Source organism: Hippocampus bargibanti, linkage group LG01, assembly GCF_051943395.1.
Source record: "Hippocampus bargibanti isolate YZ-2025 linkage group LG01, ASM5194339v1, whole genome shotgun sequence".
Lineage (NCBI taxonomy): Eukaryota > Metazoa > Chordata > Actinopteri > Syngnathiformes > Syngnathidae > Hippocampus > Hippocampus bargibanti.
The window spans coordinates 19,848,924-19,993,102 of NC_142734.1; the positions used below are offsets into that span (position 1 = coordinate 19,848,924).

The 144,179-nt window shown below is 44.0% G+C and overlaps 1 protein-coding gene across 7 annotated transcripts; it reads right to left on the bottom strand.

The window, feature by feature from the left end:
* Window positions 1-10,368: 10,368 nt before the first annotated feature.
* Window positions 10,369-117,240, bottom strand: myt1b (myelin transcription factor 1b). 7 transcript variants are annotated; one of them, XM_089002483.1, is made up of 24 exons: window positions 114,690-115,031; window positions 94,589-94,743; window positions 49,167-49,274; window positions 39,620-39,674; window positions 37,479-37,509; window positions 36,694-36,756; window positions 34,970-35,310; window positions 33,733-34,791; window positions 29,696-29,830; window positions 27,874-27,964; window positions 27,556-27,669; window positions 25,728-25,942; window positions 25,452-25,639; window positions 24,026-24,280; window positions 22,520-22,674; window positions 22,323-22,385; window positions 20,667-20,735; window positions 20,310-20,372; window positions 19,883-19,963; window positions 19,182-19,406; window positions 18,260-18,351; window positions 17,961-18,064; window positions 13,973-14,116; window positions 10,369-13,801 (listed from the first exon to the last, which is right to left on the bottom strand). In XM_089002483.1, the coding sequence occupies exons 3-24, from the start codon at window positions 49,269-49,271 to the stop codon at window positions 13,658-13,660; spliced, it is 3,792 nt and encodes a 1,263-aa protein (XP_088858609.1). In that variant the 5' UTR covers window positions 49,272-49,274; window positions 94,589-94,743; window positions 114,690-115,031; the 3' UTR covers window positions 10,369-13,657. The 7 variants fall into 7 exon arrangements, with proteins under 7 accessions (XP_088858609.1, XP_088858601.1, XP_088858583.1 ...); XM_089002475.1 differs by lacking the exons at window positions 94,589-94,743; window positions 114,690-115,031 and adding exons at window positions 54,599-54,820; window positions 54,889-54,927; XM_089002457.1 differs by lacking the exons at window positions 94,589-94,743; window positions 114,690-115,031 and adding an exon at window positions 117,135-117,240.
* Window positions 117,241-144,179: the final 26,939 nt, after the last annotated feature.

Sequence of the window (144,179 nt, forward strand, 5' to 3'; positions counted from 1 at the left end):
GGAGAGATAGGGGGTTGAATGATTTTGGTGTACAGGGAAAACAGAGTGCGTGGATTCCCAGTGTTAGCGTCAATCAGTCCAGAATAGTATTGTGATTTTGCGCGTGTGATAGAGTCCTTGTAGTGGGTGAGGTGAGCTGTGTACATGTCCTGGTGGGTGGTGAGGCCGGTCTTTCTGTAAAGTCTTTCCAGCTGGCGAGTTTTCGCCTTGGTGGAGCGGAGTTGGGCGGTGAACCAAGGGGCGGATCGAGTGAATTGGACTGACCGGGATTTTACAGGGTGTTGAGCATGTTTACAAGGTCCGTGTTGTATCGGGAAACAAGTTGATCAGGGGGGAGTTGTAGTCCGGATTGAAGTTGGCAGCCATTGCAGTGAGGGTGACAGTGTCAATGTGTTTGATGTTCCGATAAGTGATAATGTGCGGTGGCTTGGGGAGAGAGAGAGTGATGGGAACGTTAAATGAGACAAGGAAATGGTCCGTTGTAGGTAGTTCGTTTGCTGTGCAGTTGGCGGGGGTAAAACCACACGCAGCCAGGGTATGTCTCTTGTCTCTTGACAGGGTATGCCCTCTTATATGCGTGGGGAAATCAGAGAATTGATGCAAGCCAAAACTCTCCAGTGAGGAAATAAAGTCTTTGGTGAGGGGATGGGTGGAATTGTCAATGTGTATGTTGAAGTCCCCAAGGATAATAATATTTGGTGACAGAGTGGAAAGGTGTGTGAGGACAGCTGAGAAGTCTTTTAAAAAGTCACAATGTGGTTTAGGGGGACGGTATACAGTGGCTATAACTATGGGAGATGGACCAGAAATTTGACACGCAAGGCATTCAAATGAGAGAGTTTCCGGGACTGGCACTTGAGTGACTTTCCAGATATCGCGGTAAAATATCGCGAGACCGCCTCCACGGCCCGAGAGGCGGGGTCTTGAGAGATAAACAAACCCAGGTGGCGTCGTGTCGTTCAACTCGGAAAAGTCCCCCGCCGTTTGCCAGGTCTCATTCAAGAGGAAGAAGTCCAACTTACAGTCACTAAGGATGTCTTGGATAAGACAACCCTTCCCCGTAAGCGAGCGGATGTTCAGGAGGCCGAAGGTGACGCTGGTGGTGTCATTTTGAGGGGCATTGGCCGACCTAGCCAGGCCGGCTAACACACGGTGTTGCACGGAGCGGCTGTAACCTCTGCGTGGCTGGCGGAAAGATGACCACAGGGAGGTGATATCTTTGGAGTCGTCTAGGTGAAAGTTTCGACGTGATCCGTGGTGGATATACCTCCGGGAAGGGCGGCGAGCGATTTCCGGGAATCGGAAAATCGCCTGCGGCACGCTCGTCCACCGGGAGCGGAGTTCAAGCAGCTCTGACGCCGAATACTGCAGCCGTCCAACGGGTCGTTGGAGGAGGGACATGATAGCAACTAGCAACGTCCAGAGACAGGCAGCGTCCAGGTTAGCCCTCAACAGCGGGTACAGGTGGGTGGAGATGGTACGTGTTCTCGTCCGTGTTCTTGTCCGTGGTCCGGATAAACGACCGGAATCACGAGACGATCCGACAGCCAAAGCGGATTGGAATTCGACCATAAGTTCCTCTGGTGACTGTTGAGTATTTCCTGTGGTTACAGGAATTGTAAAAACTAAAAAGAAGCCAAAATGTTTGCGGGCGAAGAGCGGCAGCCAAAAGCGCGCCAGCGTACACTCGACCCGGAAGTCGTATGGTGGTTTCTCTGCCACCTGTTCCCCATTCTCGCTACCAGAAGGCAGAGAAGTGCGAGTTCCATGTCCGCTCTCTGTCCTTTCTAGGGTTCGTCGTGGAGCAGGGGCAGCTCAGGGCCGACCCCGCCAAAACTAAAGCAGTGGTAGAATGGCCGATCCCGAAGACGTGTAAACAGCTCCATAGGTTTTTGGGGTTTGCCAACTTCTACCGCCGCTTCATTCGCGGGTATAGTCAGAAGGCACTCCCCCTTACTAACCTCACGTCCACCAAAATTCCCTTCAGGTGGACGCCCGACGCTGAGGGGGCATTCAACCACCTCCGTCGAGCCTTCACCAATCCCCCTGTTCTGCGTCATCCCGACCCGTACCTCCCGTTCACAGTCGAGGTTGACGCATCCGAGTCCGGAGTAGGGGCCGTCCTGTCCCAGCGCTCTCCCACTGACCAGAAGCTACGCCCATGCGCCTTCTTCTCCCGCCAGCTCAGCCCCGCCGAGGCCAACTATGACGTCGGCAACCGGGAACTGCTGGCGGTCGTCCTGGCCCTGCAGGAATGGAGACACTTGCTTGAGGGAGTGAAACACCCCTTCACCGGCCATCCGGTCTGCCAAGAGACTAAACTCACGACAGGCCCGATGGTCACTCTTCCTCACCCGTTTTAACTTTTGTCTCACCTACTGCCCAGGGTCACAGAACACCAAGCCCGATGCCCTATCCCGCATCCATAAGCCGGCAGAAAGGGAGGAGACCACCACCAACATCCTGCCGGCCCAGCGCATCCTAGGTGCCCTGAGGTGGGAGGTTGAGTGGAAAGTTCATCAAGCCCAGGGGACGACCCCCATTCTCAGGGGTTGTCCAAAGGATCGCCTGTTCGCCCCCCCCTCTTCGCACGGAGGTGCTCATCTGGGGGCACACCTCCAAGATAGCCTGTCACCCGGGGGTCAACAGGACGATCCAACTCATCGCCCAACGGTTCTGGTGGCCGGGGTTCAGGAGGGACATCACACTCCTCGTGAAGGCCTGCCCGACCTGCGCCCGTGGGAAAGCCTCCCACCAGCCCCCGGCAGGAATCCTCCAGCCTCTACTGGTGCCGTCCAGACCCTGGTCCCACATCTCCGTCGACTTCGTGACAGGCCTCCCCCCCTCCCATGGCAAGACGGCCGTCCTCACCGTAGTGGACCGATTCTCCAAGTCGGCCCACTTTGTACCGTTAACCAGGTTGCCGTCCGCCATTGAGACGGCTCAACTCCTGGTTAACCACGTCGTCCGTCTCCACGGGATTCCGACGAACATTGTGTCGGACCGGGGACCGCAGTTCGTGTCCAAGGTATGGAAATGTTTCTGTCGGTCCCTAGGCAGGTCGGGCAGGAAGTGTGGCTGTCCACGAGGGACCTTCGGCTGGCAGGGTCTTAAGCCAAGCTGGGCCCACGCTTCACGGGTCCCTTCCCCATCGAGGCCATCCTCAGCCCGGTCTCGGTGAGGCTCCGGCTGCCACCCACCATGAGGATCCACCCCGTATTCCACGTTTCCCTCCTCAAGCCAGTGGAAACCAGCTCCTTAGCCCCCACGCCCACCCCCCCATCTCCCCCCTGGATGTTGGCCGACGGACCGGTCTACACTGTGAGGGAGATACTGGACTCCAGGCGCATGGGCAGAGGAGTGCAGTACGCAGGTGGAAGAGAGGCGTCGGGTTTATTGGAGAGGTAGAGCTGGGTGTCATCCGCAAAGCAGTGAAAATGAATTCCAAATTTGCGGAAGATATCACCAAGGGGAAGAAGGTATATAATAAAGAGAAGGGGCCCCAGAACAGACCCTTGGGGCACACCAGAAGACACAGGGGAGGACCGTGAAGTGAATGAGGTAATTTGGATAAACTGTGAGCGGCCAGTGAGGTAGGAGTGAAACCAACTAAGTGGGGTGTGTGTCACGCCTAGAGTGGAGAGTCGGTTGAGCAGGATGGGGTGAGAAATGGTGTCAAAGGCCGCAGATAGATCAAGAAGGATGAGAATAGAGAGGCAGCCGGTATCTGCTGTTATGAGAAGGTCATTCGTGATTTTTATGAGCGCTGATTCAGTGCTGTGGCCGGGACGGAAACCAGACTGGAATTGTTCGTAGAGGTTATTGTGAGTGAGGTGAGAGTGGAGTTGACAGGCGACGTTTTTTTCGAGAATTTTAGCGATAAATGGAAGATGCGAAATTGGACGTAGGTTATTGAAATCATTGGGATCTGAACCAAGTTTTTTCAGAATTTGCGTTACAGCTGCGGTTTTGAGAGGGACAGGAACAATTCCAGTGGACAATGAGGAGTGAATAATAGCTGAAATAAAAGGGAGGAGAGCGGGTAGACAAGATTTGATGAGGACAGTAGGGAGGGGGTCAAGTTGACAGGTGGAATTCTTGGACTTGGTGATGAGGTCAGAAAGTAAGGAGGGATGAGTTGGGATGAGCAGTTGATAGGGAGTAGGAAGGTTGGGGGAGGGGGGGGATACAGAGGAGTCGAGGTGCTGGTGGATCTTGTTGATCTTTTCAGTGAAAAACAGAAGTAGTGCGTTGCAGGTGTCTGAGGAGTGAAAGTGTGGGGGGGGGAGAGATAGGGGGTTGAATGATTTTGGTGTACAGGGAAAACAGAGTGCGTGGATTCCCAGTGTTAGCGTCAATCAGTCCAGAATAGTATTGTGATTTTGCGCGTGTGATAGAGTCCTTGTAGTGGGTGAGGTGAGCTGTGTACATGTCCTGGTGGGTGGTGAGGCCGGTCTTTCTGTAAAGTCTTTCCAGCTGGCGAGTTTTCGCCTTGGTGGAGCGGAGTTGGGCGGTGAACCAAGGGGCGGATCGAGTGAATTGGACTGACCGGGATTTTACAGGGTGTTGAGCATGTTTACAAGGTCCGTGTTGTATCGGGAAACAAGTTCATCAGGGGGGAGTTGTAGTCCGGATTGAAGTTGGCAGCCATTGCAGTGAGGGTGACAGTGTCAATGTGTTTGATGTTCCGATAAGTGATAATGTGCGGTGGCTTGGGGAGAGAGAGAGTGATGGGAACGTTAAATGAGACAAGGAAATGGTCCGTTGTAGGTAGTTCGTTTGCTGTGCAGTTGGCGGGGGTAAAACCACACGCAGCCAGGGTATGTCTCTTGTCTCTTGACAGGGTATGCCCTCTTATATGCGTGGGGAAATCAGAGAATTGATGCAAGCCAAAACTCTCCAGTGAGGAAATAAAGTCTTTGGTGAGGGGATGGGTGGAATTGTCAATGTGTATGTTGAAGTCCCCAAGGATAATAATATTTGGTGACAGAGTGGAAAGGTGTGTGAGGACAGCTGAGAAGTCTTTTAAAAAGTCACAATGTGGTTTAGGGGGACGGTATACAGTGGCTATAACTATGGGAGATGGACCAGAAATTTGACACGCAAGGCATTCAAATGAGAGAGTTTCCGGGACTGGCACTTGAGTGACTTTCCAGATATCGCGGTAAAATATCGACACCAAGCCCGATGCCCTATCCCGCATCCATGAGCCGGCAGAAAGGGAGGAGACCACCACCAACATCCTGCCGGCCCAGCGCATCCTGGGTGCCCTGAGGTGGGAGGTTGAGAGGAAAGTTCAGCAAGCCCAGGGGACGACCCCCATCCCCAGGGGCTGTCCCAAGGATCGCCTCTTCGTCCCCCCCCCCTCTTCGCACGGAGGTGCTCATCTGGGGGCACACCTCCAAGATAGCCTGTCACCCGGGGGTCAACAGGACGATCCAACTCATCGCCCAACGGTTCTGGTGGCCGGGGTTCAGGAGGGACATCACCCTCTTCGTGAAGGCCTGCCCAACCTGCGCCCGTGGGAAAGCCTCCCACCAGCCCCCGGCAGGACTCCTCCATACTCTACCGGTGCCGTCCAGACCCTGGTCCCACATCTCCGTCGACTTCGTGACAGGCCTCCCCCCCTCCCATGGCAAGACGGCCGTCCTCACCGTAGTGGACCGATTCTCCAAGTCGGCCCACTTTGTACCGTTAACCAGGTTGCCGTCCGCCATTGAGACGGCTCAACTCCTGGTTAACCACGTTGTCCGTCTCCACGGGATTCCGACGAACATTGTGTCGGACCGGGGACCGCAGTTCGTGTCCAAGGTATGGAAACGTTTCTGTCGGTCCCTAGGCAGGTCGGGCAGGAAGTGTGGCTGTCCACGAGGGACCTTCGGCTGGCAGGGTCTTCAGCCAAGCTGGGCCCACGCTTCACGGGTCCCTTCCCCATCGAGGCCATCCTCAGCCCGGTCTCGGTGAGGCTCCGGCTGCCACCCACCATGAGGATCCACCCCGTATTCCACGTTTCCCTCCTCAAGCCAGTGGAAACCAGCTCCTTAGCCCCCACGCCCACCCCCCCATCTCCCCCCTGGATGTTGGCCGACGGACCGGTCTACACTGTGAGGGAGATACTGGACTCCAGGCGCATGGGCAGAGGAGTGCAGTACCTGGTTGACTGGGAGGGCTATGGACCGGAGGAACGACAGTGGGTCCCACGTGCCTGGATCCTCGACCCGTCTCTCATCCGGGCGTTCCATGCGGCTCACCCATCCAAACCTGGTGGGCCGCCAAGAGGCGTCCGTTGAGGGGGGGGGGGGGCACTGTCACATCTCGTCGCCGTCCTGGGCGCGCCCCGCCCCTCCTGTCACCTCCTCCGCTGCTCCCTGGAGACGGCCCCTCCCATCATCACGCACCTGGGTTCCCACAGCTGTTTGTCTTTCCCTTGATTGTGCCTTCTGACTATATTTGCCGATCGAACTATACCGTCTTCGTCGGAGTATTCAGAAAGCTACCCTCGCGACTTCCCTTCCGTCAGGTCTGCATTATTCTTTTGTCCTCACTCATCTCCATTGGTATTGTTTGTGCACATGTGTCTCAATAAAGGCTTTTCTTGGCTCACGAGTTTCTGTCTCGCCGTGTACTTTGGATCCGAACTCCCCGCTTTCCCTCGTCACTTGAGTCCTGCCTCCAAGCCTCAAGAGACTTAACGTGCTCTGGATGTAGCGTGTCTCTGATTTTAAGGTAAGTAGCATCAATCACAACTTGAGTTGTACTTATTCTGCTCATTGGATCCATTAGGTCAGAATCGTCATTGCATTCAATGGCCTTTTTTAGTCCATTAATATTGTGTTTCCACCTTTCATATGTCATTTTAAAATTTGCTTTCAGATCTTTCAACTTGTCATCTACAAGTGCCTGTCCCTTTCCAGTTTGTGGGCGTTGACTTCTCCTAGGCTGTGTGGAATCTGCATGAGGCTAATGTGGTGTTACATTTACCGTTGCTTTAACTTGCTCTTCAAAGTCATAATGTTGCTCTCCTTCACCTTCACGTGGCATGTTGATTGTGTAGCAAAAATGTAGTTGAAATGTAAATAAATTCTCCCTTTGTGTAAATATACCTTTAGGCTTATCCTTTTAACTTTAGATGTGCAGTGTCACAAAATACAGGTGTATATATATAATATTTTCAATTTACCTTGTAACCCAAACTTCAATACTTAAAGGACAACTGACGTTCCTTTTTTGTTTACCTAACTGACATCAGAAAAACGTTTTATAGCATCTAAAATACCCGAAACGCGCAGTATGATATTTTTATTCCAAATAAAAACACCAATAAAAATGACTTAGTGTCCAAAATCTGCAAAAAATTGAGCTGCGAATTGGGCATTTTCATAAAGTTCCTTCAGTGATGTCACGTACGGACTCGTCACCAACTCAAAAACAAGACTCGCACGATTCAGCATGAGTCTTAAAACGTAAAATATAGCTATAGGCGGTGGAATCTTTGTAAAATACGCTCAGTAGAAGTCATTTGAAGCCATTTTACAAATTATGGACACAACTTGTCCGGAGTCGTCGGTTGTCCTTTAAGACAACAATTGCAATCAACAAGGTTAATATAGCAAATCACAATGACTTATATCACACACTTGCAATGCAAATATAGACCTGCAAAACTCAGTATTTGCGAATTGTGATGATTAAATCAACTTGCTGAATGTTGTTTGCCAGTGCCAATGTAGGGAAACGTCTGGTTCTCTTAAGAAGCCAAGAGTTCAGTGGCATTCCTTGGGCCCTTCAGACGTTGCATATTCAACGTGCTCCTTGTTTAGGCTCGCGAAACTGCACCTCTAACTTCCAAGCTCAAACGTTTACCACGCACATCTTCTACTGCAGGTGAATCCTCTCCCCGACGTCTTCAAGCAAAAGAATGATTCAGCTCTCACGTGGAGTCTTCACTCTTCATAGTAGTGCTCTACTGTGCTCTTCGAAAGTGTTCTAGTGTGCTTCCATTCCAAACAGAGGACTCCGGTTCATTGTACTGATGGTTAATTCTTTAATGTGATTTCACACCACCTTCACCACCACCACCACCACCACCGTAGAACATTTTGCCCGCTTTGGATTGGATTTGTTTTTATTAGTCTGCAGTGGATTAATTTACATTTCACAGCAGCAAAGTGATGAAAGTCCGAAATAGAAGTTTTTGGTCTTTGTCCTTTTGTCTTTTCCTTGCTAAACAGTACAGCGATAAAGCATGTCGATTCTCGCAGTCTTCTCAGTAAAAATGAAACTTAAATAACTAAGCGCGGAAAGCAAAACCTGCAATGGAAGCGACAACAAACCAACGCAATGTCAAGAAAATAAAGCACAGCCATCTGCTGGTCAACTATGGGATAGCAGTCATAAACAAATGTATCAGCTTCAATTACATCTCTAGTTCCGGTTCAATACTGGCTGGCCATAACTGAGCCGGAGTTGTAAATTGATTTCTGGCCCACATACTGCATGCCATGACCGGCCCACATCCAGTTTGCCGCAGCCAAGCCGTGCCTCCTTAGCCGAGTCTGGGCCGCATTCGGCCCACATGCATTATGCCAGTGCCGACACCAGTGCGGGATTCAGGCCGGATGCGGCCTAGATGCCTTTGCTGACTGGCCCTGTTGTTGGCCAAATTGAAAAATCGTGTAGATCTATTTTAAAGTGATGTGTCGGCAAATTCACACTTGTTGAAACTACAGGTTGAAACCCCTATTGTTACATTTTCATGAAATAGAACACAAATGAAACACACAACACAAAATTGACAGAGCTGTCCTTGTCTATGATTCTTTATTTGTGTTTCATAGAGAACATTTAAAATGAATCTTACGCCCACAATAACTGACATCACTTCTCTGGGTTAGAACACCGACACAGGAACATGTACACAAACACACAATCACAAATTTGCCCAAACTACAGTGTTTTACTTAAAAAGGAAATAAATAAATAAATAAATAAATAAATAAACATTTTAAAACCATAAAGAAAAACAGACCCCGAGAACACACGCACATACACACGCGCGCGCACACACACGCATACACACACAGCCAAGACCTGTCCCACTTTATAAAACGGTGCAGTAGCAAAGTAACATCCACATCTACAAAAGTAACAAAAAATACCATACAATCTATCATTGTGGAAGTGATTGTATGTTTGGAAGTGTTGCACTTATTTAAAAGGATATATCAGTATCAATGTCTAGAAAATCACCAGTAAAAATAGCTCATCTCTGTAAAAATGTGCTAGCAGGACAAGCCTTGGCTGCGGTTGCATTTTATTTTGTCAGAAACAATTTTTAACCAATTGTCATCATTACAACAACTATAACACTGTTTTTTCTTAATAGAAATATGTACAGACATCCACGTCTTTCAAAATAATGCCCTGCACACTGTTGCAGTATCTACGGGTGGTGTTTTTTTTTTTGTTTGTTTTGTTGTTGTTATTCCTTCACAGCGACTGTCCATGCAGTTTGGTACCTGAATTAAATGATGAGATCACAGTTTCTTTTGCCTGAACAAAATGTTTGTCTGTATGTTACCGTTTATCACACCCCATGAAGTAAAGATTTCTAGTCTAAACTGTGTATCAGTGTAAACATACCGTTATTTTTTTGAATGGATGGCATGAGAAAGGCACATGATAAGAGCGCACATCTTGAAACTACAGTGGGAGGGAGTTGGGCTCTTTTGGTTTTAGTCAGCTTCATGAAATGTGCCACACAAACTTTGTTGTTCTGCTCTTACAGGTTCACTCTGTGTGTAGATGAGAACCTGAACTAAAACCAGAATGCAAATATAAACTTCTTATTTCACTTTTGAATTGGCTTCCTTTCGTCCAGGCTAGTTCCCTGAAAGTGACACAGCATCCCCGAGAAAACAAGAGGGGTGCGAGGGGGGTGGGGGGGTTGCATGAAATAGTGGGCCCTGGACGCTTTTTTTTTTAAAGACATTCCGACATGTATCTCAGTAATAATTCAACCACTGACTTAATCACAGGGAAATGTCATTTAAATAAGCAAACATACAATGTGTGGGCACCAAATCAGTACCCTTAGGCGACGGCGGCTGACATTTATTTTTTGGGTGAATACGGCCACTGTGATAATCATTTACATACCTCGCTAAATAATTTCATCAAGCAGTTTAAAAGGGGTTATGCCATATCAAATACATTGGGGAAAATATTCACACTCATAAATACTCTCATGCGTTTTGAGAGTGGGGGGAGGGGGGTAGGCTGTACTTTGTTAACTAATGGACCCAAATCATATTTCCCAAGGAAAGGTTACAGAATATGTGAAAGGGTGGTGGTGGTGGGGGTGGTCTGTGTGGTTCTTTGAAGGTAGGTCAGAACAAGCACTGACATTCTTTTAAGTGATGGACTCATATTTATGCAACAAACACTCCCAAAAGAGGAAGATTGTTCAGCCTGGCAAATCAATTTCCTACTCTCACACACACACTCTGCCTTCTTGCTTCGTGCTCCAGGCCTCAGCTGACTGTTGACCTGTGGTGTCACTCAGTTGAGATACAAACTCAGCTAGAAGCTCTTGATTTGTATTTTATTTATGTTATTTTTTGGGGAGTAGTGGGTGGTAGGGTGGACGTGAAAGGGTTTTGCCTCCGACTATATTTCTGACAGCACAGGCCACAGAATCAATGGGGAACTTGTTTTTGGATCAAACAAGAATCAAATGCTGGCATTTTTTCTAAAGTTCTTCAGAAAGTGCACATCTGAGTTTCATTCTACATTGGCTATAAGCACACAGACAACATGCCTTTGACATCATTTACGCACTGGGATCATAATATACACCACAGTAAGCTGCGACAGATCATTTTAGGAGGCAGGGTTAACACTAAAAGTCACCTCGTTGCTTGTTTCAACATTATAGAGGACCAGCTGGTGTTGACCAGTAACAACACAATAATTGCACAACATAGCCAAACATTATGTGCAGAACATTATTCGGAGCCATCATCATCATCATCATGCCCCCCCCCCCCCCCGCCCCCCCTAATACCCCTTCCTCATTGTCCTTTTTTTCTTCATTTCTACAGAAACTCAATGACACTGAGAAATAAAGAGCCTAACATCTAGTATGAATTGTAGATTCAGTATGACATACAGGGAGTAGATGTCTTGGTTAAAATCTGTGGATTAAGAGCAATTAAATTAAAGTGGTCAGACTGGGAAACCTTTTTTTTACTACCCTAACGTATCACATTTCCTAAGTGCCTTGAACTTGAGCGAGTGTTGTATTTAAAGCCACAGTTGAGCAGGTCTGTGTATAACTGTCTTCGATATTGATACAGAGCCCTCACATCTCTTCTCATCAGCCAGTGATGCTTTGATAAGGAAGAGAAGCTCAAGCCCACAATTACACTGGAAAAATATATGTATGTTTATATTCTTATATATAGCATTTTTCAAATCTATCTATACAGAATGAATATATAGTGTACTCGTGGCCATCTTGGCAGAGAAATAAAGGCATCTGAAACAATCACCACTTTCTTGATGCCGTGATCTTCCCATGACCAGACATAGCAACATTGCAAAAATGCCAAGAATCCGGAAACAATAATTTTATTTTCCCCTCTTCTTTTACTGGCACTTTGTGCATCAAAAATAAAAATAAATAAAGATCTACAGTAAGGCTACAAGGGTGTGTATTTTTGTTAAACGGAGGCCATCCTACAGTTTGGTTTGTGTATGTGTTTGTATGTTTGAAAGCCAACTCAAAGTAACGCAGCTCCACAGATGCGTGTTTGAGCTGGATTAAAAGAAGTAAGATATTTTGTGTTGTTTTGTTTGATGTCTTCTTCTTTTTTTTTTTTTTTTTTTTAGAAAAAGAACATTTCTAAATCAATGATGTGTTAACAGATATAGTCCATTATCGAGGTTATGGGTGAGTTATGTTGGCTGCTACAAAATGCCTGGGTAGGTCACTTTTTGTTTGGTTTCATTGTTTTCTTTTTGTCCCAAAAGCAAACATGAGTTGACAGAAACGATACAGAGAACAGATATCAACACAACAGTGATCGCGTTCAGTTTTTTTGAATCAGCTGCTGGCATAAGCTACGCCATAAAACAATACCTGTGCTGATTTTTTATTTATATTTTTTATTTCTTTATTTCCGCATTGTCAGTGGATCTTTAAGACTACTCGGACTCATCATAGTCACATCACACACATAAATAACCAAATAAATATACAGCAGCAGCCAATTTCTTTCACGTTAAATAAATAATAAATACATATTTTCTCTTTTTTCCCAGTAGTGTGTTTTGTAACATATCAGTACTAGAAAAAACACATTAAAAAACAAACAACAAAAATTGAAAAAAGGTGGCTTTTTGTTATAAAACATTTGTTTTAAAAAGGACTCAACAAAAATATGCCATGTGGTTCATCTATAAAGATTCTTAAAATATTGATGTAAGATATCTGCAAATTGCTTCCGTATACATCCGGAAAAATGCATTCTGTTTGTGTTAAAAAGTCAATAAATAAATTGTTTCAAATAAATAAAACTCAATAACATAAACGTCAATAAGTTACAAGCTCACAAATTTAAATAATTCATAAACAACAGTAATCATTGGACCACCAAACTATTAATTGAAATTAAGTGCAATTCCTATGTTGATATAAATACGATTGATATGACTAACTGAAGTCGAAATGCGTGCGCACACTGCGACGGCACGTACGTGAGTTTTTGGAAAACAATGAAAGAAAAGTTGTTCATCTGCTGCTATTTCAACCCCGGAATCAGTCATCACATGGAAGAAAAAACACAACCTTCGCTGGTCTCGGATCAAGGTTGCCGCTTGACTGCGTTCACAAAATGGAATCAACATTGTGTTGACTCCTTTTGGTGCGGTAGTAACCAAAGCAATCACACAATGAGTTTAGTGCATGCTCCATATTGCTGGGTTTTGTGTGTGTGTATTTGTGTGTGTGTATTTGTGTGTGTGTGTGTGTGTGTGTGTGTGTGTGTGTGTGTGTGTGTGTGTGTGTGTGTGTGTGTGTGTGTGTGTGTGTGTGTGTGTGTGTGTGTGTGTGTGTGTGTGTGCGCGCGCACGCTGGGGTTGTTCTGAGCTGGTGAAGACATACATTTGCCACAGTGAATGCAATGCAACTAATGTTCGACTTCTCATCCTTTTCAAGTTGACCATTGATTCAAGCAATCAAAGCATAAAAAAACAAACCAAACAAAAACAAGTGACCAAACAAACAGTATCATTTGGGCAACAGTGAAACTTGTCCTCACACACATCTCAGGACACACAAGAGATATGAGAAACCATACCGCAAACGGAACGTCTCAGATGCAGTAGCTCATAGTAGCCTTTGGCTACTTTGCTCTCCATTCTGCCTGAAGGATTCATTTCCTCTTCACATCCTCACTGATCCCAGAAGCAGCATGGTGAGGATTTTGGTCCGTGTCCTTTTCTGCTCATACATGACTCCCTGGGTTGTGTTTATTTAAATAACCTGAATTCCCTTTTTGTTGTTTTTGATTTCTGTTATTTGACGTTTTTCAATATTCCTGTGACTCTCTGTCACGCTTATGACAATAGCTTGGCTCCTCCGTACGTGCGTGTCTCAGACTTTGATACCCTTCACAGCTTTGTTGATGCTCTCCAGTAGAGCCTTGTTCTCAGGGCTCTGGAAGCAGTCTTTGTTGGTGTACATGTCAGTCAGGGTGCTCACGTAGCTGTCAAAGTTCTGCTCCGTGATGGGCTCCTGCTGTGGTAAAAACGATAACCAATCGCAACTGAGTCCAAAAGGAAAAACTAATCGGGGAAATTGGTATGGTAATCTTCACTACCTTTGCTACCCAATGAGCTCAAACCCATACAGGCGCCTATGTTGGTGAGAGTGTGTGTAATGGTCCCAGATGTGTGGTCAAGAACTCACCATGTGCGGCACGCGAATGTTAGCCAGGCTGCGGATCAGAGCCCGGCTCAGCCCGGACAGCTCCATGAAGAGAGCCTCGTTCTGCTCCTCAATCATCTTGTTCTCATGCTCAATGTTCTTCAAATTTTTTTCCATTGAAGTGATCTATGACACAAATAGCCGCCGACGTTATGCTCATTCAGCACCACCATATCAGTCACAGTTCATTGTCAGCTCATACATGAACTGCTGCGGCATTTATCCTTGTTACAATAAAGAAATGTTTACTTCCATTTCTAAAATGCACAACATGGGTAACTATACAAGTAATTTAGTTGACCTCGAAACATACATGTATACATGGACATTGTTCAATACATCAGGTGTTGTACAACATGCCAATAACTCTTAAGAAGCAAAACTGATGGCTTTTTTACCCCCCACGGATGTAAATTTTGATATTGTGACCCTCCCACTGCCTGCGTATCTTTGCAGCAAACTGCTGATGACAGTCTGTGACACTCTAAGCTCAGGAATGCCTCATGTTGCCTTTTGAGAAAATCCAAATGGAAACGTTGCGATGGCAAAGAACTGTTAACTGTTAAAATAGCAACAAAAATACACCACGAGACAAATCAGATTCGCTTAACTCATGGATGGGCAAGCCCGTTCAGCTTTTTAATCTGGCCCACCGAAGTTTTCCAAATTATAGTAAAAACAGTGTCTGAAAGTGTGAAAAAGTTAGCGGACAACAAGGCAGACAACTTTTGAAAAGTTGCCTGCCCGGCCATAAAGAAAGACAAGAAATCGCAAAAAAAAAAAAAACATTGTCGCAAAGTATATAGTTTTTTTTTTATTAAAGGACAACCGACGTCTCCGGACAAGTTGTGTCCATAATTTGTAAAATGGCTTCAAATGACTTCTACCGGGTGTACTTTAATAAGATTCCACCGCATATAGCTATATTTTACGTTTTAAAACTCGCTCTGAACATTCAGGAAGTCTTGTTTTTGAGTTGGTGACGAGTACTCACGTGACGTCAGAAAAGGACCGCCTCCTGACCGTAAAAAAGACGCATTGTAGAGTCTTTCCATCACGTCAATATATTTTGCTGTACTGTTTTTTTTTGAAAACCGTGTGTTACATCCTAAAGCTGCCAGCAGAGGGAGTCCAAACTCCATTGAAAGAATATAGCCTGTGGAAACGGGCTGATTCATACCTCACAGCTCGGTGGCCATTTTATTGCCTCTTTTTGGGTGAGACATTCCCCCCGCCCGTTTGCCTCAAAATGACACGGAATAAATTATTTAATCGATTGCAAACATGTATGCTTTCCTCTTCAGAATTATTTGAATCATATTCATAACTGGATGTGTAACAAGAAAGCATATTATCCGAATCTGAAGCCATTGGTTTGATTCTCCAGCAATGCAAGACGTCTTGGCGTGACGTCACAAACTGGGGGCGGGACTTTCTGAAAATGCCCAATTCGCAGCTCAATTTTTTGCAGATTTTGGACACTTTAAGTCATTTTTATTGGTATTTTGCATTTGAATAAAAATATCATACTGCATGTTTTGGGTATTTTAGATGATAAACGTTTTTCTGGTGTCAGTTAAAAAACAAAAAAGTGACGTCGGTTGCCCTTTAAGGCTGTATCTACCACAAATGCTCCCTTGCTTAATTTACGGTAAATATCCGTGGCCGAAGATTTGCTCCAGTTGTCGTTTGTAGCGACACAAATTTTCTTAGCTTCTTTTGAATCTTTCTTCTGAGGCTGAGGTTCTGTGCATCTCCTTTGGAAAATGATATGCAAATGCACGACCTTGCTTTGGACTTTCCCAAGCGTTCTTGGAAAAGTCCGAAGCGCGAAGCAGGCTTCTGATTGGCTGCTGTGCCGAGTATGCACATTTCAACTGTAGGTAGCCTATGTCTGTGTGCTTGGCAACGATACACGTGTACTGTTTGCGCATGAAGGCGAGCGAGGGCGTCCGTGGCGAGTTTGTAGAGTGCGCGGTCAGGACAATCCATCCATGATTTTGCGGAATTTAACACAAGTAGATATTATTGCGCTTGAGTATTTCGTTGTGTAATATGTATTGAATGTTGAAAGTGATTCCATTTTTCAATAAATGTTGATTTCTTAAACTTTCCACTTTCGATTGAAACTTATTAAAAACAGACGCTATCTTGATAAATCACAGTGCGTATGTTATTTTAATTTATTTACATTTCCTCCTCCCAGTATCTACAAAATAGTATGTAAATGCCATATCTTGCATATTCCTTGAGACAAATTTATGAACTGATAAGGGCTATTTTTCATATTTGGTATTTGAGACTGTTAATAAATCAATCAAAAAACATCCCTTTCATCCCTTTGCTGCTTTGAAATGTAAATTTCTCCACTGCGAGACTAATAAAGGCAAATCCAATTCAATCCAAATTGGGTTGTAGTGTTCTTACTGTGCTATGAGGTTTGCACAGACTACATTCAAAGGACAACCGACATCACTTTTTTGATTCCTAACTGACATCAGAAAAATGTTTTATAGCATCTAAAATACCCAAAACATGCAGTATAATATTTTTAGTCAAATAAAAAACACCAATAAAAATGACTTAAAGTGTGCTGAAACTGCAAAAAATCGAAACCGGAAGTGGCCAGTTTCAGAAGGTCCCGTCCCCTTGTTCGTGGCATCACGCCAAGACGTCTTGCCTTGCTCGAGAATCAAAACAATGGCTTCAGATTCGGAGAAGATGCTTTCTTGTTACGCATCCAGTTATGATTATGACTCAAATAGTTCTGAAGAGGAAAGCATACATGTTTGCAATCGATTAAATAATTTATTCCGTGTCATTTTGAGGCATCGGGGGGGGGGGGGGATGTCGCACCCAAAAAAAAAGCAGAAGATGGCGACAAAGCTCCGTGTGGGAATGGCTCAACATTTTTGTCACAACACACAAGGATTCACCATCGGGTTATTTATGTGTTTTCCTTATAATTTCGCCATCAACACGAAGTTTTCAGACCAAACAAAGTACCAAAATACATTGACGTGATCAAAGGACTGCTACAGTGTGTCCTTTCTTGGTCAGGGGCGTTCCTTCAGTGACGTGACGTGAGGACTCGACACCAACTCAAAAACAAGACTTCCGGAATATTCAGCTTGAGTCTTAAAACGTAAAATATAGCTATATGCGGTGGAATATTTGTAAAATACACTCAGTAGAAGTCATTTGAAGTGATTTGACAAACGATGTGCGATGGACACAACTTGTCCGGAGACGTCGGTTGTCCTTTAATGCTTTAGTATATCCGGACCAAACACTCCCTCCAAATGCTCCTGGCCCGGCCCCACTGTCAAATTTTAGAACCCATTGTGGCCCGCGAGTCAAAAAGTTTGCCCACCCCTTGCTTAACTCATGGAAGCCATATCCTAAAAAACATTGAGGACCCGCTATATTACATCAATTAACTCATTCACTGCTATTCACGAATTTATTCGGGAATTGAAAATATGACATAGAGCGGCATTCCAAAATTAGTTTGGGTTTTGTTTTTTCTTGCTTGTTTGCCGATAAAGCGCTGGCCAGACCTCTGGCAATATTTTTCCATTCCATAAGTCGGCATCATTTCCCTTTTTTCCATGTTGGGGCTTTCTTCCAACTACAGCTGTTGTTAAAGCGCTATACAAACCAATATGTATGTATTGCGTTGTATTTTGGACAACCGCCCTCATTTCAAGCTCGTATATCTCCAAACCCATAATTAATGAATGAACTCTTTTTTTCTGATGAAAGAACAGTGTAAGGTTTCTTACACTGTATTGAATGTTTATGGAGTCCTAAAACTCAATGTTCTGTGGGTCCTGGAATTCAAGTGACAATGACAAAAACCCTGGCACTGGAGTGGACACGTTTTTGCACATGTCTAGCAGTGAATGAGTTAAGTATGAAGATTAATATGGAAATCATTGAGCTGAAGATGGTGGCTAGAGACACACACCTGAGTTTGCAGGTTGACAACATCTGCCTCCATTTCATTGTTAGATTCGTTGAGGTCATTAATCTCTTTGTTGAGCTGCTTGATGTCCTTGTCATTGTCCAGAACTAAATAAACAGGAAAAACGAGATTGTTTCAACTACCTTGTTCATCAGTGTGCATTTGTTGAAATACAGTAAAGTCTCATTATATCGATATCGGATATATCGATAGTCCCGGTTATATCGATATTTTTTCGGACTCCCTTGAATATCGATATAACGAGACTTTACTGTATAATTATTGGCACATAAAGATTTTACCATCGCTGGCTCTGAACTTGTTGCTCAGATAGTCCTCCGTGGGAAACTTTGCCTTTTTCTTGGCATACAACGCCCTGGGGCACCCTGAGAGGCTGCACAAAACACATTTACAGAGAAGTAAAATGTAAATGTGCACCATTATTTGTGGTTAACCACACATTCACACTGCTAAGTAAATGAGTTATTTTGTGATAATGGTAAGTTTGAAGTCTGCTTGAATGACCATGACATGTGGGGTGCCTAACATTTTGAATGAATCTCTCCTTTCTCATGGGCACCTTGAAGCAGTAATTGAAGCTTTTGTCAATCAGTCAATCCTCCATGAAATGGCTCCAGCTGGTCCAGAATGCTGCTGCTTCCCTCTTGAAAGGTACTCATAAGAGGGAGCACATAACTCCTACTCTAGCTTCCCTTCACTGGCTCTCGATACATTTTAGAGTTCTTTTTAAGGTCTTAGTAATTGTTTTCAATCTCGATCCTCCTTACCTCTCGTTTATCCACCCTTATACACCTTTACGGCGCTTCCGGTCTGCTGACCAGCCATTGTTAGTGTCAAAAACAAAACGGAGGCTCAGAGAGGATCGAGTCTTTTTCGTTGCTGGTCCTAGTGTCTGGAGTGACCTGCCACTGGACATTCTGCAAGCCCCCCTGCTGCCCATCTTTAAAACCCGTCTCAAAACTCACTTGTACTATTTGGCATTTGACTCAGCATGATTAAGACTTTATCTTTGTTTTACTCCATGGTGCTTTCTACTATCTTTGTGACTACTTTATTTCCTGTATATGATAGTTGTCCATGTTAAGCGTTTTGTTACAACTTCAGCTTTTGTTAACGTGCTATATAAATCAATATGTATTGTATTGTACTGTATGGAACAATGTAATGTCCCGTGAGGAAATTCATCTTTTGTCTGCAGCTTACCTGCGGTGTGTGAGGAAGCTACCGTTTGCATGTCCGGAGCCGTCACAGCCCGGTGTTGGACATGTTGGTCCTTCTGTCTTGAAGGCCTTCCAATTGAAGGGTGTGCCATTCAGGAGTCCCTCCTTCTGCCTGCGCGCTGCCAGCGGACACCCGTAGGCGCTACGATGTGTGGCGTACTTCCCGCTAATGTGTCCCAGGCTGTCGCATCCCGGCACCGGGCATCTACTGGAAGCAAATTGGAGGAAAAAGAAGAAAAAAACGGAGGGGGAGAGAAAGAGACAGATGGGGAGAGTGTTGAAGAGAAAAGAGTGAGGGGGTGGGGGAGGTCACAAAGGTTAGATCAGAATAAAGAAATAACAGAAACTGAAGGTAAAATCGAAGTTAGATACCCTCAGTGGGCAATCATTTACATGTTGTCATGCAAATAACACTACTCATCATCACATTGACATTTTGTGCGCAAATGCAACAGGAAGCGCATGTATTTCATATGTATTGATAATCTACTCTGCATTACTTGACTTTCACAGTCACTATGTGAAGCTCAATGTCTTTCCCCATGAGTCAGGGGCCTGACTGGTGCAGTCCCGTGGACAGGTCGCTACCTCGGCATATGACTCACAGTGACTCTCCTCGCTCTGCCTTCATTGCATTTTACGTAAGTCTTGCTAAAAGCAGACATTAAGGCTTTCTTTACGAACTTTAAAAGCTCCGAGTCCTCCTGGTTGTCCTTGGTAGGAGTTTTAATTCCACTTTTCTTGGCACGCGGGCACCCAGAGAGACTGAAAACAGAAAGTATGGAGTTGATAAAATAAGGTTGAGAAAGGGCTGGTCAAGTGATTTGTTGAGAAAGAGAAAGAACAAAGGCAAGGAAGAATATTTTCACAGAAGTACGTCAACCAAATCTTAAAACCAATTCAAAGTGCCAGATATGAACCAAATCATAGAATTATAGCAATATGTGTGTGTATGTAGTCCCTGTCTAATTCTATCATGGACTGTCACTGAGCCTCTCTGACTAACTGTGTGTGTTTGTGTTTGTGTGTGTGTATGTATGTCTGTGTGTGTGGGTGTATGATTATTGTCTGTGCAAGTGGCTGCGTGAGCCATAGTTTGTTTGTGTGTTACCTTCTATGGGAGGCGTAGTTTCCCGTGATATGACCTGAGCCATCACACCCCGGGGTGGGACATCTAGCAGAAAAATACAACTATGATTGACATTGCCCACAAATGTTGGTAATGAAAGCAAGGCTGTAATTGTAAATATTTTTCTGTGTAATTATGCATGCAAATATCTTTTCAGTCCATTCTCTCCATTGCCCATTTACATCGGCGCTAATTGAAATCCAAGTGAGAACAGCCCAAGACCAGATTGAGCAGAGATAGCGGCAAACAACAAAAGATAAGCAGAATCAAAGCCTTGTGGCGTTTGGGTGTCAGTGGCAGTGCGATTGAGAAGACAGTGAAGGTGTTGCGCAGACATACTTGAGTTCAGGGGTGTGTGCTGCCATGAGGGACCGCAGGCTCTTATCAGCGAGAGGACACCCAGATAGACTGAAGGGACGGTTGGGGGAGGAGAGCGAGTGAAGGACAAGCAGAAGAAGAGGATGAAGACAGAGGAGAAGGTACGAGGGGAAAGAGACGTGAGTGAAGGGGAATCAAGATTGCAAGGCATACTAAGGTCATTTAGGAAAAAGAGGATAGGCGGCAAGGAATAAATCACTGATGCATATCAAAGTGGCACTGGCCGCCTCCGCCTCTTGGAGCTACACAACATATTTGCCTTTGGATCGACAGCTTCAAATAACGTTTGAATTAGTGCAGCATCATTTAAGTCGTTTTATCGCCATCCTTGTTACCAAACAGTGAGTCAATGACAAAATGCAGGTAAACAAACAGCCATAAATTTCTAGCATTATTTTTGACATCAATCATTTTGAGGAGGTCTACAATTACCGGCACAAAATAAGTTGTGCTCCAGTTCATCGATTTTGCTCAGAAATCAGTTTGTAAATGTCATATTAATACGAGCAGAAAATTAGTTTGTGTCGTGTATAGTCTAGCTCAGTGGTTCTCAAACTTTTATACAAGTACCTGTATTGTATTACTATCTACTTGGCTCAATTGCTATTACACAACACAAACAATTTGAAAGTGCTCGTCAGAAACAACATAAAGCATTCATTACCGTAAGCCATTGCAACCAGTATAGTTTTCACATTAAATATGGAAAAATAAAACAGCTGACTCAAATATAATGCGGGTAAAATATAGTGCCTAATAGTGGTGAACAAATAGAATGCAACAACCTAGGCTCAATGCATGAGGTTTTAGAAGAACCGGTGCCGCATGGAGACCACACGTTGCAAATCTACTACCACTTTTTTCAGTAGAGGTGCAGGTAATACGTCATCCCAAACAACTTCCATTCTTCCCACAATTGACGCCGGAAGTGCATGGAAAATTTTTACACATGCTGTGGTCACGACGTTGAGTGACTACGTTTACTAAGTTTGTCAACTTTGGGTAGCCTTAGCAGAAAGATGGCGGTAAGATAAGATGGGTGCCTCCTATGTAAAGTAATTAATTACTTGACCTACAGCTACAATTAGAAAAGTTAGTTTGATGTGACCTTTTTTCATATTATGGAAATCAATAGCGCTTTTTAAACAATCAACAGTGGAAAAAGTCAAACACATTTTTACAAACTGTGCCTTTAAATAATGTTTCAATTGTAAATGGATTACACATAAAACAATTGGTCTTTTTTTGTGAAACAGTTATGCAATCCAATGTACTTTCATACGGCGCTTTCGCAACAGCTTGAGCTGTGTCATGTATTGTGTTGATAAGTTAAATGCAACTGAACTGTGTCAAAAATGTACTTGACTACTAATTATTGATATGTATACGCGCGGTATGTAAAGTAGCTACATGTAAATTTCACTGGACAGTATTTCATTATTTTAAATTAGAATTTAAATCGGTGAATATCTCAGTTAACCACTAGAGAGAGCTCAATCACAACCATTCGTATTTGTACCACACTTTGGGAATCACCGTTTGGAGTGCTGTGAAGTATAACTCAAAACGCCACGAAATGAGACAGAAGCAAACAGTCTTCACTGCACTGAGGCATACCTGCGATGAGATGCATAGTTCCCAGTGATATGGCCACTGCCATCACACCCAGGTGTCGGACATCTGAAAAAAAAAGTTCAACAAAAAAGTCTTTGCCAGCTTTTAAAAACAGAACAGACCAAAGTACTGTAGTACTGAAGGCAAAGATAGCCTCACGTGGGTGCTTAATGGGGCATTTCTGTCGTCTCAATACTTACGAGAGCAGCTCCTTCTTCGTGTCCTTGGGTTGGAACTTGACCTTGAAATTTGGGGTTGTGACTTCTCCAGGGTACTTCCTGTCCTCCATTAAGTCCTGCATCATGTCACCGTCCTCTGGGTCGGAGGACACATATGACTGCCCGGCATGATCCATCTGGAAAATGTGGCAGTCAAATTTAAAAACACAGTCAATACCTCGGTCATCGTTGTTAATGTGGGATGGCCAGAGGGGCATGATTTATTTTTCTTAAAGGAATTATCTACAGTATTTACACATTTGCAATATTTAATACAGTACATCCAGGAAATCCAAATGTTGGGAAAAGGCATCATATTATACACGGAAAGGAAGGAGACTAAGGCTTGTTTTTGTCAAATCGTTCCATCGGGTGATTTAAAAAATCAAATTATTCTGCCAGTTGCACACCAACTGTAAAATCTCATCTCATCTCATTTTCCGTACCGCTTATTCCTCAGTAGGGTCGCGGGGGTTGCTGCAGCCTATCTCAGCTGTCTTCGGGCACGAGGCGGGGGACACCCTGAATTGGTTGCCAGCCAATCGAAGGGCACACAAAGACATACAACAGTCACTCTCACACTCACACCTAGGGACAATTTGGAGTGGTCAATCTGCCTTCCATGCATGTTTTTGGAGTGTGGGAGGAAACCGGAGGACCCGGAGAAAACCCACGCGGGTCCGGGGAGAACATGCAAACCCCACACAGGGAGACCGGACCGGGACGCGAACCGGCGACCTCTGCACTGGGAAGCCGGTGTGCTAACCACTCGACTAGCGGGCCGCCCCACTCGACGACCGGGCCGCCCCTGTAACTGTAAAATGTCATTGTGAAATGATCACTTCAAAATTAGATGGATACTTGATGATAAACGCTGATCATTTGTGGAAAGTTAATGTCACTAGGTTTAGATTTTTTTTAAATGATGTGAAGGTCACATTCACACACAGATCTTCAGAGTCTGACATGTTTAGGGCACATATTGCAGACACTTCTCAATTTCACCACAATTTAGTCCGGGGTTCAAAAATGTGTAAATCGTTTATGTTTATATTAAATTCTCCATATTCTATACAACTGTTACCTTGCATACATTTTCTAGTTCGAATGTGCTCACTGTTTCAAGTTGACTAACTTTAATTCCATGGAAAAGGGGGATTTTTCGCAATGAACAGTATTGTCATTAAAAACCAAGGCCTTTATTTTTCTTTTGAAAAAGTTCAAAGCAGTCAGGATTGGCATACGGAAAGGATGGTGCAATGCACCTGACACACCACCTCTGTTACTCAGTGCAATGTTTTAACTGAGCAGTAACTTGTTCTGCGACATATGAACAATAGAAAGAGGAAGAGGCTACAGGAAAGATACTCCTTTTTTGTTCATGTGTCTCATGGGATTTCTTTATGTTGCAACAGCTCCTCTGTGATCAGTAGGACAGGAAACACTGAGTATTTTTTATTCTTTTTGTAACATTAACAAAACACTGACCTCGTCCATTTCCTCCTCCCTTTGGCGGTTGGGTTTTGTAAAATCCAGAGGCCCCTCCCACTCCTCCTGTTTGTAGCTCTGTAGGTTTGGTGATGTCATCCCACTGCTTCCCCCGTGATGCAGAGACGAAGACGAGGAAGAAGGATCTGGGGAACGGACCCCCGGGCTGGCGCCAGAGAGACTGCCTTCATGTTTGATGGGCTTTTTCATACTCAGGTCCAGAGTACCATTCTCATCCACCTCGATATCCATTTCCTGTTGAAACACACAGGACTTGTATTCTTACGCAACACAAAGATACGAAACACTCACATAATTGATTCGTTAAAGTCTTATCATAAGCACATTCGAAGCACCTTTTACTTTGTAAGTCTGCTCCAATTATTCAAATAAGACAGTGACATCGAGAGTGGGACTTTCTCTGTTCTGTGACCAGTTCTGTAAGTGAACAGATACAGAGACACACTGTGTGGTTTTCTTTGATTTCTTCTAAAAATGGCAATAGACTAACAGGCTGATTTCAGGCCAAAAATAATACACAACAAAAGGGATGGAGAAGAGGAAATGGGAACTGTTCCCAGAAATGTCCCATGGAGACGTGCTTACTGCTCCATTATTGATTTTTTTTTAAACTGGCCCAATGTCAGAATCCACGTCGGTCCTCGTTGATGTCAGCCTTTGTACTAAATCCACAGCTAGGACACATGACAAAGCCTAATACGGTTGGGACGGCTATGTCGTCAAACGTTCGCCACCATAAATTAATATGGCAAAGACATCCTCCCGAAAACCAAGACAGGAAACTATGGAGCAATCACATTTTACAGCCGTGAAGGAAAACTCCTGAAAGTTACAATACCGGCCAATTTCACCACCTGAGTGCTCAGAGTGGCCAAACAGTATAACGGGGTACTGGCCGAGTGGAGATGAAATCAGACGAGAGGACCAGTGAGAACGGATGAAAAGAAAGAACAGGGGAAAAAAATGAAAAACCGGGCCGGCAAGTCAAAAATGGGAGATGTGTGCTTCAGATTATTCAACAAAAAAGGCTACCTGGTAGTGTAAAAGTAATTCGTGGAACTGGCTGTGGGCCAAATTCAACAGCAACATGAGAAGCGTGTGTGGGATGTAAGGATGAAAGAGAAGGGGATAGGTGATGCAAGTGCATCTCAACCGCCGCTGTTGCTGTGAGTCAGCGCCTGGTTTGATGATACACAACTGGTGGGACGGCAGAAACGAGAAGCGGAGAAAGGAGAGCCGTGCGCTCTCCTGTGTCTCGTGCTACAATTCGGGAGTAATTGTTGAGATTTAAGCAGAGATGAAAGGGTTGATCTTTCTAATGATGACATACCTTGTAAATAATGTGCTTTTGATCCTCGCCTAAAAAGTAGGTCATTTTAACAACATTTAGACAGTCTTGGCATACCTTATTTTGTAGTTTGGTGCTAAGGTTCTCAGGTTTCTCCCAGCACCGTGTAGACAGGTTGAGGATGGCGGTGGCAGCCATGTGGGCAGCTTCAGCATCATGAGAGTAGTCGTAGGCCAAGGATGAGGGTTTGCCGTAACCGTGCACGCTAAGGCTGGGCGATGACGATTTCGGAAATGAGGACTTAGCTGAAAGGAAAGAAAAATCAAAGATCTCAACATGTCGTCAACTAGGTGCGGGTGCCACAGTTTTTGTAGCGGGCCAGGTGTCTCTCACTTTTGAAGGCTTTGGGTGAGGTTTCGCTGGTGGGCATCTTTGGTGCAAGCATACGCTTCCCAAACACTTGAGCATCAAAGCTTGCATAATCGAAGGACACCTTGGAGTACTTCTCTAGCTCCTTGGCCAGGTTGGCGCGGGGGGTGCTTGGCGCCATGTTGGGCCTGTAGCTACCATATTGGGGCATCTCCAGTTGCTTTACAAAGCACATGGGCCTACGAGGATGGCAAGGAGCACGTGTCAGAGGGTAAAACACAAACAAGAGAGGCAGAATTGGAGTAAAGGATCACAAATCGCTGAGCACAAAACACAAACAAAAAAATACAAATGAGCGAATAAGAGAGGGAGGTGCAGCGTGACAGTGAAAGTGGGAAGACATGGGCAACAGTGTACTTAGTGGGAGCGCTGCTGGATTAAAAGCTTTCTTATCAGCAGAGGGCACATTTGCATGCTGTACAGCATGGAATTTATGAGCTTTAAGCCTTCTCGTTTTCCTAAAGAGCCAGCGCTTTTGTCAGACCTGTTGGCGTAAATTCACCGATAGAGCCAAACGAGGCAGAAGGGTGAGGGGAGATGGCAAAAGAAAAGAGGAGGATACTGAGGGGGGGGGGGGTGGTAAAACAAGAGAGGGAGGCAATGTAGGGGTGGGGTCACCTTCCTCATCTTTTGCTTTCTTTTGCTCCATCCCCCTCCTGAGCTCCCCCACCCCCCTTTGGTCCAGCCCAAGTGTCCCTCCTCCTCCCCATCCAATATCACCAAGTGTCCACGGTCAACCGTCACATGCTAATTCATAATCAGCTACAAGCCTGAAGTCACCATGCTGTCAAAAAGATCCTCATACAGAATGCAAATAAAGAGGGGGACTAACAAGACCATTTTTACAAGAACCTTTATCACAGGGAGATTTGATCTTTTTTTAATACATTAACTGGAGATCCATAAGAACGTGGCTTGAATGTTGAACACTTCAGTATCATGCAACGCACATGTCTCAGCTGTCTTCTCACCAAGGGAAGACTCGACTACAATGTGACCCCCACCACTAAACATTGCCCCTATAGCTTGAATAATTAGCATGTTCACCACATTATTAATTAAAATACCACTGAGGAAGAGTGCGGACTTAGCATAATACAGATGTCGTATTTACGCTAATCATCATTCTTTTGGCCATAATGAGGGTGCCCGGCCAGCTGGGAAGATTAACGGTGAGAAAGAGACATCCGTGTTAACACGGTGGCACTAATGATGAGACCACATGAGTGGATGCATGACGAGTTCCTTGGATTCAGCTATCCACAAGCCAGGTTCTCCGTGCATAAGGATCCTGGCAACTGATGTCACGATTGTCGCAAAATGACCTTTTTTGTTTCGTTTTGTTTTTACAAAGACAGCAACGCGCGGTTTTGATTAACACTGTCAGTGATGTCTTTTTCACAAAGTGTTTGTCATTCTGTTTGTAGTCTAACAGAGAAGAAAGAGGCAACACATTCGAAAGAATTGGTATGATGCAGTGTTCTAAAGTGATAATTAAAAGCATAGAATTAAAGGTTGTCACCATTTTAATAAATCTCTGTAATTAAATGTCATTACGTACTGATTGGGGATCCTGATAGCCACTGATTTACATATAAACCCGTGATTGCATACAATTAATGTCACCTTCAGCAAAAATATGTCTATAAAATGCCTTTGTACTTTGTATTTAAATAACAAATGAAAATATGCAGCAGTCAATATAGCAGCACATTCATTGTCAGTTTGACACACAATGAATCAATTTATGTGTTCATCTGGACAATGTGACGTGACATGTTTGCCCTCACACCTGAGCACTCTGTCATTGGGACTTCCTTTGAGGAGGTCGCTGCCAGGCTGAGAAAGCTGCTTGTCTTGGCTCTTGGACATCTTCTCCGCTGCGGCAATGGGACATCCCGAAAGACTTGAGAGTTTGGAGGAGGAGAAAAGATTCAGATTTAGCAAGAGAATGCTGACCATGTAGCTCCACACTGATGTGGACTGACACTACTGCTGTCCTGCACACACAGATATGTCAGCTTGCAAATAACAAAAAAGCGGAAAACCCTGCCTACGTCTAAAAAACAACAGATGCAAGCACATATCCAAAGCTGTCATGTATGCATACCTGCGGTGTGTGTTACGGTTGCTGTTCACATGCCCCTGACCGGTGCAGCCAGGAGTTGGACACTTGAGCACATTCTCATGCATGGCCAAAACTGAAAGAGACATGAGTATGTATCCAGAAGGACACAAATTAAAATTAGAACATCTATTGCATGGCATCCAATCATTATTTCTTGTTTACGTGCTTACACAGATGCAAGGAAAATGGCGGCTGAAAAACACGGTCTCTTTTTCCTGAAGTAGTTCACCAAGCACCTTGTAATGACCATTAAAAGCAAACTACAGGATGGGAGTGGCCATTTTTCTCACTTCTAACCACAAAACAAGTGTCCACTACAATAACATTTCGAGGCTTTTACGAGGATGAAGTAATCTGCCACTATGTTAAAAAATATTGCTATGTCATGACAGCTCAACAGAGGAGAAAGCAAACCAACAAACCATTCAGTCTACTTTAAAACACGGTTAAAGAACTGGCTACATATAGTCAGCATACCTCAGGAGTAACAGAATATATGTACTGGTCTGATGTAAAAAGTAATAGTAACAGTAATCCATTAGTTAAAAGGTAAAAAAAACATGCATTCAGATGAAGTGGTGACATGGTCACAATATATTATGTACTTTAAATGTTTTCATTGGCCATTCTGTCAAATGCCACATTTGTTGTGGTCAAGTGATCAGTTTAAAAGTGACTCGCAGGCAACGGCTGGCCACTGTTTGGATTGTAAGCAATCTTTCTTGTACTTTTGTTACAAGCTATTTTCATGTGTGTTTTTCCCTTGCCTTGTACAAGCATTTTTCAATTTTGTTGGTTGTTGTTTTTTCGGGTATTTTTGCTGGCTAGTTGTTGAGTGTCATTATTTGTATCTTGTCGTCCTTGCATTTTGTCAAAAGATATTCTTTTTGGGTAAACTTGTTTGAGCCTACATTTATCCAGAATCATCTGGATACAGTGAAAAGTCACGGATTTTCCAGTGTACAGTATAAGTGGCACCGGAGTTTATCAGGCGCACCCCCAATGAATGGTGTCTTTTCAAACTTTTTCTCTGAATAAAGCGCATCGGAGTATGAGGCGCAACTTGAATGAATGAAAAAAAAATCCAAATATAATATATAATAGCATCAAAGCCACCTTATAAGGCGCTACAGTAGAGGCTGGGGTTACACACGGCTTCTCCTACAGGGGGAAATGGAGTCGGTGGCTGCTGACAGTAGTTGCCTGACCTCTTGTGGCTCAATATTACTTCAATTATATGGCGCACCTGCGTATAAGGTGCAGGGTCATCTTTTGAAGAAAATCAAGGCTTTTGGGTGTGCCTAATACAAAGGAAATTGTAATTTCACAGTTCTTATGTCATGGATTTGGATAACTTGGTGAAAATTTCTAAGCGAAAAAAGAAACCATTCAGTTAAACATATATATAAATACATATTGAATTAACAGTTATTATTTGTCTTTTTTAGCATATTTTGTATTGGAAACATCAAAAATAAAGTTAAAGTAATCAGATGACTTTTAATATATTGGTACTTTCATTATTTGCTACATTTTTTTAACAGCTAACTTGTAACTATAGGAAATACACCGATAAAATAATTGTATTACTATTATTAATACAATTTTAACGAAAGGTTGTTAGAGTGACTATGGATCAATTTCAACAGCCTGTCCAGTTGAGTGTGCAGACAGTATGTCACCATTGTCACAAATGCGATACTTGAGAGACGAATGGTGGAAATACAATTGGGTGCCACCACTAACAGACCCGGGTAACAATCACACTCTTTGTATGTTTAATTTCATCTCAAAGGAAACTCACTCTCAGGGGGGATCCTGTCCTTGTGAGGGCAGCCGGACAGGCTGCGATGGTGAGGGTAAAGTCCGGTCACATGACCTGTGCCATCACACCCCGGGGTGGGGCACTTGATCTCCCTCTTCTCTGGTCGAATACTCTCTAGATTGACAAAGGATGCAGAAGTTGGATGGACAAGAGAGGGAGGCGTAGCAAAAATGAGGATGAAAGGAAAAAGGAGGACAAAAGCAAGCAGTAATGCCATCAGACAGTCTGCTTGGCTGAGCATGAAATCTAGACATCCACTTCTGCATTTTGTGTTTGGAATGTGCAAAGCGCCTGCCATCTGTATCTGTTCTTTTTCTTGTTGTGCGCATCTGTTTACAGGCAATATAACATTTTATTGTCTTTAATACGAGGGTCATTCAATAAATACGGTGACATTTTTTGGAATAAAGACTTCTAATACAGAGAGAGGCTGACCTTTTTTTTAACATAGTCTCTCATCACTGTCACTTACTTTTCCTATTTGTGCACAACATTCCACAAATACCCCATTGTAAAGATCTTGGGATTGATGTCTCAGCCAATCGCTCGTAACACTTTTGACTCCATCATTATTTTCAAACTTTGTGCCTCCCGTGACCGCTATTAAGTGATCCAAGTGGTAAGAGCCTGAAGGGGGCAAGGTCTGAGCTGTAAGGGAGATGAGGGAACAGTTCCCTACCCAGCTCATTGATGGTCAGCACCGTTTGGGCTGCTGTGTGAGGCCTTGCGTTGTCATGCTGTAAAATTAATCCTTCTGGTCTATTACCCCTGCGTTTGGCCTTTGTGTCTTTCTTTACATGCCTCAGCCGTTCACTGTAGTTGGCATGACGTTTAAAAGTAAATGACCCTCGTACCTTTAAGACAATATCCATGTCAAATTCTTAAAACATGACGTAAAATATGTTGATCAAAGTTGAGCGCCCGTTTTGAACATATCCACACAACGCAGGCTTGATCTCAGAAAATTCCAGTGCAGAGATATCCTAATAACTGTCAGTGTAACATCAGTATTAGCGTCAGCACAGTGTGCAGTGGTGCAGGATTGCACAGCATGATACCACATAACAATTGTCACACTCTCACAAATACGACTGTTGGGGTAATTTGCTATACGATAGAGCGAATTACCCCAACAACGACAAACACACAATTGCATAAAAATTCTGACTCTGAAAATACTGCACATCTCAAGGAACGAGCTTCATTACATTTTATGATTCACTTCTCTTTTTGATCCCATCATGCTTTTCAGGTCTACTTAACAGGGTCTGCTGAGAGTATGTCAGGCTCTCGACAACATGCCATACACACTTAAAAACTCATTTTACTTTCATGCCACTGGAAGTAAGCAACGCGGCGTCATTGACATTGGAGGAACGAATGTGCAGAAAAGTGTGGTGCGAAGCTCTGTTGGCCTTCAAATTGAATGTTAATGAGACATGCATCCCCTAATTAAGGTACAAGAACGTCACCGCAGGAGGGTGGGAAGGCCAAGGAGAGGGCAACACTCGCAGGCATGTAATAACAGCGCCACTAATAGTGCAAGGAGCATGACGAGAGGGCAGTGTGCCAACTGAGAACCACAAGCCTTGATCACCAATCAAGAAAGCAACCTGCGCTTGGGCCTTTCCTTGAGGTTTCTTTATTGCTCAAGTGCCACCGTCTCTCTTAATCCCTCACTTGTCTTCTTCTCTCATCATCGTAGAGCGAGGTTATCGAGCTGAAGCAAGCTTTGGGGTTCATTACCGCGACTCAAGTTTAGCCTGCACATAAAACGGTGCCACTGCTGTTCTTCAGCATTTTGTTGAATACAAAGATGGAGGCGTCACAGTCGAACGTGCTGGTCTGCTTGCACAAAGATTGTGATCATACGTACTTGGTAAAGTTGTACACTAAAGTACACCACTTTTCAGCATTAAAAATCAATGTGAAATTTCAGTCTGTACAAGCTGTCCCTTGATTTAAAAGTTTGAATAATTATGTGACGTTCCCCATTGAAATTACTTAAAGGACAACCGACGTCGCCAGACAAGTTGTGTCCATAATTTGTAAAATTGCTTCAAATGACTTCTACTGAGAGTATTTTACAAAGATTCCACCGCATATAGCTATATTTTACGTTTTAAGACTTGCGCTGAACATTCCGGAAGTCTTGTTTTTGAGTTGGTGACGAGTCCTCACCCTATGTCACTGAAGGAACACCCTGCACCGAGAAAGGACATACCTTGCATCACCTCAATGCATTTTGGGGTACTTTGTTTGGTCTGAAAACTTCGTGTTGATCCGTGTTGATGGCGAAATTAGAAGGAAAACACATAAATAACGCAATGGTTAATTGTTGTATGTTACACCGTGTCATGATCTCGTTGGCGACCAACGGGGGGCGCTGTCGGCCCTGCCTGCACCTGCACAGGAGCTGGTCGTCCCGATCAGATTGGCGACCAACGGGTAGCGACGTCAGCCCTGCCTGCAGCCTCGCAGGTGCTGGTCGTTTTAATCACTGACACTTAAAAGGACACCCGGCACGAGCATCCGGTGTCGGTTCATTGTTTGCTGCATGTTTGTTGCATGCTTTGTCTGCAATCACATGCATTGTATGCTGTGCATGTGTTTGTTTAACCTTGGCGGACTCTTACACTTGGTTTTCTTTTGATACTTTGTATTTTTTCCTGTTCAGATGATTTTGATGTTTTACATTTTGTTCCTGCTATTTTAATACAATTTGTCAAACAACCTCCTGCTCCCTCCTGCCTGCTTTTTGGGATCCGCACCCACCATCACCACCCTGCAAAACGTGACACACCGAGACAACTCTTTGATATTCGTTGATAAAAATTCCAAGATGAAGAATAAAACTATTTCCAACTGAGCTCTGCCGCCATCTTCAGCATTTTCTGTGACACTACACCTCAGTCTTGATCACTCAAAATGACCCTGAAGACCTTCTTTAAGCGATTGCAAACATTTATAACAATTTTGAATCATATTCATAACTGGATGTTTAACAAGAAAGCCTATTCTCCGAATCTGAAGCCATTGTTTTGATTCTCGAGCAAGGCAAGACGTCTTGGGGTGACTTCACTTTTTTTGCAGATTTTGGACACTTTAAGTCATTTTTATTGGTGTTTTGCATTTGACTAAAAATATCAGCCTGCGTGTTTTGGGTATTTTAGATGCTATAAAACGTTTTTCTGATGTCAGTTAGGAAACAAAAAAGTGATGTCGGTTGTCCTTTAAATCGTAAAGTGGAATTCTCCGGACTGGAGATCAAAAGTGGCTCAAAAGATAGGATGAGACATTGTACTTCACACAGTGGCATGTCATCCAACGTTTCAGCGGCCAAGCACAAACCATTTAACTCATTCACTGCCAGACGATGTGCAAAAATGAGTCCACGCCAGTGCCAGGATTTTTGTCATTTTCTCTCAAATTGCAGGACCCACAGACTATTAAGTTTTATGACTACATAAACATTCAATGCAGTGTAAGAAACCTTAGACTCTCTTCCTTCATCAGAAAAAATACTTCCTGAGATATATGGGTCTCAAGTTATCTGAGCTTGAAATGGGGGCGGCTGTACAAAAGGCAAACGCTGCCCCCTCGTGGGAGGGAAAAAGATTACCAGAGGTCTGACCAACCCTTTATTGGCACCCCCTCACAAGAACAACAAACCGAACACATTCAGGAATGGCGCTTCACGTCGTAATTCCCGACTACATTCGGGAGTGGCAGTGAATAAGTTAAAGACAACGGGGTGGGCGTGGGGGTCTGTGAATGCCCACTTCACGAGACAGATATGCTTGCGACATTCCTAGACCAGGGTTGGGTAATTCCAGTTGTGGGGGCGTCTTGCAACTGTGTAATACTGTACTTTGTCTTAGGAGATACGCCAAGAGATATACTTTAGGTTGTCAATTGACACTTATTTATTTGTACAGGTATTGACATTTTTATTAGATGGAGTAGGACTGACTAACAAGTCCAAAGAAGTCCGTGTTTGTTTTGTGCAGCCCTACCTTTGAAGTAGCTCTTTCTGATGACCTCCAAGTGCTTGGGCCGGTCTTCCATGGTGAAGTATCTGTGATGCTGTATATCAGGCATGCCCAGCAGCTCCCTGGGCCCAGACGGCTTCACCTGCTCTGCTTTGAGAGCAATGGCTTGCTCGAGGAGGCCCAGGTTCCCCCGGGTCATGTCAAACATCTCAGACTCATCTGTGACAGTGGAACGCTGGGAGAGGCTGTCGTCGTCATCGTGTTCATCGTCACCATCCACATCATCAAAGTCTTTCTCATCTGACTTGTCAGAATGCACCTCGATAATGTCGGACGAAGCAAAGGGCGAGACTTTGTGGATTGTAAAGTTGTCGCCTCTGAGATGAGGTGAATAGTTCTCAAGTGGACTGGCCATGTGAGACAGGTAGCTTAAAGGAGGGCAGGCCTTATAGTTATTCAGTGGTTTGTGGGAGTCGTAGAGGTCAAGCGGACTGGTTCCAGTAACACTATAGTTCTCATGTGCGTTGTAGTCCTCCAGAGGACTGACCCTGTGGTCTTCAGTCTTGATATGTGGTCCCTGAGCTGCTGTGGTGCTGGTGATGGTGCGGACAGCAGTTGGCACATTAGAGTGCACCTCCTCATTATTTTCATCCTTTAACTGTGTGTTCTTGCTTTCTTGTGCCGGTTCTGCTGTCTCCTCTTCTTCATCTGACGTGAGTTGATGGTGGACCACCTTGGCGATGGTAGTTCGCTCACCTCGGTAATCCACCAACTCCTCTTTTGCTTCTTCAGTCTCCTCCTCTTGCACGTCTTGTCCTCTGCCCACGAAGCCTTCCACTGAATCAGCTGTTTCCCGATCTTGCTCCTCCTCTATTTTTTCACTGTGTTCAACTGCCACTGTGACATTCTCTTCAGTATCCATGGCAACCAGCTGTGGAGCGGCCACATTTGAAGCATCACCGTCATTACCAGGGGAAGGGACTTGGCCGAGGTGGAGGAGAGAGTTGGCCACTTCTTCAGCATTGCGAGAAGGAGACTGATACTCTGGTGTAATCAGAGGTGCAAGGTTGTCATACTCTTCTTCTGTGGAAATAAAAACAATTTTATGTGACACATAAACTTTAATTTAAGATGAACGGCAATTCAAGCAGGAAAGGCAACACGATTGGTGAATGGAAGCTTTTTCCAAGAACTAAAGGAGGATTAAAACCTGCTTTGATGATGTGTGACATATACAGTTTTTGTTTAAGAATATACTAACCTAATTCCGCTGCTTCTTCCTTGTCTTCTTCCTCCGTTTGTTGTGTCTTCCCAACCTGTCCATTGGTCTGTCCATGTATGAGCTCTTCACCAATATTCTCTTCCTCTCCGGCAGCCTCCAGATCGTCCTCATCCTCTTTGCTCTTGCTTCTGTTCTCGCCATCCCTCTCGCAGTCTCCCTCAGCTTCACTGCTAGCATCACTTTCTGCGCTGTAGCCGTCATCCAGGGTCAGTTTCAGGGGGTGGGACTTCCTCTTGGAGGCTGGCCGCTCCGTTTCCGGTTCCTGCTCGGCTTCCGCCTCTTCAGTTCGCCGCTTTCTGGCTATGGGGCATCCCAGAATGCTGACAGGAGAGATGCATAGGAAAGCAGGAGCACATTTGTTTATGATTGAAGACGTGCTGGAGAATGAACATGGGTGGAGCCTGAGGAGGGCGCCATGTTCACTCTCGACCAAATATGGCAACCAATCTCAGCCAACTGACCGAAACGTTTAATGAACAACATGTATGGGGAGAACAGCGGGGGGGGGGGGGGGGGGGGGGGGGCAACAGAGGGTGAAATCCAATAAACTCTGCCTTATTCTCACCTGGGAGATGGCGAGTAAGATTGAAGGAGGATCTTTAAACAAAGTGCATTTGAAATTGCCTGCTGAATGACTACACATGTAAACAAATAGCTAATGCTTGTGACACAATAAAGAAGAGACACAAGCCAGTGAGCTAGCTGCCTGCGCTCTGCAGCTCTCGTGAGAGTGAGTGTCACACATGAAGAGGATCACAGCTGGATGGAACCTGAAGAAATCACTTTCACACCTGCTTGAGAGTTTGTGCCCCTTTTCAGTGTGATTTATTGTACGTCAGCTCATTCGGCAACGGGAACTAATACTCAATACCACTTGTCAGTGAATGTTGCACGTTTTTTGATTGGAGATTCGAGCCAATTTTTCAAAATTATTTTTTTCCACAGATTCTGAAACGGGTCGTGTTTTTCTCTAGATTTTCATGACCATAACAATCATTACAAAACAATGCAATACAACACCATACAATACATATACTATGTATTGATTTGTAAAAATAAAATACTCATTTGTAATGATTATCTGTAATACATATTTTATAATTGAATTAGGTTTAGCTATGTGTGAAATATTTTCTTTTTAAGACACATCATCGGCTATAGATTAAAAATCATGGTGACATCAGTACTGAATCAGCTTTTCCAGTTCAAACATGAAAAGCGAAAAGGCAAATACTGCATTGCCAAAACTTAATGTGCTCGAAAAAAAGCAGACATTTTTGAATCACATTTTTGAATCACAGTGTTCCTTGAATTGCCAGTCAGCCTAAAAATATAAGGGAAAAAATGCTAATTGTTTTGTGGCATAAAACTTCCTTGTTTGTTTTGCTAAGTAATACTGTATTCTAGCCAAAAACATCAATATGAATTATCTTCCAATATAAATTACACATTGAGAAGAAAACATGTTTTAACACATGCTAAATACAAAAAAGCACACAAAAAACTTGGTGTGATGTAGAATGTACCTTCCCAGAGTTTGTGATTACTGGGTCTGTCATGGCCCACGTAATACTCTAAGTGTGACCGTGATGTCATCAAAGAAAAAGACATCTCCCAGCGAAGCAAGATGGGATGGATAAGCAATGAGGAGGACAGACAAACAGACAAAGAAGGACAGACAGAGTTTGTTTAATCTGCCCTACCTTCTGTGTCGTGAGTATCTCCCACTGATATGGCCTGAGCCATTGCATCCAGGGGTGGGACAGCTGGATGGGATGGATGGAGGTAAATATGTTTAAGACACGGCACATTGCACTTTACTGAGCCAAATTATGATCATGATAGCAACAGGAAGCAAGCTCCCCGACAAAAAAAGGCATGCAAAGCAAGCACACGCGTCACAGGGATGCACATGCACAATGGCACACTTGGTCACTGATATGTATCCAGATGATGCATGAATGCAGGTGGCATCAAGCTGGGAGAACATAATATTGTGTGTCGTACATCAAGCCTGGCCTATATCCTGTTACCATGAGCGATAATGATCACCCAAGACCTGCTGTAATTTCCCCTGCTCTGCGCTCCTCGCCATCACTATCATCAAGCAACCCCCACCTCGGCCCTCATACCTCCAAACCACCACCCACCACCCCCAGCCCCGCCTCTCATTGCCTCTGATTCAGGTTGCTATGACCCCTCAGGATCGGTCATTTAAATTCTCATTAACGTACACTACCTATTGCCTTTTATAACTTCAGTTATCCTTATTATTAACTTCACATGTTAAAAATAAATCAGCATTTGCACTTGACCACAGTGTTTTTCAATCGCCAGTGTGAGCCACTAAGAAAAGGTAACATTCAAAATATAATACTGTACTAATATGGACTCATGTAAACAAGCACTGTTAGTGTCTATGAGCGCCCAGGGTGCTTTACTATGCACATAAAACGACTGTGAAAGATGAATGAATGTGTTTTCTTACCTCAGCTCCTGTCCTACATGCTCAATAGGAACTGGAAGAAGTTGGGGGGTGAGAATTTGGGAGGTGAATAGACAGAGGAGGGAGGAGAGGACACAAATGTGAGCTTGTGTTTCGGAAATCAGTGCTGCTAAAACAACTTCAGATCAATAAATCACAAATGCATACGAATCCCTTGAGGCTTCTACATACAGGCCCACACAGTCCTGAGGGAAACACATGCAAACTCTTCAGTTCACATGTAAACACACACTGACTGTGTCTGACATACTGGAGGCAAGCATTACAAAACAAGTAGAAGCAAACAGGAAGAAGCGGGAAGGTGACAATCAGATGCAGACATCTGCAATTTACAAAAATTGCATTTGAAGTGGTATAAGTGGGGGAAATTCAATTCAAAGCAAACTGCATTCAAAATAACACCCCCCTTCCCCCCATTTTTTCTTTCCGGGATCAATTTTATGTAATTGCCGTGAAAAGACAAATCAAGCAGTTGTGCCCATCAGCACAAACATTGCTGTCGGACGGCTGATGTCACGGATTGAGAGTTTAGCAACAGAATGGGTTTGGAGAAATGTTTCATTTTTATTTAGTGCAAATGAGAAAAAAAAACCCTGAAGAATTGAACCAGGGCTCCAATGTATGGAACTCATGCTGCAACTTCTGAGCTGTTGACATGTCAAGTTGGGCGACACAGAATTTTGAAATGAAAATGCCCTATTTTGCCCTATTTTGATAGAATTGTGAAAAGATGAGCGCAAATGTCTTTTTGTGCAAGAGCAAGTTGAGTTCAACATGTTCATACATGTTAAGTGTCAGAAACCATAAATAGGGAGATTTTTGTACTCGCGACTCTATGGTGCGTGTTAAAATAATTTGAGCGTTACAAGAGTGTACATTTAGAAGTAAATAAAGCAGTAAAAATCTTTCATTGTTGATATATACATTCAATTAGTATAAAAACATATTTTGTATTCAATTTGTATAAAAATGTACATTTCCATTCATATCCTCATTTTTTTGCAAGACGCTTTGGACTCTCTCTACTACTATCCGCCATGTTTACTCGTCTGCTATTCTCGAACGTATGAGATCACGTGCACTGCGAGACAAACTATTCTCGATTCTCACTCACCGGCAGAAAATGACAGTGATTGAGGCTATTCGTATTTCGGTCAGTTTCCAAATCGGGGCGAATGGTATTTGTTACAAAACGGTGAAAAACAAGAGCAGCAAAAAATAAATAAAAAATGAAGAATAAATCCAATTTTTTGGAAACTGGGAGCGCATGAGTACAGTGAGACCTCAACTTACGAACTTAATTGGTTGCCAGACAGAGTGTGTAAGGTGAAAAGTGTGTATCTCAAAAAAAAATTCCCATAGGAAACCATTAAAATGGGAATAATCTGTTCCCGGGTTTCCATAAAAAATAGTTTTTAACGAAATAAGCCTTAAAACTACACACAACATACCTTATTCTATGTATAATAAATGTGCTATTGTATTGTAATGAAAGAAATACACTGCATTGTATCATAAAGTCACAAAGAGAGGCACATTACATGAGGACTCAGCGACGGTGATTTTATTTTGTGTCTTCTTGGGCTGAACACGAGCCTGTGGTGGTTTTTTTCGGTCCCATCATAGTAAAATTATCAGCAAAAAGCTCTAAGTAGGCGATCGACGTGTGCATTCAATGAGAGGCGGTGTGCAAAGTAGCGCCGGCTGGAGCGCTGTTCGGTCGTGTGCTTCCGCCGAAAATCACTCCGCCAGCCGTGGTGGGTGTGTATTATGAAAATAGTGCTTATTATAAGGTTTAATTTTCATAAATTAGAGGTTCTTAAGATGAAAAGTTTGTAAGATAAGGTGTTTGTAAGTTGAGGTCTCACTGTATTGTGGTCAAAATCGGAATTCTCCCGACCAAATTGTGAGACTGAACTTGTATGATGTTTGGGATTTCGACAGACCACATTGCGTTTATTTGGGTATCCCAATTTCCATGCGCTGCACATATAATCATCCCTTTTTATATCAGTTTTCTAACATTCTTAAATATGACATGCAAATGTATTTTCTTTTAATGGAAAAAGAAATAAATAGAACAAACAAATAGAATAGAACCAACAAATAGAAATAAAGCTCACCTCTGATTCCCTTGGACCGAGTGCGTGTTCGCTTGTCATCACTTTCTACACTCATCTGAGAAAGGGAGGGGGGAAGAGGAGAGTCAATCATTGATCGATGTATAAAGCAGAAATAATGAGAAAAATCTACAATTCTGTCAATCCTTTCCTGTACGGGGAAGGGTTGTGGGACAAGGGGTGGAGTCAAGATATATGGTACTGTATGAATAGCGAGACAAGCGTGGGCCTTCGGAGTGGGAGCACAAGCTAATTTTAAAATTGCCCCCCTTTCCAGACCCTCCATTATGACCACCTGTAATTTGCAGCGGTGAGTGCTCAACATGATTGTGTGTTTTATAGGAGGCAATAGGCCTTGGCTACACAGGAGCCGCAACCATTAGTGAGAGGAAGCTTTAGAAATCACAACTTTGAATATCCAGATAAAGAAGCAAAAATCACACACCCTCTAAAAGCTGCTTTAATAACACTTCTAGGAAGGAAAACGGTGTGTGGGCATGGAGGTGTGTGTTTGTGTGGAGGTGTATGGAGGAGACACCGTGAGTACTAGCTAGGCTTTTAAGCCACAAAAGAGCAGGTGTTAAGTAAAGACACACACACACATACACTGTGACAGAGGGCCACACCTCCACACCATCGGATGCTTAATGACAATGGACCGTTTAGCTTTGATTACTTGAATTTATTTTATCACAGGTTTAGCCATTGCTTTTTCTCTCCTTATTCCAAAGTTCCAGGCACAGCCCACCCTAAGCCTCCTCTTTGCCCAGGCACTTAGCCGCTTGTGTTGTGTTCGCTCGCTCGTCAAGTTGGCATTGCCACAGTAGGGATTCAAACACAAGGCCCTGTTTCTCTTCTTAGTTTTCCCCTTTTCCCTCTCTGTTTTTTTGGCAAAGACCCTTTCCTGCTCGCAGAGAAAGAGGGATGAGAAAGAAGCTGAAGCATACTGTTGTTGGCCATTCATGAGCCTTTCGTGTCAGGCCGATGGTACAGGTGCAGACAGAAAAAGTCTCTCCCTTCCTGTGTGTGGCCTCCGTGACCGCTTTCTTCCGCTCTCTTAGATCAGGTGCTGTCAGTGCTCAAGTTAGGCAACAAGTCGCAGCTTTGTACACTGCTTGAAGAAAGTAGTCAACTCTTTTAGTCGCCCACTTGCAACGAGAAGCTGAGTGGATAAGAGTGCAGTGTGGAGCGTTGCCATGAACGTGTGCGCGCTCCATCACACGAACACGCGAACAAGCGCACACACCCAATCAATTTGGTAACGCTTAGTAACACGGTTTAAAAGCAAATTATGTCTATCTGGATAGCTGGCTATCTAGCTAGCTATCTATTAGCTATCTATCTAGATAGCTATCTCGCTAGTTATCTAGCTAGCTTTCTATCCATTTGAGTAATTCCGGGTTGAGTGAACGCTGTCGCGTGTGGCTGCCGCTGCTCATCCACAGTAAAAATGTAAAGTGACCTTGAGAGTTTTGAAAGGCGCATGAATGAAATGTATTTATTATGATGATTATTATTATGTTGTGTTTCAACCATGCCGATCCCCTTTCGTTTCGATGACAGCGGTATGAATATAAAAACACGCACACCAGCAGCGTTCATTGTAAGTGACGTCACCCACCTGGAAAAAAAGAGACGTGACTCACGTTCGGGTATCTGCTGACCAAAACCATGCACGACTTGTCAATAAATACGATACAAAATTTGCTCCAACTCCCCTTAAAATATTAAATAGATACACAGAGTGCATGTGCCGATGACCATTTTGTGTTTGGGAGCCTTTTACTGAGCAGGTTGCTTGTTCTGTAGCCACAAAGGGACATAAGTCTTCTTGTGCCGGTCCCAAGCCCGGATAAATACAGAGGGTTGTGTCAGGAAGGGCATCCGACGTAAAAGCTTGGCCAAAACAAACATGCGGATCAAACCTCTAAAGATGGAGGACACTGATTTGCTGTGGCGACCCCTTGAAGGGAAAAGCCGAATGGAAAAGAAGATTATTATTATTATTAGTATTATTATTATTATTATTATTATTATTATTATTATTATTATTATTATTATTATTAAAAGGTATGTAGACCAAACCAAAGTAGGTGGACGGGTACAGATGTAAACAATGTTGTAAACTCATGAAATGAGTGCAAGAGAACATGCATGCTTTTCAATGCCCAATGTGTGTGTCAATACACTAAATTGTCATCTATTTTGCGCGCTTTCTTTCAATGGCTCCTGCTCATACTGATCAGTCATCAGCAAAGGGCGCCTACCACTTTCATGTTTGTGTAACCATAGCTACGCACATTTAAATTGGTAAGCACATCCGAGTCCTTCTCTTCTTCCTGTCCCTTTTTTCTCAATTCCAGCTCATTAAATTTGTATGTGCACAAAGTCATGGTGAGTGGATCCAAAATGCAGCAAGGCAAGCCTTTGCCCGATTTTCATAATCTCTTTGAAAGGGGCCGCTTCTTAATCTATGTTCAAAATTGTCTTTTTTTTACCTTGTTGTCTTTTAAGCGAGGCCCTTTGTACTTTCAGAATTATCAAAATCACATGCATAAAAAAGGAGAGTAGGAGGGGAGGAAGGAGAGCACATTGAGTCCAACTGTGAATGGAAATATGTGACAGTCGCAGCCCGAACGGCTGTGTATCATGTGTGACTTGAGCGACTGAAATGTAATATGTAACAGTGGTGGAGGAAGAAGAATAAAAAAGCGCAAGGTGGAAATGGCAACTCATCCCTACAGGCTGTGTTGTATATTCTCAATTACGTCTGTGTAAGCTCTCAGTCGTACAGGAGTGGTCCATCGATGAGAAGGTTTCTTCAGCCGTCATCTGTACTTTTTGAAGGTGTCGGACGTTTCGCCTCCTATCCAAGAGGCTTCGTCAGCGAACTAGTCTGACTGGTCGTATCGGCCCTATTTATATATCCCTAATGTAGCAGTACCTTACATTGCAGGAGTTTCTGAAAAATTACAAAGAGTCCTTTGGCAACACAAAATTCCTACTTATTTCAAACCGATAAACACGTTAAGGCAAAAATTAGTGCATCCAAAAGATAGGCTACCAAACGAAAAACAAAGTAATGTAGATTATTCAATACATTGTAAGAATGAAAATTGTAAAGAGCAGTACATTGGGGAGACTCAACAAATTCTCAAAAAAGACTTTATCAACATCGCAGGGATAATACTAGTGGGCCTCAATCGGCAGTACATTTGCACCTAAAAGCTAGCAACCACTCATTTGACGACAATGAGGTTAAAATCTTAGTGAAAGAACATAGATCAGACATGGGCAAACTACGGCCCGCGGCTTTTAATCCGGCCCGCCGAACTTGCCCAAATTATAGTACAAACAGTGTTAGCGAACAACAGAGCAGATAACTTTGTTGTAAAGTGTCCTTGAGTGTTCAGAAAGGCGCTTGTAAATTAAATGTATTATTATTATTATAACTAAAAAGTTGCCTGCCCCATTTTTCACAACTTGAAGCACAATGAGACAACTAATCACATTAAAAAACATAGTCACAAAGTATAAAGTTTTTTTTTTAATCAAGAATGCACCTACTACAAATGCTACCTTGCTTAATTTACGGTAAATGTGCATGGCTGTCGATTTTGCTGCAGTAGTCGATTGTCATTGCGGTGCACAATGCAACGTTTCCATTGCTTCCTACGAGCCACTAAGCCCCTTTCATAAGTCTACACTTTACAGTCACGGTTTAAAGTAAATTTACGTTTTGTAGCGTCACATATGTTGTTAGCTTCTTTTGAATCTTTCTTCTGGGCTGAGGTTCTGTGCATCTATTTTGGAAAATGACATGCAATTGCACGACTTTATAACGCTTGCGAAAGTCCGGAAGAAAGAAGCAGGCTTCTGATTGGCTGGCGTGCCGAGTATGCAACTTTCACTGCAGGTAGCCTATGTCTGTGTGCTCGTCGACGGTACACGTGTACTGTTGGCGCGTGAAGGCGAGGGCGTCAGTGAGGAGTTTGTTGAGCGCGCGGTCAGGACAAACCATCTATGATTTGGCAGAATTTAACACAAGTAGGTATTATTGAGCTTGAATATTTCGTTGTGTAATAATATGTTTTGAATGTTTAAAGTGATTCCATTTTTCGCAATCTTGATCAATCACAGTGCATATGTTATTTTAATATATTTCCATTTCCTCCTCCAAGTATCTGCGAAATAGTATGTAAACGCCATATTCCTTGAGACAAATTTATTAACTGATCAGGGATATTTTCCACATTTGAAAGACAGTTAATAAATTGGGTTGTGGTGTTCTTACTGCGCTATGAGGTTTGTACATACTACATTTAAAGGGCAACCGGCACCATTTTTTGTTTTTGTTTCCCACTGACATCAGAAAAACGTTTTATAGCATCTAAAATACCCAAATCAGGCAGGCTGATATTTTTAGTGCAATGAAAAACACCAATAAAAATGACTTCAAAATGAATCCGGAAATGGTCAGTTTCAGAAGGTCCCACCCCCCCCTGTTCGTTACGTCACGCTAAGACGTCTTGCCTTGCTCGAGAATCAAAACAATGGCTTCAGATTCGGAGAAGATGCTTTCTTGTTACTCATCCAGTTATGAATATGATTCAAATAGTTCTGAAGAGGAAAGCATAAATGTTTGCAATTGATTAAAGGAGTCCTCCCATATCAATTCGAGCTGTCAATGACAGCAATGTAGCACCCAGAAAATGCAGAAGATTGCGCCCAAGCTCCGTTGGAAATGGGCTGGTTTGTCAGCTGGGAATTTGTGTCAGCGAATATCAAATAGTTGTCTTGGTGCAACACACAAGGATTCACCATGGCGTTATTTATGTGTTTTCCTACTAATTTCGCCATCAACACGGATCAACACGAAGTTTTCAGACCAAACTGTCACGTTTTGCGAGGTGGTGATGGCGGGTGCGGATCCCAAAAAGCAGGCAGGAGTGAGTAGGAGGTTGTTTGACAAATTGTATTAAATTAAAGTCAGCAGGAACAAAATGTAAAACATCAAAATCATCTGAATGGAAAAAATACAAAGTAGCAAAAGAAGACCAAAAGTAAAAGTCCGCCAAGGTTAAACAAACACGTACACGATGCATGCAGCAACCAAGCAGCAAACAAACAATGAACCGGCACCGGATGGTCGTGCCGGGTGTTCTTTTAAATGTCAATGATTAAACGACCAACACCTGCGAGGCTGAAGGCAGGGCTGACGTCGCTACCCGCTGGTCGCCAATCTGATCGGGACGACCAGCACCTGTGAGGTGTAGGCGGGGGCGACAGCGCCCCCCGTTGGTCGCCAACCAGATCATGACACAAACAAAGTACCCAAAATGCATTGTATGTCGCTTTCTCGGTCAGGGGCGGTCCAAACGTGACGTCACATGGGGATCGTCATCAACTCGAAAACAAGACTTCATGAATATTCAGTGCAAGTCTTAAAACGTAAACTATACCTATATGCTGTGGAATCTTTGTAAAATATGCTCAGTCGAAGTCATTTGAAGTGATTTTATAAATTATGGACCTTGCATGGGTCCGAGAGGACAGTAATTTCATCTGTGCTGTATGTCATGCATATTAGCATATATGACAATAAAGCTGACTTTGACTTTGACTTTGAACTTGTTCAGAGTATTTCTGGCCCAAACACTCCCTCCAAATGCTCCTGGCCCGGCCCCTCTGTCAAATTTTAGAACCCAATGCGGCCCAAAGTTTGACCACCCCTGACATAGATGGTTTGAAAGGGGGGTAAAAGGAGCGATTCTCATAAAACAACTAAATTCTTCATTAAACCGGTGTGGTGGGGTGAGGTTCAATTTGGATCGTTCATACAATAGCCTGCTTAGGCAACACAGGTTAGGCAACATTCGTAATGCTGATGAGGTGACACCGGTGGGAGTGGGGCAAATAGGCCAGTCGTTAGTCAGGAATGTAGGAACAATCAGTGGGGCCACAGGAAGTGGTCCTCTGCTCCCCCCAACCTGAGAGTAGGGACCTATCATAGCTGTGTCCACCGCCGCCATGTCTGGACATAGGTAGAGAAAAAGTACAGATGACGGTTGAAGAAACCTTCTCATCTTGGATAGGAGGCGAAACGTTCGACATCTTCAAAAAGTACAGATGACGGCTGAAGAAACCTTCTCATCGATATATTCTTAATTAGTTCTTTATTTTTTGTAAGAGGCCTTTCCTCTACACTGTGACAGCCCTATGTAAATGTCACACTGGGGGCAATGACTTCAGAGAGAAGGTCACCCTTCGTCTCCTGGCTCAAATTAATGACTCTTTAATTTATTTTTAGCTTTACAACAGAGAGAGCATGAGAGAAAGAAAGAGAGAGAGAGACAGAAAGAGACAGAGACAATGACAAACACAGAGAGTGTCAGACAGAGTTAAAGGCAACTTCAAGTGGTGACTGAAGACACTGACATCACCAAAAATGACCCACAGGCACCAGCTGCCAATTAGAAGGGTGCTTCACACTTCTCTTCATCGGGCTGACCATGGCAGGCGGCATCCATGTTAGATTGTCACACGACAAGCCCTTCCATGGTTTCAAAGTAGTCATTCATACAAGACAGAGCAGCTAATCAGTAGGAGGAAGGGTAAGCCCACTTTTCTCTCGTCATCGAAAAGCAAAAGCAAAACAGCCCCCACCAAGGCCAAGCTACCGACCCTTAAAGGACAACCGACGTCTCCGGACAAGTTGTGTCCATAATTTGTAAAATGGCTAAGATCCCACTGCATATAGCTATATTTTACATTTTAAGACTCGCGCTGAATATTCAGGAAGTCTTGTTTTTGAATTGGTGATGAGTCCGTACGTGACGTCACTAAAGGAACGCCCCTGACCGAAAAAAAGACACATTGTAGCAGTCCTTCCATCACGTCAATGTATTTTGCTGTACTTGTTTGATCTGAAAACCTCGTGTTGCACCCAAAAGCCACCAGAAGAGGGCATCCAAGCTCCATGGAAGGAATTTATCAGCCTGTGGAAACGGGCTGATTCATTCCTCACAGGAGCTGGTTGCCATTTTTCTGCCTCTTTTCTGGGACGCTACATTGCAGTCCAGGTGCCTCAAAATGACACGGAATAAATTATGTAATCAATTGCAAACATGTATGCTTTCCTCTTCAGAACTATTTGAATCATATTCATAACTGGATGTGTAACAAGAAAGCATATTCTCCGAATCTGAAGCCATTGTTTTGATTCTCCAGCAATGCAAGACTTCTTGGCGTGACGTCACGAACAGGGGGCGGGACTTTCTGAAAATGCCCAATTCGCAGCTCAATTTTTTGCAGATTTTGGACACTTTAAGTCATTTTTATTGGTGTTTTGCATTTGAATAAAAATATAATACTGCGTGTTTTGGGTATTTTAGATGCTATAAAAAGTTTTTCTGATGTCAGTTAACAAACAAAAAAGTGACGTCGGTTGTCCTTTAACTATTACTAACCTAAGTGGGCTTTCCTAATGGGCACAGATGCATAATAATAATAATAATAATAATAATAATAATAATAATAATACATTTGATTTACAATCTCCTTTCAGAACACTTTACAATTATGAGACAATACAACTGATTTCTCATATCCTATAATTATAAAAACAGAAATGATGCAAAAAAACAACAACATGAAAGGACAACCGACACCTTTTTTTTGTTTCCTAACTGACACCAGAAAAACGTTTTGTAGTATCTAAAATACCCAAAACACGCAGGCTGATATTTTTAGTCAAATGCAAAACACCAATAAAAATGACTTGAAGTGTGCTAAAACTGCAACAAATTGAGCTGTGAATTGTGGATTTTCAGAAAGTCCCGCCCCAGTTCGTGACGTCACGCCAAGACGTCTTGCCTTGCTTGAGAATCAAAAGAATGGCTTCAGATTCGGAGAAGATGCTTTCTTGTTACTCATCCCGTTATGAATATGATTCAAACAGTTCTGAAGAGGAAAGCATAAATGTTTGCAATTGATTAAAGGAGTCCTCCCATATCAATTCGAGCCATCAATGACAGCAATGCAGCACTCAGAAAATGCAGAAGATGGCGCCCAAGCTCCGTTGGAAATGGGCTGATTTGTGTGCTGGGAATTTGTGTCAGCGGATATCAAATAGTTGTCTTGGTGCAAATACACAACGATTCACCATCATGTTATTCATGTGTTTTCCTTCTAATTTCGCCATCGACACGGATCAACACGAAGTTTTCAGACCAAACAAAGTACCGCAAAATGCATTGTGTGGCGCTTTCTCGGTCGGGGGCGTTCCAAACATGACGTCACGTGGCGATCGTCATCAACTCAAAAACAAGACTTCCTAAATAGTCAGCGCGAGTCGTAAAATATAAAATATAGCTATATGCGGTGGAATCTTTGTAAAATACGCTCAGTAGAAGTCATTTGAAGTGATTTTACAAATTATGGACACAACTTGTCCGGAGGCGTCGGTTGTCCTTGAAATATGTGTTAAATTGCTGTCATTATAAAACCAAACATTGCATGACTATGAAACTCCTCCATATCAGTTTACAGCTAACATTAAACACAATTTGGTGGGTAGAAGGGGGAAAATGGTTAGCTCATTTGCCAAGGTCAAGCTTTTGGAAAAGTTAAACTACACAAATAATTAAATCTTAATCTGCACCTGACCCTGATGAGATCTTAGTTTTAACCACATTTTCTCTCCACCAGTTCTGATAAAACGGTTCTGTGACAGGCGTCATCAAGAGGAGAAGATTAGCACCTCCCTCTCCCTTTCTCCTCAACTCTCCCCAGCTAGCACCAGAAATCAAACCAAATCAATAAACGTCATCTTCTTAGATGAACCTGAGCTGTCAGGGGGGGAGCGAAACTACTTTTACTGGGCCCACGGGGGACCAGCCCCCCTACCCCGTCCGTCGCTTCCTCCTCCCTGCCCTTACTACCTCTCACCTCACATCTCTCTTTCATTCTCCCCCTCAATCTCTTTGTTGTGTGTCGGCCTCAGTTGTGATTCATGAGGAGAGGGAGAAAATAAACGAGACCAGCTGTTTTGTGCTTGATGAAATTACCTCCAAAATGATCACAATTTGGGAGCGCCTGTGAAATGAATTTGGGAGCTACGCAAGGAATATTCATTTTTGCTTATATCAAGTATGAGCAGATCAAGGCCATCCTTTTGAGTTGTTTTTTTATTGTGCTACAGTATAATGGAGGAAAAAAGTGCTGGCGAGAGAAGTTAACTCAGCAGAGTCAAAGCGCTGAGCTTAACTAAACTGAGCTGAGCTGAACTCGGGCAAGAGCCGAGGACGGCCTGGGCGGGGCCGAGCGGGACATTTGATGTGCTGTTTGATTATGTTTTCCAGATGCCATCATCTGACCCCCTCCCTCACCCAAAGCAGACTCTCTTCTGCTTATAATTCACCCCCTCCTTTCTTGATGTCCCTGCTGAGTTAGGAAATGCCCAGGAAGCAGAATGAAGTGATTGGTGGAGTGTGCGGGTAACTCTTCATGGTGGAGGGTGTTTGCGGTGGGGGTGGAGCTTGTCACTCACCATGATTGGTCGACGGCTTTGTAGTCTCGGGGAGGCCTGACAGCGGCTGCTGGTCCTCTCGCCTCGTGTCCACCGCTGGTTCACCAGCTTCGCCATGAAATTCATTTTCTAGAGGACGGAAAAGGAGGGACATTTTACATGATCAGTACCAGTGGATGTGCAGTGGTTTGAGGAGGGGTGTGGTCAAAGAATACAAGGTTAAGGGGATGCGTTGATGGTACTCAGAATTGGAGTACACACTACCCTATCTCTCAGGAACAACACACATGTACACACACGTACATGGATAAGTGCCCCAGCTGGAGTCTCTGTCAGTCTACTAATAGAATCAATCAAATTTGCGCATTTTTATCGAGCTTTTCACGGCGTGTGTAGAAGAAAATGGGGGAGAGAGCCAGGCGAGGATGCCAGGGATGAATGGTCAGTAAATAATGAATCATCCATAAATCACACTTTTTTTTCTCCCTTCACCCCCTTTTTTCATTAAGGTAATAGCTCTTCACTTCATTGCCCTGATCACCCAAGAGAAACTTTAAGTCTATTCTAAATCCCCACTAGATTCGTCTTATTGTAACAGATGTCATGGATTGTTGCAACAGGGGAGGCAAGTTGAAGCCAGATGCGCTGAATGAAGACGCACTAATCTACCTTTGTATGATTTGAAAGACTCACGTAGCTGACAAAACACACCTGACAATGAACGCTCTGATCCATCAATGTGATACCTCGTTCTGAATACAATTTAAAAAAGCATGTACTTTCGGGAGCTAAAACAGTCCTTTAACTCAATCACTGCCAGACGTGCAAAAATGTCTGCACTCCAGTGCAGGGTTTTTGTCATTTTAACTCAAATTCTAGGCCTCACAGAATACTGAGTTTTAGGACTACATAAATATTCAATACAGCTGAAGAAACCTTAGACTCTCTTCTTTCATCAGAAAAAAAATTCTAGCTTATTTGGTTCCATAGTAATATGAGGTGGTGGGAGTGGCTGTACAAAAGGCAAATGCTGCCTCCACGTGGAAGGGAAAAAACATTTCCAGTGGTCTAACCAGCGCTTTATCGGCATCCCTCGCAAGAAAAACCAATGCCGAACAAATTCGGGATTGGCGCTCCACGTCATATTTTCATTTCCCGAATACATTCGGGAATGGTAGTGAACGAGATATGTTGGAAAAATTTAAAACAAATGTAGTCTTGTTTTTTAATTGTGAAATAGAAGAAACACAATTTCCACAGAAGCAAAACTTAACATGATTAGTAGAAATCTCCAACTTTAAATGTCAAGAAAAAACGTGGTTTGGATCTCACACACTCTCAAAAAAAAGACTAGACTTCATGTGCATTACAAGATGTATTCCAAGGAGAGAGCAAACCAAAAGCAAAGATCAGAAGAACTGAGAGGTCCTGAAGCCAAATCCATGCAACTTCCTGTCGCCTCTTATCCCAGAACTTCACCTCTCATCCCAACTTTGGCCATTTACATGCAAAACTCACCAACGCCAAGCCAGCATTCTGCAAAATGCTTGTTTATCAACTTTTGCTCCCCCACTCACATGAAAGTGATGACAACAGCAGTTCTGTTGGTCTGCATCTCTGTCTCAGTTGTCTCCATACATACACACCAACATCTATGAAAACACTTCAATCTCCTTTAGGACCCCCCCCCCCCCTTCCCCACCCACCCTTTCTTTGAATGTAGAGTGAACATTTGTGCTGGACTGTTAGCTGAGAGGCCAAGGAACAGAGAGCACTTACAAAATGCAAAATGTATAACAGTGTTTTAGGACAGTTTTTGTGCCTCAGGTAAAAGTCACTGTTCTCTGAGTACTGAGCAAATGTTCCTCCTAGAGCCATTTACCGATGAATTGTTGATCTCCCGCTATCAAATTCCACATTTGGTAATTAAAAGGCATATACAGTGTCTATCTATCTATCTATCTATCTATCTATCTATCTATCTATCTATCTATCTATCTATCTATCTATCTATCTATCTATCTATCTATCTGTCTGTCTGTCTGTCTGTCTGTCTATCTATCTATCTATCTATCTATCTATACATATATATGTTGTCACTGGAGACTATCAAGCTTGCATGCAGCTCAGTTCAAGCTATATATATATATATATATATATATATATATATATATATATATATATATATATATATATATATATATATATATATATATATATACAGTAAAGTCTCGTTATAGCGATATCGGATATATCGATAGTCCCAGTTATATCGATACTATTTCTATGCACGCACGGAGAAAATTACATGCAAACAGGGTCGGATATATCGATAGTCCCGGTTATATCGATATTTTTTCGGACTCCCTTGAATATCGATATAACGAGACTTTACTGAATATATATATATATATATATATATATATATATATATATATATATATATATATATATATATATATATATATATATATATGTTGTCACTGGAGACTATCAGTTTATAGTTTTTTTTTTTTTTTTTTTTTTAATCAGACACATTTCAGATCCAAAGCCTTTTTCTGTGCACCTGAAAAGACTTGCAGCTCATTATTTGACTGCAAAACTTGGAGGTAGATGAGTCAATTAGTCGCTCATTGGGTTTGGCTTGTTTAATTAGAACGAAAAGGAAGTGTGAGAGTATCTAAGGGACACTTTATTGCATAGTGAATGGGAAGGAATCTAATCCTACAGAAGAGATGTTTTACTTTAAAGCTTGCAATTCATTTCGTTGTGGATTTTTAAATACATCCACTCACAAGGCATGTAGACTGCAGAAGCGAATGAAATCCAACACAACACCTGCATCAAATATTCATTAACATGACAGTAGTGCTGATTTTTATTTGTGTGTTGGGTCATGCTGATGGGAGCAATATTTGTCATACTTTAGTTATCTTCTCTTTAGACATTGGGATACAAAATATTAGACACACTTTAATGATGAAGCCCAGCATTAAGCCACGAGGTGCAAGGAAAAATATGACCAAATAGTAAAGCCATATCCACAGTTTTCAATAAAAACTGGATATTATTATCTTTGTGAAAGCAGAATTTTGTATATTACCTCAAAACAAACTTTATGCAATGGTAATACCATTACTTACAGCTTACTGTACTGGGACAATGGACCCAGTACAATCCATAGTTAGATTAAATACCAGAGTAGGCTGACTGTAACAGTATTAAGTGTACACACAGGGCCAAGCCAGCTGTACACTCCTGCTCCGGTAAAGAAGGCTTTAGTCACAATACAATGTCATTAGAGTGTGCAAAGAAGAAAGATAATCACAAATCAAAAGTTATGGAAGAGGAAAGATAAACATCACACAGAAAAGAGAGTATACTTGTTACATTTGAATAATTTTGTTGGTGTTTTTAAGAGCCACGGTGCAATTCGGAGGTGAGACAGTGTGTACAGAGAGCTGGTATCAAGACAAATGCCTGGTCCAGGCAGCTATGGGACAGAGGCAAAGCGACAGAGGGGAGTAAAGTAACAGCTTTTGGAGAAGCTCCCCTGAGGGCCACCCTGACCTCAGCGTCTGAAGAACAACAAATGTGTCACTGCTGCTTATCACATAAAACCGTAGCACTGCCACTCCACTGTTCTATGTCACAAGATTGTATGTTTTGCATTCTTGTCGTGAGAATTCATTTTGCTTGAAATTCATTATTTCACTTCAATGCCTCCTCCACCGAAAGCCTGCACGACCCTGACCTTTGCTTTTCTGATAGGCTTTGAATGATGAGGGTGCAATTTGGCACCAGCTGCTTCACCAATATATTTATTACACTCTCTCCTCCAGCACCTGCTGTCCTCGCCACAGTTCATTCAGTCCCTAATAAATTGAAAGGTTTGCCATTAAGGTGCCTAAAACACAGAGGTGAGCTTGAACTGAGCTGCATGCAACCTTGATAGTCTCCAGTGACAACATCAGGCACCAATAACCTAATTCTGTAATCCTTTAAAACTGGGATACATTTCACAGGAAAACAAAACAAAATTCTTCATGACATCAAAGTCACTCCGAGCGGACTTTCGATGCATTTTTGACACAAGTCTGCTTTTCAATAGAATTTGAAAAGAAGCATCATTTTCTTTCCAACATCACATTACACAGTGTACTACCCGCAGCAACATAAAACCGTAGCACTGCCACTGCACTGTTCTATGTCACAAGATTGTATGTTTTGCATTCTTGTCGTGAGAATTCATTTTGCTTGAAATTCATTATTTCACTTCAATGCCTCCTCCACCGAAAGCCTGCACGACCCTGACCTTTGCTTTTCTGATAGGCTTTGAATGATGAGGGTGCAATTTGGCACCAGCTGCTTCACCAATATATTTATTACACTCTCTCCTCCAGCACCTGCTGTCCTCGCCACAGTTCATTCAGTCCCTAATAAATTGAAAGGTTTGCCATTAAGGTGCCTAAAACACAGAGGTGAGCTTGAACTGAGCTGCATGCAACCTTGATAGTCTCCAGTGACAACATCAGGCACCAATAACCTAATTCTGTAATCCTTTAAAACTGGGATACATTTCACAGGAAAACAAAACAAAATTCTCAGATCGAGTTCCGCACACACACATTATGTGGCCGTGTAAGGAAAGCAACCAGGAGGGTATGTTTGTGTTTGGGGGGGGGGGGGGGGGGGGGGGGGGGGACGAAACACAGGTCCATATTACGCACCGCGGGTGGAGAATAGGACAACACGCTCTTTAAAAAAATTACCAGACTGTACAGCCTGTGTCCCCAACGGAGATTATTTTTATACTAGATTTTTTTATCGGGGATGCACGCCATTAAAGACCGTTGACATTTAAAAAGAGCATCGCTTGTTTTTTTTCAGCTGCAGAGGATCAAATGGCAAACCGCTCCCTCTTTCAATACGCTCCATCGTTCCATCCATCAATCTCTCGAATTGCAAACACGGCGCAGATTTAACAGCAAACTCCGCTCATTGGATTGCACACTTTGCACCACGGACAACACAAATACGGCGAGTATAAAAATACGGATGAAATATATTCGCTGAGTGACGGCGATATAACGAATGGTAAACGGAAGCGGACAGTGGACAGAGTGGAGGATGCATCTCAAGTACAGGACACCCTTCCATAAAAAAGCATTAGCAGAGGACAAGTAGTATTTGTGAAACACACGCACACGCACTCAAAGACCGACACGCAGACACACACCGACCACGTTGGCAAAGTATCGACAGCACAAGAAGTGGATAGACGCGCCATAGTTGTAGCGGGTGTCCGGCATCCTGATATTATAACATACTAAGTTTCCGACCTACAATTTAAATGTAGGGAAGTTTGGGGAAAAACTGCGAACGATCGACTAACCGATTAATCAAGTATGCAAAAGTATACACGCATAAAAAACACCAATGGAGTTCATTACCTGGAATCGGTAACGTAGCGTCACTGCCGTCTCCTTGTTTACTAGTTGTAGATGAAGAACTTCGCTTGAAGCGACAACAATAACATCCGAGTCTTAAAAAAGATTTTTTTGTATCCCGGTCCAAACGTCCAGATGTGGTAAGTAATGATGGAGAGGAATCGAGCAGCCTCGGTCACGCGCAGTACCGGCTCACGGCTCCGGATCCAGGCGTGAGGGATGTTACTTGTTTGTAAGCAAAAACATGGCTTCATTTGCCTTTGTCAGCGAGAAAAAAACCAATATTGACTTACCTTTCCCTCATGAGCCATTGTATCCCCTCCACCCCCACTCTCCTCCCTCCGCCCTTTGCCATGACATCACGGAAGCTGTAGTAAAACCTCGAGCATCACATGGGCAGGGCTTGAGGACCACCCCCTATCAGCCTCTTCTATGCTCCCCCCCCCCCCCCCCCCCCCCCCCCCCACACACACACACAAACTGAGGCGAGCACACCCCTCACGACACACTCTCTGGTACTTGAACAGCCCACCCCCCCTTTCGCCTGCTTTCTCCCCCCCCCACTCACTCGCCCCCAAAACATGCATGAAATGAGCCAATAAAGCTGACGATTTCAAACAAGGAAGACTGCATTTCAATCTGATGCACACACCGAAAAGGCCAAAAAGTGTTCCACCATCCTTAATTACTTGGAACAAGCATCTCCGAGTTTGACATACATACGACTTAACTATAGATGCTGAAGCCATGATTGGAACATTCTCCTCCCTATGCCGACCTGAGAATGGTACAGTCCAATAATTCATTCAAGAGGTCTTTGTTTTCCTTGTAGGATTCAGCAGTGATGGAGTTACTAACCCTTTGAAGAGGCATTCCTTACTTCAAAAATACTGTCTCGGGCCTAACAAGATAACTCATAGATGCGTATTAGCATGCTGGATTCAAGTTTGAAGCAGTGACACCACAGTCACAGATTTGTTGACAGATTCTCGGAGAAAAAATACAAGTGGCAAAGAGACTCTTAAATTACTTTCAAATGCAGTTGTGTGTTGCTTTCTCTTTCCTTTTTTTGCTTTGCTGTTTTGAAACCATTACTGGAAATGACAACCATTCATTACAAGCCATTTGAGAATAGTCACCACAAATGCCATTCTTTATCTGCCGTCTCCACGCCACGAATATTCAAAAAGCCCAACCTTCAGCTTTCAGAAATTCTATTAAATTCTTATCTCCTTGCAGCAGGCTCTTTTTGTGCAATCACATTGTTATGCATTGGAGCTGAAATCAATCACCAAGCGTGCACGTCGCATCAGTATGATTTCAGACTGTGGCTGCTCGCGTAGGAGAGGGGACTCACACAACAAGGGCGACAATCGAATAAACAAGGCGGGTGGAGGATGATGGTGATGGAGTTATGAAATATCCTGGGCCTTGATCCAGCTGAGAGGAACAAGGTAGGAGGCCCTGCGCAAAGTTTGGCTTGGTGAGAAAGTGATGAAGACAGGACTGCACAAACAAAATAAAGACTGGGCCCATTTAAAAATAAGACTTGCTGGTTTAATTGGGCCTGTGGAGTGCTCCAAAGAGATTTTTTGTGTGAGCATCAGTACCCTGGACAGCTCTCGGAGCGGCACACTCACTTGCACAAGTTTATTGTGGAGACCACAAAAGCGTTTGTCTTTCCTTCAATTGATGTTTCAATGGGGTTGGTGTCCAGACACAAACGGTTGGCTGTGCTAATTTCTGTCTGCTTCATTGTTTCATCTCGTTTCATGATATGTTGACAGCAGCTCAACTCCCGTGTGACACAAACATACACTTCACCCAATTTTCTAACAAGAGTACACTGTAATAAAGAAGTTAGGTGCTCTCAAAACATCAAAAATCGAAAAAACATTTTAAAATGGGAAATTCATTAGATATGTTATGTTTTGCTGTTGTGAAAATTGTTTTTTCAGCATTTTGCAATGAAGAAATAAGGGTTTGCAGAACTGCGCCCCACTAACCTCCCCAATTTAAAGACAAAAGGAAAAAAAAACTCAGCACATTGTTTTGAAGTGACCATCTTGCGAGATTGTGTTTTCTAAACAACATTGTTTTCATAAACGTCTGTAATTCATAGTTTAAAGTTGTTCCATGTTAAATTACTGATGCCCGCAAAAATTCCAACGTGTGCTTTTTAAATTGTATTTGCATTTTGATTTGAGTTAAATCAAACTTTTGAAGTTAATTGTATTGCACGAATTGCGCTATTGAGGTAAAAAATAAATACATTAAAATACAAATATAAACATGCACCTGAAGCACAATTTGAAATTAAACATTGAAGATGGAATGTATATTTAGTTCTTAAAGTTTACATTTTTATTCAAACTAAACGGGGGAAAATAAAACATGCTTACAATTTTGAATCACCAAGTGTGTATTTTAATTAATGTTTTGCACGTTAATGGTTAGCCGAAGTTGAGTGGCAAGTTTCTTTCTTTTAGACGGCAACATTAGAAAAAAAAGGACTACAACTTTCATGTCACATTGCTTTGTGGCAAGTGAATGTCGACTTATAAGATGAAAGCTGTTAGTGCAGATGGCACAGAGGCCTCCTATCACTTTTGAATAAAGTTGTATGGTGGTGATATTGTGCATAAATATTACATAGGGAAGCAGCTGACTCAGTAGTAAGGTTGGGACCCGGGAGGCCCCAAAGGGCTCTCGACAGATGGAACAAGCCACAGACTAACGTAACAACAACAACAAAAAGTTTGTAATCAGCCCGCAGCTTGGCATTGTCCCCACGGCTTCAGGGCCACAAGGTCCCCCTCGGGGGATCAACTCTTTTGTCTGGACAAGTAGAGAGAAGTAGACTGAGGCAAGTTTATTTGTAAATCTAAAAATGTGATTGTGTCATTTGTTGACAACAAACTTTTTAGAGGGGTGTGCTGATGCAAAACTATCATTCCCCCCAACCACGAGCATGCATTAAAAATAAATACCCAAACAAATATGAATAAATAAATAAAACCATCTCACTTGCTGGAAACATTATGATAAAACACAAAAGATGTGTTTTGTTTGCTGGGAAGACTTTACTAAAAGCATCAAAAGCGGACAACTTTTAAATGAATGAGTTACTTTTACACATCAATACTACAAAGTTTGCTGCTAAAGTGAACACAAGTTATTGATACGAACCAAGGAAAGTGCGACACAGCTTCATCTTTGTGGCCATTCCGTCTGCCTGTCGTGTGTGGCGAGCTGCCTGTACCGCTTTCAACTTTTTACAAGTGCAGCACAAACTTGCTCAAACTTTACTTCAACTGCTGGGCTGGGGGAGGGGAGATGGTGATTGACAGCTACAGGGAGCCAATAGCGAGTCTTTGTTCTCCCACTGCTGGGATATGGCCCAAGGCCGAGTAACACCCCCAGCACACCATCATCATCATCATCATCATCATCATCATCACCGTCATCACCCCCCCACCTTCCCCCCCCCCCCCCCGAAGTCTCAGCTTTCAACAATAGCCAGCAATGCAACAAAGAGCATCTGCTGTGGCTGACAACTTCTCACAGTCACACTAAGCTGCCTCAGCAATGTGATTTAATAACATTAATACACACAATCGACTTTGTGCGCCAGAACCAACTGACATCTCATTTCCTTTCACTTTTTACATGTGATATATGAGAATTTTATACCAAGGGAGAAAAAAAAACTCAAAGGAAGATTAATTTTGTGAAAAGTTGCAGAAAGTGGAGTACACAATCACATTTGCACGAAGTGCATACTCCTCTCTGAAAATCTTTGTACATAATATAATATAGTACTTTATTAACTTCACACTTTTATGTCGATATTATTTTGTGTATTGTATTAATTTGCAGGTTACATTTTGCCCAGTGTGCCTTGACTCCACTCTACAAGCCACAAGGAGCACACGTACAGCAGATATACAGCTAATTTGGGTAAGTTAGAGGAACATTTTCACTTTAACTCCCGGCCTTTTCCCAATGTGTGTGTGTTGTGTGTGTGTGTGTGTGTGTGTGTGTGTGTGTGTGTGTGTGTGTGTGTGTGTGTGTGTGTGTGTGTGTGTGTGTGTGTGTGTGTGTGCGTGTGTGTGTGTGTGTGTGCGTGCGTGTGGGTATGTGCATGTGTGTGTGTGTGCGTGTGTGTGAGTCTGGGACAGACAGACAGTTCCTCCCTCCCAATAGCAGATGGTCGGCCAGATAATGAGCTCTCCCATTGCTTGCTCCCATTATCCTCATCCCTCCAAGATTGAATGGGGGATGTACCACCAGAACCTAGCATTTCTCTCCATCACTTTATTTCATCTCCATTCATTCACCAAAAAAAATGTTTTCACCTCTTTGTTTAGAAAACTTGCATTTGACTCTCGCCAAGCAGGTGCTTTAATAATCTGTTATTTGTTTGGCAACGGATAAACTTAGTTCTATATCTGAGAAAGCAACAACTCACCAAATGAAGATTATAGAAAGTTAATCGATCTCTTCAGTTCTGAGTGCAACCTGAAATATCAATTTAACATCATTCAAAGTGTTCTCACATTTGCAAAAGTAATTGAACAAACACAGTAGAGGTTTAAAATAGACACAAATCTTAACTAATGCCAAGTCATCACGAATAAGTAAATAAAATCTCAAATGAGAATGTACAGTCCGTGACACCAGACCAAATTCCCATTAAAACAACTTCCAAAAACATTTTAAATCGTTGTAAGCCACAAATAAATTATAAACAAACCATAACAATAAAATATATAACAATACAATACAATACAATACAATACAATACAATACAATACAATACAATACAATACAATACAATACAATGCAATACATATTAATTTCTGTAGCACTTGAAAAACAATATTAAATGTATATTTGGGATTGCAATAATAATAATCAAAACTAAATTAAATAAACACTTATGGAGATGTAAACTTGTACCAAACTATACTAAAACTACAGCTATGAGGCACTAAAATAAACAGAAGGCTAAAAATTAAACTAAAACAGCCGTGAAAGAAATGTCAAAATGCACACACAAAGTAAAAAAACTAAATCAAACTGAATTTTGCTTTTCTGTGTTGTGCACAACACAAACATTGGGACAGGAAAACCATTGTTTACACTGATTCCCCGTTGAGAGAAATTCATTTTTTATCAAAAATTAAACTCTTTACTGCTTTTAACTGTTTTGAACTGTGTAATCTGGGTTTCTTATTGTTTCAAACATGATAAAAGTCTAAAATGAAGCAAATCGAACCCATATAATTGCATTTTGAGCCCGTCTTTATTGGCATGAAAAAGTAACAATAAACAGCTGTCATTATTTCACTTCTTTGTATATTCTATTTGGGGGGTTATTATTAAACAGAAAAATAAGGCACTCTAAATTAATCAAGACTTCCATTTTTTGCTCATGCAAGTGATTTTATTTTATACAGTACATACATGTGGTCGACCATGTAGTATTCTAACTGACCCCTCTGTTATTGGCCTACCAACTGAACAAGTTTGGGCCGAATGCAACACCCAAATGAATACATATGCAGCACAGACTACCACCCCCACAACACACACAAATACACACACATTCACAAACCATCCACACACACTATCCACTTTATTCTCCCTTCTGTTCGAGCAGGCCGCTGAACTCTGACATAGCCTCCAGCTGTCCTGGAGATTGCGATGACAATAAAGTTAAAGCAAATCCACACGCATGCACACTCAAGAAAGGAAATAAGACCTTGTTGAGGGAAAAATGACCTGTGCCAGCTAATTAGGGGAACATCTCAGTACATCTTCATTGTACCTACCTACGTATAATATATATATATATATATATATATATATATACAGTAAAGTCTCGTTATATCGATATCGGATATATCAATAGTCCCGGTTATATCGATACTATTTCTATGCACGCATGGAGAAAATTACATGCAAACAGGGTCGAATATATCGATAGTCCCGGTTATATCGATATTTTTTCGGACTCCCTTGAATATCGATATAACGAGACTTTACTGTATATATATATATATATATATATATATATATATATATATATATATATATATATATATATATATATATATATATATATATATATATATATATATATATATATATATATATATATATATATAAAACAGAGGGGTCAGTTAGAATACTACATGGTCGACCACATGTATGTACTGTATAAAATAAAATCACTTGCATGAGCAAAAAATGGAAGTCTTGATTAATTTAGAGTGCCTTATTTTTCTGTTTATTAATAACCCCCAAAATAGAATATACCAAGAAGTGAAATAATGACAGCTGTTTATTGTTACTTTTTCATGCCAATAAAGACCAATTATGTGGGTTCGATTTGCTTCATTTCGTGTGTGTGTGTGTGTGTATATATGTGTGTGTATATGTGTGTGTTTGTGTGTGTGGTTGTCAATGCAATCTATGTATATATGTATGTACTGCATGTAGGTTTGTATGTATGTATGTATGTATGTATGTATGTATGTATGTATGTATGTATGTATGTATGTATGTATGTATGTATGTTGTATGTATGTACGTACGTATGTGTCTATGTTTGTTATGTTTGTATGTATGTGTTTGTTTATTTAATAAAACATTATTAAGGCAAGAAAATTCTAACCATGACCCTAGCTGTTACCACAGATAAAAAAAACAAACAGACAACACATTGTACAGCTTGGTATCGTTATACAGTTGCATAACACATTACATCATAGCATATGGTGAATAAAAAATGGAAACAACTTTTAAGTTGGAATTGCCAAATGAAAGTCAGATATTGTGTGCATTTGATTTGTGTAAAAAACTGTGAAGTGTAACAGAGGGTTTTATTTTTTAAAACCTTTTATTTGTTGCCTTTTATTTGCCGCTTGCGTATACTCACCCACCCACTCAAGCATGTACAGATGGATATTAAAGATCAGATCGCCCCGCCCCCATCAACACTCACATCCACTTTTTTTCACCTTCCCCCAACCTGACTCTCTCCTCTCTAACATCCGTGCAGCATGATCTTGCCCATATCTGTCAGCTCCCATTAGACACAGGCAATGGATTTGGACTTTGTTTTTCATTTGAACATCTATCCAAGTTAGCAATGTTTGCTAGTGGAATCAACTGTGGGGTAAAAATAAGCGCTGGCTTGCATGGCTGCCTTTTAACATAATAAAGGCTCAAAGTGCCTCTGGCTCTTCATTACTCACTTATTACACTGCGTCACTCTTTGGTGGGAGTTATGAATCCTTAACAAGCATGTGTGCACACACTCAAAGTGAAAGGAGGGAGGGAGCCAAGAGACAAAGTTTGGTCTGGATGCCACTGAGGATGACCATCATCTCGAGAGACCAACCCCTCCCTGTCGTCTGCCCTTCCTGCTTACCCCATCCCATCACAGCTTGGGGAGAAGTTTTGGGGGTTGTGGGGAGGTGACAAGTGGAATGGGGTCAGCTCTGCCAAAAGGCATCATGTGGCCCCAATCCCCTACATCGTCTGTTCCTCAGCTTGTGCACTATACCTTGAAGTCTGCATGGGGGGGGGGGGGTTGTCAGTTACACAAGTCACTATGTTTTTAATGCCAAAGCTTGGATCTCCTCATCTGCATGGCCACGCCTGAAGCTATGTAGCAGCTTCACAGGGCAGTCTAAATAAGTCCCCATTTGCACCCCTTCTTTTTCAGGCCACGGTCCAGACAAGCATCGTAGCGCCCACTTTCCTGCTGTGCCCACATGACCTCTTGTCACCCTGCAAAGTCACAAGTCTAGCAAAGAGTTGCACTGCATGTGCACATGGGTGGAGTCTTTTTTAGTTTTTTTTCTTAGCTAAACTTTGCACAGGTAGATTTGGGCATAACGGGATGTTTGCGCCTTTGTGCACGGTTGTGGAATGGAAGTCGCCCTTTCCCTTCCAATCATCACAGCATCCTTCATTTGCATAGAAACCAGGGTGTTCTAAGTACAATACGCCCGAGTGTGCCATGTTTGCAGAGTCAGAAATAAACCCATTGGGGTTCGTACAAGACTTTTGCAGCTAAACCGCATGATCTCTCATTGCGGATTAGATAGTCGGTGATGCACAATTTGAGACCTGCCTGCATCAGGCACATCTGTGTGTGTGACACTGGGATGTGAACGAAGAGACAGGTAGGACATTTTTTTCAGTAGGTAATTAAGGGATTGGATGCAGGTTCATCCCTTAAGGCACAGGTGTCAAAGTCAAGGCCCGCGGGCCAAATCCGGCCCGCCACATCATTTTTTTCGGCCCGCGAAATCAAATCAAACAAATTAAATTCCATGATGATTGCTAAAATCTGAGCCAAAATTTCATATTTTTGGATGTCAACCACAATAAAAGTCATTATTCTTGACTTCAGATTTGAAAACGAGTTATTCATTAATTTGCTGTGTAATATGTAATGTAATGTAATATAATATTTGAAGGGATTTAAACATTCTAATGGGTTCCCCAAATTCATAACGGCCCTCGAGAGGAAACCATAACTACAATGTGGCCCGCGGCAAAAAATGACTTTGACACCCCCGCCTTAAGGGATTGGATCCATGTTTTCTGGTGGTATCTTAGTGATGAGACCACGTACCCTCGTGAAATGTGTTCAATTGATTTATTGTAATCTGTTCTTTTACTCATTGCAATTGCTGAGATATTGAAGGGTCCTGTAAACACCTGATTTTGTCATGTTTTAGCCCCAGCACTGCCAGAACAACACAAATAGTTAGTTTGGTAGTCAACATTTTGGAACTTTATTGTCCTGCACACGTGCAGACTCCTTGTGTACTTCACTTAATTTTTCCAGACTTTTCTTTACCGCTCATCACTTTCACTTTTTTACCTTCCTCCCCCATACTTGCCCCAAACCCATCGTCTTTGTATCCCCTCTGTTCAACCTGATCTTCTCAGTTCATGCCTCCCCACCACTTATTTTATGCTTTCTTTATACTTTCCCCATGTGCGTTCCCTGCATTTGCAGCAGCAAGCTGGGCAAATGTGCACCCATAGCGGTGGTAAATACAGGCAGCACTTCACAAACAAGGGCTGATTACAATGACAAAGACTGCCACACTTTTGGGAGGAGCTTGGAGCAATTTGGAGGCTGCGGGGGCCACTGAGCGAGTGGCATACTTAATGGGCTTTGTGTGCCAGAAGAAAAGGGGTCTGAGCTTTTCGGCCCAGCTGTCACTATGGAAAATATCAGACTGACACAGCACCCGATGCTCTTTGGCTTGCACTCCATTCTTCCTTCAAACACCCTCCCTCCGTACCTCTCCCCTGTTTTTTTCTCTAGTTAGCGAGCACAAAAAAGTGAAAGCTGCTGGGAAAAAAACTCTCTTGATCACACAGAAGCGATGGTGAGACAAGCAACACACACACACACACACACACACACACACACACACACACACACACACACACACACACACACACACACACACACACACACACACACACACACACACACACACACACACACGTACTGGCAAATGTAGTGCATAGAAGGCTGACTGCAACAATTATTCAAACCCTTAACCCGGAGGGATGAATGGCATTATTACATTTCACTACTTAATTATCTGTGCGGATAGTTACTAATCATTAACCAGCATGCATGCTTCATATGAAAAATAGAGTCACTTCTGCTTCATAAACCACCATTCATTTCGTCGTTTTATGCAGGAAAATTACATAGCTGCTGCACAGGCACATTGATCAAATGTTTGACACACTGCAGGTGACTGCAGGTTGAATGCATCTAAAGCACAGGTGTCAAAGTCAAGGCCCGCGGGCCAAATCCGGCCCACCACATCATTTTTTTCGGCCCGCGAAAGCAAATCAAACTTGTTAAATTCCATGATGATTGCTAAAATCTGAGCCAAAATTTCATATTTTTGGATGTCAACCACAATAAAAGTCATTATTCTTGACTTCAGATTTGAAAACGAGTTATTCATTAATTTGCTGTGTGCTCTATATGTAATATTTGAAGGGATTTAAACATTGTAATGGGTTCCCCAAATTCATAACGGCCCTCGAGAGGAAACCACAACTACAATGTGGCCCGCGGCAAAAAATGACTTTGACACCCCTGATCTAAAGAATAAAATACCTATCCAATGATGTCAAGCGCTGTTTATCTTTCTAGCCAGGATTAGTTTGACTGAAAAGCAAAATCTGAGTGATACTCTGGAGCTTCTCAGTTTTTACAGTCTCTGTTTTCCTTGCTCGCAAAGAAGCGCTCACACTCCGGATCCAGCAGCATTACACCAGCTCTGTGACTTTATGGCACGGTAACACGTAGCATAATACATGCACCCACGCGGCAAACTTGCGCACAGCCAAGAGCACACTCGAGGACTGATTTATAGAGAGACAGCACAAAGCCAGAGTTGGATGTTGTTTCATCTAATCACTGTGGTGCTGCTAAGCCCCAGAAAATCAGCTTAGCAGATATCCTAAAGTGTAGGTGGCTTGTTTCAGAAGAAAAACGTGAGAGGAAGAAGTAAAAGGGAGTGTTGGGGGCTAGGGCTGCTAATTTTGAATAGAGATGGGAGGAGTTCAACTCAATTCCACCTTCCCTTCCCCCCCTCCCACTTAATTGTTTCTGTCAAGCACTCAAGTTCCAGCAAACTTAATACGTACAACAATCAATACCACAACACATCCCTGTTTCCTGCGTTTTTATCTCATAAGACCATTCAATATGTATTTACGACGACCATTTCACTCTCCCACAAGTTACAGTCTCGACCAGCCAGCCTGTTCCGAATAACACAACACAAGTGCTGCATTATATTCTGAAATCCAAAGATAACGACACACAGTATATCACAATCGTAAACATATAGGTCGGTGCTGTTGGACAGTCTGCGGCTGGATGAATGCATGGCTTGAAGAGCCCGCGATAAGGAGCGTCAGCGCAGAGCGCCGATGCATATTTGGAACTTTCGCGGCTTGGAATTGAAGCGAATTTATGTGGGACAGGAGGTGTGAGACAATCTCTTCGTCAATGGATACTACAGCTGAGTGTTTGCTTTCAACATTTAGATTGTCGTTGACATGCGCATTCCACCATGATGTCCCTGATCCACTGGTGAAGAGATGCTTTGATCCTCTCCTCTTTCATCAGGAACTGCTTCATGTAACGAGGGTACAGAAAGTGCTTAAGATTGAATGACTCTCTGTGTCTTTGTGTTGTCATGTTATTTGTTATGTCGTTTTTTATGTTGTTTTGACTTCAAGACGGCGCCGCGAGAGTGGCTGCCTTTCCAGCAGCTCCTGTATGTTGTTTTTCAACTTTCATTCCTTTCATGGCTTTGCTGCTGTGAAATGTAAATTTCTCCACTGTGAGACTAATAAAGGCAAATCCAATCCAATCCAATATTGTCAAATTCAAATTATACCTGTCTAACTATGACAATCGAAAAGAGAGCATTGCTTGAAATTAATTCGGGCCAAATCAGTGATGCAGCTTCTGTCTTTAGAGATCATTACATTGTGAAAGGCCTCGCAATATTATGGCATGTCAGTGTATAACATAGTTCAACACATGCGCAAGTGCTGCATACATTAGCCAAGCAAGTAAGACATCTGTATGCAAATACCCTCGGCTGTTTGGGAGGGGGAGGGGGGCAAGGCGGGCTGAAAATGGGTGACTGATGTTATGATAGTGAAGGCAATCTGAAAGAGGTCAGGCTGAAGGAGTGTATGTGTCAAGAGCTAGTGCATATATGTAGTGTATCCATAGCAACCAAGTAACCCAACTCAAGATAGCTCACTGATGTTGTCACCTTGTGTCTTTTTCCGCCAGCCTTGTGCTTATTTAACTCAACCACAAACAAAACGTCTCACAAAGACTTTAAAAGAGGAACAAATGTGTGGACTCCATGAATTAATGTTTCGACCATACCTTCATGCAGATTACGGTTCAGAAAGTCACTGCTGCTATATTCCCAATTATAAATCTACTTTCAAATGCCTGAAAGCGACAGTATTTCATTGTTACCATTCAATGATATCTTTGGTATAAATTGCTCTGCCGTCATGCATAAGCCACATCTACAAAGAAACATTTTATTCTAATTTGGAGTGCCTGAATACTGATACCTGATATCATGGGGCCTATACCGGACAGGTTCTTCGGTGTTCAGTACCAGTGGATGCTGACGATATGACACACTGATATAAAAATTGGACAGTAAATCCCCCAAATAAACAAATGGGAAGTATGAGTTAAACATATTTTAACACATTCACTGCCAGACGTGCAAAAATGTGTCCACTCCAGTGCCGAGGTTTATATCCTTGTCACTTGAATTCCAGGACCCACAGAATATTGAGTTTTAGGACTACATAAACATTCAATGGAGCATTAGAAACCTCTTCTTTCATCAGAAAGAGTTAATTCCTAATTTATATGCTTCCGGAGTTATATGAGCTTGAAATGGGGATGGCTGTCCAAAATACAATAGAATATGTATAAACATATTGGTTTTTATGGCGCTTTAAAAACAGCTGAAGCTGGGACAAAGCGCTAACATGGAAAAAAGGGAAATGCTGCCACCTTGTGGAAAATAAAAAGCTTGCCAGATGCCATTGCCAGAGGCCATAGCCAGCGCTTTATAGACACCCAAGCATGAAAAAACAAACCCAAACAAATTAAGGAATGGCGCTCTACGTCATATTTTCAATTCCCGAATACATTTGTGAATGTCAGTGAATGAGTTAATCATGTATATTGTATTATTAACTTTAACTCTAAAACTGCGATCAAAGTTTAAATGATAACTGTGACATTTCGTGATATAATATTTGTGTATTGATTTATTTTGGAGTCACATTATTTACTTTTATGATTTCTGGTGCAATTCAAATTGTTGCCTCGGAATAATAATAATAATAATAATAATAATAATAATAATAATAATAATAATAATAATAATAATAATAATAATAATAATATGTGTTTTATCTCTCTGCTGGGAAAAAATATATGTGAATGGGAAACCAGCCAGTGTGCTCTGTGTGTCCAAAAAAAAACCTTACTCACCGGTTGATAGTCCGACACTCACATGTAAACACACACCAGGTTTTTAATTCTCCCTCCCCCCATTTGTTTAACTTTTGTTTGTTTTCAATTTTAGTTTACATGATTTTTTTTCAGGTTAAAGTTGCCAATATTCATTATCCCAACACCAGCAGCAGTCTCAGTGGTGAGGACAAGACTGCTGGCGGACGTCTCTCTGCATGAAAGAACCAAACTTAAACCGGACCACATCTACCAATTATTGGAAATCTGCCTTAGTACTATGTATTTTCAATTTAGGGAGCAATTTTACGAAGAAATTCATGGTTGTGCTATGGGCTAACCAGTTTCACCCATAGTGGCTAATCTGTACAGGGAAGAGATGGAGAAACAGGCCCTCATATCCTTCCCGGGGACAAAACGTTGACACTGGTTTAGATATGTGGACGATATTTTTGTCATAATTAAAAAACAAGAAATTCTATCATTCACAGATCACCTCAACTCGGTAGACATCAACATTAAATTTACTCGTGAGGACATCAAAGAGAACCAACTAGCCTTTTTGGATTGTAAAGTAATTATAAAAGAGGACAGAGCGCTAAAAACAGAAGTCTTTAGGAAGGCTACGCACACTGACCAATACTTACTTTTCGATTCTAACCACCATTTACAACACAAACTAGGAGTTATCAGAACCCTCCAGCATAGGGCTAAATAATACCAACAAGCGTTGAAGGTAGAGAAAAGGAGTCAAAACATATCAGGAGAGCACTCACAAACTGTGGGTACCCTCAGTGGTCATTTAACAAATGTCAGAAAGAAAGAATAAGGAATGAAGCCAAAAATTCTGAAGATACAAACAGGAGAGGAGTAGCAGTACCTTACATTGCAGGAGTTTCTGAAAAACTACAAAGAGTCCTTTGGCAACATAAAATTCCTACTTATTTCAAACCGATAAACACGTTAAGGCAAACATTAGTGTATCCAAAAGATAGGCTGCCAAATGAAAAACAAAGTAATGTAGTTTATTCAATACATTGTAAGAATGAAAATTGTAAAATGCAGTACATTGGGGAGACTGAACAAATTTTCAAAAAAAAGACTTTATCAACATTACAGGGATAATACTAGTGGGCCTCAATCGGCAGTACATATGCACCTAAAAGCCAGCAACCACTCATTTGACGACATTGAGGTTAAAATCTTAGCGAAAGAACATAGATGGTTTGAAAGGGGAGTAAAAGAAGCAATTCTAATAAAACAACTAAATCCTTCATTAAACCGATATGGTGGGGTAAGCTTCAATTTGGATCGTTCATACAATAGCCTGCTTAGGCAACATAGGATTAGTAATACTGATGAGGTGATACCGGTCGAAGTGGGGCAATCAGGCCAGTCGTTAGTCAGACGATAGGAACATTCAGTGGAGCTGCAGGGAGTAGCCCTCTACTCCCCCCAACCTGAGAGCAGGGACCTATCATAGCAGAGTCCGGCACCGCCATGTCTGGACAGTATGGATAAAAAAAAATCTTCGTCTCACCCACCATGGGTGGTGTCTGTCCCCCATTTTTTTTAGCTCGGGTCCTCTATCAGAGGCCAGGAAGCTTGAGGGTTCTGCGCAGTATCCGTGCTGTTCCTAGCACTGCGCTTTTCTGGACCGAGATATCTGATGTTGTTCCCGGGATCTGTTGCAACCACTCGTCGAGTTTGGGGGTCACTGCCCCGAGTGCTCCGACCACCACAGGCACGACTGTCACCTCTGCCTTTCAGGCTCTCTCCAGCTCCTCTCTGAGCCCTTGGTATTTCTCGATTTTCTCATGTTCCTTCTTTCTGATGTTTCCATCACCGCTACACCCACGACAACGGCTTTCTTTTCCCCTTTATCTATGATCACGATATCTGGTTGGTTGGCCACTACCATCTTGTCAGTCTGTACTTGGAAGTCCCACAGGATCTTTGCTCGGTCATTCTCTACTACCTTGGGAGGTGTTTCCCATTTTGACCTTGAAGCCAATGGCAAGCCACAAACGCAAGTGTCCATCAAATGTGGCATATACCAAGGTGATGTACTCTCACCACTGCTGTTCTGCATAGGACTGAACCCCCTCAGCCAAATATATATATATATATATATTGGATTGGATTGGATTGGATTGGATATGCCTTTATTAGTCTCACAGTGGAGAAATTTACATTTCACAGCAGCAAAGTGATGAAAGGAATGAAAGTAGAAAAACGAAATACATGAGCTGCTGGAAAGGCAGCCACTCTCGCGGCGCCGTATTGAAGTCAAAAGAACAAAAAAAACATACATACATACATATATATATATATACAGTAAAGTCTCGTTATATCGATATCGGATATATCGATAGTCCCGGTTATATCGATACTATTTCTATGCACGCACGGAGAAAATTACATGCAAACAGGGTCGGATATATCGATAGTCCCGGTTATATCGATATTTTTTCGGACTCCCTTGAATATCGATATAACGAGACTTTACTGTATATATATATATCCGACCCTGTTTGCATGTAATTTTCTCCGTGCGTGCATAGAAATAGTATCGATATAACCGGGACTATCGATATATCCGATATCGATATAACGAGACTTTACTGTATATATATATATATATATACAGTAAAGTCTCGTTATATCGATATCGGATATATCGATAGTCCCGGTTATATCGATATTTTTTCGGACTCCCTTGAATATCGATATAACGAGACTTTACTGCATATATATATATCCAGCTGGATAGCTCAGTTGATAAGGCATTGGTTTGGCATATGGGAGATGATGGTTCGAATCCATCCAAATACTGTATGAAATGAAGCGACAAAGAAGAAAACAAGGGACATTTCTGCTAAAGCTTGGCTTTAATTTGTTTTGCAAGCAAACAATACATTTTCAGTTTAGATTTTTTTTTTTTTTTTGTTAATGAAAATGCTTCTTCAATTCTTGTATGCATTATTACATTCTCTGGAATAACCTTGACACTCCACACCGCTCACACACACACACACTTGTAAAGAGTCAATCATTTTGCATTCAAAGATTACTGCATGCCCCAACAAGTCACTGTTTTACACTGTCCCTGTTTCTACGTTTTGTCTCTGCTTTTCGAGTTCTCAATCCAAATTGTTTTTTTCACCTCATTTCATATTTCACATTCCCCCAACTTTGTTCCTGCATCTTTCCTCCTGCCCTTTCCATGTGCACATCTTGACTTTTCCCGAACTGTACTTTAAAGCAGAGGTCCACAACCCCCGGGCCGCGGACCGGTACCGGTCCGTGGGTCATTTGGTATCGGGCAGCGCAGAAAGAATAAATAATTTACATAATTTCAGTTTTATTTATTATCTGAGTCCGAACTCTGTTTTATTTTGAAATTTGAAAAATTACCAGATTACATCCATCTATGATTTATTCTTGATGCATGTCAAAACGCTTGTCTAGGTCACGTGATACATACCGCTAAAATTAGCCCACTGTAAGCTAGCAAAATGAGTAAAAAACAAACGTCTTTGGAAAGTTTCTTGTTACCAGGACTCTGCTAATAAAGTTGTGTAAAAATACACAATGGATTCGCGTTTATTATGATATTCAAAAGAAAGAAAAAAACCGTTTCCATGCCTGTCGTATCTTTTTATTTTGTTGTATTTATCCGCCGGTCCATGAAAATATTGTCTGACCTTAAGCCGGTCCGTGGCGCAAAAAAAGATTGGGGACCACTGCTTTAGAGGCTTCAAATGTCATCTGTCACTCTTTCGTCATTTTCCAGTTCCCCACCTGTTTGTCAGGCCTCAGGCAAATGAGTGTCCCCCAAAGGCAATACAGAAGCCTCCTCAGTTCCCTCGCGCCACAGCTTTCCTGGCTATCATCCAGTTTAAACAGAAGGCTGTTCTGGAGGAGCAAGCGGACTGCAGAGAGAAGCCAGTTGGTCACACGAGTGCTGAATGATTCATATTGCCCTGTGATAAAGCTTGTTCACTTTTTTAAGGGATTGGTGTGTTATGGAGTTTCAGCGACTGGCCTATCATTTCCTCCTAATAGCTCTTTTTTTAATGCCATGACTCTGCCCTACAACCCCCCCCCCCCCCCCCCACCTCATGTACCCCTACTGTGGCAACCACATATTACCAGGCACGTGCACACACATACATACATACAAGTGGCAATTACCGGCAGCTGCAGGACTTTCTGAACAGCAAAAGTGGCCAATTTTCTCTGCCTTCCATTTAAACAACAAACAGGGTCTCACATCAAAATTGGCGGTAGGGAAAGAAAAGCGAAATGGCACTGATAAAAGTTATTGTGAATCAGAAAGATCGGGTTAGTGCCTCCCGAGTTATAGTGTGCGGGCAGCAGTGATCTCGATAATGCTTCAGGTGGACTTGGAGAGTCACAACACAAATATCAAAAGTATAAAGGAAAATAGTGATTTGCAGCATTTTTATTCTAATTTAACAACTGAACTACATGCATGTTTTTATATTGTGCTTTTAAACCTAATCGATTTTTTTTTGTTCTTTTGACTTCAAGAAGGCGCCGCGAGAGTGGCTGCCTTTCCAGCAGCTCATGTATTTTGTTTTTCTACTTTCATTCCTTTCATAACTTTGCTGCTGTGAAATTTAAATTTCTCCACTGCGAGACTAATAAAGGCAAATCCAATCCAATCCAATCCAATGTAACTGTGTGCATGTGTGTGTGTGTGTGTGTGTGTGTGTTGTGTCACGTGCGTGCGTGTGTGTGTGGACAGTTTTTACTGGAGCAGATTGTGCAGTGTGTGTACAAACCAGACCTGAGATTACTGAACAGATTGCACAGCTGGCAAGCGGCCCTCTCTTCACGCACAAACATACGCACCCACAGTCGCGCGCACATACACTCGCGCACATACACTCGCTCAGAAACACAAATGCATAGTGAAAAAAACAAATATTGACAAAGTATTGGGTTATGGTGTATTAGCCCATATTGATCAGGCACTAATGGCAGCAATATCATTCTGGTCCACATTACAGATCCTAAGCGTCAATTTTGACTACAATTCACAACTAAACAAACAGTTCAAACCATATTCAAAAAAATTATTGTATTTTTTGATATCTAAAAATAAAAATTCTGAATAATAACAAAGTGGAAAGCTTTTGGAGTAAATTATTTTGACCATAAAATGAGAGTTTAAATACACTTTTGGCCTTGTCCTTGACACTTTTCAAGAGTTTACTAGTTTGGATTGAGTACAGTGACTTAAAAGCGAATTACACGTTTACAATTTCCAACATGTGTGGGGGTATCTATACACACGAACATACACACACACACAAACACACGCACACGCGTGGCTGTGGTGTCCTCGAACAAAATGAGGGTAGAAGTTGCTTTCAGTATTCCTATCCATGGAGCACCTGTCCTTTCTTCGCCAGGCTGCAGTGGCAGCACTGTTGTTGTGCATTACACTCTTTGTTCCACCTAAAGGCCAAAATAGAGCAGACTTTCTTCTGTGTGGAACAAATAAACAGCACAGAGTGGGAAAGACAAAGATGGGCGAGGGAGCACCTGCCAAAGGCTTTGTGTCTCTTAATAAGGCACCCTACAACCCCGAGCTACATTTTTACTCAGTGGTCGTGCATTGTTTTGTTTGTGTATGTGTAAATGTGTGTGAAATTGTGTGAGTGCATATATGCATATGTGTAAAAGTTTGACAACTTCTTTCAATTTACTCTTGTGCTCTACAAGAGGTTATCTTTATCTGGTGTTTTGTTCAGACGACCTACAACAGAACTCGATGCAAGGGTGTTCACAACAGGATTTAAACTGAGGGTACAAAATTGAGTTACTGTCTTTGCTTTCAAAGGCTCTGCATGGGCGTGTCCTCTGATAGCATAGAGCCACGCCCTGGTAAAAATGGATGCTTCATGCTCGCACATTCCGAAATGTTTGAGGGACGAAAATTCTGATTATCCACTGGAACCCTCCGATGGCTGCAATGCATCCCACTAAGTCATTTTAATGTGACCCCCAGTTACCTCATGAGCTTAAATTTCCAGCGGCCTTGTCCATAGCGTTATCTCCTCATCTCTCAATTGAAATAATTTTATTGAACGTTGTTCTCTAAATTGTGCCATTTAGGGGTGGTGTTTTTTGCAGATATAAGCGTAGGTAGCTAGCCGACTGCACGCTGTAGTGGTAGAAATAGGCCTAGTAACAAGTAAATTGCGAATGCATTTAATAACCGTGAATGAGAACAAAGGCGCGAAGGAAAGGGTGACTCACGCTCAACTTCAGTACAAAACTTTTAGTCATCTCAATTTTAGTATTCTCAAAACAAAATCAGTAAAACTGAAAAAAAGAAAACGTGAAAGACAATTGATCAGCATACTGTATCGCAGTCGCTATCCACAAACTGTAAAATTCACTTTGTGGGGTCTGTATTTTTATCCTTTGCACTGTGTATAGTTCTTTTTTCTGTGCAGTTGCATATTTCAGTCTCCAGTCATTTTTGTGCATAGAATACTTTGTTTTTATCTTTTGACCCTCCACCCCCACCACCCTCATTGTGGGACTATTAAAGCCTTTCTGATTCTGATTCTGATTCAATCCAGTGGCGGTGATGACTCGGATTTACCAAACATGATTTGTAACTGACAGGGATGGCAATTAATGAGTTTTCATGTCCAAGTGGCATTCTCACCACCAACTCTTGAGCTGGAAGTTTTTGAAAAAAATATGGATACTAAGTTGGCAGCATGAGCTTGTGACTTTTTAATATTAAACTGGGATTTAAAACTCATATTGGCAAGGACATCGATGAGAAGGTTTCTTCAGCCGTCATCTGTACAAAAGTGAAGGTTGGCAAGGACAGGCTTGTTCACTTAGGAGTGTGAAACACACAAGCAACCAGCAGAGGGGGAGGAGGGAAAATAAAAAAGCAATGTCAGAGAATACCTTTTCCACCATGCACAAATGAGCACAATCCCGAGTGCCTGTACTTTGCATTATCAATCGAGACTACAACTTTGCTCATCATCTTTATTTTTGGGTTGCGGCGACCCTAGTGGGGAGAAGCGGATCAGAAAATGGATGGATGGATATTTGTTGATTTATTTGGCTGACAAGAAAAGAGGCACCACTGATACTGTTTCTTTGTTGTTTTGCCACTGTTAGATGAATTTCAATGAAAATAAATTTTCCATAAAATTGGAATATGAAATAATTTTCATGCGAAAGGATGCATGTTACCACCTAGACAATTGCAAAAAAAAAATTAAATATATCTTTGAAATGTTCGAATGAAACCAAGCATTAAAATATATAGATGTGCTTTTTCATTGTGTTGTGACTTTTACATCTATCACTGTGGGTCTGATGCACCAGTAGGAAGACAATGTGTGAAATATCTCTCTGTTTTATTTGACTGCGTGTGCAATTTTAACACAGAGCACAGTGGTTTTATCGTTAAAAATGACTGGCATTCATAAAAGTCGAACAGCACTCATGTGAGGCACATAGAGAGATATTTCTGTGACAGGTTCTTTACTGAGGTCCTTGAGTGGTTAGGCCACACACACAAATGGATTTCTTCATCTAAATCATCCAAAGGGAAGAAAGCTCCAAATAACAGCACACTGCAATATTAGTTGAGGACCAATTAGAGATGAGAAGAAGTCAAGGATGTTTCACTTCTAATCCAAGAAACTTTGTCAGCAAACTAAAGTCTGACTGGTAGACTCTGCTATGATAGGTCCCTGCTCTCCTGAGAGCAGGGACCTATCATAGCAGTCCGGCACCGGGTCGGATATATCGATAGTCCCGGTTATATCGATATATTTTTTATACGCCCTTGAATATATATATAACGATATATATTATATATATATATATATATATATATATATACATAGTCTATATATATATATATATATATATATATATATATTGAATATATATAACGAGATATATATATATATATATAGGGCCTAAACTACCAGTAAGACTTTAGTTTGCAGTCGAAGTTTCTTGGATTAGAAGCGAAACGTCCGACACCTTCAAAGAAGTACAGATGACGGCTGAAGAAACCTTTTCATCGATGGACCCCTCCTGTACGACTGAGAGCTTACACAGACGTCAAGGATGTTTTATTAACCGGATTGCGCACCAGAGATGCAATTTCAGAAGAATTTTGTCTAATCTTGCCTTTCCTGAAATGAATCGCACCTATTAAATGAGAGGACTCACATCAGAGGTTTTCCTTGTACTACATTAGACAGCAAATAGTCAGTGGCTCTTTTTTGAGCGGCATAATGATTTACTGGCCTCAACAATAAAATAAATACATAACAATAAAATCAGTTTCACTTCTGGTTAATGTGGACGAATGTCCCTGCAGCCTTTTCTCACCATCTGTTAACATCATTTGCACTTGGAAATTGATGGAAGCGTGTGTGTGTGTGTGTGTGTGTGTGTGTGTGTGTGTGTGTGTGTGTGTGTGTGTGTGTGTGAGACATAAAGAGAGAGAGAGAGATCATCACTTTTCAACAAGCAAAAAACAAACAAACAAACAAAAAAGAATAGGGAGGACATTTATATATCACGTAACACTTGTTCTTCGAAGTGAGAGAAAAACAACAATTTACTATCTTTTCTGTTGCACCACTGCAAAGTATTCACTTTTGTCACGGCTTGGACTATGAAGATAGCGAGGAGCATTGTGGCAACAGTATGACTATATTGCCACGACAGATTTATTTGTAATGTTTCAGTAATTGACAACTTCTGCACTATGAATTGTCCTGCTTCGTAGCTAAATTGGTAACACAAAAAGAATATCAACAGTTGGAGTGATATTTTCATTCCCTGAGCAAGTGTAGCATTGTGAGCTCTATCACTGCGGCTGGTTAGACCATTAGTATTCAAAAGTATTCAAAAGTGTTCACCCATCCATCTTCTGCCGCAGGTTGCTAGGATTAGCAGCTTCAGTAGGGAAGCCCAGACTTCCTTCTCCCCAGCCACTTCTTCCAGCTCTTCCTGGCGAATCCCGAGGCGTTCCCAGGCCCGCTGGGTGACATAGTCTCTCCAGCATGTCCCGGGTTGTCTCTGGAGTCTTCTGCCAGTGGGGCATGCCCAGAACAAACACTCACCAGGGAGGCGGAGGCATTGTGATCAGATGTCCGAGCCACCTCACCTGGCTCCTCTCGATCTGGAGGAGAAGTGGCTCGAGTCTGAGCCCCTCCCAGATGACCAAGCTTCTCACCTTATCTCCAAGGGAGAGCGAGGACAGAGAAGGCTCATTTCTTCCGCTTGTATCAGGAATCTCGTTCTTTCGGTCACGACCCATATCTTGCGACTATAGATGACGGTTGGGACGTTGATCGACCGGTAAATTGAGAGCTTCCCCTTTGGCCCAGCTCCTTCTTCACCATGACAGATTGGTACAAAGTCCAAAGGCGGGGACCCTGGCTGTCCGATCCTCAGCTACAGAAGCTAGCTCAAAAGTGTCCACGAATTAAAAAAAAAAGGTATGTTTGCATTGTTGTGGGCAGGAACACATCCGCACTGATTTGCAGCCAATCAAAGCAGCTTCTCTCATTCTCTTTCAACGCAGCACATAAAACTCACATTGATGGCCAAGAAGAAAACAATTAGCTTGAGTGCATTTATAAGAAACTGCAAGTAGGTCTGCACTAGTAGATTATGGTAAACTGTCTCAGCAGATCTCAAATCGGTTAATCAGGACCTTGGAGACTGCTTTCCACCATGATCTTTAGTTAGGCACCCGATCCGCAAAGAAAGGTTGAGGCTATTTGACAGAGAAAACAACAACAACCAGTAAGTTGGCAGCCAGTCCCAGAGCCATAGACTCACCTTGACCTGGCAGTCAAATAACAACTATATATAAGATATATATAAGATCAGTCACAATCATTTCACCAAGCGGAGGTGCAATGCCGTCACATATAAGTGGTAGCTAATAGTTAATGGCATAAGCCTCTGATAATAATATTATAATAATATTTGGCTTAGCTAGTCCTGTAACGCTGTTGAGTATTTGTGTTTGGAGATGTCAAGCACAATACTGTTACACTAACTGAAGTGCATTTAAGAGGCTTGGTGATGAAATGCATCCATAAGAAGTGATAACGCAAATGAATCTCTGGGTACTCACTTCAAAAGTGTGTGTGAGTGTTCGTGTGTGTGTGTGTGTGTGTGTGTGTGTGTGTGTGTGTGTGTGTGTGTGTGTGTGTGTGTGTGTGTGTGTGTGTGTGTGTGTGTGTGTCTGTCTCTTGAAAAATGTTGGCTTCTGAAATGCAACACTTTCTTGGTTTTTGCAAAAGATTGTAGGATACTATAATTTTTGTTCTTCTGTTTTCCTTATAACATAACTTTGCTGCTGTAAAGAATGTCTCCATTGCAAGACAAATAAAGGTTGTCTTACTCTTAAATTTTGAGGGAAATTCTAAATCACTTTCAATCGTATGACTTCAACTACGACTTCTTCTCCCGCAATTAAAAAGTATTACTATTGTCAGTTTAATAACCATGTCGATAGCATGAATAAAAATAGGACAGCCAGTTCCATCTATCTAACAATATAACCATCGCTATTTTTACTGCACCAACTCATCCTGCCATTCGTGCCAACTAGTAAGACTATAACTATTACTATTACCATATTCGAACCGCTACTCCCATTCGCTCATCTCACTATTATACTACAATCGCAACGTTATGCCCACTAAAACACCTACAGGACTATCATGCTATGTTAACAACATATTACCACCATGTGCATTGCTCTTACTAACGAGACGCTCATGACTACAAGTCACCATTATTACGACCGTTATGAGTAGTGACGCTTACCACATCTATTTTTCATTGCAACGGCACCTTGCACTAAGCATAACAAATGCTACCACTGCTGCTAATGCATCCCCAACTGCATCCGCTATCATTGCCCTCACAAATAATATAATGCAATACAATAAATCCTGATTTATATAGCACTTCCACTGCAGCTGTAACAAAGCGATTAACACAACAGTTGACATAAAGTAAAATAAAAAACACGCACATGACATAAATACTACAACTACTTCTTTCCATTCCAAAATTATATATACAGCTACTGTTCTAATCTGACATCAGGGATTTGTATTGTCCGACAAAAATCACCGCCAATACTGCCAGGGTGAGTTCCACCACTTTTAGGACAGAATACTACACTCGTGACCACAACCGCTGATGGAAAAATTGCGGCCACACTACGTGCAACTAGTAGCAGTTGTAAAAATCAATATCGAAGACTGCACAAAATCTGCACACACAAACAAACCAAGCCACAAATTTCAGATTAATAATGTAATTTTCTATCTAAATTCGTATTTATGTGAAGCAAAAAGTTCCCCTGAGAATGCTGTATTATTCATAAGGATCAGTAAGGAGGAGGAAGTAAATCATTTAGCAGAATGCATGTCTGTTTGCATGGATGTGTTTGAACGCCCGATACAAAAACACGCGAACGGCACAGTGTGTCCGAGATTAACACAAATATGTGCATTTCCATGTATCTATAGGAGTCATTCTTCTTTTTTTCATGTTTGAATAGGTAATGTTTATGATAGCTCTATGCCTTTGTGAGATTGAAGGAGGAATTTGCATCTGTTTACGTGCGAATGGATGTATGTTTGTGCATTCGAGTGATTATCTGAGAGGGGAGCTCAGTGTGAGCATGAATGTTAATGTGTGTTTGTGAGTGACAACTGGTTGGGTAATGAATGTCTGTGTGGAGAAGTGTGTGATTGTGCGTAAGTGGCGAGAGGTTGTAGATGATCCGTGTGAGTGCATGGGTGTGTGTTTGTGTGTGTGTATGTATCTTAGCACATGTGAGTGTGCGTGCGGAGATACATTGGCTATACAATGCGTGCTAATATGAACATGCATTGCTACTTGGTATTCCAGGCCGCTCGTTTCTCGTCTGTCAAGTGTGTGCAAGGGAATCGCAATTGGAGAGATTGAAAGTTTAAGGAGTCGTAAAGCCTGCATACAAATGACACACATGTCTTCTCCTTTGGCCCAATCGCATATATTGCTATATGCCAGCTATAATTTTGACACAATAGCGTCAGTTCAATACCATCTTTTAAACTGCTTTGGAAAATGAACAGGTTAAACTGAAGCAAAACTGCTGCCCATCCCACCGAATCGTCTGTGGTCTTCACTTAACGTTCTTGTCTATCTTAAACTGTGACAGGAATGTGATCTCTTGCAAAGTTATTTGATGTGAAAAATATTAAAATATTTTGTGGTGTTGAATGCACAGGTGAAGCCAAACCCTTCACAAAAACCAAAAACTTGCTGATTGAGAGAACATTTTTTTGACAGTATTATATGCCGTTCACCCCGCAGGTAAGCTGGGCAAGTCTTTAGGTCACCTTAATGACCACAAGCAGTATAGAGACCGGATGGCTGAATCTGTGTTTTAATCCATGTGAGCACAGGCACAGCTTTTTCATGTTAAAAAAAACAAACATTTTAATATCTTAAAAATCTGATATCCGACAAATAAAAATAAATAAATAATTGGCATCCAAAAAAAATATGTGAAGGTACATATAAAGCTACCCGAGATTAAAATGTGTGGTTTTACGGTATATAATTATAAATAGTATATAATAGTATAATGTAGCCACAAGGGGGCACAAGCCAGTGTATTATTGTGCCGTTCCCAAACCCAGATAAATACAGAGGGTTGTGTCAGGAAGGGCATCCGACGTAAAACATTTTGGCAAAACAAATATGCGAATCAAACCTCTGAATCCCATACCGGTTCGGTCGAGGCCCGGGTTAACAACGGCCGCCATTGGTACTGTTGACCTTCAGGGTGCCAGTGGAAAATTGACTACTGTTGGTCGAAGAAGGAGAGGAGGGGGGTGTGCCCGGAGGAAAAGAGAGAAATGGAATGCCAAGAGTATAGAACTAAGAGTAGGAACTTTGAATGTAGGAACAATGACAGGTAAAGGAAGAGAGCTGGTTGACATGATGCAGAGAAGGAAGGTAGACATACTGTGTGTCCAGGAGACCAAGTGGACAGGGAGCAAGGCTAGAAGCTTTGGGTCAGGGTTTAAGTTGTTCTATCATGGTGAAGACAGAAAGAGAAATGGAGTTGGGGTTATCTTAAAAGAGGAGTTTCTTAAAAGTAAAAAGAGTATCAGATAGAATGATGAATCTGAAGCTATAAATTAAAAGGCGTGATGTTCAATGTTGTTTGTGGGTATGCCCCACAAGTAGGATGTGAGCTGGCGGAGGAGAAATTTTGATTGGACTTTGATGAAGTCATACAGAACATCCCGAGAAGTGAGAGGGTTGTAATTGGTGGAGACTTCAATGGAGATGTTGGCGCAGGAAACAAAGATGATGAGGAGGTGATGGGCAGGTTTGGACTCCAGATGAGGAACGCTGAAGGACAGATGGTGGTTGACTTTGCTAAGAGAATGCAAATGGCTATTGTGAATACTTTCTTTCAGAAGAGACAGGAACATAGGGTGACCTATAAGAGTGGAGGCAGAAGTACACAGGTAGACTACATTTTGTGTCAACGGCGCCATCTAAAGGAAATCAGTGACTGCAAAGTAGTGGTTGGTAAGAGTGTAGCCAGACAGCATAGGTTGGTGGTGTGTAGGATGACGCTGGCAGTGAGGAAGATGAAGAAACCAAAGGCTGAAGTGAGGACAAAATGGTGGAAGTTGAAAAAGGAAGAGTGTTGCATGACATTTAGGAAGGAGGTAAGACACGCACTGGGTGGAAAAGTGGTCCTTCCAGATGACTGGCAAACTACAGCTAACATAATCAGAGACACAGGTCGGACAGTACTTGGTGTATCAAGTGGAAGAAAGGTAGATAAGGAGACTTGGTGGTTGAATGGGGAGGTGCAGGAGTGTATACAGAGAAAGAGGTGAGCAAAGAAGAAGTGGGACACTGAGAGGACGGACGAGAGTAGACAGCAGTCCAAGGAGATGTAGCGCACGGTTAAAGTAAAGGTGGCAAAGGCCAAACAAGAGGCCTATGATGACTTGTATGCTCGGCTGGACAGCAAGGAAGGCGAGACTGATCTTTACAGGCTGGCGAGACAGAGAGACAAAGATGGGAAGGACCTGCAGCAGGTTCGGGTAATTAAGGGTAGAGATCGCAATGTCTTAACAGGTCCCAATTGTGTGATGGAAAGAGTACTTTGAAGAATTGATGAATGAGGAAAATGAGAAGGAACAAAGAGTAGAAGACGTGACTGTTGTGGACCAAGACGTAGCAAACATTAGCAAGGATGAAGTGAGGAGGGCGCTGAAGAGGATGAAGGGGGGAAAGGCACTCGGGCCTGCTGATTTACCAATCGAGGTATGGAAGTGTCTCGGAGAGGTGGCGGTGGTGTTCCTGACTGGGTTATTCAACAAGATCTTAGATGGTGAACAGATGCCTGAAGAATGGAGACGATGTGTACTCGTGCCCATTTTTAAGAACAAAGGAGATATGCAGAGTTGTACTAACTACAGAGGAATAAATTTGATGAGCCATACAATGAAACTCTGGGAAAGAGTAGTTGAAGCAAGACTAAGAGCAGAAGTGAGCATTTGTGAGCAGCAGTATGGCTTCATGCCAAACAAAGAGTACAACAGATGCAGTGTTTGCTTTAAGAATGCTGATAGAGAAGTACAGAGAAGGTCAGAAGGAATTGCATTGTGTCCTTGTAGATCTGGAGAAATCGTACGACAGGGTGCCCAGAGAAGGGCTATGGTATTGCACGATGCATGTCAGAGCGGTGCAAGACATGTATCATGACTGTAAGACAGTTGTGAGGTGTGCTGTCGGTGTGACAGAGGAATTCAAGGTGGAGGTGGGACTCCATCAGGATGATGGACAGACTGACAGACGATGTCAGACAAGAATCTCCTTGGACCATGATGTTTGCAGATGACATTGTGATCTGTAGCTAGAACGGGGAGCAGGTGGCGGAGAAACTAGAGATGTGGAGATATGCCCTGGAAATGAGAGGAATGAAGATCAATCGCAGCAAGTCGGAATATATGTGTGTGAATGAGAGGGCTCCAAGTGCAAGAGTGATGCTACAGGGAGAAGATATAAAAAAGGTGGTGGATTTTAAGTACTTGGGGTCAACTGTCCAGATCAATGGAGAGTGTGGAAAAGAGGTGAAGAAGCGTGTCCAGGCAGGCTGGAGCGGCTGGAGAAAAATGTCAGGTGTGATGTGTGATAGAAGGGTTTCAGCTAGGATGAAAGGAAAAGTCTATAAAAAAGTGGTGAGACCAGCCATGATGTTTGGACTGGAGACAGTGCCACTGAAGAAAAGACAGGAAGCAGAGCTGGAGGTAGCAGAGCTGAAGATGTTGAGGTTTTCTTTGGGAGTGACCAGGTTGGATAGGATCAGGAATGAGTACATTAGAGGGACAACTCATATTAGAGGCTTTGGAGAGAAAGTCAGAGAGGCCAGACTGAGATGGTTTGGACATGTCCAGAGGAGAGAGAGTGACTATATCGGCAGAAGGATGCTGAGCCTTGAACTGCCAGGCAGGAGACCGAGAGGAAGACCGAAGAGGAGGTTTATGGATGTGGTCAAAGAGGACATGAAGGTAGCTGGTGTGAGAGAAGAGGATGCACAAAACCGGGATAGATGGACGACATTGATTCGCTGTGACGACCCCTGAAGGGAAAAGCCGAAAGGAAAAGAAGAAAGAAGAAGATATAATAATATATATATAAAAAAACAAAGAACTATGCATACGCATGCAAATTCTTCAGGGTAATGAGTAAGGGCTTCCTCACACAAGACACAAGCAGATGTACATACTGTATAAACATGGAAAAATAAATACATGGGGGGAATTATTTGAAAGCTTAATTATTGCATGATACAAGCCCAATAAATTGATATTGCTTCACAATCTTGTGTGCTCACATACTGAGAGTAAACATAGCTTCTATGCACATAAACTGACAAGGGAAAACAGAGAAAAGAGACAAGAAAAAACAAGAAAACATGCTGTACATACATAATTGTGATCGTTGATTAAACATACAACCCCCGAGAAATGGGCACATTTGCCTCAAAGTTGTGGGAGTCTGTGTTCAAAGATCAGGTCTGGCACTTCCGCTGTGTAATGTTGTTCATTTATTTTCCGTACCGCTTTTTCCTCACTAGGGTCACGAGGGGTCCTGGGGCCTATCCTAGCTGTTTTCGGGTAGTAGGAGGGAGACACCCTTACCGGTTACCAGCCAATCGCTGGGCACAAAGAAACAAACAACCATTCGCCCTCACACTCAGACCTATGGAGATTTTGGAGTGTTTAATCAGCCTGCCATGCATGTTTTTGGAATGTGGAAGGAAATCGGAGGGCCTAGGTCAGCCATGGGCAAACTACGGCCCGCGGGCCACATACGGCCCGTTAGGCTTTTTAATCCGGCCCGCCGAACCTGCCCAAATTATAGTAAAAACAGTGTCTGAAACTCATGACAAAAAGTTAGCAGAAAACAGGGTAGATTACCGAAAAGTTGCCTGCCCCATTTTTCACAACTTGAAGCACAATGAGACAACTAATCACATTAAAAGACATTGTCACAAAGTTTATAGTTTTTTTTTAATCATGAATGTACCGACTACAAATGCTACCTTGCTTAATTTACGGTAAATGTGCATGGCTAGATTTTGCTGCAGTAGTCGATTGCGGTGCACAATGCAACGTTTGCATTGCTTCCTACGAGCCACTAAGCCCCTTTCATTAGTCTCACGTACACTTTACAGTCACGGTTTAATGTAAATTTACGTTTTGTAGCGTCACATATGTTGTTAGCTTCTTTTGAATCTTTCTTCTGGGCTGAGGTTCTGTGCATCTATTTTGGAAAATGATATGAAATTGCACGACTTTATAACGCTTGCGAAAGTCCGGAAGAAAGAAGCAGGCTTCTGATTGGCTGCCGTGCCGAGTATGCAAATTTCACTGCTGGTAGCCTATGTCTGTGTGCTCGGCGACGTTACACGTATATTGTTTGCGCGTGAAGGCGAGGGTGTCAGTGGAGAGTTTGTTGAGCGCGCGGTCAGGACAAACCATCTATGATTTGGCGGAATTTAACACAAGTAGGTATTATTGAGCTTGAATATTTCGTTGTGGAATAATATGTTTTGAATTTTGAAAGCGATTCCATTTTTCGATAAATGTTGATTTCTTTAACTTTGCCCCTTCAATGAAAACTTATTAAAAACAGACGCAATCTTGATGAATCACGGTGCATATGTTATTTTAATCTACAGTAAAGTCTCGTTATATCGATATCAGATATATCGATAGTCCCGGTTATATCGATACTATTTCTATGCACGCACGGAGAAAATTACATGCAAACAGGGTCGGATATATCGATAGTCCCGGTTATATCGATATTTTTTCGGACTCCCTTGTATATCGATATAACGAGACTTTACTGTATTTCCATTTCCTCCTCCAAGTATCTGCGAAATAGTATGTAAACGCCATATTCCTTGAGACAAAACTACATTTAAAGGACAACCGGCACCATTTTTTTGTGTTCCCCACTGACATCAGAAAAACGTTTTATAGCATCTAAAATACCCAAAACAGGCAGGCTGATATTTTTAGTTAAATGAAAAACACCAATAAAAATGACTTCAAAATGAATCCGGAAATGGCCAGTTTCAGAAGGTCCCACCCCCATGTTCGTGATGTCACGCCAAGACGTCTTGCCTTGCTCGAGAATCAAAACAATGGCTTCAGATTCGGAGGAGATGTTTTCTTGTTAATAATAATAATACATTTCATTTGTAAGCGCCTTTCAAAACGCTCAAGGTCACTCATCCAGTTATGAATATGATTCAAATAGTTCTGAAGAGGAAAGCATAAATGTTTGCAATTGATTCAAGGAGTCCTCCCATATCAATTCGAGCCGTCAATGACAGCAATATAGCACCCAGAAAATGCAGAAGATTGCGCCCAAGCTCCTTGGAAATGGGCTGATTTGTCAGCTGGGAATTTATGTCAGCGAATATCAAATAGTTGTCTTGGTGCAACACACAAGGATTCACCATGGCGTTATTTATGTGTTTTCCTTCTAATTTCGCCATCAACACGGCTCAACACGAAGTTTTCAGACCAAACAAAGTACTCAAAATGCATTGTGTGTCGCTTTCTCGGTCAGGGGCGGTCCAAACGTGACGTCACATGGGGATCGTCATCAACTCGAAAACAAGACTTCGTGAATATTCAGCGCAAGTCTTAGAACGTAAACTATAGCTATATGCTGTGGAATCTTTGTAAAATACGCTCAGTCGAAGTCATTTGAAGTGATTTTATAAATTATGGACATAACTTGTCCGGAGGCATCGGTTGTCCTTTAATGCTTTAGGTTTAGTATTTCCGGCCCAAACACTCCCTCCAAGTGCTCCTGGCCCGGCCCCTCTGTCAAATTTTAGAACCCAATGCGGCCCGCGAGTCAAAAAGTTTGCCCACCCCTGGCCTAGGTAGTAACATGCAAACTCCACACAGGGAGGCTGGAGTGGGTATTGAACACACGACCTCTGCACTGTTAAGTCTGCATGCTAACAGGGCTGTCACTTGACTACCAGACTTTAGGTTAGGTTTACTGAAGACAAAACAGATGAGCTGTTTCTATTTATAACAACCAATGAGAAATAGCAACAGAAAGTCTTTACCCAAGAATTGGCAGCTCAGCTGAGTAAAGATCTTTCACTTTCAAGCCATGGTCAAAAACCAAGGCCAAACCGTGATCAGATCTCTCGTAAACTTTCTTAGATGCATAGCTTAACTTCTCACAACCTGCACGTAAAAGAATATTCAATGAAGTTATCAAAGTGGAGCCTGGGGTCTTTGCTTGCGGTGTACAAGTGAACATGTTTGGAATTGAAAACAAGTGAGTGTCATGACAGGATATAAAAGGATCATCCCCAAAAGGTTCTGTTGCTCTCAAGCAAGGATGGGTTCACCACTTTGTAAACAAATGCATGAACAAATTGTGGAAGAACAATGTTCATCAACATACAATTGCAAGGACTTTAGAGATTTCACCATCTGCCGTCCATAATATCACCAAATAATTTATAGAATCTGGAGAAACCTTTGCATCTAAGGGGCTAGGCTAAAACTGATATTGATTGGATTGGATTTGCCTTTATTAGTCTCGCAGTGGAGAAATTTACATTTCACAGCAGCAAAGTTATGAAAGGAATGAAAGGAGAAAAACAAAATAAATGAGCTGCTGGAAAGGCAGCCACTCTCGCGGCGCCATCTTGAAGTCCATCCATCCATCCATCCATCCATCCATCCATCCATCTTCTGCCGCTTATCCGGGGTCGGGTCGCGGGGGCAGCAGCTTCAGTAGGGAAGCCCAGACTTCCCTCTCCCCAGCCACTTTTTCCAGCTCGTCCTGGCGGATCCCGAGGCGTTCCCATGCCAGCTGGGAGACATTTTCTCTCCAGCGTGTTCTGGGTCGTCCCCGGGGTCTCCTGCCAGTGGGGCATGCCCGGAACACCTCATGAGGGAGACGTCCCGGGGGCATCCTAATCAGATGCCCGAGCCACCTCATCTGGCTCCTCTCGATGTGGAGGAGAAGCGGCTCGACTTTGAGCCCCTCCCGGATGACGGAGCTTCTCACCTTATCTCTAAGGGAGAGCCCGGACACCCGACGGAGAAAGCTCATTTCGGCCGCTTGCATCCGAGATCTCGTTCTTTCGGACACAACCCATAGCTCGTGACCATAGATGAGGGTTGGGACGTAGATCGACCGGTAGATTGAGAGCTTTGCTTTTTGGCTCAGCTCCTTCTTCACCACGACAGATCGGTACAAAGTCCGCATCACGGCAGACGCCGCACCGATCCGCCTGTCGACCTCTCGATCCCTTTCACCCTCACTCGTGAACAAGACACCCAGATACTTAAACTCCTCCACTTGAGGCAAAATCTCCTCCCCGACCCGGAGAGGGCACTCCACCCTTTTCCGACTGAGAACCATTGTCTCAGATTTGGAGGTGCTGATTCTCATCCCAACCGCTTCACATTCGGCTGCGAAACGCTCCAGCGAGAGTTGGAGAGCTCCACTTGAAGGCCCCAACAGTACAACATCATCTGCAAAAAGCAGAGATGCTATACTGAGGCCACCAAAACGGAAACCTTCAACGCTTCGGCTGCGCCTAGAAATTCTGTCCATAAAGGTTATGAACAGAATCGGTGACAAAGGGCAGCCTTGGCGGAGCCCAACCCTCACTGGAAACGATTCCGACTTACTGCCGGCAATACGAACCAGACTCTGACATCGGTCATATAGGGACCGAACGGCCCGTATCAGCCGCTCCTGTACCCCATACTCCCGAAGTACCCTCCACAGAACTCCACGAGGGACACGGTCAAATGCTTTCTCCAAGTCCACAAAACACATGTAGAGTGGTTGGGCGAATTCCCATGCGCCCTCGAGGACCCTGCTAAGGGTGTAGAGCTGGTCCACTGTTCCGCGGCTGGGACGAAAACCACACTGTTCCTCCTCAATCTGAGGCTCGACTTTCCGACGGACCCGCCCCTCTAGGACCCCTGAATAGACCTTTCCAGGGAGGCTGAGGAGTGTGATCCCTCTGTAGTTGGAACACACCCTCCGGTCCCCCTTTTTAAAAAGGGGGACCACCACCCCGGTCTGCCAATCCAGAGGCCAATGTTGCAGAGGCGTGTCAGCCAGGACAGCCCCACAACATCCAGAGCCTTTAGGAACTCCGGTCGGATCTCATCCACCCCCGGGGCCTTGCCACCGAGGAGCTTTTTAACCACCTCGGTGACTTCAGTCACAAGGATCGGAGGGCCCACCTCTGAGTCCCCAGACACTGCTTCCTCCAAGGAAGGCGTGTTGGTGGAGTTGATGAGGTATTCGAAGTACTCTGCCCACCGGTTCACGACGTCTCGAGTCGAAGTCAGCAGCGCCCCACCCTCACTGTACACAGTGTTAGTGGTGCACTGCTTTCCCCTCCTGAGACGCCGGATGGTGGACCAGAATTTCCTCGAAGCGGTCCGGAAGTTGGCTTCCATGGCCTCACCGAACTCTTCCCATGCCCGTGTTTTTGCCTCGGCGACCACTGAGGCTGCATTCCGCTTGGCTAGTCGATACGTGTCAGCTGTCTCAGGAGTCCCACAGGCTATATAAGCCCGGTAGGACTCCTTCTTCAGCTTTACGGCATCCCTTACTACTGGTGTCCACCAGCGAGTACGGGGATTGCCTCCACGACAGGCACCAACCACCTTACGGCCGCAACTCTGATTTGAGGACATGGTCCATTCGGACTCAATGTCCCCCACCTCCCCCGGGACATGTGTATAGTTCTGCCGGAGGTGGGAGTTGAAACTCCTTCTGACAGGGGATTCTGCCAGACGTTCCCAACAAACCCTCACAACACGTTTGGGTCTTCCAGGTCGGACTGGCATCTTCCCCCACCAACGGAGTCTACTCACCACCAGGTGGTGATCAGTTGACAGCTCCGCCCCTCTCTTCACTCGAGTGTCCAAAACATGAGGCCGCAAATCCGATGATACAACTATAAATTCAATCATCGAACTGCGACCAAGGGTGTCCTGGTGCCACGTGCACATATGGATACCCTTATGTTTGAATAAAGTGTTTGTTATAGACAATCCGTGTTGAGCACAGAAGTCTAATAACAAGACACCACTCCTGTTCTGATCGGGGGGGCCATTCCTCCCAATCACGCCCTTCCAGGTCCCACTGTCATTGCCCACATGAGCATTGAAATCGCCCAGCAGAACAAGGGAGTCCCCAGGGGGAGCGCTCTCCAGCACACCCCCTAAGGTCTCCAAAAAGGATGGGTACACTGAACTGCTGTTTGGTGCATAGGCACAGACAACAGTCAGAACCCGTCCCCCCACCTGAAGGCGGAGGGAAGCAACCCTTTCGTCTACTGGGGTGAATCCCAATGTACAGGCGGCGAGTCGGGGGGCAATAAGTATGCCGACACCTGCTCTACGCCTGTCACCGTGGGCAACTCCAGAGTGGAAGAGAGTCCAACCCCTCTCGAGAGGGCTGGTACCGGAACCCATCTTAAAGTCAAAAGAACAAAAAAAACTAAATAACAAATAACATGACAACACAAACACACAGAGAGACATTCATTCGTAAGCACTTTCTGTACCCTCTTTGTCACATAAAGCAGTTCCAGATGAAAGAGGAGAGGATCAAAGCGTCTCTTCACCAGTGGATCAGGGGCATCATGGTGGAATGTGCACGTCGACTACAAGCTAAATGTTGAAAGCAAACATGCAGCTGTAGCATCCATTGATGAAAAGAGATTGTCTCACATCTCCTGTCCCACATAAATCAGCTTCAATTCCATCCCGCGACAGTTCCATATACGCATCGGCGCTCTGCGCTGACGCTCCTTCCTTCTTATCGCGGACTCCTCAAGCCATGTATCCATCCAGCCGCAGACTGTCCAACAGCACCGACCTTCCACTGAACAAAGCGGGGCTGTGAAGATGCTGCCCATTGCAGGCGCAAAAAAGCACAATGGCCCCAGAGCTGTCCAGCGATGACAGTCGAATGGCACCGACATTCCTCCCATTCAAAAACAGTACTGGCATATTCATGCTGCCGAAAAGGCGCAACCGCTCTGCACAGTCTCCTCCTTGATGAATGTCGTGGTCACAAATGCTGAAAAACAATCCGTATCCGTTCCACATGACGCACAACAACACAAAGTGACAAAAGAACACACAAAAACAAGACAAAAACAACAAAAAAAGCAAGGCTCATCAGAGCACTTGCTGACGGCTGCCTACTCGGGCGCCATCTTGGACTCCTTTTTTTTTTTTTGATTGTGATTGCCTATCCCCTTCAATCCTTCAGGCTATACTGCATTAAAAAAAACGGCATCATGGTAGAAAGGATATTCAGAATCAGAAAACCTTTATTATTATTGCCACTTGGGCTCAGGAACAATTCAAAAAACAATTTGCAGTTAGCACAATTCGTTGCCACATATACAAATGCAAGTTAAAACTCTACCACATAAATAAAGTCATTGCCATATATCAACAGCCAGAAATGGCACCGGCTCATTTGGGCCCATGCTCATCTGAGATGAAAAGACACAGGGCGAAGATGTTTGCTGTGGTCTGATGAGTCCTCATTTTAAATATTGGCAGGAAATCATAGGTGGCATGTTCTCCGCCCCAAAGAGAAAAAGGACTGTTTGGATTGTTATCAGTGCAAGGTTCAAAAGGCAGTGTCTGTAATGGTCTGTTGATAAGCTTTGTTGCGCTTTCTGTCTCTTCCCTGAGTCTTCTTCAGCATCTCAATCAGCAAATGTCTTGTAATTGCCAAATAAAGTGAATTGTTAAATCACTTTTTTTTATTTGCTAAATCCATCTTTTTTTTATTTGCTAATTTCCGTTCTTCAGATTTGAATATATCTCACAGTCATTTTGATGTTTTGCCTATTGAACCTGACAGATAAAATATGGTGCACAATAATTTTGAGCACATTTTTTTTTTTTCAGGAGATACTTCGGACATTATCTAATAATGTATACCAATGTAATATTCTGAGCCGATCAGAATCAACCATGGTCTAGTACTGTGTGTAATAATAATACTGTGTGTAACATCAGGAAACAAGTACATTGAAGAAAAAAAAAACATGTTTCAATCGAAATGTGTTTTTTATATTTATAATTATTTGCTTGATAAAATAGATATAGAGCGGCTCAGTGTACCAATGGTTAGCGCGTCGACCTCACAGGGCACAGAGACTGCGGTTTCAATCCCGTGGCTTTCCCGTGTGGAGTTTGCATGTTCTCCCCAGAACTGCATTAATGTCTTCTGTGTACTCTGGTTTCCTCCCACATTGCAAAAAAAGACGTGGTAGGATGACTGAACGCTCTAAATCAGGGGTCGGGAACCTATGGCTCGCGAGCCATATATGGCTCTTTTGATGATTGCATATGGCTCGCCGATAAATATTACATATTATAATACATATTGTCGTTTTTTTTCGCGGTTCATTTCCCGTTGGGGCTGCAGTTGGCGGAAAGCGCAATTTTGATTGGATGACACTGACAGAGAATGGCCGAAAGCGCCACGTTGATTGGATGATAGTGGCCGTCATGTTGACACAGGTAAACGGCCCTTAAAATGAGCGTGAATGGACCGGAGCATTAGAGGATAGAAAATGTTCTGATTCTAATTTGCAATGAAACAATACCATCGATGAAATAGTCGAATGTCAGTGACATTTTAACAAGCTCGATGTTAACGTTAGCATCAACATACTTCTGCGAGAAGTAGATTGCAGATAGCAAGTGTGGAAGCTTACGAGCCGTGTGCTGGCTAGCTAGCAGTAACTTCGCCTCTGGACCGGCAAATTGAATTTCATTCCGATCGTTTTCCTGGATTTTTACCAAACACGAGGAACGGAAAACCATCCATGTTAACGGTGAGTACTATCACAAAGTTATTTTAAATAATACATTCTGATATTTTGTTGAAAAGTGGCCGCGCGTGCGCGTGTGTGTGTGCGTGCGCGCACGCGAGCGTTTGTATGTGCGCGCGAGTGCGTGTGGCTCTCGCTGAAAAACATTTCTATATATTTTACTTTTATGGCTCTCTTAGTCAAAAAGGTTCCCGACCCCTGCTATAAATGGTCCCTGAGTGTGAATCTGAGCATGGATGGTTCCTTGTCTCTTTGTGCCTTGAGATTAGTTGGCAACTCATTCAGGGTCTCCCCCTGAACTGCCGAAGACAGCTGGGATAGCCTACAGTACCACCTGCGACCCATGTGAGGATTGGATTGTATTTGCCTTTATTAGTCACGCAGTGGAGAAATTTCACATTTCACAGCAGCAAAGTTATGAAAGGAATGGAAGTAGAAAAACAAAATACAGGAGCTGCTGGAAAGGCTGCCACTCTGGCTGCGCCATCTTGAAGTCAAAAGAACAAAAATACACAAATAACACATAAGACCACAACACAAAGACACAGAGAGTCATTCATTCTTAAGCACTTCCTGTACCCTCTTTGTTAAACGAAGCAGTTCCAGATGAAAGAGGAGAGGATCAAAGCATCTCTTCACCGGTGCATCAGGGACATCATTATATAGGATAAAGAGGATTGTAAAATGGATGGATGGAAACTATGTCTTATGTAAAAGTATTGAAAACAATAATTTGTTTACATACAAATGTTTGTAATTTTGATACTTTCTAAACCTGTAAATGTATGAAATGAAACTTTTAATATTTGGGTAGGAACCATATGTTTGGATTGGATTGGATTTGCCTTTATTAGTCTCGCAGTGGAGAAATTTACATTTCACAGCAGCAAAGTTATGAAAGAAATGAAAGTAGAAAAAGCAAAACACAGCATTGTTTCAACAGCAATTTGTAGTTATAGAGTTTGAGGATGAGACTGGCAGAAGGAGTTTCAAATCCTACCTCCGGGAGAACTTTATACATGTCCTGGGTGAGGTGGGGGACATTGAGTCGGAATGGACCATGTTCCGTACCTCCCTTGCTGAGGCGGCCAATCGAACTTGGGGCCGAAATGTGGTTGGTGCCTGTCGTGGCGGCAACCCCCGTACTCGCTGGTGGACACCAGTAGTAAGGGACGCCGTAAAGCTGAAGAAGGAGTCCTACCAGGCCTATATAGCCTGTGGGACCCCTGAGACAGCTGACAGCTGGCGAAAGGGGAAGCAGTGCACCACTAACACTGTGTACAGTGAGGATGGGGCGCTGCTGACCTCGACTCGAGACGTCGTGAACCGGTGGGCAGAGTACTTCGAAGACCTCCTCAACTCCACCAACACGCCTTCCTTGGAGGAAGATGTGTCTGGGGACTCCGAGGTGGGCTCTCTGATCTCTCTGGCTGAAGTCACCGAGGTGGTTAAAAAGCTCCTTGGTGGCAAGGCCCCACCGGAGTTCCTAAAGGCTCTGGATGTTGTGGGGCTGTCCTGGCTGACACGCCTCTGTAACATTGCGTGGTCATCAGGGAGAGTGCCTCTGGATTGAAGATTCCACCGCATATAGCTATATTTTACGTTTTAAGACTTGTGCTGAATATTCCGGAAGTCTTGTTTTTGAGTTGGTGACGAGTCCATACGTGACGTCACTGAAGGAACGCCCCTGACCAAAAAAAGGACACATTGTAGCAGTCCTTCCATCACGTCAATGCTTGCTTGGTCTGAAAACCTCGTGCTGCACCAGAAAGAGCCAGAAGAGGGCGTCCAAGCTCCATGTAAGGAATTTATTTTCCCCCAATGTTGCCTCAAAATGGCATGGAATAAATTATTTAATCGATTGCAAACATGTATGCTTTCCTCTTCAGAACTATTTGAATCATATTCATAATTGGATGTGTAACAAGAAAGCATATTCTCCTAATCTGAAGCCATTGTTTTGATTCTCCAGCAATGCAACACGTCTTGGCGTGATGTCACGAACTGGAGGCGGGACTTTCTGAAAATGCCCAATTCGCAGCTCAATTTTTTGCAGATTTTGGACACTTTAAGTCATGTTTATTGGTGTTTTGCATTTGAATAAAAATATCATACTGCGTGTTTTGGGTATTTTAGATGCTATAAAACGTTTTTCTGATGTCAGTCAGGAAACAAAAAAGTGACGGCGGTTGTCCTTTAAGGCTCATTATGAAGATGCAAAATACATCAACAACGGAAATTGTGCAACAACTATGCTTATTAAGCTTCAACAAATAGTGTCCTTAGCTCACAATTGTTTACTGAGTGTTGTTAAAAGGAAAGGTAATGTTCCAGTGAGGTTGTTGTGTGGTATACTCGCCTGGCTTGTGTGCGGGCAGCATGAGATCAGTGTGTGTGTGAATGGTCATTTTCCTCTTCAAATGCACCCTGCAACTGACTGGTGACCAATTAATGAGTAAAGTCTGCATTCTGCCCGAAGTCAGCAGGGATGCGCTACAGTCACTGCCCATGACTCTGTTCAGGATAAAGACAATGAAAAATGGTTCAAATCAGTTTGAATTTTTTATTAAATATTTGTGTTGTTTTACACTGAACAGGTTATTTATCTATTTATTTATTTTTACACAACAACCCAACATTTGAATCCAGATTTCCTTGTATGACACCGAAGACATCAGTCAATGGATGGTGCAGTTTTGTTTGGAGATTACCAAAGGAGGTAGAAGGATTAGTTTGAAGTGACACGTGATAAGCGAGGCAAGAGAAGGATGTATGATCACTGTGTAATGTTGACCTTCAACAATATCTCTTCATAGACAATTTATATGTGCAATAACATCAAGGTTGGAGCAGTTGAAAAAAATGATTGATGCAAACAAGCATGCTGCAGAGTTCCCTGTTCACCAGCTGCAGGCTCATCGGTATTGATACACTGTTGCCCCCTCGCCTCTAGGTTTAGCATTTTTTGCTCAAGAGATCACAAGAAAATCATGGCCAATTTTGCATCTAGCAAAATGTCAGTCACGCTGAGGCTTATATCTCCTCACTGAGAAGTCAGGAAAACTGACTGAGTAAATTGACAGAGAGGATGAAGTGAGGGGAGGTGTGCTATGTACTAATTTAAACCAGATTATTTTCTTACAGACAGTGTATTGTAGGTGTTCAAATACCTGACATCTTAGCAGTTTTTTTTTTTTTTTTTTGACGACGATACTAGTGCAGCGTGTTCTACCGGAAACAAATTCCTTGTGTGTTCTACATACTTGGCAATAAAGATGATTCTGATTCTGATTCTGATGTTTCGGCGTATACTTCCGCCTTCGTTAGAGTGTCACGGATGTTGTTGCCGAAACATGCCAGGTATTTGAACACCGACAATACACTGTCTGTAAGAAAAGAATTTATTTTAAATTAGATATCAACTAGACAGGATGAACTTAATACAACTATATGTGCAATGTACTATTTTTTGTCGCTGCCACCAGTACTCTGGTACTACTTTGGAACCTAGAAATTGAGGGAACTGTTTTTTTTTTCAAAACAAGTTCTTTTTTTCCACTCACAATAACAACTACAAAATTAAGTCACCACATATTTTGTTGTGAGTCCCTGTCCGAAAAGTGATGCGATGTGGTTTATGTGAATGGGAATAATTTGAACACTTCTCTATCTGATACTTTTCAAAGTCATTACGTTTAGTCGGGTTGTTTTGTAAATGTAGCCTAAATTAATATTATTTAAGTGGTGTATTGAATGGCTTCGGCAGTTCTCTTTTCAGGAAAAAAATGTAAGCAAAATATAGTTTTACAGACACAATCCTCTGTTTATAGGGCTATATGTTAGATTTCATCATCGACATTCAAGCATTTGTGCAACATGTTTTTGGGAACTATGGTGTGAAATGTGTAATAGTGGTATAACAGCTCATCTTTTGACTTACAACTTGTCAAAGTCAAAGTCAAAAGTCAAAGTCAAAGTCTGCTTTATTGTCAAATATGCTAATATGCATGACATACAGCACAGAAATTGTGAGCCTTAAAAAATATGACTAACTTACAGTGACAATCGAGTTCCTGCACGAATGACATGGCAGGGATTAAAACAGCAGATGCACCCTCATGGCAGCAGAGCACGGCACTGTGATATGACATCACACCCCCGCTAAGAGTGTGGCACAAGCACAGTCAGTCATGCCAGCCCGTGGACGCAACATGGCACTAACACACAGGCTGAATCAGAAGTGTGCCAGAGGACTGGGTGGATCCAGGCTTTTCAGCACTGTTTCAAAAGAGACTTGATTTTGAACTACTTAAATGTAATAGTCTTAAAAATGAAAAGGTCAACAATGCATTCAGGCAGTTGAGATGCACATTCAGAATTCAGAAGTGTGTTAAAACTTGCTGTGTAAAATAGTATTTCTGCAGAGATACTTGTCTGGAGGATGTTCTTCTGTATTCCACGATGAAGCCAGGTGCATGAAGACATATTTTGATGAGTTTCATTTGGAACATCATGCACTGAGCCATGACCTCAGCCCCATGAAAGATCATTTGAATAAACTACTACAGACATTGTGAATCAGACCATTTCCCCTTACATCAACAAGGCCAAAGTGCATGTCTTTCTGGGTGAAGATTGAAAGTTTCATTACAGCAACATTCTGACTCAGAAAGACCAAGCTTAACGTTCGAGAGGGACAAGTATTCATTATATTTTGGACAGTTTGGCATAACAGTATATCAAACTAACTTCTTTGTTACCATTGGTTCAGTCTCTCAGTCAACACCCTGCCCTCCCCTGCCCTCTCTCCACAAGCTCATTATGTGGGGCAGCTGGTTTACGGGCCGGCTGGCTCAAGAGGAAGCAAAAAGTGGAGTCTAATTCACTTATTGATTCTTGTACTGCGTTACAGGAAACTTCACAGCTTTAATCAATGGGGGGCTTTGGGCTGCATGCAGGGGTGAAACCAAGGGTACTGGGCCAACAGATGCATTTTTGCACTTTGCACTTTTTTATTTTTGTGTTTGAGCATGCTGGGAAAATCTTAGATATGATTCTTGAGGCTCTTGCACTCACTGTTATTGTAAGTAAATTGAGAGAAAAACTGAAAAAAATGGCCACTACGTGAGATGATTGCACCTTTATTCATCTTCTTTTCAGTGAGAAAAGGATGACAGAGAAACAAGGAGAGAGAAAGCAAGAACAAAAGTTCCTGGAGAAGAGGCACAGCTGGAAAAATCACATGGGAATGTCATCACAACATAATGCTGCAATTTGATTTTTCATGTCGCACTCCACATTCAAAGGCTATGCTGATTACAGCCCTGAGCCCAGCAAGCCACTAAAAAAACAGTGATTTTATTTGTTGATATTTGATCCCTGCATTGAAAATGGGAAAATATACTCCATATTCACCATCGTTGGAGTTTGGTTTATGTCCATATGGTATCCAGATTTATTTGTTTTCATGTGTCTTTGAAAAAGGAAAACTATGTGCTCAACATACACTTGAATTCAAAGGGACTGGACGTGGACAGAAACACTTCACACAGAATTTTTCCACAACAATTGATCCTGAATATAACAATCGCATAATAGGTGACACTGCTCACACCTTTACGACAGTTACACAAACACATGCACACATTCAAACTGCTATACAAAAAAAGTCTGAACAGCAGTGACGTGCAGTCAGGGGAGGCAGGTGAGGCTGTGCCTCACCTGTCATCATGGAAATATCAAATGACAAAATAAATTAAACGGTTATATTTATTTAGTGATTTGTACTTTAACATTCTTTTCCATTTAACTTTACCATTTTTGGATTTTTTTTCAAAATCGGTGAATTTTCACATTTAACGTTCAAATACTAAGTGGAGACGAGCGGTGAGGCAGCAGCTCAGCGGCTCAGCCTCACCATGGATTGCGCAATCACTATGCTAAGTGTGCTGGCTTGCTCTGCAGTGAGACCGCATTGCTGTCCCTCTGCATATTGTTTTTAAAGTGTTCAAAAGCTTTTAGTATATGAACTAAATTTCTTAGCTCATTTCTAGCTCATTTTTAGATGGTGTATATAATGTACAGTCACTGTACATTATAAACACTGTACTACAGTGATTATTTTATTTTATTTTTATCAAAACTGTGTGCATAGGTGAGGCACACAGTTCACCTGCCTCATGACAAGGGGCGCAAGTGATTTGAGATTCTTCTTGCGACTCCTCGGCTGCAGAATAATAGAATTAGTGAGAGCAAGCTACAATAAACAGTTAGCAAGTTAAGTGCAACCATCCAGTAATTTTTTTTTCTTGTTGCTTGGCCTTATTTTCAGCATGGTGGATTACATATCGAAGTTGAAAGAATTTTCTAAACTGGACTTTCAATCGAGGCAGGAGATAATAATTAAAGGAAGACCAACACCGGACTGTATAGCTCACACACAGTGAGGGATGAATGTAAATCTCCTGGACAGATTCTCAGTTTTTGGCCAAGAAGGATCTCATTGAAACTATTCCTGAAGCGACAAAGTTGGTCCAGCTCGTGGTTTATATGCTAGAGTTTGTATACAGTATATAAAGAATGCTGAAATGACATTTTAAACAAAACACGTTAATTGTTGCCAATCAAATGGCGAATAAGCTACTCTGTGGAGTTCATGTCTTTGTAAATCTGACTGTGATGACGTCAGTGCCTCACCAGCCATGTACCTCACCGCACGTCACTGCTGAACAGCGACGTGTACTTGTGGTATACTGTGCACTGGAATTTCCAAAATATTCCATATGCAAGTAATATTTTCCACGGAATTAAGGCGGACAAACATTGACATGCTCCAGTACATTCAGAAACTTCAAGTATGTAAATTGTGCTTTAGAAGTAGCCTCCCACAGGCAGACAATGCTAAGTTGGTTGATCATCATTTACTGCTGTAAAGTCGGTCCTTGAAGCTGGTCTTCCGAACTGATCGTTCATGTGTGACATGATTCTAAGGATTCAATACTGTACATGCAGGCCGTGGTCATAGTTCTGAATGAAAGGTAATGATATTCACCACTCATATCCACAGAGGTCATTATCTGTCAACCAGCATCTTGATTAAATTAACCAAAATCGTGTTAACGTTTTTAACTGTACCACAACTTGGACCTGGTTATACAAGGCCGTTTAGTCTACTTTCAGGAATCAAACTGTCAGGTATGTCGGGTGCATGTAGAAGAAATGTCACCGGCCCACCAGAACGCCCAGTGCCGTCTGGCAAATCCCCAATCATATTATATGTGGCTTGCACCAGCAAGAAAATGAAGTTGGGGCAGTTTTTACAGCTGAGTGCACATCCCGGGTCCACAAATATCAGAATCAGAATCATCTTTATTGCCAAGTATGTAGAACACACAAGGAATTTGTTTCCGGTAGAACACGCTGCACTAGTATCGTCGTCAAAAAAACTGCTAAGTGGCACTATACAATTCCATTTTGGCTACTGTTGAAAGAGTTCAAAGAGTTAATGGCTTGGGGAAAAAAGCTGTTTAAATGTCTGCTGGATTTGGAGCCCATGGTGTTCATAAATCATGTAGTTTGGATTTAAACAAAAACAGTGTGCACAAACTCACACACACACACACACACACACACACACACACACACACACACACACACACACACACACACGCACACACGCACACACGCACACGCACACACACACACACACGCACGCACACACACACACACGCACACACAAATGCACTCTGACCTCAAAAACGTGACTTCAAAAACCCGTGACCTTCCACACCAAACCCTTAATCAGTTGTCAAACTATTTACCAGTGTAAAGTCCTATTGAAAATAATAACATGAAATTAGTTTGCATTTAGGCGGCCCGGTAGTCGAGATGTTAGCATGCCGGCTTCACAGTGCAGAGATCACCGATTTGCGTCCCGCTCCGGCCTCCCTGTGTGGAGTTTGCATGTTCTCCCCGGGCCCGCGTGGGTTTTCTCCGGGTCTTACGGTTCCCTCCCACATTCCAAAAACATGCATGACAGGCAAATTGAACACTCCAAATTGTCCCGAGGTGTGAATGTGAGAGTGACTGTTGTATGTCTTTGTGTGCACTGCGATTGGCTGGCAACCAATTCAGGGTGTCCCCCGCCTCGTGCCCGAAGTCGGCTGGGATAGGCACCAGCACCCCCGCGACCCTAACGAGGAATAAGTGGTAGATAAAATGGATGGATACTTCTTTTCTTTTCTCTTCCTTTGATAATTTAGCTGCTGTGTTTCTCCACTTCTTCTTTTCCTTTCGGCTTTTCCCTTCAAGGGGTCGCCACAGCAAATCAGTGTCCTCCATCTTTAGAGGTTTGAAGGCAAATCCAATCAATAATGCTGCTGCTGTCAAATGTAAAATTCTCCACTTTGAGACTAATCTAATCTAATCTAATGTAAACCTCATAGAGCAGTAAAATAAATTATGGTATATAATTTAAAAACAACAATAAAGGCACATCATTGTCACATTTTTTAAGGGCCGCTCTCTAGTCACATCAATTACTCAGATCAATTCCTATGCGTTTCGACTGAATGGCTAGGCCAATGAAAGCAAGGTGCCAGTGTGAAAGACTTGTTAGTGAAAAGATTATCTCGCTGTGACACTGACAACATACACACACACACGCACATTCACGTACACACACGCACACACACACGCACGCATACAAACACACACACACACACACACGCACACACACACACACACACACACATTCCTGTTTCAATGGTTTTGTGAGGTCTGGATAACTCCAGATAAGGAGTGAGAACCACCGTTGCTGATAAGTTCAGAGTGTGTTAAAACTTGCTGTGTAAAATAGTATTTCTGCAGAGATAGAAGAACTAGTGTTACATTTGAAGACTAAATGTCACCCCATTTCCCACTTCAACTCTAATTCACTTATTGATTCTTGTACTGCGTTGCAGGAAACTTCACAGCTTTAATCAATGGGGGGCTTTGGGCTGCATGCAGGGGTGAAACCAAGGGTACTGGGCCAACAGATGCATTTTTGCACTTTGCACTTTTTTATTTTTGTGTTTGAGCATGCTGGGAAAATCTTAGATATGATTCTTGAGGCTCTTGCACTCACTGTTGCTGTAAGTAAATTGAGAGAAAAACTGAAAAAAATGGCCACTAAATGTGAGATGATTGCACCTTTATTCAACTTATTTTCAGTGAGAAAAGGATGACAGAGAAACAAGGAGAGAGAAAGCAAGAACAAAAGTTCCTGGAGAAGAGGCACAGCTGGAAAAATCACATGGGAATGTCATCACAACATAATGCTGCAATTTGATTTTTCATGTCGCACTCCACATTCAAAGGCTATGCTGATTACAGCCCTGAGCCCAGCAAGCCACTAAAAAAACAGTGATTTTATTTGTTGATATTTGATTTCTTTCAAAAGAAATAAATAAAAAGTGGACTTGCAACTGAAATAACAGCAGGTGTGAGGTTTCTGAATGGGTACATTCAAAGTCCTCACCCCTGCAGTGAATTTGGTTAAAATATCGTTTTACTTTTTGTGGTATGAACTTTTTCCTCTCATTAACCACGCACATACACAGAAACACACAGTGAGTAAAAAGTGTGTATCCAAGTGAAATGGAAATACACACCAAAAATAATTTTTGGGTGAATTTGTGAGAACCTTTCTGAAATTTGATGCATCATATATAGACCCTCTCGAAGCGTTTAGAATGAAAAACTTGTGAGGACCGGCGAAAAGGTCCTCACTTGTCAAAAATGTCCTCACTACGTATGGTATAAAATGTCAGTGGTCCTCACAAGACTGGTACGCTGCACTAGTATCGTCGTCAAAAAAACTGCTAAGTGGCACTATACAATTCCATTTTGGCTACTGTTGAAAGAGTTCAAAGAGTTAATGGCTTGGGGGAAAAAGCTGTTTAAATGTCTGCTGGATTTGGAGCCCATGGTGTTCATAAATCATGTAGTTTGGATTTAAACAATAACAGTGTGCACAAACTCACACACACACACACACACACACACACACACACACACACACACACACACACACACACACACACACACGCACACACGCACACGCACACGCACACGCACACACACTCACACACACACGCACGCACACACACACACACACACATAAATGCACTCGGACCTCAAAAACGTGACTTCAAAAACCCGTGACCTTCCACACCAAACCCTTAATCAGTTGTCAAACTATTTACCAGTGTAAAGTCCTATTGAAAATAATAACATGAAATTAGTTTGCATTTAGGCGGCCCGGTAGTCGAGATGTTAGCATGCCGGCTTCACAGTGCAGAGATCACCGATTTGCGTCCCGCTCCGGCCTCCCTGTGTGGAGTTTGCATGTTCTCCCCGGGCCCGCGTGGGTTTTCTCCGGGTCTTACGGTTCCCTCCCACATTCCAAAAACATGCATGACAGGCAAATTGAACACTCCAAATTGTCCCGAGGTGTGAATGTGAGAGTGACTGTTGTATGTCTTTGTGTGCACTGCGATTGGCTGGCAACCAATTCAGGGTGTCCCCCGCCTCGTGCCCGAAGTCGGCTGGGATAGGCACCAGCACCCCCGCGACCCTAACGAGGAATAAGTGGTAGATAAAATGGATGGATACTTCTTTTCTTTTCTCTTCCTTTGATAATTTAGCTGCTGTGTTTCTCCACTTCTTCTTTTCCTTTCGGCTTTTCCCTTCAAGGGGTCGCCACAGCAAATCAGTGTCCTCCATCTTTAGAGGTTTGAAGGCAAATCCAATCAATAATGCTGCTGCTGTCAAATGTAAAATTCTCCACTTTGAGACTAATCTAATCTAATCTAATGTAAACCTCATAGAGCAGTAAAATAAATTATGGTATATAATTTAAAAACCACACACACACACACACACACACACACACACACACACACACACACACACACACACACACACACACACACACACACACACACACACACATACAAGCAAGCCTTCTGACACATCAAATTGAGCAATAACCCTCGATCCTTGTGTTGATGCGTATACATTAAGCAAATGTTATGCCGTTTATTTTCATTTACGTTTTTGAAAAGCACACCTTTTAACACATCGCCTGAGCTAACGATATTTAAAACAAATATCAAGGCTCCGTCTCAAACCAGCACAGGGTATATATATATATATATATATATATATATATATATATATATATATATATATATATATATATATATATATATATATATATATATATACAGTAAAGTCTCGTTATATCGATATCGGATATATCGATAGTCCCGGTTATATCGATACTATTTCTATGCACGCACGGAGAAAATTACATGCTAACAGGGTCGGATATATCGATAGTCCCGGTTATATCGATATTTTTTCGGACTCCCTTGAATATCGATATAACGAGACTTTACTGTATATATATATACCCTGTGCTGTTTGAGACAGAGCCTTGATATTTTTTTATATATTTGTATATATATAAATATATATATATATATTAAATTGAAAGGTAATACGATCTAAAATTTTAGGACCCAACTCTGGACCAACATTCACCAAAAAAAATATGGAAGCTATTGACGGAATCTCAATATTAAAATTAGAACAATGTTAATCCCCAAAGTAGAACAAGTAGAACAGGGAACAGGTGGCGGATAAACTAGAGGTGTGGAGATATGCCCTGGAAAGGAGAGGAATGAAGATCAGTCGCAGCAAGACGGAATACATGTGTGTGAATGAGAGCGATCCAAGTGCAAGAGTGATGCTCAGGGAAAATAGATAAAGAAGGTGGAGGATTATAAGTACTTGGGGTCAAATGTCCAGAGCATTGGAGAGTGTGGAAAAGAGGTGAAGAAGCGTGTCCAGGCAGGCTGGAGCGGCTGAAGAAAAATGTCAGGTGTGATGTGTGATAGAAGGGTTTCTTTCAGCTAGGATGAAAGGAAAAGTTTATAAAACAGTGGTGAGACCAGCCATGATGTTTGGACTGGAGACAGTGCCACTGACGAAAAGACAGGAGGTATATGGATGTGGTCAAAGAGGACATAAAGGTAGCTGGTGTGAGGGAAGAGGATGCACAAAACCGGGATAGATGGAGGACATTGATTCGCTGTGGCGACCCCTGAGGGGAAAAGCCGAAAGGAAAAGAAGAAGAGGAGTCAGTGATGAGGGAATTGACAGCAGCTGGCGGGCGTCGGGAGCGGAGGCCCCGCCCAGCTGTGAACTCGCTCATGAGATATATATATATATATATATATATATATATAAGCTACAAGTACCTCGGTATACCACAGTCCAATGGCAACCTCGAACTAGCAACAAGGAAAGCGGCGACGACCAAATACCTCCAACTCCTCAGAAGCCAGCTCAATGGCAAGAACAAGACCCGGGCAATAAACAGCTATGCCCTGCCAGTGATCAGATACCCTGCAGGAATAATAAGGTGGCCAAAGGAAGAGATTCAGACCACTGATGTTAAGACCCGAAAACTCCTCACCATGCACGGAGAGTTCCATCCCAAGTCCAGCACCCTGAGACTGTACACAAGCCGTAAGGAAGGAGGCCGGGACTAGTGAGTGTGAGAGCCACTGTCCAGGATGAAACATCCAAGCACCATGAATACATCAAAGAGAAGGCTCCAACGGATGATGTACTCAGAGAATGTCTCAGACAATGGGGAACAGAGGATGAGGTGATGGAAGAGGGACAATCATGGGAGGAAAAGCCCCTACACGGGATGTACCACCGAACCATAGCAGAAGTGGCTGATCTCAAGAAGTCCTATCAGTGGCTAGAGAGGGCTGGCCTAAAGGACAGCACAGAGGCACTCATCCTGGCTGCCCAAGAGCAGGCCCTGAACACCAGATCCATAGAGGCAGTGATATACCACACCAGACAAGACCCAATGTGTAGATTGTGCAAAGAGGCACCTGAGACAATCCAACACATAACTGCAGGGTGTAAGATGCTGGCAGGGAAAGCCTACATGGAGCGCCATAACCAGGTGGCTGGCATAGTCTACCGAAACATCTGTGCGGAGTATGGACTGGAAACCCCAAGGTCAAAATGGGAAACACCTCCCAAGGTGGTGGAGAATAACCGAGCAAAGATCCTGTGGGACTTCCAGATACAGACTGACAAGATGGTAATGGCCAACCAACCAGATATCGTGGTCATAGATAAAGGGGAAAAGAAAGCCGTTGTCGTGGATGTAGCGGTCCCGAGTGATGGAAACATCAGAAAGAAGGAACATGAGAAAATCGAGAAATACCAAGGGCTCAGAGAGGAGCTGGAGAGAGCCTGGAAGGTAAAGGTGACAGTCGTGCCTGTGGTGGTCGGAGCACTTGGGGCAGTGACCCCCAAACTCGACGAGTGGTTGCAACAGATCCCGGGAACAACATTGGATATCTCGGTCCAGAAAAGCGCAGTGCTGGGAACAGCACGGATACTGCGCAGAACCCTCAAGCTTCCTGGCCTCTGGTAGAGGACCCGAGCTAAAATGGGGGTGAGACGCGGATTTTTTATATACAGTAAAGTCTCGTTATATCGATATTCAAGGGAGTCCGAAAAATATCGATATAACCGGGACTATCGATATATCCGACCCTGTTTGCATGTAATTTTCTCCGTGCGTGCATAGAAATAGTATCGATATATCCGATATCGATATAGTAAGTAAGTAAATAAGTCTGGTGCCACCAGGATCGGACTGGAACACAGTGCCTGTTTTAGATTGGCGAAGGCCATTTTGGCCACCAATCGGGAGTGTTTTTTGGTCGTCAATTCTGTCATGGGGGCTGCTATAGTAGCAATGTCAGCGATAAAGCGTCTATAGTAGTCAGCCATGCCTAAGAACGACCTCACCTGCTTCTTGGTAAGGGGTTGGGGCCAATCTTGTATAGCCCGTAGTTTTGCTTCTTGAGGCTTCACCAGCCCCCGTCCTATAGTGTAGTCCAGGTAGTTGGTCTCGCCAAATGCCAACCTGCACTTTTTCGGGTTTGCTGTGAGACCTGCTTTTCTGAGGGAGTCAATCACAGCTTGCACTCGGGGTAAGTGACTCTCCCAGTCAGGACTCTGTATGACAACATCATCCAAGTATGCTGCTGCGTACCTCTTGTGTGGGGTGAGAATCCGATCCATTTGGCGCTGGAACGTGGCGGGTGCTCCATGGAGACCAAACGGGAGCCTGGTGTGTTGGTAGAGTCCCTCAGGTGTGGCGAAGGCTGTCTTCTCTTTTGATGTCGGGGTCAGGGGCACCTGCCAATATCCCTTTGTGAGGTCGAGAGTGGTGATGAAGCGTGCCTGTCCCAGGGAGTCAATGAGATCGTCAACACGAGGCATTGGATAAGCATCAAATTCGGACACCTCATTCAACTTCCAATAGTCATTACAGAATCGTATTGACCCGTCTGGCTTGGGGACCAACACGATCGGACTCGCCCACGCACTTTGGGACTCCTCGATTACTAGCATCTTCCTGATCTCCTCCTGTATAGCTGTCTTACGGGCCTCTGGCACACGGTATGGACGCTGGTGTACTGTTTTTCCAGGCATGGTGCGTATCTCGTGTTGCACCACGTCTGTGTGTCCAGGTATGGAGGAGAAGACGTCTTGGTTACGCTCAACCAATTCGAGGGTCATCTGGCGTTGGTGTGGGGACAAATTTGGACCCATCTGGACGTCTTCTCTGGCCGGTTCCTTCGCCTCGCTGGGGGGTAGGCAACTAAACAGCGCCTCTCTGGCATGCCACTTCTTTAGGAGGTTAACGTGATAAATCTGCTCAGGTTTCCTCTTACCAGGTTGCCTCACCTTGTAGTTTACCTCCCCCACATGTTCGATGACCTCAAAGGGCCCCTGCCAGGATGCCAGGAACTTGCACTCCACGGTTGCCACCAAGACCAGCACTCTGTCCCCTGGCTTGAACTCTCGAGGCTGGGCAGGTCTATTGTAGGAGGCTTGCTTCTGTCGTTGGGCCGCTTCCATGTGTTCTCGCACTATCGGATAAATGGCCTTCATCCTTTCCTGCATGTCCCCCACATGCTCGACGAGGGTACGTTGTCGGCACGGCTGCTCTTCCCAAGCCTCTTTGGCGATATCCAGCAGTCCCCGGGGTCTGTAAGAGTACAGCAACTCAAAAGGTGAGAAACCGGTAGAAGACTGTGGTACCTCCCTCACGGCAAAAAGCAAGTACAGGAGCAGTTGATCCCAGTTTCGGCCATCTTCTTTGATAACTTTCCTCATCATGGCCTTGAGTGTCTTGTTGAATCGTTCTACCAATCCATCTGTGTGTGGGTGGTAGATGGAGGTTCTCAGTTGCTTGACCTTGAGCAGGGCACACAGGTCCTTCATGACCTTGGACATAAAGGGGCTTCCCTGGTCGGTCAGTATCTCCTTTGGGATCCCTACCCGGCTGGCGAGAGCAAACAGTTCCTTTGCAATCTGCTTTGTGGTAGCCTTTCTGAGGGGAACAGCCTCTGGGAACCGAGTGGCATAATCCATCATAACCAAAATATACTGGTGTCCCCTAGCACTTTTTGGTAGAGGTCCGACTATGTCCAGCCCAAGCCTCTGAAAAGGGGTCTCAATGATGGGTAAGGGAATGAGCGGGTTTCTGTATGTGGGCTTGGGCGCCACCTTTTGGCACTCGGTGCAAGAACGACAATAGTTCTCCACATCCTTGTGCACCCCTGGCCAGAAGAACCGTTGCAAGATTCTCTCTTTTGTCTTTTCGACCCTTAGGTGTCCCCCTAGCAGGTGTGTGTGGGCCAAGTCCAGTACTGTGGCTCGGTGTGGTTGTGGCACAAGAAGTTGTTCACGTACTTCATCCTTTTGCTTCGTCACCTGGTATAACAGCCCCCGGTCAACCGCAAAATGGGGGTATGTGGGGCTTGTCCTTTCCCCCAGTACTACACCCTCTAAAACCTGCACATTCTTCATGGCGTTGGCAAGGGTAGGATCCTGTAACTGGGCTGTACCATACCGGCCTGTTAGAGGAGGCAGCTTCTGAGTCCCTGGGTTCTCATCACTACTGGAAGCCGGGAGATTTCCTGGGGCTGGAGTTTCCTCGGCGGTCCCTGGGCCAGACTCCGTCTCCGGTGGTGCATCTGCTGTCCCTAGGAGAGCACAGGCTGGGGGGAGTGAATCAGGGGGGTAGGCTTGGGTATTCACTACACGCGTCTTACCTCTCCCCTTCCGAGGTAGTCGGGCCAGTCTTTCCTGTGTTTCTCTCCACAGTGGGTGAAAGGCCGGGCAGTCGCGTCCAATCAGGAGGGGGACAGGGAGAGAGTCAACCACACCGGCTACCGTGCGGATGATTCCCTTGGTTGTGGTTATGATGAGTTCAGTAGTGTGGTACTCTCTGGTGTCTCCGTGGACGCAGGAGACTGGAAGGGTTTTCTCTGAAGACAACCTGGTTGGATCGACCAGCGTTTGGCGCACCAAGGTGGCCAGGCTTCCGGAGTCCAGCAGGGCTTCAACATTCTGTTGATTCACTGTCACTGGACAGGTGGGGGGCCTTGTTCGTGAGCTGTCACTCCCCCCCAGGAGGGAGGCATAATGAGCAGGGTGGGCACTGGAAGAGTCAACGGACGGCATGGACTCTTCCGTTGGTTTTCCACACTGCCATGAGATGTGTCCTGTCTCTCCGCATCTGTAGCATCGTCTGGTTTCGGTGCCACTGGGCGTCCGCCACTGCCTGGGTGGACCTCTGACACCACCTGGAGCAATCTTGGCTGTGTTGGCGGGCTTGGGCAACTTTGGGCGGGCCATTTCAGTCCGGGGTGGGGATGTGTTGCCGGTTTCCCTCTTGGTCGTTCGCAGCATCTCCGCTGTGGCCTGGTACTGCTCCACCGCTGCCACTGTTTGACACGCAGTAGTCAGCGACGGCTGACTGATTATCCTTTTCGCCTCATAGGGCAGGGCTCGTAAGTAGCGATCCACGACAATGGCCTCGACCACCTCAGCTGCCGTGCTCCTTTCCGGTTCCAGCCACTTCCGTGCGATGCGGGCCAATTCGTGCATCTGTGCCCTTGGAGGTTGGTCTGGCTGGAAAGTCCAGGTGTGGAAGCGCTGTGCTATCCCGAACTTGGTGAGCCCATGTCTGCTGAGAATTTCAGCTTTTAAATAGTCGTAGTCTTCTGCTCAGTCTGCGGTCAAGTCCAGGACAGCATTCAGTGATTCCCCTGTCAGGAAGGGTGCAAGCAGTCCCACCCACTGCTGCTTGGGCCACTTTTCTCGAGAGGCTGTTGCTTCAAATGTATGCAGGTACGCCTCAATATCATCCGTCACCCCCATCTTGGCTAAAAAATCCCCCGCCTTCACCCGGGGCATGTTCTTGGCGGCCATTTGTTTTTGCAAGAGCAATTCCTCTGCCTTCAGTTCATTGGCTCTCCTTTGCTCCTCCAGGAGAGCCAAATTGGCCTGATATTGGGCTTCCTGACTTGCAAGCAGGGTTTTCAAAATGTCTTCTATTTTTTTTTTTTTTTTTTTTTTTTTTTGTAATTGAGGATATTTTCAATTTAGAAAAACCATAACACAAACCATCAATGTTAAGCAGATTCCTTACTCACAGACAGTGTATTGTCGGTGTTCAAATACCTGACATGTTTCGGCGACTACTTCCGCCTTCGTCAGAGTGGTATTTGAACACCGACAATACACTGTCTGTGAGTAAGGAATCTGCTTAACATTAGTTATCAAGTAGACAGGATGAATTTAGTACAACGACAAACCATCAATGTCCATGCACTTACTAACGCTTGTCCAGTGCCCGCATTCTCCACCATATGTGATATCATGAGAGGCTAGCTCTCAGCGGGACAGGACAAGAAGGGCAATGGACGACAGGTTTGGATACAAACAAAGGTTTTAATCAAGGGTTTTGGGGGGAATTCACAAGCAACAAAGGTTTGAATAGTGTCTCTTCCAATACTTAAATCAAATAAAGTCTCTTCTGAGGTAAAACTGAAGACGGAGTTCTTTTCCAAGAGTCTCTAGGCCTCACCCCTCTTGACGTCCTCCTCATGTGGCCTAGCCACCTTTAGCGAGGTCCAAATCCCGTGTCCTGTCGTGTGGTCCCAACTGGCGATGAGTTCCACGCAGCAATCAACTTCTTCACAGCGCACAGCAATCGAGCTTGTCTTTCCCCAAGCTCCACACTCAGAGGCTCTCTGCCTTAAGAGCCTCGTTTGCCAATCAAGCCGTGATCAGCCGCAGGTGTGTGGTTTGAATTGCTGCCTTCCACCAGCTGGGGCCAAGACTCTCTCTGGGTGGAGCCACCTTAGGGGGATGTATTTCCCCTCCAGGACACAGCCTCTCGTGACATCACTATATATATATATATATATATATATATATATATATATATATATATATATATATATATATATATATATATATACACAGTAAAGTCTCGTTATAGCGATATCGGATATATCGATAGTCCCGGTTATATCGATACTATTTCTATGCACGCACGGAGAAAATTACATGCAAACAGGGTCGGATATATCGATAGTCCCGGTTATATCGATATTTTTTCGGACTCCCTTGAATATCGATATAACGAGACTTTACTGTATATATATATATATATATATATATATATATATATATATATATATATATATATATATATATATATATATATAAAATCCTCGTCTCACCCACCATGGGTGGTGTCTGTCCCCATTTCAGCTCGGGTCCTCTACCAGAGGCCAGGAAGCTTGAGGGTTCTGCGCAGTATCCGTGCTGTTCCCAGCACTGCGCTTTTCTGGACCGAGATATCCGATGTTGTTAATTGCAGGCGAGGACGTTTCGCCGGCCCAGGTCCCACGTCGCGGACGCCCTCCAAAACCTCCAGCCTCTCCGCGGCATGCCAGGGTTGAGTGTCGTTCCCCCACTCAGTTCTCACCCGGATCACCTGCCCCAAGTGCTCCGACCACCACAGGCACGACTGTCACCTTTACCTTCCAGGCTCTCTCCAGCTCCTCTCTGAGCCCTTGGTATTTCTCGATTTTCTCATGTTCCTTCTTTCTGATGTTCCCATTACTCGGGACCGCTACATCCACGACAACGGCTTTCCTTTCCCCTTCCCCTATATATATATATATATATATATATATATATATATATATATATATATATATATATATATATATATATATATATATATATATATATATACACGTCATAGTGATATAAAGTGAGACCTCAACATACAAATATATATATATATATATATATATATATATATATATATATATATATATATATATTGTAGCGGTTGAGGAATGAGAACACACGGTCGATTGGAGTACGTCTTTATTCCAACTGCTAACAAATAGAAAGAGAACCAAAACGGAAACTGCAGTGAAATATATGTGATATAACCCCGCCCCCTCCCGTACACCTGCTGGGTGAGATGTCTGGTCCTAGTGCCCGCCACACAGCCCCCCCCAGAACACCCAGAAGGACAGTCAAGGCGAAAATCTTGCAGGGGGCTTGACCAACCTGCCACAACGACTATGCAGCCCGTCGTTCGATGGTGAAGGTGAAATTGCTCGGGCAGGTGATCCGGGTGAGAACTGAGTGGGGGAACGACACTCAACCCTGGCATGCCGCGGAGAGGCTGGAGGTTTTGGAGGGCGTCCGCGACGTGGGACCTGGGCCGGCGAAACGTCCTCGCCTGCAATTATGTGAGCCGGCTTGAGTCTGTCTATTGAAATGCCCTCCCTTCTCCCACCCATATCGAGCACAAAACTCTTTTCCCCGTGTTCGAGCACTCTAAACGGGCCATCATACGGCGGCCGGAGGGGAGAGCGGTGGGCATCATGACGCACGAAGACGAAACGGGCTGACCTAAGAGCAGACGGAACGAATATTTTGGGGACGCCGTGGTGAAATGGTGCTGGAGCCAGGGGCTCCCCTGGCAAAAGGGGGAAAGAAGGTGCACCCGAATCTTCAGGCAGAAATTCACCAGGGATGCGGAGTGGCTGACCGAGTACTAACTTTGCCGGAGCGGCATTAAAGTCTTCTTTAGGAGCTGAACGTAACCCGAGAAGGACCCACGGAAGCCGGTCAACCCAGTTACCATCCGATAGTGCGGCCCGTAGCGCGGCTTTCAGTGACCGGTGGAAACGTTCACACATCCCGTTAGCCTGTGGGTGGTAGGCCATAGTGCGGTGTACCTGCACACCCAAGGACTGTGCCATGGCCGATCAGAGCTCGGACACAAACTGGGGGCCTCTGTCCGAAGTGATATCGGACGGCGTGCCGAAACGTGCGACCCAGGATGACAGAAATGCGCGGGCAATGTCTGTCGAGGTTGTGGAGGACAGGGGGACGGCTTCCGGCCACCTAGTGGTCCGATCGACCATAGTGAGGAGATGTGTGCAACCCTGCGAAGGAGGGAGGGGCCCGACCAGGTCCACATGGACGTGGTCAAATCTCCTGGCCGGAATCGGAAAAGTTTCTAGGTTCGCCCGGGTGTGCCTGTGGACTTTGGCGCGCTGACATGCCACGCATGCAGCTGCCCACTTCCTGACGTCCTTTCTTAACCCAGGCCAGACAAACTTGGCCCCAAGTAGTTTGACTGACGCCCGGACGCCAGGGTGTGAAAGGGAATGAATTGAATCAAAAATTCGCCGACACCACTCCTGCGGAACCACGGGATGAGTGCGACCCGTAGACACATCGCAGAGGAGAGCGGGACCCCCTTCACACACTGCCACCTCCTCCAGTTTCAGGGCCGTGCCTGCTGCCTTGAGTTCGTGGATGTCCGGATCCTCAGATTGGGCCGTGGCCATCTCTGAAAAATCCACCCCGAGCTGGACTGGACACACGATCGTGCGTGACAGGCAATCGGCCACAGGGTTACATTTGCCGGCCACATGCCGAATGTCTGTTGTGAATTCGGAAATAGCCGCTAGATGCCGTTGCTGTCGGGCCGACCACGGTTCGGTCACCTTGGACATGGCGAATGTAAGGGGTTCTACGTATGATCTACGTAGGCGGTGAACCGGCGCCCCTCGAGTAGGAAATGAAAATGGCGCGTTGCAAGATAGAGTGCTAACAACTCTCGGTCGAAAACACTATGCTTGCGTTCGTTATCTTGCAGCTTCCGACTGAAAAATGCAAGGGGCTGCCATTCGTTCTCCACAAGCTGCTCAACCACCGCCCCTACGGCAACATCAGACGCGTCGGTAGTCAAGGCCACCTGTGCGGTTGAGATCGGGTGGACCAGAAGAGTTGCACCCGCAAGAGCTTCCTTGGCTCGTTCAAAGGACTGCACTCATTGCGGGGCCCACTCGACGGGGTCATTAGCCTTCTTTTTTCTCAAGGCGCCGTAGAGGGGTTGTAGGAGGTCGGCTGCGTGAGGAAGAAACCGGTTGTAAAAATTTATCATGCCCAAAAACTCCTGCAAAGCTTTAACTGTGGCTGGGCGGGGGAAATTCACCACAGCCTGCACTTTGGCGGTTAAGGGGATGGCACCCTGTGGAGAAATGCGGTGCCCCAAGAAATCGATCTTGGGCAAACCAAATTGGCACTTCACAGGGTTAACGATAAGGCCATACGCATCAAGACGCTTGAAAACCATCCTTAAGTGCGACAGGTGTTCCTCTGGTGAAGGGCTGGCCACAAGAATGTCGTCGAGGTAGACGAACACAAAATCTAGGCCTCGCAAGACTGAGTCCATCAGTCTCTGAAAGGACTGTGCCGCCCCCTTCAGGCCAAAAGGCATACGGAGGAATTCAAAAAGGCCAAAAGGGGTTATTACTGCAGTTTTTGGCACATCTTCTACCCGTACCGGAACCTGGTGATAACCGCGAACGAGGTCAACTTTGGAAAAGATCACGGCTCCGGCCAAACGTGCAGAAAAGTCCTGGATGTGCGGAATTGGGTAACGGTCGTGTGTGGTTACATTATTAAGCCGACGAAAATCACCGCACGGACGCCAAGAACCGTCACTTTTGGGGACCATGTGCAATGGTGAGGCCCACGGGCTGTTGGAACGCCTCACGATGCCCAAACGCTCCATCGTCGTGAACTCCCCTTTCGCCATTGCCAATTTTGCCGCGTCGAGGCGACGAGCGCGGGCAAAAACTGGCGGGCCAACCGTGGGAATGAAATGTTGTACCCCGTGTTTTGTATCGGCATTGGAAAAGGCGGGTGTGGTTAACGACGGATAATCGGTCAGCAGGCGTTCATAAACGTTACCTGACGTTAAATAATTTGCGTGCGTCAACGCTCCAAGCCCTCCAGCCTCACATGGGAAAGTGGCGAAAGAGATGGCGTCGATCAAACGACGGTTAGCAATGTCCACAAGCAGTCCATGAGCGCATAAAAAATCCGCGCCGATTATCGGAACTGTAATCGAGGCCACAATAAAGTCCCACTCGAATTTTCGTTCGTGGAAACACACAGTTACCGACCTGGTGCCAAAGCTGGCGATGGGCGAGCCGTTAGCTGCGCGCAGGGGAGGCCCACATCCACCTGCCGTCTTGTCCGAGGCCGTGGGCGTCAGCAGGCTTACTTGTGCCCCGCTGTCCACCAGAAAACATCTACCTGACGAGGAGTCTGTGATGAAAAGCAGCTCGCTTTCGTTGCCGGCACCCACGGCCGCTATTGGGTGCCGGCGCTGGCGTTTCCCGGAGCCTCGTAGGTGCAGGGTGGTGTGCAGCGTCGGGCCTTGGCGCCAAACCGCTGGTGGAAAAAACAGAGGGCTTTCTCGTGTCGCTTCCGCGTGACCACTACGTCTACTAGGGTCGGGTCGATGTTCGCGCCGTCATCCGAACCTAGTAGCGACAACATTTTGTCCATCAGGTCCACTGCTGTTCCGTCGCCGAGTCCGGGAAGAGAAAGAAGCCTTTCAGCTCTCTCAGAGGCCGATAACGTGAACCGTCGGAGCAGCAGGTGTTTGAGCGCTGCGTATTTTTCGCTCGGTGGAGGTGCACGCAAGAGAGGCAGCACACGACGAGTCGTCTGTTCGTTGAGAGACGCCATGACCAGATAATATTTCGGCTCATCTGTCGTGACGCCCCGTAGGTGGAAAAGCGCTTCCACATGTTGGAACCACAAAGCCGGGTCGCTATTCCAAAACTCGGGCAGCTTCGCGGCGTAGGCGGCAGCTGCGAGCTGAGGCGCCGGTCGTGGTGACATGGCCGGAGGAGATATCTCTTCGTCTGCTGCCATGAACATTTCCAACGTCGGGGTCACCAGTGTAGCAGTTGTGGAAGGAGAACTCACGATCGACTGGAGTACGTCTTTATTCCAACTGCTAACAAGTAGAAAGAGAACCAAAACGGAAACTGCAGTGAAATATATGTGATATAACCCCGCCCCCTCCCGTACACCTGCTGGGTGAGATGTCTGGTCCTAGTGCCCGCCACATATATATATATATATATATATATATATATATATATATATATATATATATATATATATATAGATGTCATAGTGATATAAACTCAACTTACAAACACCTTATCTTACAAACTTTTCGTCTTAAGAACGTCAAATTTATGAAAATTAAACCTTATAATAAGCACTATTTTCATAATACATAATACACCCACACACACATCATAAAGCACACGACCGAACAGCACCAGAGGTTAAGTTACCAACAGTCCTTATGGAAGGTGACTCTCCTTCCATAAGCCATCAAAGACCATCAAAAAGGGAAATGAAACTTTATTTTACAGCACAGTTTATTTCTTTAATTACAGTCGTCATGTAATGCGCCTCTCTTTTCAAGCAGCGATTCCCTTTGACCTTCTATATATATATATATATATATATATATATATATATATATATATATATATATATATATATATATATATATATGACAGGGGGTTATGGGCACCGTACTTTGTTGCCATGGATACTACAAACACCCCACATAGAAAATTCTCAGCAGAATAATAATAAGTGGCCAATTGTGTCTGTTTACTATCCGACAAACCTTAGGATTAGAGACATTTTCTTGTCAGAGGCATAAACTATTTTTATGTTTGCTGGAGAAGAAAAAGGGGAGGAAGGGATGGAGGAAGGAAAAAGAGGGAAAGCCACAAGAGGCACAGATATGAAATGAGCATACTGATGTTGTATAGTGACAGGTTTCTCCCAGCTCACTGAGATGAGAGACCTCAAAAACAGAGGATGGGGAAGAACAAGACACTTGCATAAAAAAACAATCCAGGTGCTGAGGGCTACTTTTGTTTCTCCGCAAATGAAGAAGTGCATGACAAATAGAAGACTATTTCAGAACTGGCGATCAAGGAGCAGTGACATTTGTTAAGAGGCAGCTTGCCGTTTAGTAGGGCATTCTGGCGCTAAATGTTTTGAAAAGCTCCCAGGGCTTTCGGAGTGTGCATGCGTGTGTCTTTTTTAGATTAATTGACAAACACTTGCATCATACCTTTTACTAATTTCTTCCTCTTGCTCTGAGCCTCAGACAACATAACCCCAGTGAGCAATGATGTCATTATGATACCATCTGTTTGCGGCAATGGCAGACGCAGTACACACTTCAACACAGGGATGTGCTCGTGACAGTGGATCAGATAACATGTAGAGGGGCGAGAACCTATGGCATTTGTACACTGTGGGTCCACTGTATACTGGCCCACGTAGTCCTGGCGCATACTAAATGTAGATTAAAGGCGATTGTTACGCTGCAGGCAGCTTTGCCCCTCTGGATCAAAAGCGTCGGGATTGAGCAGGTGCCTCTACTGTTCAAAGCCTTGATGAGCATGTTGGCTGTCAAGGTCATAAGCGAAAATGCTTGATGCAGATTGTCCGCCAATCCCCCCACCCCCTCCGTCCATACTATACAAGGACAGAGCCTCACCCTCACATTATATTTCTACCTTTGTCATCTTCTCTTACAGTCAGCCATAAGGAGTCAACCGTGACATGACGTGCAAGGGATTTAGGCTGCATCCAAGCAATCACACAGTGTTTGAACTGTCATTTGTCCTGCAAGACAAAAAAAAAAAATTCTCACTCTGTGTGTGTGGGACATTCACAAAGACCGATACCAACCTGCATACATTCTCATTCATCCTGCTCACCATATTCCAAGGGAAATTGAAATGCTCATAACTAGACTGCTCTGGTTTAACTTCTTATCCGAGGAGGCTTCACCAATTGATACAACAAATGAGAATGGACAGCTCATGTATGAGTTCTGGTGTGGAATGTCATTATTTTATTGTTAAAGACAGAGGCACATACCAACCAAGACTGGGTTCACTGCTCAGGAAAACAAACGTGCAGTTTTAGAGTGTACAGATTGGGTGGCTCCCATACTTGTTAACATAGCGGTGGTTCAGAGTGGTCACTATGCACCTACAAGCTCAAACCGATGAATGACTCACATGTATTTGTTTTCCAGTATGAAGTACAGTAAAGTCTCGTTATATCGATATCGGATATATCGATAATCCCGGTTATATCGATACTATTTCTATGCACGCACGGAGAAAATTACATGCAAACAGGGTCGGATATATCGATAGTCCCGGTTATATCAATATTTTTTCGGACTCCCTTGAATATCGATATAACGAGACTTTACTGTATGTTAATGTCGTTTTGCATCCGAAAAGAGCAACAACATTCATGGGTGGGACATGCCTATGACGTCAAGAAAAAAATAATTGAGTTAAAATCTTTTTCTAACAGTAGCAAATTGTTATCGCAGAAGTGAAGTGGTCCATTGCAAAAAATTATAGTTCGTGACTCGCAAAGCGAGCAAGTGAGCAGTACACATTTACGGTGCAACTGTATTTATTTATTGCAGTACACATTTACGGTGAGTTTATTTATTAATTAATTTATTTTTGGGGAGAAAACATAAAGATGTGGCTAGATTGTCAAGGAAGAAGTGAATAACCACAAAGAGAATATAAAAATAAAAAAACAAGTGTGGATACCGATTGCACGCATACATTTCCATGACAGATTCTCCACACTTTGCTTTTTTAGCCAGAGATACATACTGTATATCTGGCATACTGTTGGTCCAATAACTTTTATCCTCAAAGAGAACAGAACATTTTCAACATTTCAAATTGGGCAATTATTTGTAAAAATAACAGACCCGAGTGTGACCGTATTTATTTATTTGTTTATTCAGGGTGGGGGAGGTGATAGATCATATGCATTCTTCACTAGTTTGTTATTCGAAGTAATTCAGTTTTTCAATTACAGCTCTGCTTTAATCAAAATATTACAGTGTACAAAAATAACATGATTTTAAGCATTTCACGTTGTGTGACAATCGTTTTGGTTGACATTTTTGTGTTCTACTTTTCAAAGGATGTCTGTTATCTTCAGGTTTGAAAGGAAACAGTCTTATCAGTTTCCTTTCAAAATATGAAAAGCACACTTCGCGAATGTACAATGACAAGGGGCTGAAAACAAAGAATTTGACCCTCTGCCATTCAGCTCCCTATTATTAATTGCACAGATCAAAAAGATAATAGAGGTGATTAAACACGAGTACTTTTGCAAAAAAACATGCGGATCAAAACTCTAAAGATGGAGGACACTGATTTGCTGTGGCGACCCCTTGAAGGGAAAAGCCGAAGAAAAAGAAGACTTCTGCCTGTACCCATATCTGATGAAGCGTTTTGGCTTCTCTATTTGATGTAGCCAAACAGCAGGTACAAGTGAAAGTGCATGGGCAAGCGGTGAGCAGTGCATGCATGAGCAGGCAGAACCAATGTAGCAAATGAATTTGGAGGGCCATAATGAGAGATGGCGCTGGGCTCCGGCCTGATTTCACAGCCACATCATTAGGGCGAGGTGGTCCCGGCCCCTCAATGAACACACACGCACAAAAAGGCCAAAAGGGGTTATTACTGCAGTTTTTGGCACATCTTCTACCCGTACCGGAACCTGGTGATAACCGCAAACGAGGTCAACTTTGGAAAAGATCACGGCTCCGGCCAAACGTGCGGAAAAGTCCTGGATGTGCTGAATTGGGTAACGGTCGTGTGTGGTTACATTATTAAGCCGACGAAAATCACCGCACGGCCGCCAAGAACCGTCACTTTTGGGGACCATGTGCAATGGTGAGGCCCACGGGCTGTTGGAACGCCTCACGATGCCCAAACGCTCCATCGTCGCGAACTCCCCTTTCGCCATTGCCAATTTTGCCGCGTCGAGGCGACGAGCGCGGGCAAAAACTGGCGGGCCAACCGTGGGAATGAAATGTTGTACCCCGTGTTTTGTTTCGGCATTGGAAAAGGCGGGTGTGGTTAACGACGGATAATCGGTCAGCAGGCGTTCATAAACGTTACCTGACGTTAAATAATTTGCGTGCGTCAACGCTCCAAGCCCTCCAGCCTCACATGGGAAAGTGGCGAAAGAGATGGCGTCGATCAAACGACGGTTAGCAATGTCCACAAGCAGTCCATGAGCGCATAAAAAATCCGCGCCGATTATCGGAACTGTAATCGAGGCCACAATAAAGTCCCACTCGAATTTTCGTTCGTGGAAACACACAGTTACCGACCTGGTGCCAAAGCTGGCGATGGGCGAGCCGTTAGCTGCGCGCAGGGGAGGCCCACATCCACCTGCCGTCTTGTCCGAGGCCGTGGGCGTCAGCAGGCTTACTTGTGCCCCGCTGTCCACCAGAAAACATCTACCTGACGAGGAGTCTGTGATGAAAAGCAGCTCGCTTTCGTTGCCGGCACCCACGGCCGCTATTGGGTGCCGGCGCTGGCGTTTCCCGGAGCCTCGTAGGTGCAGGGTGGTGTGCAGCGTCGGGCCTTGGCGCCAAACCGCTGGTGGAAAAAACAGAGGGCTTTCTCGTGTCGCTTCCGCGTGACCACTACGTCTACTAGGGTCGGGTCGATGTTCGCTGCCGCTCCGCCGAGGGGTTCGGCCGTCACGCTTCGCACGGCGAACCTCCGTGTCGCCAGAAGCACCCGGTCCGCTTCTTCAGCCAAACCTTGGTAGTCGCCGGTGGCTAGGCACGTCGAGTTGGCTAGAACGGCGCGCACAGAGGCCGGTAGCTGGCGAAGGAACACGTGGGGGAACAGGAATCCGCCGTCATCCGAACCTAGTAGCGACAACATTTTGTCCATCAGGTCCACTGCTGTTCCGTCGCCGAGTCCGGGAAGAGAAAGAAGCCTTTCAGCTCTCTCAGAGGCCGATAACGTGAACCGTCGGAGCAGCAGGTGTTTGAGCGCTGCGTATTTTTCGCTCGGTGGAGGTGCACGCAAGAGAGGCAGCACACGACGAGTCGTCTGTTCGTTGAGAGACGCCATGACCAGATAATATTTCGGCTCATCTGTCGTGACGCCCCGTAGGTGGAAAAGCGCTTCCACATGTTGGAACCACAAAGCCGGGTCGCTATTCCAAAACTCGGGCAGCTTCGCGGCGTAGGCGGCAGCTGCGAGCTGAGGCGCCGGTCGTGGTGACATGGCCGGAGGAGATATCTCTTCGTCTGCTGCCATGAACATTTCCAACGTCGGGGTCACCAGTGTAGCAGTTGTGGAAGGAGAACTCACGATCGACTGGAGTACGTCTTTATTCCAACTGCTAACAAGTAGAAAGAGAACCAAAACGGAAACTGCAGTGAAATATATGTGATATAACCCCGCCCCCTCCCGTACACCTGCTGGGTTGCCCGCCACAATATATATATATATATATATATATATATATATATATATATATATATATATATATATATACGTCATAGTGATATAAACTCAACTTACAAACACCTTATCTTACAAACTTTTCGTCTTAAGAACGTCAAATTTATGAAAATTAAACCTTATAATAAGCACTATTTTCATAATACATAATACACCCACACACACATCATAAAGCACACGACCGAACAGCACCAGAGGTTAAGTTACCAACAGTCCTTATGGAAGGTGACTCTCCTTCCATAAGCCATCAAAGACCATCAAAAAGGGAAATGAAACTTTATTTTACAGCACAGTTTATTTCTTTAATTACAGTCGTCATGTAATGCGCCTCTCTTTTCAAGCAGCGATTCCCTTTGACCTTCGACCTCCAACGCCATTCCATCAAGCCATAAATGACCATACAAATGTAAATAAAGTGACTTTATGATACAATGCAGTGTATTTCCTTCATTACAATACAATAGCACATTTATTATACATAGAATAAGGTATGTTGTGTGTAGTATTAAGGCTAATTTAGTTGAAAAGTATATTTTATGGAAACCCGGGAACGGATTATTCCCATTTTAATGGTTTCCTATGGGATTTTTTTTTTGAGATACACACTTTTCGCCTTACACACTCTGTCTGGGAACCAATTAAGTTTGTAAGTTGAGGTCTCACTGTATGTATGTATATATATATATATATATATATATAAAAACATGCATCACTTAATGCACTGCAGTTGTATCTTACCTTGTGTGTTGTTTTATCATCTCCTTTCATCATTCCCTCCCATTCTGCTCAGTGACAGGGGGTTATGGGCACCGTACTTTGTTGCCATGGATACTACAAACACCCCACATAGAAAATTCTCAGCAGAATAATAATAAGTGGCCAATTGTGTCTGTTTACTATCCGACAAACCTTAGGATTAGAGACATTTTCTTGTCAGAGGCATAAACTATTTTTATGTTTGCTGGAGAAGAAAAAGGGGAGGAAGGGATGGAGGAAGGAAAAAGAGGGAAAGCCACAAGAGGCACAGATATGAAATGAGCATACTGATGTTGTATAGTGACAGGTTTCTCCCAGCTCACTGAGATGAGAGACCTCAAAAACAGAGGATGGGGAAGAACAAGACACTTGCATAAAAAAACAATCCAGGTGCTGAGGGCTACTTTTGTTTCTCCGCAAATGAAGAAGTGCATGACAAATAGAAGACCATTTCAGAACTGGCGATCAAGGAGCAGTGACATTTGTTAAGAGGCAGCTTGGCGTTTAGTAGGGCATTCTGGAGCTAAATGTTTTGAAAAGCTCCCAGGGCTTTCGGAGTGTGCATGCGTGTGTCTTTTTTAGATTAATTGACAAACACTTGCATCATACCTTTTACTAATTTCTTCCTCTTGCTCTGAGCCTCAGACAACATAACCCCAGTGAGCAATGATGTCATTATGATACCATCTGTTTGCGGCAATGGCAGACGCAGTACACACTTCAACACAGGGATGTGCTCGTGACAGTGGATCAGATAACATGTAGAGGGGCGAGAACCTATGGCATTTGTACACTGTGGGTCCACTGTATACTGGCCCACGTAGTCCTGGCGCATACTAAATGTAGATTAAAGGCGATTGTTACGCTGCAGGCAGCTTTGCCCCTCTGGATCAAAAGCGTCGGGATTGAGCAGGTGCCTCTACTGTTCAAAGCCTTGATGAGCATGTTGGCTGTCAAGGTCATAAGCGAAAATTCTTGATGCAGATTGTCCGCCAATCCCCCCACCCCCTCCGTCCATACTATACAAGGACAGAGCCTCACCCTCACATTATATTTCTACCTTTGTCATCTTCTCTTACAGTCAGCCATAAGGAGTCAACCGTGACATGACGTGCAAGGGATTTAGGCTGCATCCAAGCAATCACACAGTGTTTGAACTGTCATTTGTCCTGCAAGACAAAAAAAAAATTCTCACTCTGTGTGTGTGGGACATTCACAAAGACCGATACCAACCTGCATACATTCTCATTCATCCTGCTCACCATATTCCAAGGGAAATTGAAATGCTCATAACTAGACTGCTCTGGTTTAACTTCTTATCCGAGGAGGCTTCACCAATTGATACAACAAATGAGAATGGACAGCTCATGTATGAGTTCTGGTGTGGAATGTCATTATTTTATTGTTAAAGACAGAGGCACATACCAACCAAGACTGGGTTCACTGCTCAGGAAAACAAACGTGCAGTTTTACAGTGTACAGATTGGGTGGCTCCCATACTTGTTAACATAGCGGTGGTTCAGAGTGGTCACTATGCACCTACAAGCTCAAACCGATGAATGACTCACATGTATTTGTTTTCCAGTATGAAGTACAGTAAAGTCTCGTTATATCGATATCGGATATATCGATAATCCCGGTTATATCGATACTATTTCTATGCACGCACGGAGAAAATTACATGCAAACAGGGTCGGATATATCGATAGTCCCGGTTATATCAATATTTTTTCGGACTCCCTTGAATATCGATATAACGAGACTTTACTGTATGTTAATGTCGTTTTGCATCCGAAAAGAGCAACAACATTCATGGTTGGGACATGCCTATCACGTCAAGAAAAAAATAATTGAGTTAAAATCTTTTTCTAACAGTAGCAAATTGTTATCGCAGAAGTGAAGTGGTCCATTGCAAAAAATTATAGTTCGTGACTCGCAAAGCGAGCAAGTGAGCAGTACACATTTACGGTGCAACTGTATTTATTTATTGCAGTACACATTTACGGTGAGTTTATTTATTAATTAATTTATTTTTGGGGAGAAAACATAAAGATGTGGCTAGATTGTCAAGGAAGAAGTGAATAACCACAAAGAGAATATAAAAATAAAAAAACAAGTGTGGATACCGATTGCACGCATACATTTCCATGACAGATTCTCCACACTTTGCTTTTTTAGCCAGAGATACATACTGTATATCTGGCATACTGTTGGTCCAATAACTTTTATCCTCAAAGAGAACAGAACATTTTCAACATTTCAAATTGGGCAATTATTTGTAAAAATAACAGACCCGAGTGTGACCGTATTTATTTATTTGTTTATTCAGGGTGGGGGAGGTGATAGATCATATGCATTCTTCACTAGTTTGTTATTCGAAGTAATTCAGTTTTTCAATTACAGCTCTGCTTTAATCAAAATATTACAGTGTACAAAAATAACATGATTTTAAGCATTTCACGTTGTGTGACAATCGTTTTGGTTGACATTTTTGTGTTCTACTTTTCAAAGGATGTCTGTTATCTTCAGGTTTGAAAGGAAACAGTCTTATCAGTTTCCTTTCAAAATATGAAAAGCACACTTCGCGAATGTACAATGACAAGGGGCTGAAAACAAAGAATTTGACCCTCTGCCATTCAGCTCCCTATTATTAATTGCACAGATCAAAAAGATAATAGAGGTGATTAAACACGAGTACTTTTGCAAAAAAACATGCGGATCAAAACTCTAAAGATGGAGGACACTGATTTGCTGTGGCGACCCCTTGAAGGGAAAAGCCGAAGAAAAAGAAGACTTCTGCCTGTACCCATATCTGATGAAACGTTTTGGCTTCTCTATTTGATGTAGCCAAACAGCAGGTACAAGTGAAAGTGCATGGGCAAGCGGTGTGCAGTGCATGCATGAGCAGGCAGAACCAATGTAGCAAATGAATTTGGAGGGCCATAATGAGAGATGGCGCTGGGCTCCGGCCTGATTTCACAGCCACATCATTAGGGCGAGGTGGTCCCGGCCCCTCAATGAACACACACGCACGCACGTACACACACAACAAAGCACAGCAGCCCTTGCGGAGATGCACAAGGTCAGTCGCAATGCCGCAGTTTAATGAGAGTTGACACGTTGAGAAGGAGATGTTCCAGACTTAAAACTTGAATATGTGAGGAGCATTTGTGTGTATGAATCAATTGTGAATCCTAGACAAATCCTGACATGCCAAATATTGTATATGTTAGCACCGACACAGATCACCCTCTACTTGACCTTCATGTACTGCATGCAGGGGTTGAGGCTGCAGGGAGGGGGGGGCTGTCTCGGCGATGGTGTTATGGAGTTATCAACAGCATGTCCAGTTGTCAGAAATGCTGCTCAGGTGCATAGTGTTGCAGCTTCTGTTCTGTATGTATGCGGTTGAGATCCAGTGGAGGTAGGAGTTGTCACATAGTGCTTATTGACTAGTAGGGAACTAATGTGCTGGTTCAGAACGAGTTTAAACACATTATCACCAAAACTGATAAACGCTGCACAGATTGCGTGTGTGTGTGTGTGTGTGTGTGTGTGTCTGTGCGTGTGTGTGTGTGTGTGTGTGTGTGTGTGTGTGTGTGTGTGTGTGTGTGTGTGTGTGTGTGTGTGTGTGTGTGTGTGTGTGTGTGTGTGTGTGTGTGTGTGTTTCGGCAAACTACAAATATGGCCGAAGCTGTAGTCCAAAGATGAGTGTCTTGGTAAAATACTACAAATATGGCCGAAGCTGTAGTCCAAAGATGAGTGGCACCATTTTTTCCCCAGAGGAGAGAGCTGAAATGAAGGCAGGTGTGCCAGCAGCTGAAAGCCATTCAGAAATCAGAAAGGCTCTCACCAGAAGCAACCACTCCTTAAAATAGTCCGGACATCCATTGCTATAGAAATTGTGGAGGAGCTGCAGAGAATACAGCCTGTCAAAAGCAACCAGCCGCGAAGAGTAGTGGAGTTAATCCAAGCTGTGGAGAAAGCACTTCAAGATCTCAGTGAGCTCGGGGACACTGGCGCTATCAAAAAACCCACTCGTGACCAGGTTGATTGAGGGGAAACTCCCAGCACCTCTCAGAAAGGAATGGCTCATCTATGCAGCAGATCCCAGGAATGTTGTAACTCCAGTCAACAGGTTTGACGGTTTGTTGGACTTCCTGAAAGGGCAAGAGAGTATTTATGAGCAGCTGGAAAAATTGGATGAGGAACCAAATAAGAGGGAATCGAAGCCTGAGCCAAGATATGCCAGAACGAAATCCACCAGGGCATGTGATGACCGCAATGGCTGTGTTGTCTGCGGAGATGGGAAGCACAGGAAGAAACTCTACTACTGTATGCAGTTCCGGGCATTGCAGCTTGCAGACAAGAAAGCTGCTGTTAAGAAGCTGGGAGCATGCAACAGATGTCTTGATGTCCATAATGTCAGTTCAGACTGCAAAGATGACTTCCTATGCACCAACCATGCCTGCAAGGATGAACATGCACCTGAGCATCATTTCTACCTCTGTCCGAACAAGAAAAGCAGCTCAGCACAGAAGAGGAGCAAACCTGGCTCCATGGATGGCAAAAGCAGGAGAACGTACACAGAGGAACAAGAAAAGTTTGTCAAGAGGCTTTCCCCAGAGCTGGCAAGGCAGTTTCATGATGCGTTCTCCAATGCTGCAGCCAAGATGTCAAAAACAAAAGCCAAATCAGGACTTTTAGAAAGAAGTGGATTGCAGGAACTGCCAGTGTTGATGATGTTATTGGAAGTCACCGCAAATGCTGGACAAAAGATTGGAACACTGATTGACCTGGCATCTGACACCAATTACATCACCCACACGACTGCAGACAAACTGAACCTCAGAAGCGAAGACATCACTCTCATCGTACACAGTGTTGGAGGAATGAAGACCATTGTGGAGACAAAGCGGTACCTCTTGAAGATCAGAGTGAGGACTCCAAAAGGCACTCTTAAATCGCATCAATCGGTCTGTTATGGTCTGGACAATATTGCAGAAAAAGTATTGACTCCAAACGGCTCCAGAAAGTCTTTCCGGATGTCCCACTTGGAGCTCTGACAAGACCAGATGAAATCAATCTGCTTATAAGCCACAGAGAGGGCCAACTAGCACCTCAACGGATCAGAGTTATTGGAGACCTTGTGCTGTGGGACGGGCCATTGGGGATGACAGTCGGAGGCTCTCATCCTGGACTCTTTGAAGACCTTACTGTGTCCGCCCAAATGTCCAGGACTCACTTTGCAAGATCAATGAGGACTGCTGCCTTAAAGTACGAAGAACTCACTGGCCCAGCTAGAACAAATCCTCCCAACACTCATGTTCACGCCAAGCTCCAGAGGTCAAGCACTTCAAGGACCTACCGGGACTTCCTAGAGTGGTGGAAATGGGACAGTATTGGTGCAGCATGTGATCCAAAGTGTGGAGGATGCCGCTGTGGAAAATGTCAACCAGGCGGCAAAGAGATGACTCTCGCAGAGGAACGGGAACTTGAATTAGTAAGGAACGGCCTCACCTATGTCACAGAGGACCACCACAGCGAAGAGCCACACTGGCATGCCAAGTATTCCTGGGTGGAGGACCCCATTTCCTTACCAAACAACAGAAAAATGGTTGAGGCTATATTCCTGAAAACAGAAAAACAATTGGCCAAAAGACCGGAGTGGAAGGTGGCTTATGCTGCACAAGTCCATGATATGCTAAATAGAAAAGCAGCCTTCAAACTACCCAAAGGCACCATCACCAGTTGGGATGGACCAATTTGGTATCTCAGTCACCTCATTGCTCCAAACCCACACTCGGTTACAACTCCAATAAGAATTGTCTGGAATAGCAGTCAGAGGTGCAGAGGTGTCAGCATGAATAACCTGCTGATGTAAGGCCCTGATGTCCTTAATCAGATTTGAGCTGTACTGCTCAGATTCAGATGTGGAGTTCATGCTGCCCTGGGAGACATAAAAAAGATGTATAACTCCGTCTGGCTGGAAGATCAAGAAGTGCATCTTCACAGATTCCTCTGGCGAGATACTGAGAATGAGGACCTGGGGGAATACGCGATCTCAAGACTGAACATAGGAGACAAACCTGCAGGGTGCATAACGCAACTGGCAATGCGTGAAACTGCAAACCTCCCTCTCTTTGCCCACCTTGAAGAGGAACGTCTAGTGATTCATAACGACAGCTACGTTGACGACATCCTTACTTCACACAACAGCCTTGTCCAGCTAAACTCCATCACAGCCAATGTGGAGAGGATCCTGAAGGCCGGAGGTTTTGAGCTGAAGCCATGGGTCTTCTCTGGGCAAAGTGGGAGGAAGGAGCGCTGTAATGAGGAAAGGACAAAGACCATCATCCTACCAAATCAGATGGGAAATGATGACAACAAAGAACTTGATCTGGGCTACAGAGTTGAAGACGATAAGCTCCATGTCAGAATTGGAATCAACTTCTCTAAGAGGAAACAAAAAATGTGGCTGGGTGAAGACCTTCTGAAAGACAAGATCAGAGCCATGACACCCAGCCCTTTGACGCGAAGAGAACTTCTCAGTCAAGTGTCAGGACTGCACGATCCAGTTGGCCTTGTGACTCCTACCAAGCAAAAGGGAGCTATTCTGGTGCGGAGGGCATTTCAAGAGGCAAAGGCTGAAAGCTGTCCAGTCAAAGACACATGGGACATTGCACTCTCAGATGGACTCAGAGATGATGCAATCGATCTATTCGAGGAGTACCAGCAACTCAGTACGCTCATGTTCACTAGGGCTCTAACTCCCAAATGCTTTATTACTGAACCACCCTCTGCGGTCACATTCTCTGATGGAAGTGAGCATGCTTATGGCGCAGTGATGTACCTGAAATGGACCACAGACCAGGGTCCTATCATTAGACTGGTCAAAACAGTTGCAATGGTTTGGAGAGCGGCAAAAAGGATCTCTCAACAAGTTCAAGCCTTGGACGGCCCAAAGTGGGAGGCAGTCTCCTCCATAGGAGCCATCTCTGTGGAAGAAAGAAGGAAAAAAAAAAATCACAGCTCTCAGAGGGCACCCAAGAAAGATCTGGTCTGATCCTGGCACCAATTTCATTGGAACAAAGTATTTCCTCAAGGAACTGTACAGTTTCTTGGATGGCTTGGATCAAACAACACTGGAGGAAAAATGGAACTTAGTGGATGTGGAAAATTCACCCCGCTGACTCTCCACACGGGAACGGTGCAGCAGAGGCCGCTGTACGTATTGTAAAGAGGGCACTCCAGAGTCTTGGTAAAGAGTACGGGCTCAGCTTCTCAGAGTTCCAGACAGCTCTCTACACTACAGAAAACCTCGCAAATGAGCGCCCGATTGATGCCAGAATCCAGAGTCGGGAAAACTGCATCCAATATATCACACAAAACAGCCTCCTTCTTGGTCGTGCATCTCAAAGTGAAGACCTCAAAACATTTGACTTTTCCATCTACCCCTACAAAAGGCTCAGGGCAATGCAGGCTGAGGTAACCAGGTTCTGGAAATCTTGGAGTCAACTCGCAGGTCCCAACCTTGTTGTCCGAAGCAAATGGCCCACTGCTGAACGGAATGTCACTGTAGGAGACATTGTCTGGTTATGTGACCAAAATGCACTAAAGGGGTCACTTCAAGCTTGGCAGAGTTATCAGCACCAACCCAGATGACAACGGCATTGTGAGGGATGTCCACATCCGGATCTATCCCAGCTACTGTGTCCCCCTGACAAAAACCCCAAAGGCGAAGCCCATCCATCCCAATTTAAGCAGCCTGAGGAAACAGTTCCAACCCACTGTTCTGCACAGGGACGTAAGACGGTTGGTTGTTCTACTACCTGCTGAAGAACAGAAATAAGAAAATCTTGGCAAGACCACCATACTTACTTCGTTTTCCTACAGTTGGCAATCTTCCCGATGTATCCATGGAAAGATTGAGTGGGAGGTGTCTCGGCAAACTACAAATATGGCCAAAGCTGTAGTCCAAAGATGAGTGTCTTGGTAAAAAACTACAAATATGGCCGAAGCTGTAGTCCAAAGATGAGTGGCACCATTTTTTCCCCAGAGGAGAGAGCTGAAATGAAGGCAGGTGTGCCAGCAGCTGAAAGCCATTCAGAAATCAGAAAGGCTCTCACCAGAAGCAACCACTCCTTAAAATAGTCAGTTGCAACACTGCTCAGGTTCGGTTTGGTTCAAGTACTGCTCTATGAGTTTACCAAGACAGTAGAGTTCAACTGTGTAAAGACCAGGGTGGCTGACGGAGAGAACCTGTTATTGTGACCGTTTATTTGATAATTTGATTTGATGGATTAATGTCAAAACCAGCCTGTTAAGCCTTCAAATGTAAACCTAATTGCTGTTTGTGTTTTACCTTCTTCAAAGGTTTTTCACCTTGCAAACTCTCAAACTTGCAATCTTGAAATCAGCTTGCAATCTTCCAATTGTCTTTTCAATGAGAAAAGAGACGATTAAGTCCAAAATAAAAGAGGAAAAAGAAAGGAGAAATCTGTCTCATCATTGGAGTCAAAGAGTGAAGTCCCAGTGTAACCCCGGTCAACACAGCCAAAACCCCTTTTCAAGTTAGGGGGAGAACTTGTCACATCTCGCTGCCATCCGGGCCGCGCCCCGCCCCTCCTGTCACCTCTTCCGACATTCTTGGGAGACGGCCCCTCCAATCATCATTCACCTGGGTTCCCACAGCTGATTGTCATTCACTGATTGTGCCTTCTGCCTATATCTGTCTGCCGCTCACTACCGTCTTCTGTCGGAGTATTCTTGGTCATTGCCATTTCCACGTCCGTGTTGCCAGGTCTGCTATCATTCAGTTATCTTCCTTCACTCATCCCTGTTTGTTATTATTTGATGCTGTTTCCAGTAAAGACTCTTTATCCACCCAAGCCTGTCACGCCGTGTATTTCGGGTCCTTCCCTAACACCAAAAGTCCGTCGCTCGAGGTCTGCCTCCTAGCACTCGAGCGATCGTCACACAATACTCCGACCACCTATGGACCCCGCCGGCGTTGACAGGTATGTTACCGCCCTCGTACAAGAGGCGGAGCGTTCGAGCCAGCTGGCCCAGGCGATTGAGGAAATGCGCCACGCCACTACCTCGCTGGCTCAACGCCTCAAGGAGATGGAAAAGTGCATCGCCACCCTCTCTGATCCTTCCCCCCCGCCCGTGGGCAGGCGCACGCCCCCGCTACCCCAACCCTCACGCTACGCAGGCGAAACCGAGCGCTGCGCTCAATTCCTAATGCAGTGTGCGCTCGTGTTTGAACAACATCCTGACGCCTACGTTAGCGATGAGGCTAAGGTAGCCTTCATCACCAGCCTGCTCGCGGGCGAAGCCGAATCATGGGTGCTGGCGGTACGAGAGTCCCGACCGGAGCTGTGCGCCTCGTATCCGGACTTCGTAGCCGAGATTCGCCGGGTGTTTCACCATCCAGTGACGGAGGTCGAGGCGGAAGGGAGAATCCTCGACTGCGTCCAAGGGGCCCGTTCGGCCGCAGAATACTCCGTCGCTTTCCGGATCCAGGCCGCTGGCAGCGGCTACGGCGACCGAGCGTTGAGGGGGGTGTTTCGTCGCGGCTTGAATTCCGACCTAAAGGATGAGTTGGCTACCCGCGACGCCGGCACCACCTTCGACGACCTCGTCGGGATTGTCATCGGCTTGGATCAGCGTCTTCGAGAGCGGCGAAAGGAGCTGAGCGACCGACGGCCCGAGGTACCCCGAAGCCGACCTCGGTCGACCACACCCGGCAGCGACCGCGCGCAGCCCCAGGAGGGACCCTTCGAACCGATGGTGATAGGGGGGGGAGACGACCGCGCCAACCCGAGGGCTCGTCGCGCCCGAGGCCCCCAGCCTAGGACCCACGGCCAATGTAAGTCCCCGCCGAAACGGAATCCATCGGGGGCTAAATCCACTACACGAGCCACACGGTTGGAGCTGGAGAGTGAACTATTTGGCCCCTCCAGCTCCCAAAGAGTGCGGGCACTAGTGGACTCGGGGGCCGACGGGTGCATTATCGACCCCCACCTGGCCGACCTGCTGGGCTGCCGACTTTTAGATCTCCTTCCCCCTAAGGAGATCGTCGACCTGGATGGCCGATTATTAGCCCGGGTCACCCACCTCACGGCCCCACTTAAGCTCCGAGTGGCAGGCAACCATGTGGAGCACCGCCAATTTCTTGTTATGCCCTCCCGGAACGCGCCATTGGTCTTGGGTCTCCCCTGGCTCAAGGCCCATGACCCATCCATTTCTTGGGAGGGCCCCACCATTCAGGGCTGGAGCCCCTACTGCTACGCTAACTGCCTGCGGTCGGCTACGGCAGGGCGCAACCCCTCCCGCGGTGGCCCGCCCGAGGCCATCTGCCTCAAAGGCGTGCCACATTGCTACCACGACCTGCGGGAGGTGTTCAGCAAAGACAACGCCCAATCCCTGCCGCCCCACCGACCGTATGACTGTGCTATAGACTTGCAGCCAGGGGCTCCATTACCGGACTCCAGACTTTACCATATTTCACAACCGGAACGGGAAGCCCTGAGCACTTACATAGACTCCTCTCTAGCGGCAGGACTCATTCGGCCGTCGCGTTCCCCGCTGGGCGCAGGGTTTTTCTTTATCGACAAGAAGGACGGATCCCTGCGCCCATGCGTTGACTACCGGGGCCTGAACGACATCACCATCCGCAACAAATACCCTCTCCCCCTCATGGATTCGGCCTTTGCGCCCCTTCAGTCCGCCACCATTTTTTCTAAATTGGATCTTCGCAGCGCCTACCATTTGGTCCGAATCCGTGAGGGGGATGAATGGAAAACAGCCTTCAAGACGCCTTTAGGGCACTTTGAATACCTGGTGATGCCGTTCGGGCTCACGAACGCGCCGGCCGTATTCCAGAATTTAATCAATGATGTGCTCAGGGACTTCCTCAATGTTTTTGTTTTTGTTTACCTCGATGACATCCTTATTTTTTCTCGCTCTGCAGAAGAACACCGGCAACACGTCCGACGGGTCCTGGCGCGGCTCCTGCAAAACCGGCTCTATGTGAAGGCAGAGAAGTGTGACTTCCATGTCCGCTCTCTGTCGTTCCTGGGGTTTGTGGTGGAGCAGGGGCAGCTCAGGGCCGACCCCGCCAAAACCAAGGCGGTGGTGGAATGGCCGATCCCAAAGACGCGCAAGCAGCTTCAGCGGTTTTTGGGGTTTGCCAACTTCTACCGCCGCTTCATTCGCGGGTATAGTCAGAAGGCACTCCCCCTCACTAACCTCACGTCCACCAAGCTCCCTTTCAGGTGGACTCCCGATGCTGAGGGGGCTTTCAACCGCCTCCGTCGTGCCTTCACCAACCCCCCCGTTCTGCGTCATCCCGACCCGGATCTCCCGTTCACGGTCGAGGTTGACGCATCCGAGTCCGGAGTAGGGGCCGTCCTTTCCCAGCGCTCTCCCACCGACCAGAAGCTACGCCCCTGCGCCTTCTTCTCCCGCCGGCTCAGCCCCGCCGAAGCCAATTACGACGTCGGCAATCGGGAACTGCTGGCGGTCGTCCTGGCCCTGCAGGAATGGAGACACTGGCTTGAGGGAGCTAAACACCCCTTCACCGTCTACACGGATCACAAGAACCTGGCGGCCATCCGGTCGGCCAAGAGACTTAACTCACGGCAGGCCCGATGGTCACTCTTCCTCACCCGTTTTGACTTTTCTCTCACCTACTGCCCAGGGTCACAGAACACCAAGCCCGACGCCCTATCCCGTATCCATGAGCCGGCAGAAAGGGAGGAGACTACCGCCAACATCCTGCCGGCCCAGCGCATCCTGGGCGCCCTGAGGTGGGAGGTTGAGAGAAAAGTCCAACAAGTCCAGGGAACCACCACCATCCCCAGGGGCTGTCCCAAGGATCGCCTGTTCGTCCCCCCCCCCCCTACGCACTGAGGTGCTCATCTGGGGGCACACATCTAAGATAGCTTGCCACCCGGGGGTCAACAGGACGATCCAACTCATCGCCCAACGGTTCTGGTGGCCGGGGTTTAGGAGGGACATCACCCTCTTCGTGAAGGCCTGCCCGACCTGCGCCCGTGGAAAGGCCTCCCACCAGCCCCCGGCCGGACTCCTCCAGCCCCTACCGGTTCCGTCCAGACCCTGGTCCCACATCTCCGTCGACTTCGTGACAGGCCTCCCCCCCTCCCGTGGCAAGACGGTCGTCCTCACCGTAGTGGACCGATTCTCCAAGTCGGCCCACTTCGTTCCGTTAACCAGGTTGCCGTCTGCCACCGAGACGGCTCAACTCCTGGTTAACCACGTCGTCCGTCTCCACGGGATTCCGACTAACATCGTGTCGGATCGGGGACCGCAGTTCGTGTCCAAGGTATGGAAGCGTTTCTGTCGGTCCCTAGGGGCATCGGCGAGCCTGTCGTCTGGGTACCACCCCCAGACCAACGGACAGACGGAGAGGAAGAACCAGGACCTGGAGGCGGCCCTCCGGTGCGTGTGCCTCCACAACCCGGCGTCGTGGGCCCTGCACCTACCCTGGGTGGAGTACGCCCACAACTCCCTGGTCTCCGCAGCCACAGGTCGGTCCCCATTCATGTCCGCCTGTGGCTATCAGCCGCCCTTATTTCCCACACAGGAAGGCCAGGTGGAGGTCCCGTCTATCGATCATCACCTCAGACGGGCCCACAGAGTCTGGAAGGAGACCAGGGACGCCCTGTCACGCACCGCATCCCGGAACCGGCGGATGGCAGACCGCCATCGACGGCAAGCACCCAGCTACCAGGTCGGGCAGGAGGTCTGGCTATCTACGAAGGACCTTCGGCTGGCAGGGTCCTCGGCTAAGCTGGGCCCACGCTTCACGGGTCCCTTCCCCATCGAGGCCATCCTCAGCCCGGTCTCGGTGAGGCTCCGGCTACCACCCACCATGCGGATCCACCCCGTGTTTCATGTTTCCCTCCTCAAGCCAGTGGAGACCAGCCCCTTAGCCCCCACGCCCGCCCCCCCACCTCCCCCCCGGATATTGGACGACGGACCAGTCTACACCGTGCGGGAGATACTGGACTCCAGGCGCAGGGGCAGAGGAGTGCAGTACCTGGTCGACTGGGAGGGCTATGGACCTGAGGAACGTCAATGGGTCCCACGGGCCTGGATCCTCGACCCATCCCTCACCCGGGCCTTCCATGCGGCTCACCCATCCAAACCTGGGGGGCCGCCGAGAGGCGTCCCTTGAGGGGGGGGCACTGTCACATCTCGCTGCCATCCGGGCCGCGCCCCGCCCCTCCTGTCACCTCTTCCGACATTCTTGGGAGACGGCCCCTCCAATCATCATTCACCTGGGTTCCCACAGCTGATTGTCATTCACTGATTGTGCCTTCTGCCTATATCTGTCTGCCGCTCACTACCGTCTTCTGTCGGAGTATTCTTGGTCATTGCCATTTCCACGTCCGTGTTGCCAGGTCTGCTATCATTCAGTTATCTTCCTTCACTCATCCCTGTTTGTTATTATTTGATGCTGTTTCCAGTAAAGACTCTTTATCCACCCAAGCCTGTCACGCCGTGTATTTCGGGTCCTTCCCTAACACCAAAAGTCCGTCGCTCGAGGTCTGCCTCCTAGCACTCGAGCGATCGTCACAGAACTCAAAAAACCAACATAACTTGACTGTGTGTGTGTGTGTGTGTGTGTGTGTGTGTGTGTGTGTGTGTGTGTGTGTGTGTGTGTGTGTGTGTGTGTGTGTGTGTGTGACATACTTGAACCGCTATGACATTTAACAAAGAGGCAATTACTGAACTCATCTTACTCAACCATAGATATAGAGCACGATAAATCAACCCCCCTTGTTTACAAAGTGCCTTACCTGGAGAATAAGTTGTACACCAACAAATGATAAAACAACAAATCAGTGACCAAGACAGTACAAAGCACAAAAAAGTAAATTAAGTCAACAAAGTTTTCTCACAGTAGGAAGTTGAAAAAGAGGGAGCACATAACTCCTACTCTGGCATCCCTTCACTGGTTTCCTATACATTTTACAGTTCTTTTCAAGATCTTATTGTTTTCAAATCTTTAAATGGCCTCGCTCCTCCTTACCTCTCCGAGCTCATCCACCTCTACACACCTTCCTGGTGCCTCAGGTCTGGTGACCAGCCATTATTAGATGTGCCAAAAACGAAACAGGCTCAGAGGGGATCGAACATTTTCCGTTTCGGGTTCCACTCTCTGGAATGCCATTGAACATTCAGCAAGCCCCCTCGCTCCCCCCCATCTTGAAAACCCGTCTCAAAACGCACTTGTACTCTTTGGTATTTGACTCAGCATGATTCTGACTTGATCTTAGTTTTACTCCCTGGTGCTTTCTACTATCTTTGTGACTGCTTTATTTTCTGCATAGGATAGGTGTCCCTGTTAAGCGCATTGTTACAGCTGTTGTTAAAGTGCTATATAAACCAATATGTATTGTATTGTACCGGAACTCATGCATTTATTGACGATGAATGGATCTGTGGAAGGAGCACCCTGCTTCGACACAAATGCAAAGATAAATATTATACAACAATACATTTCATTTATAAGCGCCTTTCAAAACTCTCAAGGACACTTTATAGTCACAGGATGAGTTTAGCTGGTCACTTACATTTGTGTTGTGTTTGAGTTTCGGTTTAACTTGTTGGCACAACGTAGGGAGAGGTGGTTGGCCGCACAGTCACACACTTCCATCTTAATCATTGGGGATGTGCGCTGTCAGGCGCTGCACTTGTTATTTGTCATTCTTAGTTCATTTTTGATGGCTTCCAGTCGTGAGTGGGCAGTGGGAATGGCCCCACAGACGCACAATGCCGTCAAACGACTTCTGCCACCTGCCCCATAAAAAGCTCCCGTGTGCCCACTTTGGGATGGGGTTCAAATTAAGCGTGACAGGGTGACATGGGACAAACTGTGTGAGACTCACGTGAAATTGTGTAATGACAGCATCTATCTATCTATCTATCTATCTATCTATCTATCTGTGTATCTATCCATCTGTCCGTCTCTCCATCTACAATTGCTACAAAGGTATACAGTGATGTGGTGTGAGTCCAGATGGCTAACCTTAAAGACAGCAATCTCCAGCTGTGCTCGTTCCCACAACGCATCTGATGACTAGTAACATGGGATACATCTGACATTTGTGGTGACAGCCCGAAGCTTGGCAAAGATGCATGGATGCTTTGTAATCACCATGGTGACACGATTAAGGTGATGTTTAGAGACCTCCCTCAGACTTCCAAAGATGAAATGTATGAGTAAAACCCCACATCAATGTTTCTTTTCAGCTGTCAATGAGAAGCTGCTTCCATCGTAGTCACTGACTGTATGCTGGATACAGTAGGATCACATTTTCCCTGGGCAGCACTTCGACTCACGCTGAAAGTCTTCCACCTTTTCATTTGTTCATACCTAATCTCAGACGTCTTTCAAATATTTTTTTGGTTATTCCTAAGTGTCTTCTTTTGTATCATATTCTCACTTCAGTTCAAATGATTTAATTCACGGAATGATACAACAAACAATGTTTCTAGACTCCAAGGTGCTATGCACTTTCTTGAGTTTAAATTTCGCTTCAGCGGATGAAAATACAAAAAGCTGACACGGATGCATTTGGATGAGTTTTCTATCCTGTTACTTACTGTTGTGACATCATTCAACCTCCTTGAATTCAACTGAATTAATCAATTTGTATTCAGGAGTTACCATTTTAGGCTATCCAGTTTTCTGTTTCTACAGTAAGTAGGTCGCAAACCACAATCTTAATAACTTATTAAATCATGTAATTGCATTATGAATGTATTTATACATGTGAGTACATTAGCTCATTGATGGATTCACTCTGAACATCAAATTAATGACAGCACTGAGAGCAATAAAGATACTAGGATGCCACTCAACAAACTATCAAACCCATTGACTCGTGTGCTTGTCTCCAAATCACAACATCCATTAAACAGTAATTTTGAGCCTAAATGAGATTGAGGTCCTTGATGCTTTATAAAAAGAAGAGAAAAAAACAATGATGAGAAAGGCAAGACACGATGGAAAAAACACATTTGTAATTTTGTCCACAACAAAGAAATATGATTGACAATTAGTTTTAAAAGGAGAGTCAGACTTCAATATCATCTAACCCGCTCAGCCAAAGTCTGTGTTGAATTTATATAACTCCAGGAGGCAATGAGGTGAAAATGATGACGTGAATTAATTTTGCAGCTTGAGAAATAGGACAGGAATGCTGAGTAGCAAGCAATACCAACACCATTTTTAATCCAATCTCAAGTGAATGGGCTCCGGTTAGTTGTGGGTGATAAAGGTGTCTTCTTAAAGCCACAGCACTGTCAAGACTCTTAGTAAATCTGTCTGTTGGGAAGGCCTGAGATAATATTTTATTTGACACACTGACTAGTTTTCCGGCTCTCCTTGCTTAAGGTCTGTTCCCTGCATCTTCGAAAACAAAAGAAAAAAACAGCCATCTGATCCTGTACTCACCCTGCCCTTACAATCAATATCTGCCCCATCTCCTTCATTTTAACTTATGATCTTTCACCCATCAGCCCACTCCCCCTTTACTCCTATCAGTCTGGATATCTGGTCAACCTTTCAAGGCATCTTGACATCCAAGCAGCTTCAGGGGCCCCCCAGTCACTGAGCTGTGTATTGTTTCTAATGAGGCCACAGACAGAGATTTTTTTTTTTAATTCATTTGAGTCATGGTAGAATCTCGAGAGTCTGTTATTTTGGTCACTAGATAAGCAGGCTACTTTAAATACTGTTTAGATTGAAATGGTATTGGTGTCGTACTAGTCCAATATTGTTCCCTTTTTTGCCTTCATAAGTAAAAAAAGAGATAGTAAATTTTATATTATTAGGAGTGGTACTCACCCAAATGAGGCACCTCCTCACTAGGTTGTATTAATTCTGCACAGTGGTACTCTGGTGAACCCAAAATGAGATTTTCACAAAATGTGGTCGCATGTCACTTGGCGAATGGCTAGTAACTCTAGATATGACGCACATTACATTTTGAAATCTTTCCTTGCTCTAATGTCAGAGGCTTCAAAAGGGTCAGTTTGACAGAGTGGTTTCAGTCTCTCACTCTCTCCAAAAGACAATTTCAGCTTCTGCAATAACAGAAATGGCTGCAGGTAACTAACTTTTAAATTGATTGAAATGAAATATGCGGAACAGGAGCTATGTATGTGTGAGAAGCTCGGACAGATAACTGGGCCATGTTAATGAAATTACAGGAATGAGTAACAGCAGTGATTATAATCATCAGCATTAGTGTCAGAATAATGAGTATCACCCCGATCACTATCACATGATCTTGTGTTACAATTTGACAGAAAAGCCAAAATGAGATTTTCACACAATGTGGCTGCATGTCGCTTGGCGAATAGGATTTGTTTGGCTTTTTAGTTTTCATGCGAGCAGAGGTGGCATCTCCTATCCCAGTTTTTCACTCAGCTCGGCATTTTTGTCTGGAGAACATTGTCTTTCCTGAAAATTCACACTGCCATCACTTTGACATTCTACTTCACATTCAGCCAGCATAGCAACATGACAACATGCCCCTACAGCCTGGTGTGAGAATATAGATACATTTTGAAAAGGTTGACATGAGAGAGGGAGAGAGAGGGCAGAGAGAGAGAGACAGACAGACAGAGAGGGAGAGAGGGAGAGAGCAAGAGAGAGACAGAATACAGATATGAAAGAGGTAGGAGGGGAGGAATCAAGACCTCCATTTGAGTCTTCTTTTCACCCCGATAGAATCCTATTTAAAGGCTGAAGCACCTTTCTGAAAAATACTTTTGCTGTAAAATAGCACACAAATCACTCATTGTCAAACAGTTTATGTAAATGAAGTTTCTAACACAAACCATGAGTTCAATTCATAATTCAGGATTAAAGATGAATTTCAGATGAGGCTGTGCCCTCTTCGATTGGCCCTTCTCCCGCCGTTCGAACTGCTCTAGCCAAGAGAGTTTCATGGATGATTATGAAGAGACCAGATCCTGTCCCTTCTGACCAAATCAATACATCTCCTGATTTGAACAACCTTGAGTTGCTTGGAGGAAAATCTTCTCAGTATGAAGTATCACAATTTCCGATGCCACTCACTCCATCGGCACACAGAGCACGTTAAGGGTCAGTGAGTATACCCCTTTACGCTTCACTATAAATGCCCTCTGCCATGTTTCCATGGATAGAGATGTTTTGTGTAATACATGTACATAGTGTAAGTACAGTTCAGTAACACCCACTTTCAAAGGGGTCTGGAGCAATAAGATCAGTATACATAAAAATGCTTTGAAACAGCTGAAAAAAAATCGTTAATGTCACATTTTACAGGGACATAACAATAGCCTTAAATGTGACAATTAAAAGAATTTAAAATAAATGGAATTAGTCAACATTTTAAAATACAGCAATCATAATTATCAAGAGGTTTGGTCATAAATTGTGACCAGGGTTAACATAATAGATTTTGAATTTGAATCATATTTTTATTCTGTTGGTGTATTTTTTTATTTTATTTGTTTATTTTTGTGTGGGGTGTAAGTTAGTTTAAATGAAATTGTAGAACGTTTTTTAATTGTGTTTTTTTTTCATTTAGGGCAGCCCGGTGATCCTGATCCACTGGTTCGCGCGTCAACCTCACAGTGCTGAGGTGCCAGGTTTGATTCCAGCTCTGGCCTCCCTGTGTGGAATTTTTGTCACCACAAAATGTGGTGTTTGTTATCATTTTTTACAAGCACTTTTATTTTTATTCCATTTCATTAATGAAAATATTTTTCAATGGTAGTTTTCATGATTAATTAGTTTCCCTCAACTTTTGAAACCACGGCTGTGACTTGAATGTACATATTACAATATAGTTAATACAATAAGCTCCTACAAGTTTGCATCATATTAGTTTAGAACTGCACTTGACGGGATGCGGAAAAGATCCTTTTCATTTGACCTCGAACTCAGGCATTAGTTGATTAAAATAAATAAAACTGCCATTTTTTAAGTTTCTTGTTGGTGCACGAACAAAAAAAGATATAATGATTGTAATTCTTGAATTGTTCAGTTCACTATAACACAATATTATTTCTTGATTTGAACCATTCAGTCAAATGTAATTTGAAAGGTGCTTATAAGTAAAATGTATTATTATTATTATTATTATTATTATTATTATTATTATTATTATTATTATTATTATTATACAAAGGTGTAAAGTCGGGAACCTCGTTCCTTTTTTATTTGATTTTGAGAGCTGTGAAAATGAAAGACATGAAAACAATTCATGATACTGAATGGCCTCACTGACTGACTGAATGCATCTCAATAATGGTCTTTTGAATGTGTCAAGTACTGTAGATTTATAGTCATATCCATTTACTGTTTTGAAGTGAGGGATCCACTTTTGCTTTTTGACTTGGTTTAACTGTATAAAAGTGGAAAAGTGGAAAGCCTACACACCCTGTAAGAGTGGAAGCATAATTTTTGCATTTCAGATCTACACATACATGGACAAAATTATGTACAAATATGGATCTTGGTGCTTTAACATCTCATAATCCTACTCCTGAAAATGACGTCCTAATTAATGATTACTGAAGAAACAATTGTGTTTTCCTGCACTGTGTTTCCCGGAAGGAGTCAAAGTAGGTTAAACTGTAAATCCATTTAGGCTTTCCCGCTTCAACTTTAGAATACTGAAAAAAAGAGGGCAGAAAGAAAGAGAGAGAGAGAGAGAGAGAGAGAGAGAGAGAGAGAGAGAGAGAGAGAGAGAGAGAGAGAGAGAGAGAGAGAGAGAGAGAGAGAGAGAGAGAGAAAAGCTAAAAGGCCATAACAAGCAGCTCGGCCTTCCAGAAAGCAACAGCAGGTCACTCCAGACTTTATCACTGACTTCATGATGCAATTAAGCATGGTGGTAGTACAGCTGTGGTTCTGCTGATTGTATTAGAGAATCAGGGAAGTCTTTCGAGACAATACACCACAGATTAGGAGAGCGGAACACTTACATAGCCTGAAAGTCCAATCAAGACAATTGTCACAGCCTACAACAATCAATGTTTTAATTCTTGTCAGCTCCAACTCTAAAAGTTTTTTTCCACCGGCACATACACCATTATGCACCCCAAATTGGCAGGACGCAAGGGATTGCTGTGATGAAACCGCCCAGGGTTGAAGCGGCTTTGGACGTGGGTCACAAAATACCATACACTTATCTATTAGCGACTGTATCCTGTGACTGGAAAGTGACCTTGAGAGTTTTGAAAGGTGCTTATAAATGAAATGCATTATTATTATTATTATTACTGTATCTAATAGCTAGCTAGCTATGTAACTATTTGTTTGCTATCTATTAGCTATCTATTAGCTGTCTAGCTGGCTTGCTAGCAATCTAGCTAGCTATCGTTTAGCTATCTAGCTGGCTAGGTAGCGATCTATTAGCGACTATCCTGTGACTGTAAAGTAACCTTGAGAGTTTTGAAAGGTGCTTCTGAATGAAATGTATTATTTTTATTACTGTATATATTAGCTAGCTAGCTAGCTTTCTATCTATTTGAGTTACTTCCGGGTTGAGCATGTGGCTGCCGCTGCTCACCCACACAAAATCTTATCCTGTGACTGTAAAGTGGCCTTGAGAGTTTTGAAGGGCACTTATAAATGACATTTATTATTATTATTACAATGAGACCTCAACTTACGAACGCCTTATAATACGAACTTTTCATCATACGAACGTCAAATTTATGAATATTAAGCCTCATAATAAGAACTATTTTCATCTTACGCACTTCGGTGGAAGTGTGTATACATAAATACATAATCTTTTGCGGAAGAACACGAAAGCACACGACCTTCGGCTCTGGCGGAGTGATCTTCGGCAACCGAACAGCGCTCCAGCCGACGCTACTTTGCACACCCCCTCTCATTGAATGCACACGTCCATCGCCTCCTTGCAGCTTTTTGCTTATACTTTTACGATTATGGCACCGAAAAAAACCCACCACAGGCTCGTGTTCAGCCCAAGAAGAAACACAATAAAATCACCGTCGCTGAGAAGAAGGAGATAATTGAAAAACACGAACGACGTGTGCGTTTGTGTGATTTAGCGACAGAGCGCGGCTATGCTAAGTCCACCATCGCTACCATCCTTCGCATCAAAGAAGCTATCAAAGGTGCGTTTGTTGCAAAAGGTGTTTCCATGCTCTTAAAGCGACAGTCTCAGGCAATCGAAGAAGTTGAAAAACTTCTGTTAATTTGGATTCACGAAAAGCAGTTATCCGGAGACAGCGTGAGTAAAGCTATTTTATGTGAGAAAGTACGGCTAATTCACACCGATATCGCCATGCGCCAACCTGGAAGTACGGCGCTTATTCAGGATTTTAAAGCCCGTAACGGATGGTTCGAGAACATCTGAGGCCGAGGAGGAGAAGGCAATGCTGGCAAAGTGGAATGATGTGCAGGCTTTTTCCATCCAGAAAAGACTGGCTATGACAATCATCAACATGATGAACGATAATGTGATGCCTCAGCCTCGTAACACCTTACAAGTCAGAAAGCAACAGGTGTCAATTAAGAGGTTTTTAATCAGCAAAAAGGATGAGGAGTCTCCAAAGAAGCAAAGAGAAGCCACACCAGAGGTTAAGTTACCAACAGTCCTTCTGTGACTCTCCTTCCATAAGCCATCAATGACCATCAAAAAGGTAAATACAGCTTTATTTACAGCACAGTTTATTTCTTTAATTACAGTCCTCATGTAATGTGCCTCTCTTTCCAAACAGCAAGTCCCTTTGACCTTCGACCTCCAACACCATTCCATCAAGTCATCAATGACCATCACAAATGTAAATAAAGTGACTTTATGATACAATGCAGTGTATTTCTTTAATTACAATACCAATTACAATTACAATAGCACGTTTATTATGCATAGGATAAGGTAGGTTGTGTGTAGTTTTAAGGCTTATTTAGTTGAAAAGTATATTTTATGGAAACCCGGGAACGGATTATTCCCATTTTAATGGTTTCCTATGGGAATTTTTTTTTTCGAGATACACACTTTTCACCTTACACACTCTGTCTGGGAACCAATTAAGTTCGTAAGTTGAGGTCTCACTGTATTAGCCCGGATAAATACAGAGGGTTGTGTCAGGAAGGGCATCTGATGTAAAAAAAATTACCAAAACAAATATGCAAATCAAATCTCTGAATCCCATACCGGATCGGTCGAGGCCCGGTTTAACAACGGCCACCGTTGGTACTGTTGACCTTCAGGGTGCCAGTGGAAAATTGACTACTGTTGGTCGAAGAAGGAGAGGAGGGAGGTGTGCCCGTAGGAAAAGAGAGAAATGGATCGCCAAGAGTAGGAACTTTGAATGTAGGAACAATGACAGATAAAGGTAGAGAGCTGGTTGACATGATGCAGAGAAGGAAGGTAGACATACTGTGTGTCCAGGAGACCAGGTGGATAG

Excerpts from the sequence above, each read along its gene's own strand:
- myt1b (XM_089002457.1), bottom strand. Across the intron at positions 39,675-49,166 it reads AAAGCCGTCGACCAATCATG|ATGAGTGTAGAAAGTGATGA; the intron begins GTGAGTGACAAG and ends TCCCTTTCTCAG. Across the intron at positions 18,065-18,259 it reads CAAGTTCAGAGCCAGCGATG|TTCTGGACAATGACAAGGAC; the intron begins GTAAAATCTTTA and ends CTGTTTATTTAG.